At 41.0% G+C, this 144,179-nt stretch overlaps 2 long non-coding RNA genes across 5 annotated transcripts; both read right to left on the reverse strand.

Annotated features, from left to right (window-relative positions):
- Positions 1-338: 338 nt before the first annotated feature.
- LOC126641065 (uncharacterized) lies at positions 339-47,922 on the reverse strand. 3 transcript variants are annotated; one of them, XR_007629196.1, is made up of 8 exons: positions 47,195-47,922; positions 46,403-46,523; positions 32,913-33,061; positions 32,068-32,174; positions 26,213-26,424; positions 25,913-26,038; positions 6,954-7,105; positions 339-4,793 (listed from the first exon to the last, which is right to left on the reverse strand). It is a non-coding gene; the product is annotated as an uncharacterized LOC126641065 (long non-coding RNA). The 3 variants fall into 3 exon arrangements; XR_007629198.1 differs by lacking the exons at positions 26,213-26,424; positions 32,068-32,174 and having other exon boundaries at positions 25,913-25,991; XR_007629197.1 differs by lacking the exons at positions 25,913-26,038; positions 26,213-26,424; positions 32,068-32,174.
- A 3,644-nt stretch (positions 47,923-51,566) lies between these two features.
- LOC126641308 (uncharacterized) lies at positions 51,567-66,796 on the reverse strand. 2 transcript variants are annotated; one of them, XR_007629227.1, is made up of 6 exons: positions 66,751-66,796; positions 65,249-65,357; positions 62,688-62,780; positions 57,492-57,663; positions 53,450-53,717; positions 51,567-52,886 (listed from the first exon to the last, which is right to left on the reverse strand). It is a non-coding gene; the product is annotated as an uncharacterized LOC126641308 (long non-coding RNA). The 2 variants fall into 2 exon arrangements; XR_007629228.1 differs by lacking the exons at positions 57,492-57,663; positions 62,688-62,780; positions 65,249-65,357; positions 66,751-66,796 and adding an exon at positions 55,868-55,929.
- Positions 66,797-144,179: the final 77,383 nt, after the last annotated feature.

The raw sequence follows: 144,179 nt of genomic DNA on the forward strand, positions 1-144,179 counted from the left end.
ACTGAACTCTTTTTTGGTGCCAGTTCTTGGCTTTGTACATCTGCTATACAATACTGAGTATTCTAACTAACAACATGCCTTAATTGAGTTTAGGTGTTTGAGTCATTTATTTAAATTTAGTAGTGTGAATAATTTATTTCAATTTACATTTTAATTATTTTACCCACTTTTTTGGGAGTAACCTCATTTTCTAGCTTCTAAAAAAATAATCGGCATATGTTTACTGCAGCAACATTCACACTTACTAAATTCTCTGAGAAGTTTAGCTCCAAACTGAGAAATACTAATGAATTATTCATACATCAGGCATTAGCTGGAATTGAATTAGGACGTCCAGACCTAAAAGAGACCTGACCTTCTAGTACCCAACAGTCCCTAAAGCTCCCTAAGGATTGTTTCTCTGCCACGGCAAGTTGGACTAAGCTCCATGTAAGTATGGCAAAATACGAATATTTCTGCAGTCAATGTGGGCTTATATGTTTCTTTATTAATATTATTATTATGTTATTATTTATTATCTGTAATGGAACAGTTTACTGGGACATCAGTCATGGCATGGAGTTCAATGTGATATTTGCCCAGGAACATTTAACCCCAAGGAAAGTGATTTTTTTTTTTAATTGGTTTTCTTTGCTAAAATGAACTAATCGAGACCACTTTTTCCTATGCAGCTAACAGAAAGTGAAGGTCTAAGACAGATGCTCCATTTCCAGCAGGTGCTCATTCCATTTAGGGCTCTTCCAGGTGAGGAAATGGATACATACCCAGAGATAGAAGCAGGCACCCCCAAAAGTTCACCAGTGTGCCCAGAGCTCCAATGTGATGCATTGCTTGTGAGTTTGTTGGGAGAATTTGTCCAGAGTTTAACTCAGTTCACTGGAGCTGTTCAGACACACTGTTATTTTCATGGTGCAGCGTTCAGGACTCATCAGTTTAACCCATGCAGTGCTTTAACCATCGCACACAGAGATGGATCAGGGTTGCTCATCTGGTGCACAGCTCAGGAATTTGTTCACCAGAGAGTGTCTGTAACAGTTTTCTCCAGCTCTTCCATGGGTTTCTACTGCATTCAGCCTCTGTGTCTAAAGAATCCTAATGTTAAGACTGATTAAGGTCTGATTTCAGGAGCGTTTAGGATCTATGAACATACCCAAGGTCTGAATCCAGCTCTCACAGAACATCTCCCTCGGTGGCAGCTGCCTGTACAGGTTTCAAAGTGTTAACAGGAGAAACACCGTCCCCATTTTATAGACATTTGCTAGTGACTGAGATGGCTGAAACAGTTTTATAACCAGAAAAAGATGCCTTCAACAAAGGGCAACGAAAACCACTCAACATTAAATAGGTGAGCAGTTTTTCCTTAGAGGTAAAGTCAATTTGCCACCAGTCCTCCATGCAGACATGCATCTACATGTGCATCTCTGTCTCTTGAGTTGTCTTTTTTTTTTTTAAATGATCTTTTCCAAATACAATGTAAGAACAAGCAAAAAATATATGCATTGGTTTCAACCAGGATGTCTTTATTCCTTGGATTTCCATGTGTACCTATATTCATATTATTCAGCACTGTCTCTTTAGAGTCATGCACACCTTTTCACACGCACAAGTGTGCCCTGAGATGTTACAATCTCCTTTGCCTGCCGATCTATAGCTACATAAATGTTTCTCTAGGTAATAAATTTCACCACATTTTACTTTAAAATGTAATTTTTTTCAAATTCACTTTTACACCTGAATATAGTACATAATGGCCTGTCCATAAATGAACACCCTGAGAACGGAAAACGGTAAGCTGGAAATATTTTTAATAACAAAAATCTTTAGCTACAACAGACTACATCCATATCTTTGTTTTGAATATCAATTGAGATGCTATTCAAAATAAGCCTTTTTCTTTTTTTTTCCAGCTGTAAAAATCTCCTGCAGCTGAGCAGCAGTTGGGTGCAGAGGAGTCTGCAGAGAAGCAGTGACCCAGGGGGCTGTGGCTGAGATGTGGTGACAGTCACCTCAGCTGAAACTATGAACTGCAGCTTTCCAGAGCTAAACCCACAGCCTGCAGCACCAAACAGTGTGGTGTCAGTGCTGCTGAGAGCTGTGTTACAGGGGGCTTTGCTGCTGACCAGGTGGCTGCCCCAGAGGTGACACAAAATTCACCTTGAGCTTGGCAAGTTCTCACTTGGGAAGGTTTGACGTTATTTGTTGTGGGGTGCAATGGATGCTGTTTTCTCTGCATCACAGTCTGCAAATTCCAGCTGAAGGAACTGATTAGTTCAGCAGATGGTTAAATACCTTGTTGAACCAGAGCCATATCCGATCGCTGCACACGGGGAAATGAGTTGGGGAATGGTTATGACAACCACAAGGCTGTGGACTTGTGAGAAGTGAGTGTCCCAGAGCCATGTGCAGGCAGTGAGGGGACAGTGCCAGCCTGGATGGGGAGCCCCCAGCTGGGGCTGGGGCTGCAGCTGCCCCAGGCACTGTGAGGAGGAGACCCCCAGATCGGTGCTGGTTTGGCACCAGGAAGCAGCAGAGCAGGAGCATCCTGAGAGGCATCACATCAGGAAATGAGCTATAGGGACCACAAGCTGCTGCTAATTCATGATGTTACAAAACCTCCTCCACAGTCACCTTTAAATATTTATTCTTCAGTCTGCACACTCACTATCACAGACAGTTTTTTCACTCAGACCCTCACAAACCCCTGTCCTAAAACACTCACGATGGATTTTGTACTAATGCTGATATGCAATATGAAGCTACTGCTGTGCTGTGGTGAATATGCACTCAACACAGCTCTTCAGTATTACAAACCTGAACACAGCCTAGAAGTAACACAGTTAAAATAATTTTTGAACAACATGACCTCTATTTTGAAGGTCACGGGCAAAAGATCTTCCTTGTTAGACAGAATATTTTACAAATGACAAGGAGTAATTTCAATAAGAAAACATTCAGGCTTAGAGCAAAGAGCTTAATAAAAAAATATAAGCAAAAAGTTGAAAAACAAATTAGAAAAGAAAACCTCCTTTGTTTCACACAATATATTTATAATTTATTTTTAAAGTGGTCCATATCTTCAGGTATTTTGTGGACAACTCTGAGCCCACTAATTCGTTGTCCCATTGCACTTACTATCCAATACTGCACATATGCAACAAATGTGCAAGAGGTCAGATTGGGAGTGATGGACATAAATGAAAACATTTTTGGCCTTGTTTGACTGTGAAAGGCTTTTCAGGTGCAGATTTATTTGAGAAAAGGATTAATATGAGAAGGATGTCTTCTTATTTGATGGCTCTGAACCTATGTCCTCTCCTCACCTTTATGCCAGAGGCACAGTGGATATGCTGGGAGAGGTCTCATGCCATACTTTTCCTCTAGGCCTCCACTGCTGGAAACAGGATATTAAATGCTTGGCAATAAAGCAGGTTCTGCTCGTTGTTCAGTAATCTTGTAGCCTTCAGCTCTGCTCGAAAATCTTACAGGAGCCGAGTACCCAAGCAGGAATCACTGATTTGTATCAGGGAGGAAGGAGGATATTAAAGATACACCAGAGAAAACAAAAAAAGAGGCCAACCTTGGAGCAGCCAAATGGATAGAGACCCATCGGTTCAACTCCTAACCCTCATCACTTGTCCCTTCCCATTGCTGAATTCAATCGTAGGTGATTCTTGCCAGCCCCTCCTCCGGCACTGCAGGCTGGCTTTTAACTTGATGAGTGGCTTTTGTGCTCAGCCTCTGCTGGGCGGGGAGTTTGGGGCTGGGGAGGGAGAGGAGGCAGTGGGGGAAATAGCGCTGCTTCTCCATCTGGGCTGGGCGGGCCCTGGTGTGAGAAACCCATCAATCGTGGGAAAGGGGCTCCTCAGCACCGCCAGAGCTGAGGAAAGCATGTGTTCTTCCCACCTTTGTTATCAGCCCACGCCCATACTTCAGGCTGCGTGCTCACTGGCAGCCACCTCCCTGCGATGCCCAGGAGGAGCTGTGCTGCTGATCCTGATGGGAGAGGGTGAGGGGCAGAGAGAGAGGCCAGGTGAGTGCTGAGCTGCCTGGAGATCAATCCTCAAGCAGAAAGAACATTTCTCCTTTGCAGGGACACAGTTTTCTGTAGGTCTTCCTGAGCTGACTGAACCTGCTTGTTCAGGGACTGTCCTTTGAGCAGCCAGGCGAGGTGGGGATTTGGGTACCTGGTGGGTCTGTCAGATGTATTTGGCAAGTGAGGAAGCCCAGGTTGTGAATGCAAGAATCAAAGTGCCTTTCCAGCCCCCTGAGAAGAGGAGGCAGTCAGGTTTGGGACTGCCAGGTGTGCCTGGTGCAGCTGCTCAGGCAGAGGGAGAGCAGTGGTGCTCAGGCTATGGACACTGTGATGGGCTGCTCCAGTTGTAGGACTGGAAGGAAATGAAGTGTGCAGGAGTTTTGTTTTCCCTCTGAAGTACACAATTAATTGGGAAGCCTTCAGAGAGTTCTACTATTTACAAATTCTGGATCAGGGGAGAATGAACCTGTTTTTTTCTCAATGCAGTAGTTCAAGTGGGAGCAAACAGTTTGGTCAGGAGGACATTAAACCCATGATGCCTTGCTGGAATGACTAAAGAGAGCAAGCTGAAAGGCTGCAGATCCAACCTGGAAGAAGAAAAGGTTCAGGACCTCATTCTGGTCTCTGAATGGTCACAGGGGACAGCTGTGACAACACTGAGCCATGATGATTTGGGGACCACCACGATGCAGAAGCCTAAAGAACTGAATCTGGTCCCAGTTACTGCAGTGCAAATCCAGAACAGGCTGTTAAATCTGACCTGTGGTGAAGAACAAATGGGAACACATCAGTCCATGTGTAGTCAACCTTCCAGCTCCCTGCTGAATCCACTGGGTTAAGCCTTTCCATATGCCTTGCACATGCAGAGCTGCTCCCTAGCCTTTCTGCAGCTGAAGGGCCACCAAAGGCCCTTTGCATAATGGTGGCTCATTCTGCTGTTTGAAACAGAACATCTTTAACCTTTCTTCTTAATACTGATCTGTAATTGCTACTCATTCTATGGTGTATCACCATAAAATCTATCTGGAATGCTAGATTCATTCCAGTTAAATACCAAGCTTCCATATTAGTCCAAGTGTACTATAAGAATCATTAATTAATTCCAAGCATCCATGTTCTCCTGGCTCTAGCAGAAGGCTGAGAGAGAGGATCGGTGTTTTTAAATCACTCCACTGTGCTCTCTTATGAAATGCCACTGTTTTCAGCCCCATATCGCATTATTGCCATTGTTGTCCTTTAGGGGTTGATGTTAATGACAACTGAAAGAGCTTAATGAGCATGTGCCTTGGATAAGCTCTTTACACACCTTATAAAATAATTACATTTTATTGAAAATTCCACAGCGCCAAGCTCACAGGAGCAGTCAGGGGTGCCAGTTTAATAGGATACGGTACAGTGCGTTACTCAAATAGGGCCAGATCCTTCAGAAGTTCACCTTCATGGCCACAAAGGACAGCAGGATCACACCTGCCCCTGCCAGTGCAGGATCCCTGCTGTGCTCCATCCCGAGGCACTGAGGAAAGGCAGCTGAGCTTAACGTTCACAAAACACCCTCTAAGACTAGAAGTGGTATTATATGGCAAGAGGAGCAGGATTTGCGTTCTAACAGCACAAAGACACCTGGTGATCTCTGATGAAAAGTGGCTTGTCAATAGCATGTTAAACATGCTTTAAATAGTGCTCCTTTTTCCACTCGTGTTCCCATTTAGCACAGATCAAAATTGTTGACCTATTAAAAAAAAGGAAGATATTCCCAAGGGAATACCTGCAGTGTCTTCTGGGATGCAATGTGGCCTCTGCCTTTAACAAAACACAGCAGTGGCTGCTCTTAGCAGGGCTATAGAAACTTCCTAAATAGAATGAATGACAAAGATCCCATTGAATCTGGGTAGGATAACTTTCTCAAGTAAGCATGTTGTCAGAGGGAAATGGCTGCATGATTCACAGTAGGTAAACTGCTTGTAATACATTTCATTGGAGAATTAAAATTTGGAAAATTATTTTTCATCTTCAAGCAAAATGCTTCCACATCTATCATTGAGGAATATGCTTTGAGTCGGAACAGAATAAAAGAACAACATCCAAAAGAAATACTCCCATAATGGTCTTTGACTGTTAAAAATACATTTTCTGGATGAAATTTAAATCCTTGGGAAAACTGGTTGCAGTGCCAGGTTGTTGTTGTTGTTGTTATTATCAAAAATGCTTAATAATTAGAAGACTAGACCCTTCAACAAAATTTGCTCTTTTTACCAATGGGACTATGAAAACTGCTTTCCAAATATTTGTTAAATGTGTGCAAGACCTCTGTCTCAGAACCCATAAGGACCAGTGTGTCAGGGAAGCTCCTTGCCTCCCATGTCTCTCAAGGCAGGGAGTCTGCAGCCACTGACAAGGTCTGAGCGGCAGCAACCTGGACCAAAAAACAAGGGAAGCCTTCAGCATCCAGATCCCAAACTCCTTTGTTGGCAAAATTCTGAATTTTGTGTTAAGACAAAGTCAACACAGAAAATCACAGGATGCTTTAGAAAAGTGAAAACCCGGTGTATTTTTTCCCTGCCTTACGGTTTCTGAGCCCTTACAGTAGATTAGTGTCATGTTTTCCAAGTTTTTCCTTTGCAACTGTGGAGGTTAAAAATGTATCTTTAAATGTCATATGCATGAATAATTATCAATTTCCTACTATTCCCATGACATTTCCAGGCTCCTATCCATGGCTGCTCATTCCTACCCAACCAACCACAGCTTCTGAGCCCGCAGCTAAGGAACGCTTCCCATGTAATTGCTTTAGCTCTTGGCACAAGCTCAGGGTGGGAAGAAGAGCAGGGAACAGGCAGAATTTTCCAGACTGGGTCAGCTTGAAGGAGAACAGAATGGTTTTTTTGCCTGTGGAGCAGGTACTTCCAGAGGTTTCACCTACCCCTCTCCTGCAGCATGTTATGGGACAATCAGGATTCACTGAAAGCTTCTCCCCAGCCACAGTGCTGCAGTTGTCAGGGGAAATCCACCCCTGATGGGAGAGAAATGTCCAGCACAGTTACAGGTCTTGCTCAGGGCAGGTGCTAGTTGTGCCTACAAGGTAAAATAAACAACTGCAGCAGAGAAACTGGCAAGAAATTAAAAAGGTGAAAAAAAGAAAGGGCTGAAAAAAAAAAAAAGAGAAGGTTATTTGAGCAAAGCAAGGCACAAGAACTTCCCATGTTTTATCCCTGCAGTTTACAACAGGGAACCAGAGCAAACCAAGGGAGGATACTGAGGATGTCACTTGTGTGGTCACTGGGTGTACTCAGGGACATCTGTCATGGGCAGTCACTTGTGGACCAACGAGTTAGAGCTTTGTATGAGCTCAGTTAAACTCTGAGCTCTGCAGCCAAGCCCTCCAAATGTGGTCCCTGGGTGTGCTCAGTGCCAGGGGTTACACTCAGGTGTCTGTCTGCAGTTAATAATCAGGAGCTCTATGAAATAATTTCATTAGGCAGGTGTGAGGTGAATGTGCAGCGTAATCCTGTATAACACAATCATCATCACAATTTGATTCCCCTGCCCATCACCTTCACATTTATCTTCAGAGACCTCTTAATGAAACAGCTGCTTAGATTTAATTAAACAACAGCATTATATAAACAAGTTCTTTTGTTTTGTGGGCTGAACAGGGTATTCATCTTCAAAAGCTTTTCTGCCAGAGCTGGCCTGGCTGCCCCTTGACTTGTCTCTACTCCAATTACCACTCCAGTTTAGCTGATTAATTTGTAGCCACTGGCAAACATGCACAGTTGGCAGGACATCATTCCATTTCAGTGACAAGCACTATAAAAAGATCATTATTTTCATTAGCATAAATAACTGCATGTTGATAGAACTCTGGTTTCTGAAAATAGGTTAAAGTCTAAACTGTCTTTATTCATTACCCAGATATAATTGGAAGTAAAATTATCACATAAGTGAACAATAAGCTATCAGTGTATAATGCTTAATGACTGCACTCAGTCCAGTAATAGTCTGGAATGATTTTTTTAACTTAAAATGAGACTTTTTTTTGGTAAATGCCTGTACAGACACACACTAATTTTTTACAAAGCCATACATATTTGATGGTATAAAAGAAAAGCCGGTGGAAGAAAGAACCACATGGCAAATAAATATGTTTTCTACTTCATTTCCTAGGGCATACAGATATTATTTTTCCAGTCTCTGGCCCAGGCTGGGTGCTTTGAAAGCTCTTTTGGCTGCAGCCTTCTAGTCAGTCATTTTCCTAACACTTTTTCCCATACTGGGTCTTTAGGAGTTTATATTGCATAACATGGTCCTTTGAGATTAAAGGCTTAGTTTTCTGTCATTCTCTTTTCTCCACCGTGCTGACTCCACACTCTTGGTGTCAGTTTTCCTCGAGCTTGGAAATGCAACACCTGAGTCACCCCAGTGAGAGAATTGTCTGTGCCTGCAAAGGAATTGTTCCCAGTGGGACCTTCTCTGTGATGACACCTCCTACATGGCACGACATCACCAACAATAAAAGAAAGCAGCAGTAATAAGAAACAGTGTTTGAAAGGTAGCTGTTTGAAGAGCTTTAGCCCCTTATTTGCAGCTTAGCAGCTCTTCAGATGAACAAGTGTATTAATACACAGGATGTGACCATGTGGATTGTTTTAACCCATTGTCCTGAAGGAAAGTTTGAAATGAGATTTCTCTTTTGGCTTTTAAGGAGTATTTGGGTTTATTTCACTCAGAAAACTTTACAAAGTTTATATCACTCTCTCTCTCTCTTTATATATGTGGAGCTCTATATATATAAAGAACCCTGTCTCTGTAGCAGTGGTCTAAGGTAAACTCCAGGAAAAGCTGGAAAAGCATGAATTTGAGTCACTCTACTGCCCATGTTGGTAAAGGATTCTGAGAAGAACAGTCCTTGAAAGATACCACTTGCTTTTTTCTTAATTCACTTCTGATGTTATTAGTGGTAAAACAAACTGTCTTTTGCATTGTATAGCAAAACAAACAATGGGCACTGGATGGAAGAACAAGAGAGGCTGCCTTTACTTTTTTTGCCATGGAGAAGCCTTGCCACTGCTTTGAAATGTTGCCCAGAATACTTTCATGCCCAGCTTGTCTATGTCTCTCTATGTTGGAAGATGACTTTGAAAATTAGATGGTTTATGTAACAGAGGAGAGCCAAGGGTAATAAATAAGAGAGCAAACCATTGCCTCAGTATTGAATATTTTCCAGGAAAAAATTGTAGAGGAGTGAGAGGTGAAAACAAGATTTGGACTCCTGACATCCACTGGATCCCTACAGTTCCTTGTAGCTGCCCCAACCTCCTGGGCAGAGCCTTGCCCATCTCCAGGGGCTGGATGAGGATGTGTGGAGAAAGCTGAAGAACCTGTTATGTTTTCAAAGGATAACCAAACTGAAAATGCCCTGCAAAGTGCTGTGTAATGTTTGCTGAAATTTCACACCCAGAGTGGGATGCAGGGGAGGGAAGGGTGGAAGGTCTGACAGCACTGGTAAACATCCAGGTTGGGAATGGAATATGTTTGGATGCTAAAATGGACTTTTTTTTTTTTTTCCTTTTGGAATCACTCTTGTGAAATGCTTATTTTGCAACAAATACCTCATAAAACAACAAAACATGCACACTGAAACATGTCCTCTGCATGTCCTGCAGCACCAGCACACTCCTTGGGACCATCTGGGGCTGGCAAAAGCTGCCAAAGGGCAGAGCTGGGGCTCCTGACAGCAGGACCAGCTCTGCCCTGGGCATTGGATGGCAGTGGGCACTGAGGGGGTGGTGGGTGGGGTCCTTCCAGTCACCTGCTCCTGTGAATGGCTGCAAGAACCCTCATCTGATCAGGTAAGTGATAAATGAGACACAGTCCTTGCAACTTCAGCATCCTGTTATGGCAGCAAACAGAGAAATAAAGAGGAATCGGAAGACTCTCTTCAGAAACAAGCAGGAGAATCCTCTGACTTAATCCTACGGAGCATGAACAAGTCTGGGAAATGCCTTTCGGTAGCAATAATTTAGTAAGACACAGTGTTTACCGATGGTAGCAGGAGCCAGAACTGCAGCGAACTGTGGTTACCTTTTGGGGAGGGAAGAAGAGGTTAAGGACTGTTTGCAGTAAACAACAAGTTGCAGAGAGGAGCAAACAAACACGTTTGTTTGTTTGCTTTAAGTTACTGCAAAACATCCTCAGAGGGTCATTGTAAATAAATAGCATTTTGGACCTAACTACTTGGGGTGTTGTTGAATAGGATGCATTGTATGATCAGGACAAAAGGCATTAACAAGTCAACAGAAGTCAGACATTAAGGTAGAATAAGAGCTTGCCTATTCCATCTGTAGAGAAAACTGGATATTTCTGATGCAACTGCTGGAAATTCGTGGCACTCTGGGAAACGCTATTGTAGTTCTGAAAAAACATGAGAGGAAGTAGATACAGTATCAAGGAATGAGTTTGATTTGCTGCTGAAGAGTTCACCTGGGCCGAGGTCCCATTTGGCTGGTGCTGTATGGGCAGGAGAGGAGCTTTGTGCAGAGCAAGGACTGCAGGGTGCCTGCCTGCCAGGTTAGCTCTCAATGTGCTCTACCATCATTTAGGGAAGTGCTGCTTGCACAGTGGCAGCAAACTTGCAAACAACAGCTTGTCTGAGCTTACTTAATAAAATAAAAATACACTTTATTTCAGACTGGTAGGCACCTTTGAGTTCTGGTAAACAGGGAAATTCATTTACCAGTCACAAATGGATTTGTAATACCAATTACCAGCTCTGAGAAAAAAAATGGAAAGAGACCAGAAGAGATTTTTACAAACGATAAAAATCATCGTCTTGCAGTTTGAGTGAATTCAAGACCATTTATCTGGAAGAGAGGCTGCATTTTCTTGTTAAACTCCCTGACTGGTCAACGTGCCCTCAGAAGCACCTGCCTCACTCTGCAGGCACAGTCAGCAGCTGCTTTTGGTTTTGGCTAGTCTATAGCAAGTGACAGTGGACTTTGTGCTGCATGCTCTAACACCAGGTGAACACAAGTGCTACTTGTGCCCATTCTTGAGATGGATTTTTGTCCTTTTAATGATTATTTATATTACAACCATCATTATCATATGAACTGTCCCAGAAAGCACAATAAAAGCAGCTTTCTTTCCTCGCAAGAATCAACTCATTCCAATGTCCTAGTCCATAGCTGAGCAGAAAATGCTTGTGCTTGCATTTTCTTCAGCTGTTGCTATCCTGGCTGCCAACATGGCTCAACTCATGATGGATCAGATTCACTGCTGCAAGATGCTTGCTTGGAGCGAAAGATTCAAATGCTTTAAGAGGCATCCATGCTGTTCTCCAAGTATCACCCTATTGGCTGCCCTCCAGTAGCCCTATCTGGCTAATGTAATACTGCAGAAACAAAACTGAAGAGATAAAAAAAAAGCAATGTGTGTAGACACGGCAATGTAAAAACACTGATCAGGGAGAACACATTTTTAATGTAATGCAGGTGACCTGGAATATCTTTAATTCCTATGTCCATCTCCCTATATGTAATACAGCAAACTTTAAAAACTTTTTAGCCTTTTGAGCGTGGATTTCTGGGCTGAAGGATCACAATGAAGTTTTATAGCCCTTTTTTATGAAGTGTGGCATTTCTGACATTATTTGATGTGCAAGAGCAACTGCATTAGTCAAGGGCTACGCTTGAATAGTTATCACTTTAAGCCCATGCCCTGGGAGTATTGTATTCAGTTCCCTCATTATTTCCAGCCCTGCAGGTTATACCAAGAGTTGCTATTAGTACATTACAATCATAAAATGAAGGTAGTCACTTTCTATAAGGGTCAAGTTTACTCATAGAAGCAGGCAAACTTCATTCCGCAGCTTGGATGGACTGGCAGTGCCCCTTTCCAAGGTTTTTGGCTTCCTGCTTGTTTTGAGTGTAGCCTTGCTCTTCTTGGGTCCAAGACTGGCTTGGACAACTGTAAATCATTCAGCAAAGTCTAACAGTACAGCATCTATGTGATGCAGCCATCAGCCTGTTCATCTTACTCCAGCTCCGATGTCCATAGTATCAGGGGAGTGTTTGGGTCTTATTGCTATAAGAGAGAAGCATTCTGAGTGTATTTAGCACTTGATGATTGTAAAGGATGGCAGTTTTCAAGTGGGTTAGCATCTTGTGTGTGCTGAGGTCACTGTGCCTTCGAAGCAGTCCTGGCCTTGGCAGCATCCTGCTGGATATCAGTGAATGAAGAAAGGGAGATGATGTGGTTCAGTGAGCACCAATGTCCTGTCTGCCAGTGTCCTGTCTGTGCTGGTGTCCTGTCTGCCAGTGTCCTGTCTGTGCTGGTGTCCTGTCTGCCAGTGTGGGTGATCTAGTGAGAGAGGAGTTGGTACTCTGAGGAATCATGGTGATCAAGTCACCAACTGTGGAGGAAGATATGCAGAACAGAAGGAGAAACATTCATGACATGCAGGCCCACTTCTCCACCTGAGAGTGCTGTTCCTTCTCCCGGAGCTCCTGATGCAGATTGCCTGGGAGTGACCACATCTGCATGCTGCAGCACACGCTGCCCTGAGTGGGAGAGCAGTGCTGGAGGTGTTGGTGACTGAATCTAAAGGAGCAAAACTGCTCCCAATCTGGCTGGCAGAAAGGTGTCACTTCCCCCTGCCTGGCAAAACATTCTTTCCTGAATACAGCCCTGATGGCAAGAAGGCAGGCAGGTTGCTCGGGCACATCTGAGAGCACATCTGCTGCTGAAAAAAGTCCTAATAGATTTTAGGCATGGAAGGAAAACAGCTGAAATTGAAAAAATGTTTTCTGTGGGAAAAATTTCCTTGACCTCAATTCTCCGCATGTTAAAATGTGCAAGATAAAGATCCAGGGGACCTACAAAATGAAATAGAAAAGAACAAGATGCACTGTCATAGTTTGAGCCATGTTTAGTGGAGCTTTGTGGCTGCACTACAGCACAGGGCCACGTTTCCACACCATGCTTTTCGTTTGTTAATCACTTTTTGAAAAGGCAGTGATTTCACTTTTGCCAAAGCAGTGTTTAATAGGGGTGCCTCACATCTGATCACCATTAATCAGTGAAATGAAAGCCATCAATTTAATGGTAAGATGATAGGATAAGATCTTAATACATCTCATTGATGGTGCTTTGCCTCAGAGGAACAGGAAAGAGCCTTATTTGGCTGTGTGTTGTCTACATTCAATAGTGCTTTGAAGCCTGGTCATTAAATGTGCCACCTTTCTCTATAAATAATCCCTATTCTTACCTTAATTGCAGTCTTAACCAACACTAGTAAAATAGTAACATCATAACTGCACCTGAAATAATTTTTTGTCAACTTAAATGGTAACAGAGTTTCAGCAACACATAAAAAAGATTTTAATCAGGTATTTTCTTGGAAGCTTTCTGAGGAAACAACAGGCTCCAAGAAACCTGTCTGAGGTATGAAATCTTAAAACTTCAACAGTCTTTTTTTGACCCTGCCTTCCCCAACAAAAATTGTCAGCAGCATATTAAGACGAAATAAAATATCCAAATTGCAAAATATTCCCCTGCATAAATTTTTTTCCTGAGAAAATGTTAAAAAAATATTATGTGATGGGTGTTAACCACACCACTGGAAGAACTGAAATGCTGTGGTGTTAGTCAGATTATATGAAGATAAATGGACTATCAGGATTACATATTTAACCTATTTATTTAGAGATGTCTTTCTAAAAGGCATATATAGACTACAGATATGTCTAGTCCACACAAAGATAGTCAGTGGAGACACCTGAGGGGTTTTCTTTGTTATGTTTTGTGTTTGGTAAAACTTCTTATCAAAGCATAGCCAGATTTTGAACAGTTAAGGCAAGACTCCTAACTTTGATCACTCTCTAAGCTGCTGTTGTAATGGCCAAACAGGTCAACAGGCTGTTTGCCACCGGGGTTTATCATCTGTCTGGGGCTGATGTGCTTGTCCTGTCTGGAAGGCGTGTTGTTTATGCTGAGGATATTTATACCCGCCAGGAATCGGGTTTTAACCCAATACCACACGTGTGGATGTAAGTGTGATATGAAGTACAATCCTTTCACTACAGGCTATAAAGCCCAGGTTTCAGCAAAGCTGTTCTTCAAAGGCCAAGAATCCCAAAACTGGAGCCGGTATTGATTGGTGCTAACATCACCAGGAGCAAGAAACGAATGGAGCATCCACAGCTTAAATATTACTTTGGTTGAACTAATTGACTTATGGTGAGAGGAGCTAAAACAGCATGAGGCTCTGCCCCTGCTAACGTGTGCGTGGGAGAGGAGAAGCCCAGAACAGCAACACTGCATAACGACCCAGGAGCAGTAAAATGATGTATGAGCACTCTTCTCGTTTTCACAAGGCAGCAGTGGAACACTAACTTGTTTCCATGGCAACCCTGAAAAAGAATTACGGCTCTAAAACTGACTGAATGGTAGCCCCATGAAAAAGTAAAGGGCAGACCATATCTTTCTAAAATATAATTTAGTACTAAGTCACCTGAACAGTATTAGCTAAAAGGATTTCAGCTCTAGACTTGGGAAGTGACCCATTTGGGATACGGAGTGTTAGGTTTTTCTAATGGTGTGCCTGAGATCTGAAGGGCCTGGCGGACACACCATAGTGTGCAGCATAAAAAGAGAGGAAAAAACCTTTATGCCTGAAATCCCTTATCAGAAAAACATGAAATTATTGAGGTGAAGGGGAGTGGAATAGTCTGATAGAAAACTGGCACTTCTGTAAAGACACAGTAACACACATGTTGAGTGCCTAGTACATAAATACATGGGGAAAGGAAGAGGAATTCAGTGGAAATTAAACAATCCTTGGGGTGAGTAAGGGAAGCTTCTATATTTAGGCTGGAAACACATCCAGTTAGACTAGGAGGCCAGCATCTGCCTCTAGTGTGATGCATTATCCTTCCCTCAGAATGCAATTGAAATCTAATCCTGTAGTCCCTGAACACTTCAGAAAGTTTTTTGACAGGAAACACTCCCATTAACTACAGCAAGAGTTGAGAAAACTGCTCAGGATTTGGTCCTTTATGTGAAATCTGAGGGTTGGGAAGAAGGGAATGGAGAAGTAATTTGTACATGCAAGATGACATTTTTTACATGGCAATAGTTAAAAGATTGAATTTATTATGGGTGACAAATTTTGGAAAGTGGGAATCTAAATTTTTAGTCAGAGAATTTCCTTTGGAAACAAGAAAATATTAGATCCCAGCAAAGCCCCATAAATATTGGTTACAGACTTAGCACGAACCAACCTTTGAAAAGTGCGGTTGGATTAATGTAGAGAGGCAGATCTGTGGCTGTCAAAAACTGACAACAGGCAACTGTATGGTTCAGGGTTTGGTCATCCAAACCTCACTGCAGATTACAGAAATCAGTATTTCACCAAGAAATTTGGCCAATACAGTACTGAGAACAGTGTAAAACCCATGAAAATAGTTACAAATGTTACAGTGTGAGTTGAGCTGAAATCTGTGTGCCCCTGCTCTCTTTCAGTGGTTTACAAAAAGCAGCTGAGTGTAAAACCTCATTAAAAAGTCTTGTTCAAAAAATAAGTACAAGCATCGACCTCAGTTTCTAGAAATGGCCACAAGAAGGAATTATTTCAGTGTTTGGGTAAACGAGGACTTCGATCCGCAGCCTTTTGTTTTCTTTTCCCAGCAGAAACCTGCACAGATCCTGTTTTCACAAAACCATTGCTTTTGAGTCTTTAGCAAAACCAGTGTCCTGATTCTCAAGAACGATCAACACCATTAATCCCTTAGGCTGGGATTTTCAAAAGAATCTCAAAAGAAAAACCTCAGTGAAAGAAATAAGCACCCTTGGCCCCCTGGCCATCCCTGTCTGTGGGCCCCAGACCTGGCACCCAGCAGCAGAGAAGCCCAAGAGCTGAGTCCCCAGTGTACAGGATACCTTTGCCCTCTTCTGGGAACACTCACTTAAAACATCACATTAAGGTATAGGTTGAAACAAATCACAAGTGTGTTTAATAACGTATAAAACAGCTTAGTAAAATTGTCATGAAAATTTAAAAGCTTGGGCAAAAACCCTACACCTCTGCCATTTATACTGATGACAATGATAATGAAAAAAATAATGATGTTTTAACTCACCCATCAAAAAAATTTATTCACCCTGAGAGAGCAGAAATGTGCAAAGCTGGTGGAAAGATATACTTACCTTGAATTTATAAACTGCTCCTCAGATAAAGAAATACAGGATGAGGAGTCGCCTCATTTACATTCACCCAGTCACCCTTGGCTGTTTTTTCAGCCAAGTGGATGCAAATTCTTTGAAGCCATTAGATCTCGTAAGAGAGAAGCCCTAAACCTGATCCCAGTTTCACTGTCCACCAAGGCAATGATGATTCCCTGTGCACAGCAACTGCCAGAGATGACCCACAGCACTGCTGGGCACCACCCCAGCAGCTTCCAGTCACCAACTGCAGCCCATCAAATGTGAGGAAAGGAGTCAGGACCAGGAGGAGAGAAATATTTCCTTGTGGGAGTGGTATGGCCTGCCTTACCTAATACTGCTTAATGATCTTTCTGCTTAATATAAGATGAACAATTTTTCCTTACTTCAGTAGCTACAGGGCAGATGAAATAATAGAAATTATATTATAATTATTAATCTGAAAAGGCAATTCCAATGCGCTTGTTTCTTGCTGGTTGATGTCCAGAGAAGTTCTAAATCCTGAACTAGAGCTTTACCATCAGTTAGGTCTAAAAAGAACACAGAAAAAAAAAAAGGGATTTTTTACTCTAGAAATCACATGCTGAAAGACCCTGAAGGAGCAAAAGGCATCAGGGGAATTAAACAATATGGGCTGTGGCAAGGAGATCATACTATTTCACCAGGTAGGTGTTTCTATTTTGGAATTGTTTCATATCACAGGCCAGATCCAAGCTTGTCAACCTGGATATGGCAGAGCAGAAGTGATACTTGAGCAGGCCATAAAGAAGAAAGCTTGGCTGAAGAGGGCACTTCTCTTTACAGGGCCGAGCACAAGGCATTTGCAATCAAAGCACACACATGGGCATTCAGCCTCAGATTTACTGAAGACAGTGGTGTAACAAGAGAAAAGGGAGAGAGGACACACTGAGCTGTGTGTGGCTTTGTTTTGTGGACAGTCACAGCTCAAGGAAATGGAGGGATGAGTAAGGACTTTTGGGAAGGTTGTCGTGCTACAAGACATATTTCTCTGAGTGTTTATGTCTGTTCCTCCCTAACTGTAGATAAAGGAAAATGAAGCAGTTCTGCCATGACCTTGTCTGGCATTAGCCCCCTGACCTCACCTCAGTACCATAAGAGTGCTTTAATGTAAACAGATACACATATTTAGTGTTTAGCCACAGCAGGTCTAGATTGCAGCTTTTTATTCCTGTGGAAAATGGTATGGTGAACTTGGGCAATTTGCCATTGCAAAGAATGAGAATCCACCAGCAAACTGCTCCTTGCAGCGCCCAGCAGCAGGCCTTGTAAATGACTATGATTGAATCTATTCTAAATTAATTTGGAAGCGTGTGGGATTTTAAGACAGAAGAACTGATCACTGCACAGTTAATTGGGGCTGCCCTCTTAGTCCTGTGCCCTGTCAGCCCAGCTAAGCAGCTGTCCCAGCAAAGGGACAGGGGACGTTGAGGAGGCAAGTGAAAAGCCCTGACAGGAATTTAAATGAAATAGAATAGCCAAATTCTTTGCTCCATTGGCTTTGTTGGGCTCAGGTCTGCAGAGAGCTTGAACCAAGTGCCAAACACACCACACAAACACGAGAACAAGTCTGATTTCACGTGGCGTTATCACTATGCCCATTTCTGCGTGCTCCTGCTCTCCAATCCTTGGGAGGCGGCCAGCAAGTGCTCAGCTCCGCACTGCAAAACGTACCTGCTGTTACCTCAGCCTGCAGCTCTCTCAACAACAGGGCTTCGGGGTCCATTTACCCCGCTAGAAATGAGGACTGAACGGGGTTAACACGGCGTGCTCAGCATCCTCCTCTCCCCTGCTCAGCCGCAGACGCGCTCGGTTCCCGCTGCCCGTGCGAGCTGGGGCTGCTCCGCTCACGCAGCGCAGGGCTGGGAGAGAGGTCCCTAATTACAAATAATTACTGCAAATCCCGAATAAGTGCCGGGGTGTGACAGACGGAGCACCGCTGAGGCGTGCACAGCAGGAAAGGCATCAGGCATTTGGGGGCTTTGGCTGTCAGAGGGAGAGGCGCTCACGGCCCCCGCGGCTGCGGGGAGGGGGCTCCGTGTGCTCTGCGCTCCTGGATAAGGCTCCCGGTAACGACTCGCCCAGCGGAGCCTTTAAAACAAATTACGGATGATAAAGCAGGAATCCAAGGTAAATTTTCAGAGCCGATGAGTGAAAAAAGAGCTCACATCTTTATGGAGCGGCTGAGCACGTTCAGGGGAGAGCCGCTGGGGTGCAATAAGCGTGAGTCCACATTATGTCACTTTTAAGAGTAAAACTTCATAATCCCTGGCAACTTCTGCATCCTAAGAAGCAGGGTTTGAAAAGTTACCTCACACTGAAACACCTCTTATCTCCAGGAGGCCATTACTGCTCAGGTAACTCATCTCTGGAGTGACTTTGTGTGCACAGAGCGAGCTGTGGCAGGTCTGGGGAGCGGGAAGAGGATGAGATGGGGTTGGATTTAACTGGGGCAGCTGAGCAGCACCCCAGCCCTGGCAGGGCTGCCACTCCCACCCTGGGCTCCCTGGCTTGGAGGGCACCATAAATGAGCCATGCTTGCATGGGTCTTTGCTACTGACTCACCAGGTGTGCCACTTACAGGGACTAAGATCAATTAATATTTTAGAATTCCTAATTTTTAGGCAGCAGCTCATCCTACACTAATTAGTGCAAATGGGAGGGTGGGGAGAGGGTGGGGAAACCAGACTTTAAACGCTACAATGACAGATGAATTTTATAGCATTTAATGATTCATTCTGAGGCACAATCATCTTTTCAGATACTATTACAGCTACTGTTCAAGGACTGTGTGTTTTCAGGGCTGTTCATCACAGGGCAGATCCAAATCCTATCAGAGATCTTGCAAAGACTTAAATGCCTTTGAGGTGGGATAGAGCTGACACGTTAAGAAATAAATCTAATTAAATTCTCTGTTACATGGATATGTACATGTGAGTTCAGGTACCTGAAATGTTCTGTAAGGTGGATGTGATGTTGGTTCAGACAAGCTGTTTTATGTGATTGTTGATGAGGCATTTGTTTAAGTTTTCACTTACGTTTCCAAATAACCCTTCATGCTTTTAGCTACCCTGTCCACTATGTGAGTTGTTCCAGCAGCTGGTGTGGCAGAGGGTGCTGAACAACCACCTTTTGCACACCAGGACACTGTTGTATTTCTTGGAGAGTTTTCAGACATGAATTTAGCTAAACCCCTTGAATTATTTTTGGGTATTGTAACAACAAAAAAAAATTGATTAACTTCGTAGCCATGCTGGTAGTGTGGTAGTGTCCCATGAGGTTCTTGTAGACTCTACCAAAACACTCTTTAAGGCACAAAATCCTTAGAAAACAGCTGCCTTGTAAAATCTGTTGATCAAACAGAGATTTCAGTGCAGGAACACAGATCTTTCTCAGTCCAGCTATCATCTTACTTTCTCTGCATTGCCAGGAGCCTGTAGGCAATACAAAAACCCATGATCAAGTTCTGTTTATACAAATTACTGCAGAGGTGATGTCTTACCCTTTGGGTATCTCAAACACTACTAGGGCTGTACATCAGAGTCCTTCAAAATCCAGAAAGATAATATAGCCAGCACTTTGCTTTCAGTGACACAAAGTTCATCTCTTTCATTCCATTCTTTATTAATGGGCATTCTTAGATGGGATCAGACCCCAAATCCACTTAGTCCAGCTTGCTGTCTCCAAGAATACCAAGAAAGAGATGAACAGAAGAGGAAGTGAGAGCTGGAGGTCATGGGTATAATGTGTCATCACATAACTCTCCTCATAATTTCCAATAAAAAGACTAAGACTCAAGCCAGCTCTAAGGAAAGCTGCTATTCCACACCATCACCCCACAAAACGAGCATCTTCCCAAGGCGGAAATTCCACATCCAGAGCCTGCCTTGTTTTCTGGGTGGCAGCTGGGCCCAAAACAACCTTTGGCAAATGGAGCGTAGTGCACGTAAGCTGGTCTTTCCTCCAGTTTCATCTGCAGTGATAATTAATGAATCTGACAAGCACCAGACGCTTTCTCTTTGCATCGTCTTTGAGTGATTTGCCACACAGAGGGCACATCACTGCCTGAACACCTCGCCTACCACTGTGGTGAATATTTATACAGATTTGTCACCATGAGCTAGCATGATGTTGCAGTAATCATTAATCTGCTATCTAGTGTTTAATTGCTCTTATCTGCTGCTGCAGAGAAAAGGAGCAGTTCATTAGGCAGAAGCAGTTCACTGGCAACATCTCTCCTCTAACTCTGGCCTGGAGCCGGAGGGTGTTGAACCCCACTCCCTCCCTTCTGTGGCTGTAGGGATCCACGGTCTGTGGATCACTTGTGCTGGAAATCTGCCACTTCTGGGGGTGTCTGTGTGGCATCCCCCCTTCCAGGGCTGTGGGCTGTGCTGGCAGGGCTGCCCCGTGCTGAGGTGCTGTCCCTGTGGTGACAGCAGGTGCAGGATTCAAGTGCAGAATTGACCATACCCCTCCCCAGCTCTCTGGCTTAAGCTGAGCCTTGCCTTTGCCCCAGCCTGCCCAGCCTCGTCCCACCCTCCCCTCTTCTCCCTGAATCCCTTGGCCCCTCAGCCCTCTCTGCTCCAGGACACCACCTGGATGCTTTCCCCCAGTGCATCACCCTGACACACGTGTCCCCCCAGGGCCTGGCTTGTGGCAAAAGCCGAAACATGAGGGGCTAGTTAATGCAACTGGCTGCCAAAAATAACACTACCATATACACAGATACAACTTAGCCATCAGATAGGAAAAACCCAGCAGCATTCCCAGCCAGAGATGCGGATATGGCTCTTCTGGAAAAGAAGTATCTACACAACCAAGTTTTCTCTGCCATGTACTCCAAATGATACCTTATTCTCAGAGGCCCTTAGGCACAAAGAATCAGGGTGGCTGGGATGTATAAAATAATATGTTTAATTTTGGGGGTAATAATTTGTCTTTCAAATGAGAATGGTTCTATTGCTGCAAGCTTCAACGAAGCAGTCAGTGCACTTTTTAAAGCCCAAATAGGCATTTTATGATGCAAAAGATAAATCTGTCAGTAAAGATACTTGTAAGTCAAGTAAATACAGCTGTTCTCTTACGTGAAAAGCTAGACATTACTATTGTGGGGGAAATTCTGCCCTCTCTTAGCAGTGGGCAAAGAAAGAGGGAAAACCAGAAAGGTAAAATGGTGGGGAGTTTTTTTCTACACCCTGGAGCAGCAAGTTGCAACCAGACATACAGTGACTGGGCTTGGGCTCTGGCAGCAGTACTTCAGCACCAGTGGGGTGTGTGCTGGGGAAGAGGATCTTCAAGCTGCCACTCCCCCTGAAACACAGACTGTTTGCTCCATCTGACCATCAGCTGGTCTTTCAGATCAGCTCCTTTGCAAGTTGCTAATTCCTCAGGTCTGTGGCAAACAGGGAAACATGGATGTGTTATGAGAGTCACCTGTAAGGGGCAATTTAACACTGGCTTAGTTAAATAATTGTTGGACAGAATGATTATCGTGGTCCCAACCATGATAATTTCTAAAGCTGAGAAGAGAAGAAAAGAAGGGTCCTGGAGCTGGGAATAAGCAGCCAGATGGGGTTCCTGCTGACAGCAGCACAGGAGCTTGTGCTGGAGCAGGTGTGTGGTGGAGGAGCAGGTACTCTCATGGTGGCAGCACTTTGGGCATGAGTGTGCAGCTGCCTGCAGACACAGAGCAGTGCATCACAGGCAGGCACAAGTTGGGAGCTGGTGAAAGCTGGCACACACATACCTGTACAACAGTGAAAGCCTTTTTTTTTTTTAATGAAGATATTATTTTTGAATTCAAGGTCCCAAATGGGACTCTTGCATTATTATGGATGAGAAATAAGAAAACTCCCAAAACTCATGACTGAACTCTGTTGCTTCAAGTGGAGGGATGTACAAAAAGCCACAGGAAACCTTCCTGTTCAATACCAGACTGCAAGATCAGCTATAAAATTGCAGGATCAAAGGTCTGTCTAGCTCAGTAGCCTGCTGCTAGCAGGGGCCAATATGTGATGCAGAAGGCAGGCTGCAAGGGCAGGATGGTTCTGAGCAGTTTCCCTCATGTGCTATCCCCCTTCTAGACAGTGCTCCTAACTTCTCCTCCCTGTGTTTTAGCATTTTCTGGGCCAGCAATTGCATTCAGACTACAACAGTTCCTGGGCAGTGATACCTGTACCCTTTATGCATGTGTTTAAATTCCATTTGAAGCTGTTTACAAACGGCAGCCTCAGGGAAGGAGTCCCAGAGTTTGGTTGTGTGTTACACTTCATTAGATGTGTGGAAGAAATCTGAGGTGCAATTTCTCCTCTAACCTGTACCAACAGCCTTGTAAGCACATGCTTTGAGTTCAAAACCATAGGGCCCAACACAAACTGTTAGTCCTCTGGCTGGGCATGGAGTCCAGCTGGACTCTCCCAAGAGACAGTGGGAGAGCAGGGTGGTGGGCTGACGATTGCTGGCTGCCAGCTGCTCTTTCATCCTCCTCCTTGACAGGACAGGGGAGAAAATAAGATGGAAAAGCTTGTAGGTTGAGAAAAAGAAGGGAGATCTCTTACCAATTACTGTCATGGGAAAAACAGATTTGACGGAGAGAATGAAAGTAGTTTATTGCCAGTCAAAATAGAGTTGAACAGTAAGAACCAAAGACATAAATCCTTCTTCCCAGTCTCAGCCTCACTCGTCCAGAGCTGCCCACAAGGTGAGGTTGGTGAAACCCGGACCATTTGCTAATGTCCTGAGACAAGCAGCTGGAGGAGCAGAATGGGCATTGGTTTTCCCTGTGTTGTCCATAATCTACTTAATCCCTGAACGTGTCCGATGTGTAGTGACCTCCTGCCCTCCTCTCACTGCACTCTCCCCTCCAGCTGCCTTCGCTGCCGCTTGTAGCGTAAACACCGGCCCTCCGATTGTGGCCAGGAGGCTTTCTCAGCACAGGCCACTTTCTCTGGCACAGCACATGGGGGATTTATGTTGGATTGCAAAGGAATGATAAAGCACACCATTATAATTACAGAAACAGGCTTATCCTGTCGGTTTTCCCCTCGTACAGCGAGCAGCCAAGAGAGCAGTGCTGTGGGGAGGAACTGCAGCGGCAGCAGCTCTGCTGTCTGGCCGGATGGAGTTCAGACTCTCCACGCAGGGACAGACGGTGCCCATCCCCTCCCAGTCAGCTACCTCTGGCCCCCTCATCCCTGCAGGAGTAGGAGGAGAGAATCAGAGCTGCATGCAGTGCTTCGCTTGTGGAGGAGGTTCTCAGAAATAAGGTTTTTGCACAAGTTTATTCAGGATTAGTCTGCCTGTAATTGCATGAGCTTCAGTGCTGCAGGGTTTGTTCCTCCAGAACAACTTTGGAATAATTAAATAATAAGAGAGAGGAGACAAAAAAAAAGCTGTGGAGTTATAAGTGAGCTTTGGATCTACAACTGCCCAGCCTGCAGCAGCAGGTAGGACACGCTCAGTCCTCACTGGAGACTGGTGCTCCCAGATGCTCTGATGTGCTGAGGCTCCAAAAGGAAAGGAGAAGATAATGACAACTCACTTCCATCAGGAAGCAATTCAATTCATGTTGTTCTGAACTGTGTCCACAACAAAGAAATCCCATCACAAAGCGGTTTTAAGCACAATGAGCAACTGAGGAGCTGGAGAAATAATGAAGCTCTAACTGATCTACTGCAACTTGTTCAGGCATGCTCTGTTAGAGAGAAGCCCAGGTAATAAATTATCATAATTTTGAAATTGAGGTATCCTATAAATATTTACTGGTTACGGTTCTTGTCAGCAAACAAATAGTACTTAAAAATCTCCAATTTCATCTTCTTCATTTGCTCAGTGGCCTTTCAATTGAACAAATTCCTGCTGGGTTGTACCTCCTGCCATGTAGCTTCCACCCAAAGATAATAATTTCTGAAGAGCTTCAGAGAAATCAGGATATCAGCTTTTGAGTTATGTGAGGGAAGGGAAAAAAAATATGCTTTTCCCATATGCTGTGATTGAAATGTTGCATTTGCATAAGTCAAAACCAGCTGTAGCTATAAAATTTTTAACTTAGCTTGATTTATTGCCCTTCTTGAGGAAGGAAAAACAAAAGATGTCTCAAGAACGATCAGTTCAGTGGATTTTGAGTTAGGCTACGCCTGCCATGTGTGCAACTGTGGTATTTTCTAGTGGGGTTTTCTCAAAGCTCTTGAACAAGGATGTTTTCACTTCCATGGCATACACAGATCTAGGAGTCCTAGCTGAGTCTGACAGCGTTAAAGGATGCTTAGCATTACTTTGTGCTTAGAAATAATATTATTGCTTACAATTGTTTATTCTTATAGTAGTGTTTAAATCCTCCACAGTCATTTGGCTTCTGTGGACCCCTTACAGGGTGAGATGCCACTGAAATGGACTCAAAGTATCAGCATGACTCCTTGCACACCCTGCTCTAAAGATCTTGAGCTGTTAAAAGCAGATACATGGAAGAACATTCCAAATAAGATATGGAATGGAGACATACACAGGGAACACAGATACCATTTCTTGTACAAACACAGGAAGCTTGTCATAATTTCTGTGAAAGGACCATACTTTGCTCTTAGATTTTTTTTTTGTGTTTGGTCTTGATTTTTAGTTCCCTCTACCCTTCTTGTCTTCCATTTTTCATCTTAGATGCAATAAGATAAACTCCCTTGGAACTGGTATTCCTTTCCCTTCCTCACATACTATCAGAAGAGTCACCCTGCACGAATGAGATTCTATCTTGCTCCTCTCTGCCTGGCATTGCAGTGAGATAGGAAATGAAGCTTTACTGAACAGCTGCTGAAATTTGGTCCTGGTGAAGTAGGAGACAGAAATTTCCATGCATTTTGGTGAGGTGAGCAAGTCACACAGAAATATCTGAGTGACTTCACTCGTCTCTGTAGAGTGCTTTGAGTTCCATAGGGAGACTGGTTCATTAGTGCAATTTATGCAGTTTTTACCTGTGCACTAAAACATTTGTCTAATGTTTTTCAGCTATGCCACTTGGTCTACAGAAAGATATCATCTCTACCTACACACCCTGTCCTACCTATGTCCTTAAGATCATTGGGGCTGCAGCAAGACACCAGTTTGTTATCAGTAGGAGTCAAAGGTTGACACTGGGATAATGCTGAAAGTAAGGGTTGAAGAATAAGGTCACTGTCAGCAGGAAGATTATAGAATCAACACTGGATCTTACTTGAGCAATTTCAAAGAGGGAAGCAGCCCATCACACAGCTGTTAAAGACAATATTAGGTTAATGCTGTACTGAATGAAACCACACTGAGCTACCGTGGCTGAAATGAGGTGCACTTGTCCTTGTGGTGTGTGTCAGGCTTTGACAGCCCTTGTCACCTTCTTGCCTCAAAGACTTCTTCTGCAAATAAAATCTTGCTGAGGTTTGAAAAGCAATTGGGGTCTGCATGGGAACATTTGGCTGCCCTCGCTGCAGTGGTCAGGGGACACGAGGCACACACGATTGGTCCTGGGACTGCAGCTAGTGCAACTCTATCTATTTGGCTTTCTGTTCCCCACCCCATGCTCTGCAGGTTTTGCTTTTGCTGGCAAAAGTTGTTTTCTCAGTGTCAAAAAATGAGCCAAAGCCTACAGTGTAAAATGATTTTTTTCACCTCTCTCACCTTTCCGTGGCAATTGGCAGGATTTGCAGGTTTCACATTACGTGTCAAGCTGCTTCCAGAGGCTCCAAACTCCCAGACTCTTAAAAATCAATGAGGTAGACACAGTGAAAGCTCAGGAATTTCTTGCTTCATCACGTACCACACAGCATATCGCAGTTTTGAAAAGAAACAAAACAACACATGTATACACAAACCTACCCAGAATTACAGCTTCGCTACATTTTGGAGGGCTGAAATTTTGGGGAACTGGACAACATGTCTGCCTGCATGAAGGCCAGATCTCATCCACACAGAGCTTACCAGATAGGAGCTGTATATGGGGTAGCAAACATACCCCTAATCTTGAAGCTTTCCTCAATATTTTGGATCTGTGGCTTGGGTGGAAATGAGGGAATCTGACAGCAACAGTGTGATACCAGCATTAAGGTTGCTTTGTCAGCATAGAGGATCCACTTGTCCTGGAGAAGAGTCCTGGGAAGGATCATGGTATCAATGGTGCCAGTGGGAACACACTGGAAGGAAACAAAAATCCCATAAAAGTATTAAGATAAACTGTGAAGCAGAACAGAGTCAACTTAGCTCAAATTAATCTTAGGGTGACTCAAACCCTGAATTTCATAGAGCAAAAAATTACGTGAGGTCCACTTAAATGCTTATTTGAGCCTCATGGAGCCCCAATCTTGAGGGAGCTGGGGTTGAGGAGTGGCAGGCAGGTCCTACCCTGCCTGGAGGTCACCCCCTCTCTGTATCCCACTGGGGAAGGAACTGGGGATTTCCTACATGTCTTTCTCTTCAGATACACTGGGAAGGGACAGCATAATAACTGTGCAAGTGACTTGAAAAAAAAACCCAATAGCAGGCAGGAAAATGCTTATTCATTTGCCTAAAAAAGAAGATCTGAGCAACCTATTTACCTATTTCAACATAGTCTGTTTTCCTCTTGGTGGAGTAATGAATTACTGTTTATTTACATATGGGAAGTAGCACCTTACAGTAAATGGATGGAAATGTGGACTAATTTGGAAGTGTCATTTTGTGAAGGGCACCGGTAACATTTGTGAAACATTCTACTTTTTGACCATCTGGCAATGTTGAGGGCTAAGCTAATGTATAAACCTTGAGAGACCCCATTTGTAGCAGGAACTGCTTTAGACTTCAAATTTTAATGGAGTGAGATCTCAAATCAATGCCACCCTAATAACGCAGAATGGATTTGGGCCAGGACACAGTGCTGTTTATACTGGCTTTCTCTGAAAGGCCAGAATTACAAATACAGAGACTAAATCTTTCTCTTCTAAATTGAAAAAGATCTGTTAATAATGATTGTGAGCCAAGAGCAAAATCTAGACCTCTCCAGAGACAAAGGAACAGGCAAATGCAACCAGGAGGTCATTAGCTTAAGCTTTGCAATTGCTGTCCAAAGGGGCTTTCTTTCAAACCTGTCAGGAAATTCTTTCAGCTATTCAAAAAGTGTCTGCTCGGGTATTGCAAAAGTGGTAGTCATACCAAAAGAAAGGACATGGGGAAGAAGATGTGAAATTTAGCAGTGAATCCAAATCCAATGATTCAGTACCTAAGGAAGAATCTGAGGAGGCAGCCAGCCCAGTGAGTGGTGAAGTGGTGTAAGAGATGAGGCTGGAGCCGAATCTCCCATGCTGGGGCAAGTCTGTGCCCTTGCCTGCCTCAGTTTCTCCGCTGCAAAACAGGAACAATGACAGCGACCTTGTGAAGCCTTTCCCTTGACTCCAGCACACACCACAGATGGAAAGTGCTTGCAAAGGGAAAGTGCCGCTATTTCGGGCTGAGGGAGGTGAGGCACTGAGCAGCTGAGCGACTTATCTGCAGGCACACAGCGAGTCAGCGGCAGCTCCAGGAATAGCACATGGGTCTCTCAGCTCAACAGGAACAGATAATGCTTAATAAAGAACTTAAACCGGCAATTAAGGGCGCACTTCTACCAACTTTACATTAAATGAGGAATCCCCTGGCCTCCTTGGGAGGTAAATACAGCTCAGAGTGAGTTAGTGGCACAGACCTGGGACCCAGAGAATGGCTTTGGATGAACAGTGTCACTTGAAGGGTTTTAGCAAGCAAAAACCAAAGTCAGTGCTGAGGATTAAGATTTGAAAGCAAGTGCTGACATACTGAGGTCCTTGGAAATTTTGTCTGTGAGGAAATCTACTGTATAATTAAATTTGCAGTTTCCTTAGTGGGACCATCATTTCCTTCCATGAACAAAAAGATAAATTTCTTAGATATTCTGTCATGGAGTCTTCTAATGTAACGAGGCTTGACAGACTGAATAAGTAACTCCGCAGCTTTTAAGAATAATCTTTTTGATAGCAGCGATTCCCTGAGATGATAACCTTCCTAAAGACAACTAAGGAGTCTACCAATGAGCTGAGAAGCGTGGTTTCGCCAGCCACAGAGGAATTGCACTCATGACCTTGTCCAGACTCTCTGACAGGATTTTGGCAAGGACTGCAGGAATTGGAGGCTCAGGAGGAAACGCGAACTTCCTGGTCAAAATGCCAGCTGATAAGTAATTCAGTGGGAGTCCCCAGGCTGTGCTGGAGGGGTGAGGATGCCAGCAGCACATTCAGATGAGATGAGAATAGTGGTATCCTCAGAAAAGTGTCCTACACCTCAGGCAGCCCGAGAAGAAGAGGTTGTTCAGAAAGACCTCCTCTGACATGTGGCTGTGACAAAATACCTGTAAATCACTCTATTCTTTCTGTGATGCAAGTTAGCCAACAACTTCTAAAAATTAACCTATTAGGAAGTCAGAAGATATCAAAGAATTCTACGTTTGCTCCCTCTGGTATCTCACATTTTTAGCTGCCATTTATATGGACAAGGCTGCTGCCCTGCAGGCACCAGAGCAATGGTTGCTGTCTTTATGTTTGGGAAAACCTCACTGGAGTTTTTAATTTTAATTCCGATTTATTTGGACTGGATAAGCAGCCTTAAGACTTTGAGTAAGAAGATTTAGCAGTCCAGGTTTTTCTTCAACAGGATTTAATTACAGCAAAATTCGGGCAACAGGACACAAATCACCTTTATCAGGGGTTATGAAAATATAGGGCATAGGGTTCCTACACTGGCCTTTTATTTCAGGAGAAATTCATGGCTACAGAGAGAAATCAAACTGCCTGCTCTGCATCTCCTCCACTTCTCCTATCTCTGACTCACTTCAAGGTCACACCAAGAGGCAAAGCAAAGGGATGAGTATATCCATGTTCCTTCACATCTAAAGCGTCTGGTGGGAAGTATTTTTCTGCAAGCACAGGCTAGAAGTATCTATAAAGAAAAAAGAAGTCAGCTTATGCCAGATATGAACCCAGATCATGTCCAGATTCACACATCCTTTAGTTATGCTTAGAGGAGCCTCCTACTCTGAATTGACCTTTGTGTCCAGAGGGGCAGCTAGTGCACTTTGGGGCATTTAAATGTGTCTACATTTCACGTTTCTAGCATCTACCAGCAAACATGTGATCACTGTGAGAAAACCTTTCCTGTAGTCACTGCCTTCCTGTGCCTCAGGCAGAGGGAGAAGGCAGGGTTAGAAGGACCATTCAAACTATCCAAAGGGCTGCTTTTGCCCTCAGGAGGAACCAAATCCCAGCATGTGACCTCCAGGATCAGTGCTCCCACAGCTGGGTGGTTGCAGTGACACAGTTTCTCCAATGTCATTCCGAGTCAGCACCGTCACTCCCACTAAGGAATTCCATCATAGTTAGGAGTGAATAATCTGCTGTTACTGCACCACAAAGTAAGTGTGTGCCACGGCACACCAGATGTTAATGGTGCTGTTGCATGGGAATAGATGGGAGCATAACAGAACCTCTCTGGCTCCACCAGCAGTTGGCTGCCCATATGGTGGTGGCACAACCCCCACACTGATGGATGCTCAGCAGATGCTCTTGAAGAGCTAAATAATGCAAAGAGAGGCTGGTGTGAGCAATAGACAGCCCTCATAGTTCAGGCACTGCTCACAGCCAAAAAATGCAGTAAATTGGAGGGGGAAGGGGCTTTAAAAAAAACCCAACAGGCCAGTTAACCTCTCAGCATGTTAAAAAAGTAGTTCCAGGGGTTGCTGAAGAGAGAGTTTTACTTTATTAACAAGCTTCTGCACCTTCATTAAAAATACTTATTTTGGAGAAATTTCTGATTTAATTAAATGATTTTTTGACCTTCTGAAATCTATATTTGTCTATCTGTACCTGGGATGTCCTCAAGACACTCATGCATGTGTGTGCTTATGCATTCGTAAAGTGCTTATAGTCTCCTCTGAAAACATTGGGTCCCTCAAGACCAGGAACCTTCACCTGAGTGAATATATTTCTCAGTTCATCTGCAGTGCTCACATGGTTACACATAACTATCAGAATGTGAATCTTCCTAGGATAATACCAGACTTATTTTTATTGTCATGGTTAAAGAAAGATAACCTCTCTGCTCATATCAATATTTTAGAGCATCCTCAGTGGTTGAAATTAGGTCAGGCACAGCAAAACTGCTGGTAGTTGAGGTGAAAAAAAGATCAATAAGGTTACCTGATACAGAGACAGCACAGCCAGCAGCAATCACAATATTAGCACAATATGCATCAAAATCCACTTATATGTGGGAGTCTCAAGAAATGGAAACAAATACTAAAACCCACACAGAAGACATAAGCTATGATTCATGGGATGAGACAGGAATGCAATTTTCAGAAGAAACACCACTGAAAACAAAACAATCTAAAGGAAAATGCATTAGGTATCAGCCCATTTGAAAGGAAAAAGGCATCAGAGCTGCCAACATTGCCCTGTACCTCCTCCATTTTGATACCACAAGCAGCCTCAGGGAAATAAAAGTTAGAACTTAATATCCAAGGTCATTAGTGCTCTCGATAACAGATTATCCCTGAAAACACGTTAGAGAAGGAAATTGTTTAAAATATAAAATTGGAATAAGCCAAAATTAGCCCATAAACTTGAAATTAAAAAAAAGAAAAAAAAAAAAAAGTCTTCTGTGCATTGCTAACACTTGTTAAAAAGAGTAAAAACTGCAAGGGGTTTAATGCTTAATGTGAATTAACTCAGCCATGTGTATTACACAGCCAAAGACACAGAAATGGCCATCTAAATTGATTCTGGAACTGGTAGGCCCGCAGCAGATTCGCAAATGATAATGCATATATTAATAGATACTTTCACTAATTTCACTAATGACCAATTTTAACGAGAAATTTGGATTTGTAGATGAAGAGAAACATTCCCATTCCATCATTTGTACACGTGCAAGGAATTCCATATCCCAGGCCAGAGACTGAGCCAGCCACAACATGGACTTGTCTCTCCAAACTCACATCTAGGGCAGCATGACGGGTTGCTTGCTGCCCTCATGGAGCTGGTCCTCCTCAAGCACCTTCGAGATTTATGTCTTCCAAAATGATGCTTGACTCAAGAAAATGCATCCCTGTCAGTTTTTAGGACTAGGTAACCAAGCCATCAGAAATACTCTGGGTGCTTCTGAAAAGAGCAGCCTGGTGCACTGGAACACACAGTGATCCTCCATTCCTACAAGGCACTGCGAAGAAAACCCTCCAAACAACTTCCAGTGTCCAAGACTGGCTTTGCTGGTTACCCCACAGCGAGACAAATATCCTGGCTCATGTCTGCCACCACCATTTTAGTCTTAGAAGACCATTTAGTGGTCTTTCACCACCACAAAGGCTCTGTGGGCCCCCAACATCTGAGTGAACGGAGAAATTATTTCAACTGCAACGTTAACTCTAGGAGCTCAAAGGTTTTTTTTTTCCTAAATTTAATTTATCTTGCAACTAAAACAGCTTAACAGTCAACACATGCAGAGACTCATTATCTCTGCCTATGGCTTCAAAAGGCTCTGGAAGTTCCTTGGACCCATTCAAAACCTCTTCCACTTTCAAGTGTCATCAAACATTCACTAACAGTAACATGAATATGCAGGCACAGTCTGTGTCTGATCTTTGTGGCTACCAAATTGTTATTTCCTTTCTGTCCCCATCCTCTATATTGTATTTTTATGTGTTGATTTTTAGGAGGTTTTTTTTTTGTTCTTTTTATGTCTCTGTTTTCACATTTCCTTCTAATTAGGATGCTTTTATATCCAGCACAATTTCGTACCTTTGAATAACTGCGCCTTCCTGGCCATTCAATAAACCTTCCTTGAAAATGTCCAGTTTTTATTGCATTAGTGTGACTTGTCAGAATGCTGACAACCACTGCAAGCTCTGAAATAAAAAAGAGCAAACAGATAGAATTTTAGAATAATTCAGGTTGGAAGGGGCAACAAGAGGTCATCTAATCCGACTTTCCACTCAAAGGAGGGTCAACGAGGGGTCAGCATATTCATCCCTAAGGGTGCTTTGCTCTGTGTGCATTGAGGAAAGGTTCAGATTATGAATACCCAGGCAGCAGCTACAACACCGAGTAACTCCTCTTGCCCCTCAGGAAGAAGTCTGATATTTCTCTCTCCAGTGGAAGGTTTTCTCCTAACAATACTCTCTCCCCATGCTGGACTCCCATGAACTTTAGAAACTAAGCATGTAGGCCAGCTTGAAATGACTCATGGTGAGTTTTTCTCCCCATTCTTTGCAGAAACCCACCCAAGAGCATCAAGCAGTACATCCTCCTTCATTAGACGAAAAATTAACCTAATCCAGCAGGTTAGACATGGAGTGCAGGAAATCTGCTAACAGTTCACATTGTCCTTGACACAAAATAACCTGTCCTTGCCTCTTCCCCACGTTGTACCCATACAAAACCTATTTTAGCATTTTTTTTCGCTTAGACATGTATCCACATTTCTGTTTCTCACATCCAAGTCCACATACAATTCTTCAAATTATTTAGACATAGCATTACTCTACAGATAGCCAAAGCTGAGTCTTTTACATTTCCATTTGTGTTTGAATTCATCATATCCCCAATGTTTAGTTTCTAAAACAGTAGTAAAGCCAGCTACTCACCAGGCTTTCACAAAAACACAGGTCATGGTGCATGCTTTCAGAAAGGAACCACGTAGGAAAGACATACTTCAGAGAAATGGTGGGGTCTCCCCTCTTCATTCTTCCCACATTCATCCCAGAGATCATTCACATAACTATGAAGCACAATCCTATAAATCAGCAGAGAATTTAGGCTTGACAGCTGTGCCATCTTGTTTTATGTATTACCTTGAGACACTTTCAGCTAATTTCACTTTTATGAAAAAATAAAAAAAAATTCTTTACAATCTTCATATATTGACTTTGTCACTCACATATATCTTGGCTTTTTTTTTTTTTTTGGTAGACTGTGGTCTTGCTTTCTTCCTTCCCTGTGAAATAGTTCAGTAACTTATTTTCTTTTAAGAGAAAATTTTACTCCATACACCCAGCACGATACCCAAGTGAGATACACACACACATGTGCACACACAAACATGCCCACATGCACACAGAGGGATGTCTTGAATCACAAACAATCCAACACTACAGAGCAGTTCATGTGCACAAGCAAAAGACTGAAGATTCCCTCTAACATGACTTTCATCAGTTTTGGGTGCTCTTGGGTTCCAGAGAATCCATCCTACTGCTTTCTGAGGCTGCTGCCCCCACCACAGCTGGTGATCCCCTGGGAAAGTCTCGTACCTTGTTCTTAGTCACTGGACATGAATTTAAATCAAAGCTGTCTGGGACTGCACTACACTAATTTGCTTGTCAGGGCTGCAAAGGATTGGGTTCCTTCTGTTTATCTGCGTGGACAGCCCATATCTCCAGATCAGCCCCATGACAGGGATTTGATCATACAGTACCTTTCAAGATACCAATGCAAGCAATTTCTGCAGAGTTGAAAAATATTTATAATAAACTGCTTGAAGAGTAAATATTGAAAATCATAAGGGATAACAAGCACACTCTAGATGCAAGTTTACACATGAGAAAGTTCAAGCTCTACTGGCTCCTGTTGCTGCAAAGTGGAATAGAGGAGATTTAGATAAGGGTAACTTTTTATGGGACCAGTACCAGTGTCAAAGGTATGTGACATAAAAGAGAATTTGGCTAAAAGATACCACAGAGTCTGCAATCCAATATACTTAGAATTGTAACCTGTGAATAATGGAAGTGTACAGAAAAATAACTCTAACAAATACAATGATTGAGATCAGAAGAGATGTGCTGTGCTGGAAGATCTGACAGTATCGGATGAATGCCAAAACCCCCTCTAAAATAATCTATATCAGGAAACCAGGCAGGGTGCAGGTAGCCCTGGAGAGGCTCTAGCAGACTGCTGTTCAATGAATTCTGTTGCACAGATGTTCCTTTGTAGTTCTCAAAAACCTTTAAGGCTCCTGGTCAGTAAAGGAGTTTGGAAAAGATTCAAACTTCAGCTCTGCAGTGTCAGCACATATTCCTATCTGTGCTAACTAAAGCACAGTGCTGGCAAAAAAAGCAATTCTGTAAAACAATGGCATGAAATTCTACTTTCATTCTCTCTGTATGATTTCCAGACCAGGCACTTAATCCCATCCCCAAAACCTACCTCTAAGTGTCCCTTACTGGTGCCGTTGTCTGGGAGCCGTTTACTGCAACACCAGAGACCCAAAGGTTGATCCGTGTGAAAGGAATGGAAACTTTCAAGGGAAAAACACTTTTAAGAAGGGTGAAGAGGGGACAAGGACCAAAAGATTACCAACAAGGAGTCCTTAGCTCTGGAAAGACCTTAAAACCCAGACTGGCCTTTCCAGCTGTCTGACTCACTGGGATGTAACATTTGCACCAAGGTCTGCCTGCTTGGCTTGGCCCATTTAAACCAGACTGGAAAGGAGAAGTGAAACCTTGCTGCTTGATTGCTCAGGGGAGGGTGGCATTGTCTGTACAAAAAATTAAACTTGGTTTGAAAAATAAACAACCTTAAACCTGCGAACTGCCAGCAACACTGAAAGTATAACAGCACCTTGTCATTCTTGCTGCCAGTTCTTTGATTTGGGGTGTTCTTGTTGTCTCACCAAAAGCTGTCCTTGGCTAAATGTACAATTTTCACTCATTTTTCTGTAAGGGGTGTTTGTATGTCAGAGCCACTGCTTTCCAGCTGAGTATTAAATCAGAGCTAAAAAAAAAAATTGACATCCTGAAATAGGAACTAAAGAAACCCAAACTGCCTTGGATCCTCCCTGTACCCTCCCAAATGACAGCAAGATCACATTGTTTAAGGCACCTGAAAAGAAACTGAATATTCAAACATAGGCAGCAAACTGAGAGAGGAAAAGCTCAGAGGGATGCAAATAGTGGTAATAAAAATCTAACAAAGTTTGAAGACCCAAAGCATGACCCCCTTTCTTTCCCACACAACTTCCTATTGAAATAACTGTACCTTACAAGCTTTTCCAACAGATACAGGAACAGTCTTCAGGATGTTCTATGGCCTTTTATAATCTTCATCTATTTTTCACTATAGAGATGTCAAGTAGTGTATACCAACATATAGTTACCTCACAATTGCTGTACCTCATGAGTAAATCAATATAACATTTAATTGCTACTTTTTGCTTATATTACAACTAGTTAACAGAAACTGGAAGAGGTAAAAACATACCCAGAAATGCATACAGCTCAGAGATATTCAGCGGGCATGGAAGAGATCAGACATGCAGGAAAAGGGCAGGTATCTGAAGTCAGAGATTTATATTGGATCAATTATTCCCAACTCCCTTTGACTATCTCAAAAGGCAGAGGGATACAGCCAAATAACTGACAAATGTTTCTTAAAATTCAAAGTCTGCCTTGATTTGTGTCTTATTTAGAATTTCTATATCCCAGCACAATCCCTGTTACGTTGCAAGACTTCACAGTTAGCAGCTTGCAAATGGAGATAAGTCCTTGCTCCATCAGTGCTCACGTGTGCTGGTGTTGAGGGCAGAGTAATGCAGTGTTTTAGTTGAGTTTTTTGTCACTCTATGAAAATACAAACTGTTGAGAAATAGCAAAGCAGAATTAAATGGAACTAATTTCTGCACTCCCATCACACACAGTGAGTACTGAAGGCCAAGAGTTTAGTATGGTTTGGAGAGCTGGGAGTGCAGCAAACAGAATTTCCACTGTCTTCACGAGAAGCACTACTCAAGTGGGGTTTAGAGTTAATTTGATTTCCACCCATTAAAATTATATGTTCCACACAGAAGAGTCATAAAACGCCTATAAAAGTGAGAGCACTTGCACACTGCATAACTTTGGCAGTGGGCTTGGCTCAGGGGTGAGAAGCAGCAGGCACAAGGGCAGCACAGAGAGTCTGCCTGACCCGTGGCACAAGGGCTGGGGGGTGTGCAGGCTCCCCAAGACTCACTCTCACTCTACTGTTTCACAGTAGCTGAGCAAAGCAACACACAGAGCAGGATACAAACCATCACAAAAAGCAAGGCTGCTTGCCCTTCTTCACCAAGCATTTCCTGATCTCAACAGCCCAGGGGTGGGTTTTTGGGTAAGATGTCCTGTAAGTGCTGTAAATGGCACAGGAATGCCATGTTCCGAAAAAGCAGGCTGCTACAGCACGCCAAGGACCGTGTCTTCAGGTGATGTAAATCTGCTCAGCTTCATTGAGCCATGGTAATTTACACCAGCTGAGGGATGGACCAAAGGCATTTATTAGGGCTGCAGTGTATTTAAGAACAAGCACAGATCAATAGTCCAACAAATATTCATTTCACATCACTGCTTTTCAGAAGAGAGGTCAAATGGATCCTTACACATTTTTCTTTTCTAAAATTTCAAGCAGAGAGCAGTGAAAGTTGGTAATTAAATCCCCTTTGAAGGAAGCACTGGCAATGAGGAACAAGCAGGAGCTGGTACTGCACTGAAGCTGCAGTTCTGGCTCACAGGTGGTATTAAGGGCTCTGAGAGAGCATGACTTATCCCTTGAACTGTCTTCTGGGAAGCCTGCTATCTCATCAGTGACAGGCCAGTTGGAATGAACGTAACAAATGAACTGCTCAGCATGCAGGTCCCAAAATAAACCAAACTGAACTCCGGACATGTAGAAATTAGTACCTTTCCCTGGTTATTTTTCATTTTAACGTACATGACTTCAGTGAGCTTTGTATTGGTAGTGCTCTCTGCCTGGTTATAAGGAAGAAATATAAGTGGCATCACAGGGAAAAATATTCTCATGAGATTTCCATCCTCGTTATGCAAACCCAAGACAACGTTAAGATTTTAATGAAATTTCCAAGTGTATTGACATTTTCAAATACAACATGACAAGTCTAGCTTTGGAAAGGGATGCAGTGCTTCCTGGGGAGAGAGCACACACAGCCTACAACTGAGCAATCATGCCAGACCTTGGGACAACTTTTATCAACAGTCTGCCTCATCAGAATGACACGAGGAATTGTATAATCAAAATGCCTCCCTTAGTGAAAGAAAAAGAGAAGAAAGAGAGCAGCATATGTTGGATACTAAAAATGGTAATTTCCTGAAGCTATAGCGACCATGTGAATGGAAATTTTAGGTCAGGCTGCACTGCAAAATATGGAAAATTATTTGTCTTGCAGGTTGACTTTAAATTAATCTGTATCACCAGCAGACCACTCTGATTTGCTCTACATTGGTCTGTTCTCTCCATCCTTTTCGGAATAGAGCCCTGGCAGCTCTCCTTACAACTTACAGCAGTGAAAAAAAAAAGCCATAGGGCTTTAAATTTTTAAGTCTGTGTTTTGAAAATACTGCTGTATGTATTAGGCTTCTCCTGTTTTAGAGGCCCTTTCCTGGAGAGTCTTCCAACAGGAATATCATTTACATCAGCAAGGCTTTTTGGCAGTTTTTCTTTTTTTCCTTTTTATAACCATGTTGCAGTGAGACATCAGTTTAGGCAGCCAGCTCTGCAATAAAACTGACAACAGGTTTATTCTCCTTCTCCTCATGGGACCAATAGGAATTTTAGAAAAGAAAGCAGGAGGGAAGGAACAGCAACAACATATGTGTATGATCTGCTTTGTCCCAGCACACCAATTCTGCTGTTTTCAGAGTGATTCTCATTTTAAAATCCAACGTTTTCCTTATATTTCATTAGATATTTATCCATTTGGATTACTCTGCAAGGACATTATATCTAGAGCAGAGGTATTAGGAAGTCCTGTCAACTTCAAAACTGCCAGGATTTTACCTTTGAGGTCAAACTGTCCCTTGTCTTGTTCTTGTCACAGTTATGCAAATCACTGTGAAACTCCAGTGCCCTGGAACTCTGCTGCCAGAGGGAATCCCCACAAAAGCATGGAAAAGTTTTAAAAAAGAAAGGCAAATGAAATCCAGCCTCTCTAGCTCATTGTGGAAGAAACTTATCTCAAAAGGAAATTTCTGAAACCAGCCCTGGCTGCTGTGCCTGAAGTCACACAAGTTCCACCCCTGCTCCTCTCCCAGGAAGGAGCAGTGGCACTGGGAGTAAAGATTATTTTTTTTTAGCACTGGGTGCACAAAGGGTCATTTTTTGATCACAGAAGGATGGTCTTATCTTCCTCATCATCAGATAAATGACTGAAACTCCTGAGCAAGCAATGGTGGTTTGGGTTTCCACTTAACCCTGTTTCATTCTGCAACAAATGGTGGTGAAAAAACCAGTGAGCACAACACCCAAGAGGCAAGAAGCTGAACCAACAGTCTGGGAAGATCTCATGGCCTGGAGTCAGGGGATTGTATCTCACAGATTAGCTGCCTGTGGTGCAGACCAGCATGCTTGGAATAGACATGCTGATAGATTAGAAATTCCATCCTGATTTAATGGATTTAGTCCCAACAGCCTAGGACATAATTAAATCTTTTAAAAAAGATTAATCCACCTTTACTACCTCCCATTTATCATCTCTAAACACTCAGTGTGTGTGTGTTGGGAGGGGAGAGTACAGACACACATATTTATTCAGAGAAAAACGCTGTTTTGTTAGTAGGAACAATTTGCAGATTTGTCTGGGCTCGGAAAAGTTTGTACTCTCTCAGGCAACTCCATTTATTCCAGCTGCAAACAGACGCTGTGCCCAGATGATGGCGCCTACAAATCACGGATCCCTCGTACATAATCATTAGGTAATTCATTCTGTCGGGTTATGCATTGTGGGCTTTAGGGTTTATTGCAGAGGAAAATAGAAGTCTCATTGTATTGCAACCCCTCAACCACCAAACCCCCAAACATTGCAACCCCTGCCTCCCTGTCCCCAGAAACCACGGACTGTATTATGGTGCTGTGTTAAATTAGCTTTTACAGCTACCTTCCATTTAGGGAGGAACAGCACCAGAATAAGATATAAGAAAATACAAAGGGTTTAGACTAAAGGTTCTTCATCCCGTGGGAAATGCATAATTCAAGGTATTTGTAAATGTGTTTGTGATGTGTTGAAAAGCTGAACTGGAACAAAATAAATAAACCCAAGCAACCAGACCTGAGAATCCCAATCCTTGATGGAAATCAGACAGGCAGGTTTAGATGTATTTTTGAGGGGATTGTGGGATTAGGGTCGGCTCACTGAAAGGCTGCCCTGGTCAGCAATAGCCTCACACCAAAATGAATCTCCAAATGCTGGGCAGTGACTCCCTTTTATACAGCATAGCTTATGTTCTTTTTTTTTTGGGAGGGGGGAGAAGGAAATAAAGCTATTGAGGAAATAACAGTGTGAAGGGAGACAAGATTAATTCTAAGTGAATCACACATGTTTCAGGGATTCAGAGTCTGCACACAGAGTAAAAATAAAAAGCTTCAGACCTAGTGAATGAAAATCAGCTCAGCAAAGCATTTGAGTTTGGATGTTTACCTGGGACTGGTGTTTTCAGAAATAGGGTTCTCTCTGCAGATTAGCTCAAGTAGATGGGGATACCAGAATGGCAACAAATTAGTGAGAAAATCCTGTTTCCTAATATGAAAATGTTTTATTTGAATTTTGTGATCATTGCTAATAGAGGTTCAGGTTTAACATACCATTTCCTCCAAATGTATGTGTTCAGATACATAAATGTTAATTCTGACCTTTGTCTACTAAGTACAGCTAATGTTCCTCACATATTTCATTCACCTATAACAAATTACCCATTCCTTCCAATTCTGTATGTTCAATGTCCTTCTAAAGATGCTCAGAAGAGGGAAAAAAAAGGAAAAGAAAAAAAAAGCTGAGGAGCAGAGATATGCCAAATTGATTTCAGATTTGGGAGCAGTCCTACACTGTCTAGAATGTTCCTTTAGAAAAAACCCCTCCAAACCAAACAACAGAAAAATAATAAAACACCCCAAAACCAAACTTGTGAGCTTTTTTTTTTTTTGGTTTGGCAGGGAGGATTTTTCTAGCAGCTTTCAGGTTTGCTATTTGCTGGCCCACAGAAGCATCACTTTTTCTAGGTCTTGTTCAGCGCTGAGAAATCACTAAATCCCCTGAAGCTCAAATATCCCAAGCCCTTAACTAGAAACTTGGCAAAAAGTAACCACTACCTAACCATTAATAAAACTCCTGGTAAGAGCTGAAGCTCAAAGCTCCTCTCAGAGCTGTGCAGGGCCAAGAAAACAAGGCAGTCTGGTGCTCTCCGTGTACCTCCTCATCTGCACCTTTCTGCGCTCCACGGGATGGTCGGAACTGCTGGGCTGTCTCCCTTGGGAGGACACTCCTTGCCTTCCTTTGGGACCATGGTGGGGGCCTCATGGACACCTCCCACGCTCCCTGCTGCAGCAGCCAAGTGCTCCCAGCTCCACACAGCATCCTCACCTCCCTGCTGAGGGGGACACACCGTGTGGGAAAGGCCATGGCACCGGTCCAGCTGAGCCTGGCTTTGTGTTACAGCCCTGCAAACACTCAGCCATGAGCTGTTGCTCCTCAGAGACTGCAGGTAACACATGTCAAGTGAGGCAAATTCACGCTGTCTTGTCCTCAGATGATTTCCCAGTCTAAATTTTAAAGAATCTGATTTCTTTCTCAGCACAGCCGGTATCTGGTGGCTGATAGAGCTTCACTCAGGCTGGCAGCAGAGAAAGTGTTTCCCAGCTTTCCCAGTTGGGTTGCAAATAGCATTCGTGCTAAATATGGGTTTGGTTTCAAGATTTGGAGAATTTTCTTTGTAAGCTTAAAATCAAGAGTCGTGTGAAGGCAGTACCTGATTTTAAGCAGTCACGACTGACAGCACAGAAGGTTTCTTTAGGAATGACAAAACCAGGAGTATTTCCATCTATCCTGTGTGATGTTTGATTAAGCATTACAGATATTTTTGGCTAAAGAAACCCAGTGCCCAAAGATTAACATATTTTTGTCCTAACAGTGACAAATGTGCACATACTTCACCTGTGGGGCAGGGAAGTCAATACATGTGCAGTGCAGAGCATCAGCAGTTTGGTGTTTACTGACACACCACCTACAAACCAAGCACCCAAATTACCAAGTAGGCTCTCCTGGTTCTTGGTTTTCCCAGGGCCATTTCAAGTGCCACAAACATGGCTGCTGAGGATTTAAAGATAAAAATAAAAAGCCTCCAGGAAGGTACAGTTTAAAACCACAATCCTGCAGATGTCTTACTGTGAATTTCTTTTACTAACACAGATGACAGATGTACTAAATAAGTTGTTTTCTCCTCATAAATGCTAAGAAGAGTTTGGTCCCAAAGTGCCATCGTTGACTTATTTAAGTATTTCTCTCTTTCTGTCTAAGTGCTGGGGATGTACTTTTTCTGAAGAAAAAAAAATTTATAAGCTATTTCAGCAACTAGAAAAATTACTATTTGGATTTAAAATTAATTCTGAAAGAGAAATTTTACCAAAGTGACTTAAGAGGTGGAATCTGAGGCCTATTTGAAAGACTGTGATGAATGTCTGAGACTTGTGCCAAAGACTGCTTTCCAACAGCTCAGTGTGGATTCAAATCCCCTGAGCACTCCAGAAGAAAGATGATCTGGTCGATCAGCAAAAGAAATGGAGAAATCCTGGCTGTTATTTGTTGGTGTCTCTTGGATGACCTTTAAAATAAATAAATAATAATAAAAAAAATCCTCAACAAAATTACACTGAGGTTTTAACTGTCATAAAATCCATTAGACTGGGGAGGATATGAGAGGATCATTAAATCCATGCCAAAGCAGAGTTCAGAAGTTATTAGGACTAATACTGGGAATGCTTGAACACTTATCTCTTGCATCTGCCTGACTATTTTCAGGGAAACATATAGAAATTTAATTATCTTTTTCTTTTAGGACTTCATTATAGACATGTAATAGACTAAATTTAAGTCTATCAATAGGCTTAGAAATTTCTAATAGAGGAATAACACACACACACAGATGAAGTAAACTGTAGAAATTAAGTGAGCACTCCTATAGAAAACCAGACCATAAAATTCCCAGAATTTGCCAGAAGCAGTCACACGTTTTTTAGAGTCCAGTGAAAAGGTTCTTAAAAGATTTCCAAAGACTCAGTTCCCAATACTTTGCAATAGTTGGGCTTCTTTAGTCCTGTCACCAAAATCTCCAGTCACTGAGAACATGAATGCTGTCTGGAGAGCTGAGCACCCCCTGGAGTTAATGCATCCCTACCACTGCTGCCAGCAGTGCTGATGGCAATGCACAACCAAAGCAAGCCTAGAAACTCAGGTCTAAATAAAAATACTAGCATCAATAGAGAGGGATACCTTAATTCTATTCTGCCTACACAGAAAATCAGCATTACTGGACTCTACAAGGCAGTCAGATATTGCAAGGAGTGTACTGTACTGCCTTGCAGCACCTGAATATCTGAAATGCTGTCACTGGGCACAGAGCCATGACATAGCTCAGCATCCCTTGGCTGGAATATTACTGACATTAAAATAGGTGATGTGAGTGAGATATTTAATTTTTCAGAAGCATTGGCATTCCCCAAATTAATGAAACACGCTTCAGGATATGCTAAGGTAAATACAGAACCAAACACAGACATCAGGGTTAGCAAACCAGAAATGTCTTGCTAACTCCCCAAATGTGCTGCAACAGAGTATGTGTTTATTCAATATCCTGTTAGAGGCTCACATAAGATATTCAGATTTTCTGGAATTGGTGACTTATTTTTGTGAACTGAGGGTTAATATATTCTTAAGAATGAAGAAAAAAAACCTTCCAAACCCCTCAAGGTTTTATTTGCTTTATAGCAATCCTGTTCTTGCCAATCACTGTGTTCAAACAAACTTCAAGCATCCCCCAAACAAACAAACAAAAAAGCAACACTCCCCCACCCGGACCAGCAACCTGTCTCAGCTTTTTTAAATCTGACAATAAACCCATTTTCAACTGCAATGGGTAGTAAGAGAAAGCAGGTAGAGGACCTATCCTCAGCAAATGGGAGCAACCAGCCCAGCAGTGATCTTCCATATGAGCAGAAGCACAGAAATTCTGTTATTAGAAAGTTTCTCAGCTGTAAGAGCTGAGAGGGACAGAATATGCATTCTTACCCCAAATGGTTCCTCTAAGGAAATCTGGGAATCCAGAAACTAAGAACAAAATGATAAAACAGAAAGAAAAAAGCCCCACAAATTAAACCAGTAAAATACAGATTGACAATTAAGAAACAGTTCCATGGGATGAAGCTAGAAATCTGTAGGATGTTCTGTGAAGAGATGATTTTTGGTGTGGACAATCTCAGTGTTACAGACACACAAAGCTGAAACTGGATGAGACAATGCCCTTGAAATTCTAACCATAGGAAAGGCTCATGCCTGCTTTTTCTCAGCTGTGCTAGTGCCACTGAGGTGGGGTACCACACAGGCAAGGATGAGTCAGGTCTGCAAGAACAACTGAGATAATGATCCTCATATTTGAGTGGCAAAAATGCTAAAGCATCAAGATTTCTCTTTGTTCAGGAAGCTCTTATTACTATTGGTAACGAAGCATGAGCCGGCTTGACAACGAGATCCCAAGCTGAGCTTGCGGATAGGCAGGGGAATCCCCTCTGCTTATCCCTAAACCAACAAAAAACTTCCCACTAAAAACTTGTGGAAGAAACTAAACACTGAGGTGAAGAACAGCACTTTTTGAAAATCCCTTTCCCAAGGTGAACTGTGTTTCAGCAGTCCAACAACAGCTCAGCAATGCTCAGGAACAGCTTCAGCTACTTGCACAGCTGGAGGGATCGGCCTCCAAGCTTGGACTGATGGATGTGGAGGGGGCCCAGTCCTGCCACTGCTGCCCAGTGCACCGAGGGGAATTCCATGGGGTATTCCATGTGCCATGGGCAGACAGGATGGGTGCCTGCACCAACTATTATTCCATGTGTAGGGCAGCCCTGCAGGCACCAGTGGTGCAGGGAGACCCACTGGAGAGGCTGTGCTGTGCTGGCACAGCGGCATAAAATGGATGGGGAAATGTGAGGAGAAATGTGAGGGAAACCAGTTAAATTTGCAGCAATGGGTTGACTTTTTATATGAGAGATGTTTCTTTTCTGGTAGTAAAAGTTGCTTCTACAGAATTCCACTCTTTTTTTTTTTTTCTTTTTTTTTTTTTTTTTTGTCATTACAGCTGCTGCTTCTTAATGGGGCGACAGACTATGCTGTCTGTATTAGTCAGCAGTCGAGGTAAGAGAGTAGCTTTGCCTGGCGATGCCAAGCCTCAGTGTAATTTCTGCAGACATCCTCATCTGAAAACACCTCGGGTGACAGTTTGGCAGGCACACTGGCATTTCCAGCTGAGTCCCTGCTCCTCCTCATTGAACTTCAGCACTGCCTAAAGTCACTAAATGAGACAGAACCCCCTCCGCAGTAGGAAGGGTAAAAACTGCGTGAGAAATGTTCTGTGTCTGCATGTCTAGATAAAGCAAATGAACTAAATGTGGGAGGGGAAAAGGAGATACAGAAAGTGTGACCAGGGGTCACAGCTCTGTCCATAGCAGGACACGACTTTCTGGCACTCTCTGCCCAGGGCACATGTGTCCTCACAGCTGCTCCAGGGCAAACCCTGCAACCCTGAGGTAACATCTGGGTCGGGATGAGCCTTGTCTTTGTCTGCTCTGTTGTTCAGGTACCTCTCATCAGCATTGCACCTGCTGAGCTCAAAGCAGAGGAAACACACTGCTCTCTCACATTCCTGTGAGTTTTGCTCTCTTGGCCCCATCAGTGTGCAGCCACTGCAGCAGGGATTTTGCTTTAGAGACCTGACAGCCCAAGTCAGGCCTCTTTCTAATCTCGCTATTTCCCTTGAAAAGCTAACACGTTTCTTTTGAGACCACAGAGAGCACTCACTCCAGCCTCTTGGCTTTCACTTGCTGCAGATACTTTGAAAGACTAACTCCTATTAATTAGAAAAAGATAAACAAACTCAGACCTTGCAAGTGCAGGTCTTGCACCGGCTGGTTCCAGAGGGGAAGAGGCTTTGGAAGTTGGTTTACCAGACACGTTTCTGAACCGTCACTTGAATTAAACCAGACCCCATTTATTTTCCATGCCTTCTGAAAGCTACGTTCCCAGTGAAAAGAAAGTAACATATTGATAACAGCATGCTCTGCCACAGGAGAGGATCGAGAATCACCCACGCGTTGCCTTGAAAACAAACAACCCCCAAACAATTGATCAGTCACTGCTGGTACAGAGGCAGTCTATTATGGATAAAAATACAGGTGGAAAAATTCATCAGGGATGTGCAAATACCTCTATTTAAATTCAAGCACAGTAAAGCAAGCTTTACTCCTATAAACAGGAGCAGCGGATTATGGATGCATTTCTCTCAAGTCCTGGCAGAGGGGGAATGCATTTCCAGGCAAGGGGAACCAGAAAACCAAGTGATTTCCCTGTTGAGGCTGGGATTTCTGAGGTGGCTTAACCTGACTGCCAGGAAAGGTGGAAGTGCACCACAGCCTGCTGTATAAATTGCTGCTTTGGCTCCCTGTGTGTGATCTAAATGCAGCCCCAAAGCTGAGCTCTGTATCTGCACACCCAGCAGCATTGCAGTGCCTCTGCCCAAACATCAGCTCCCCTGGGGCAGCACAGTGCCAACGGCACAACAGGCCATGGTCACCCTGGGAATCTCTCACTGGATATGCAAAATGTTTATTTAATTAAAAAATTAAACAAATTGACAGAGCAGTCCATGGAAAAGGCACCAGGAAGGTGATGAAAGACCATCTATGTACTCCTGGGGCTTTGTGTACATACGTGTGCACGTGTAACAAAGAGACAGTGAGAGCAAGACCACTTCAGCTCCTCACCACAGTTTCTACTAATTCCTTCCCCACCCTTTGCTGTAGCTGCACATGTGGATGATACAGTTCTCAAACGAAAGGCTGACACTTGTGTTGACATACTAAGCCTGACTCAATATCGTCCTAGGCTCAAGCTGAACTTGTCTTGAAGGAAGAAAGATATTAACCAGACTTTTAAATCCAGAGCTAATGAAAATGCCAGCTGAGAGTGGCCCCAATACCTTTTGGTTTTTAATTTTAGCTTCCCTCTCCAGCTATGGGCACACAATGCAGTGCCCAATTTTACTTTAGTCTGTCCACTGCTCACCTTGATTTTCACAGCCTTGCTTTGGGAGTCTTCCTGGCTTTCTCAGCAGAACTGTAAACTTCCAACAGCAAAACCAGAGCACAGTTGAAGAGTTCTGTCACTTTCTTGCTGACATTTCTGCCTAGGAGAGAAAATACCACAAACTGTCTCAAACAGAAAGGAATAATGACAAGAATTCACTCGTTTCCTCTCAATAGAAAACTTGAATTTTGAAAATTCAGGTAAAGAACAATAACTAAAAGCACTAAATATGATTTCACCCTCAACTTAGGAAAGTGAAAAAAAATTCAGCATTTTGAAGTTTTCTTCTCCACCATGACCACGCAGAGTTACCCATCTGTGCTGGGTTGACCTTGGCTGGTTTCCAGCCATCCACCCAGCTGCTCTCCTACCCCCCACTCCTCAACAGGAGATTTCGCAGTCAATCTACAAAACAAATGGTTTAGACAGCTTGTAATGCCTAGTAGTACCCAAATTATAAATCCTGTGAAAACCATTTATAAAAATAGGGTTACTATAAAATATCATCTGTTCATATATGGTCAAACCCCCCTCCTTATGCCTAGTCTGGGGATTATAACCCTAAATTCTGCATAAGTGATTCCTCTCTGGACAATATGGTGGTCTTGCATTAGAGCTTGAAGCATAATTAGTTCATATGAGAGAGAAGGTATAATCTATTTCTCAAAGTGGGGCTGGTTTCAGAATATATAAATTCTATGTAGACAGAAATAATGGAATTTACATAGAGCGAAAACAAATTCAGTGTGGAGAATGAAAAGAAAGAGTTACCTTACATTTTGCTACTCAGAAGACCATTCACAGAGTGCAGTGGGCTCTCTTGTAACCCTAAATTATTTGGAGTTGAATTTTTTTTTTTTTTAAGAACAGCAAATCAATATAAAACAAGACTATGCCTATAAATAGAATGAAATTTATCAACTTCCATTCAATCAGGAACAGAAACACAGTCTGCCAATTTTTTATCCCTACTATTTTTCAGTCCTAGAGATTTTTCCAGCAACATCAACGTCATCGAGCAATATATGGCATCAGCTGGTGACTGTTTATACTTCAGTGCAGGTAGATGATATATCTCCACTTTCCTTGCTTGAACTCCATTCCATCTCCCCTCTGCAATATCAGAAACAGGAAAGTCCAAAAAGTTATTGCATTAAAATTTAATATAAGGAAAAAGCAAGTTATTCACTTTAACTGAGAGAACGGGGTCCCTGATGAGAAATCACAAGTCAGCAAATTCTGGGATGACTTCCAAAGGCACAAATAGGTGCTAAGGCTCATAACCATGGAAAGTCAAAGGTAGTCAGTAGCTTGATTGCACTACTCTTTAAATAGTGACAGTCCCACTGAGCTGAATTACTGCTCAGGCTGGAGAGGCTGGGAGTCATTTTCCCTCTTCAGTATCTCTACCATCACCTGTTCCTCCAAACACATGAATAGTGTACCACTCATCAGTCTTAGACTACACTATGTCTTCTCCTGGTCTTGCAGAACAAGTAGTTCCCTCCGTGGGGCAAAGAGGTGCTGCAGGCAGTGTGGGCTGCAGCCACTGTGTGACAGCCAGCCTTGAGCAGGCACACCAGGAAAGGGGGACAGGGAGATGTCAACACCACGAATCTGTCTGTTGAAAGTACACAGAGACTGCAAAGATACCTTTGCTGGTATGTGCTTGCATACCTTTATCATGACATACTTGATACAGGAGCATTATTTGGTGACTTGGTGCTAAGCTTTTTGGAAAAAAACTCCAATATTAATTGTTTGAAAACAGGATTTTTAAGTAATGGATGGGGAAAGAAAACAAAAAGCACCATAAAAACATACAAACAAACAAATCCACAAAAAGCCCCTTCTCCCTGCCAAATCAGCCGTGCTTGGCTTATAGAGAGGTCATTCTTTGTTTTGGTTCAGACAAATTCTTTTCCAAAAGCTATACTTTCCACAGAGAGACTTCATTCAAATATGCAATTAAATATTGCTTTCCTGAACAGAAGTGGCCACACAGAGCATGCTGTCAACACATCCCTGCAAGATTTCTCCAAGAGTTCAGCAGAATAATTAGCTTTGGTGCCGTTGCACAGTAGTTTTTATCTATCAGAGTTTTATCTTGCCTTCTCTCAGTGGTGAGTCTGAGAGAAATTCTGAACGTTTGCCTCATGGGTCTAATCATCTTATTGATGCTCAAAGCGTTTAAATGTGATCTGCAGCCCCTTCACTCTTTGACATTCCAGTTCTTAAAAAAAGTCAGATATTTTGGCAGGTGCTTAGCTCAGACTTGTTCTTTAGGCTATAAGGCTTTTGCCTGTCTAATTAGCTGTGGCAAAAAGCTGAGAATGTTGACAATCTGGGGATGTGAGGTAATAAAAAATAGATTATTTACCAGCAGCAAATTAAGCCCTCTAAGAACCAGTGTGATGAGTTGTGCCCCTCTGACAATTCCACGTAGCAGATAGATACCACTGTCTCCATCTGTCTATCTTGTGCACAGCGTACCTGACGGCATGTTTCTAATCTATTTTCCCATGCAAAAGAATTGATCCACCAAAGCCTTCAGAGACTAAAGAAAGTAACCTTTCTGGTGACAAGAAGCAAAATCTGTCTGCTTCCAAAGATGATTTTTCCCGGTTTCCTTTGGGGCAGTGCAAATAATTGGCCAAAATTACCAAACGCTGCTTGTTACTCACAGTTGTGCTTCTAGTGTGGACTGGTAGATGATGGCATGGGAGAAAAGGCAAGTATGGATGATGGATGAGGTCTGGCTCTTCAGAAACACGGAGAGCCATTACTCAGTATGCTGCTTGCACTGCTCCGTGGCAGTGTGTGCCTGGCTCTGGCTGTGAGGGAGCCGATGCTGCCGAGGGGCCAGGGGAACAAACAGCAGTCCAAACTTGAAAACAGAAAAATCCGTATCATAAAAAGTTAGGAGTGGAGGTGACAGGACCTCTTGCCTAAGCACAGGATCAGCAAGGCAGAGGGGCATGCAGGTGATACAGAACAGCTTCCTCCCTTTTAAAAACCAATCTCAGAATAAGGCAAATAAAAGCAATGGCTCCTTGGAGTACTTTTATTTCCCTCAGCCAGTTTACTCCAAATGACAATTTGCCTTGGTTTTAGTCCTTTTTTTAGACCACATTACTTTTCAAATTCTCCTCCCAAAAGGCATTTTAAGGATTGAGATTCTGGAAGGCTTTCTGGTTTACTCAAACCAGGGTGTATGGGTATCAGAGGATAGTATATGCAGCATATACTATTCTCTTCCCCATATTTCTTTAGAAATGCATTAGCCACACTTTTCTGTATGTTTTCACCACTACCTTGCTAGCACAAGGCATTAGACAACCCTTCAGATCCTCTAAACCAGTGCAGTTGTCTGATGACAGTAAAACTTCTCTAGGTTACAACAGTTATACTCTTCCTTCGCCTACAAAATGCTGGATCCATCTAATGTCTGGTCATGGATTTCAGACTATGTCCTGCAAGAGATGCTAAAAGCCCAATTCTTTTCCAATGTGTTGATATTGTAAGAACATTATTATTTTTCTTGGAGAACTCATTAATCAGTATGGCTACAGTATATGATGTAAAGCTCATGCACAAAGCAGAGGTGACATCAGACCTTCCCTTTGGAGTGGTCACACCCAGGTTAATACAGCACCTCAGTAAGGGATATATGGATATGGATATTTTGCCTTTTGAGCAAAGACTGCAAATTGTGTAGCATTTTCAGATACACCAACTCCCTCGTGTTTTGGCTTGTCTCATCATCCCCAAAAGCTAAATACGATGTCAAGGTTTGTTGAGAAGATCACAAAGCAGTATATGCATTTTATAACAGCGAGGGATGTCTAAATGAGCTGAACAAACAGGCACAGACAAGTTAAAACCCCTTTCCCACATCTATGCTGAATTCCAACAGAATTTACTCCAAGCTTTGGTCTAAAACTTATACAGCTAAATCCTTACAGAGATGGACAAGAAAGCGAACTGCAGTTTCTCCCATCCATGTAAAAGGCTGGAAGTATCAGGAATCTCTTGAGTGTGATTATTGCCAAGAGGCTGTCAGTTCAATTTTAGAGATCAAAGATGATACAGAAACATTCTTTAACTCTATTTTTTAAGCAATGTGCAAGGAACAGGTAAGTATAATTTAGCTTAGCAGGTTTCAGAAAGGGATTGAACATTTTAGTGGAACAGAACATCTACAATAATAAAAGACTGCTTAGAAAAAGCCATGAGTGAACTGTGGGTGCAAACCCACATAAATCAATGCAAGAATTTCTATTGACTTGACTAAGCTTTGGGCTGGGTGCTAATGGGTATCAATTAAGATGAAGATTTCTTTATAGGTAAGTTATCCGTAATTTCCTGCTATTAAAGGTTGTTGCACCTCAAATCACTTTGACCTTTTTAACAAAGGATGTCATGATAGACAAGTTTTGATCTGTTGGACTCTGAGTAGAAAAAAACTAATATTCTATCTAATAATATATGGTACTTTGTAAGATATTTGCTGAAATAAATTTCACTGAACCCACTGTCTCACTGATGATCACAGTTGATAGTAACCATTAAAAGCGCAGATGTAAGCATATACATTCCTGTTTGATTTTCAGTTTTTCCTTCCTGAAAATACTAGAAAAGACTCAAAAAACTAACTTTCCAATATTACAACTAATTTGAAAGGAACTTAAGGAGCTCCCTGTGTTTTATAAGGCTTTTAAAACAGATACTGATAATGAACTTGGCAGATTTTTAGAAAGCTTCAACATAGTGAGAGAAAAAAATAAATTAAAAGAAGCCTGTGCAGTTTAGTAAGACAAAGGAAGTGTATTCCATTTTATCTCTTTTTCCTTCCAATATTCAACACTACGTTACACTGCACTGAAGCCAAACACTGAAGCAAATTATCTGTCAAGAGGATTTTATCAATAAATAATTGAATTCGGTTTTCAAGGAGGGCCAAGGCTGGTACATTTCCCCCTACAATTGCAACGGTGTCCTGTTCTGTGCACTATAACTGGCACTGCAGCACCAAACATCCATCAGGGAGGCAAAGTCTTGGGTGTGGAACACATTTGGAACTACGAAAAAAAAAAAAAAAAAAAAAAGAAAAGAAAGAAGTTATATTTTTTATTCTTTCTCCTTGAAGTTCCACTGTGAACGCTCATCTGTTCCTGATACCTTCTGAACCTATTAACTGATCTGATCCGCACTTGAGAGGCCCATGGCTATCAAATCAAGTCTACTCAATCCCCAGTTTCCACTGAGGAAAGAGATCTTGCTAAGGGGAAAACTACAGCCTGACACACCATTTACTGGGCACAAAGAGTTCCTACACAAGGGGAAGGCGTAGAGGGTGGGCAGAAAGGAGACAGTGCAATAAAAGCTTGAGAAGGAGCTGGCATAGTCCTGGACACCAGGGAATCCAACCAATGAGATATAAATCTATTGAAAAGCAGGCTTCATTAGTTGCACTGCTCATGGAGCTGCATGTTTACAATTTGGGAGGAAATGGTCTGAAACTGAAGTGTCAAAGCAAAAAAAATGATGGTTTAATGCAGGGTTTGTAATGGGTTCATAAAAAATACTGCTTCTTAAAGGTCCTGGATACAATTACAGTCATTGTGCATTTAGTGCAGAGGGTATTCACTGATCAGGATGCACAGAGCAGCCAAACTAAAGGGTACAGTGGTTTAACTTGCACCAGGATGATTAAGTTTACCTGTGAGGAAAAACTGTCTGGAGGGTACTGCTTGGGCTGACTGTGAAGGTGCAGCACAGACACTTCTGAAAAGCTCAGACCAGTTTCTGGAAAGTCACAGGCTCATGTTGAGGCAGGGGACCTTTGAGTCCAGCAAAAGGCAAGTGGGAATAACTTCATTACATGGGTTCTTACTACATTTGAACAGTTTTTCCAGCCTGAAATAAGCTGTGTGATCATTTCACCAGGTGCCTTTCCTACCTGCTTTACAGGAAGCAATGAGGAAGAAAGTAGCTCCTGAAGAGGTATTCGTGACTCAGCAGGATCTAAAAAGTTGTCTTCAGAGATGAAGATGTCTGAAGCTTGTACAGAACAGAACCTGCCCAGACAAAGCAACAGGTTATAGATGACAGACTAGATCAAACAGTGAAAACACATTGGTGGAGGTTTTTGGGTGTGGTGCTCTGAAATTCCTTCAGATTTTTGTGTTATGTGGCACATTGCTACTCCTTTTTTCTATATTTTTTTCTTTCTCTTTTAAATCTTATAATTCCCTGGTAGCTGTTTAATCTGGTTGATGGCCCTCTTTCCATTTAGCATGGACAGTTTTGGACAGAATCTTTCCAGCTGGTGTCTTTGTGAGCTGGATCCATGTACACAACAATTGCATTCACGTTTCTATTTTTGTGGTGGTGTTTTCCTGTCCCTTTGCCAAGGTTGGGCTGTGCTGGCACAGTAGATGTGACACTTCAGATATGTGCCCTGTGGAAATAAAGACACACTTTAAACCTAAATGAAGACAAAATTCTTCAGACTAAGTTTTCAGCTAGTCTCAGAGATCCACTGCAGCAAAATTTATTAATTTTTAAAGCAATTGCTTTTAATATATATATCACATCTTAAAAGGAGTTGGACACTTACATAATTGACCTTAAAATATATAGAGATTAGAAAAGCTAATGGTTACACTAACAGCCAAAATCAGAAAGAAAGAAAAAAAACTTCAACCAATTTAGGATGCTTCAAGGCTCAAGCTCTATAGCACATTTTCTAGTAAATGCATAATATTTTCCTTTGTGTGCAGGTTTTTTCAAAATGGTTTTTATGGAGTCTCCTTCAGCTCTTAGTACAAGCCACTGCCACAAACTTAATTTCTGAGCCAAACAGGCCACTGACATCATATAGCAAGGCTACTCCAACCTACAAAAATCTGAATTTCTAATGGCATACAGGTCACCCAGCCATCTTCTACAAATACAGCTTTTGCCACAAATTCTCCATACAGCCATCAGTTATGATGCAGAGGGCAGTCCACCATAACATACCTGTTTCCACGAGCTTGTATTGCACAGGCAGAGTAGAGAGCAAGGATCATGTGGAAAAGCAACACCTCATTTCTTGCCTTGGGCCATGAGAAAAGGTAGAAAGCACCACTGTTTTAAGAGGGTCAAAAAGAAGTGGTGCACCTTTGGCTCTGTAAGCACTGCCCCTGGTACCAGGCCAGCAGCTCCCTGGGGGATCCCAGCTGGATGTCCTGGGGCATCACACCTTCCTCTGGCACACAGACATCCACAGGTGCAGTGCTGCAGGAGCCTGTGGAGCACAGTGTGGCATGAATTAGTACCCTATTTCAGGCAGGAAAGGGATCAAGAAATAGGCAGAAGAACAGCTGATAATGACAGTAACCAAATTAGTCAGCAGGAGAGGAAGATGCCACCTCAAACCTCGGGAATTTTTTCACTCTCCCGCGTGCTTAGAGGCAGGAGAACACCTGAAGTCAGTGTCTCACGGGGCACAGAGAATTTTTAAAGCACTTTGGAGCAGCACTGCTCAGCCAGTGAGATGCTACAAACAGCAAATGCAAAGCACAGCATTACTGTTCTCCCACTCCTTTTCCTCTTTGCCCTTTTGGGAAACATTAAGTAGCAGCACAAAGAATTTCTATGTGACTGAAGTGAAGCACTGGTTAAAGAACAACTACAAAAACACCAAGACATACTGCTGAAAAGGATTTTGAAAGAAAGATCCTTAATTTGAATGGAAAATATCTCTAAATCCTTTAAGCTGCTTTGAAAATCTCAGCCTCCATGATATGGTTTAAATCTTAGATAACAGTGTTATTCTGAAATTAGACAGAACATAACCTTACTTAGAAGAAAGAGGGGTAGAAAAAGCCAAATTTCCCCTGAAGTTTGCTTGTTTGTGCATTTTTTTTTTTTTATTTTTAAAGACTTGATTTATTTAGAGGGTAAAGTGAAAATCTGAGCCTGTGCTTTCTGTATGGGAATCACTTTGGAGCAGCAGCATCAGGCCACAGGCAGATAAGCACCACAACAAAGGGGCTGTTCTTGGGGAGCAAAGCTCAGAGCAGAGTTTTAAGCTGGGCTCAGAGGAGTGGTTGTGATAGTTTGAAGCACCTGCAACCACATAGGAGGCTCTGGATTTGGAAAGAAACTTTATTGTCAGAAGATTATGTCACCACCTAAAACAATTTAAGGCAAACTAAGTGCTGCAGCAGGGATTCAAATGCTAAAAAAGAAATCACATGAGTTTATTTATACAGATGCCTGCTGTACTGGCACTGTGAGGTACAATGCTCTCACATCATAGGCTGAAATGTAGCATATACACATCTATATCTACCTATAGCTCTTTTTATTTTAAACTCTGCTTATGTAGGTACCTAATTTTCCTGGCAAGAAAACTTCATCTTAAAATTAACTATTCTTTAAGAAAGGGGGTAAAATGAAAGGTGGCCAAGTGTTATGTAGAGGGTATGTTGAAGATGTGCTTAAAAGCAACGTGGAGTGTGAAATAGCCAGAGTGGTTAGTATTAAAATTCCTTAGAGAGGATAGAAAACAGTACAAAGCGAGATTTAAGCTTCACTTGTGTTGGAGGATTTATTAGTTCTTGAAAAGGAAGATTTCAAAGAAACTAGTAATGAATGAGGGAGTAATTACATACTGAGTTTGCAGAGAATAAACTAATTATAAAAATATGGTATGTTGTAGGCCATCTGCCCCCCAAAAAAAGAACTGAATTGTCAAATTACTGAGCCAGAGATGACACATTATAATTATACTGTTACTATGCAAGATATAATACAAAAATCTAACAACATTTTGTAATAACAACCATTTCTCTTTCTTGTTTGAAAATGAGAGTCATTACATGCTATCATGAGATTTGATGTTTCTTGTCAGCATCCCAATGTGTCGGGATAACTGCATTACCCATCTTTTTGGAAGGAGGAAAAAAGCTAGTGACAAACCCTATGGAGGCATAACTTGGGAAATTCCAGTGCTAACTAGGGAACTGAGTGAGTTTCCCCACCATTTGGAGCACCAGGGAGTCACTGAATAATCTCAGCCAAATTATTTCATTTCTGCATAGAAGTTTGACAGAGTGCATCAGGCTGGCTGAGTGTTCCAAACTCTTGCCTTGCCTTTGGACTTTCTTTTGTTAATTAAAGACCCTGTTTCCCTTCAATCTGTCTGTTGTCACAGTCCTTCCTTTGAGACTGCTCACTGAAAATGCAGTTTAAAACCTAGTTTTGGTACAAACATAATAAACCCCACCATTCTGGCTGATTTAAGACCATGAGCACCTCCTGGCAGTAAAGATGCTTGAAATCTGGAGTTCACTTTCAGCCATTAGAAAGAAGCAGTGGTAGAGTTTCATAGGTAGGAATCAAATAGTGGAGGCTTCATTTTATATTGAACTAGGTCTGGCTGTTACTTACAGGTCTTTTTCACCTTTATGAAGCTCTGCACAGTAATTTCACAAACTTGGTAAGATCCAGTGGGATTTGAGTCTCAGGAGACTTGCAGTTCCCATTGAGGAATTTTGTCTTCCCTTCAAACCACACAGAGGATAATCAAATAATCAACAACGATTGCTAATGTGAAAAATGAAGGGGCAGAGAGAAAAGGTACAGAAAGTCAAAGTGCTTCTGCTCATGCTGTGACTGTAGGCATGGAATCTCCTAAACACAACCGTGATTTTGCTTTGAAGCTTTGCACAGACAAGAGCCTGTCCTCTTCCCAGAGCAGTTTTTCACGAGTCATTCACATTTTCCCTAGGCTAGTAAAGCTCTTTGTTTCAGGTGAGCAAGGAATCCTATCAAAGACAAGAGGAACCTCGTGGCCTTAGAGCACAGTTGCTCATGTGCCTTCTTAGCTCCAAACACCTAAAAACAGGCACCTAAATTCTGAAACATGAAGAAAATAAAAACCAGTTTTGGTGATCTGAAAGTCCAGGTCCACAAATTTGTTTGGTGCCAAATACTACTAGGAGAATATTTCCATTGGTTTTACTGGTCTTTAGATAAGAACTAACTCTTGGCAAGTGCAAGTAGGAATGAGAGGTGGAGATTTTTTTTAAACAGTGTAGTTCTAACCCTAAACTACTTCCTACTACACTTAAGTAGGAATTACTACTACTGGTACTATTACCACTACTACTACACCTGCTTCAGCCTTCCTCTCTCTCTCCAGTGACTAAAAACTGTAATTTCTATTCCCATAATGCGTCTGTAGCAACAACCAAAATTGTTTACAAAGGGGAGAAACCCACACACATTGAATTTTAGGTGATACTTTCAATTCCTGATGTACTAAAGCACAAGAAAAAAATCTCAATTCATGCATAAGATCTTGATATACCAATAAAAACCCTTGAAACTCACAAAACTCAGAAGAGAAAGAGGGAGAAAGAGGCAGAACATTCAAGGTTTTTGAATTTTTGTCACAGTGCCCATCAGGCCTAAGAAGTCCCTGCATGATTACAGCTTCCTCTTTGCCCAGAAGAGTCTAGATCAAGATTCAGTTCTCCAGCAGCAGTAACTGTGGCCAGGGAAAGCAGCAGAAAACCTGGTCTCTCAGTCCCACACAGCTGAAACTCTGATACCTACAGCTTCTCATACACCTTTTATATCATCTTGGAGACATCAAGCTTTGGAGCTGAGTTTGCATCCATTCATACAGTTAATGCTTGTTAACATTAAAAGTGGTTCAGCTTGTGATTAAAGTTTGCAGTTTAATGAGTAATTACAGTGGTCCTGCAGTCCAGTGTGCTGTACTTGTCAGCCTGCAGCACTGACATGCACACAAAACCAGTGAATCCACTCATGCTGATGTCTTCATTGCATGCTCTGCTTTTATTTGCACCCCCCCCCAGATTAAACATTTAAGAGGCAGTTAATAAAACTAACAGTTAGATTGGACACATTAAATAGAATTTCCAAAGAATGTATTAAAATTTAGTATTAGGATAATTATAAACTGAGTTCCATTTTCTTCCACTTATTTTGGTTCTGAAGGATTTTTAAATACTAAATTTAGTATTTAGCTAAATCTAAACAGTACCTGTATTTCCAGTACCAGGAATTAAACTGGCATATTCCTGGTCCCATTTTCAATGACATGAAGATGTGAAGCTGCCACTGTCTTCATAGAGAGAAAATTCCCCAGAAGTTTAAGGCATTCAGGCTGGCTTTGCTCATTCAGCTCATCTCCCAGATGGGAAAGCAGACAACATCTGAACAGATCAAAATAATAATATAAAAACACATTTATGCTATATATCCAGCTTATTAAATTAAATTCATACACTAATTTTTCCTCTCAACTAATATACATGTGGCCCTGCACAGGTCAGTGCCCTAAGAGACACTCTATTCAGTTGATGCTGCTGTCCCTGAGTTGTGCCATCATTGTTAGATGCAATCAGACAGTAATTATGTTTTTAAACTCCTAAAATTGTCCACTGAAAAGTATTTTTTTTGCCATCAGGTGAACAGCGTTTTAAAATTAGTATCCAATAACACAGCTGCACGTATGTTTTTGGAGCTGATGCCAAGCTTAAATGGTCACTACCCAGAAAAATTCTTCCTTTGGTTTTCATCTTGCCCTCAGCACATTTTGCATGGGGCACGTGCCACGTCTGCAATTTTGCACATGTGAAAAGCAAACCAATGTCATCAACTGAGCACAGCCCTCGCTGAGATTAATTGAAAAACAAACAACCAACCAGAAAAACCCTGAAGAGAGATTTTCCCCATCTCAGTATATTAGAAGAGGGATTACTCCTGACAGCAACTTGAGAGAAGAAGAAATAAAGGACAGTGAAAGGGGAAGTAGTTTGCAGCATTCAATCAGTATGCAGCATCAGACTCTTCATTTGCAAAAGCTCTGCTGTAGAGACATTCCAGCATCGCTGAGAGCCACTTTGCTTCCAATGACTGTAGCTACTGCAGATAAAGCCTAACGACTCCTGTAGTTGTGGAAAGATTTCCCCGAGTGAAAGTGCACTTTAAAACTTTTGTTTCCCCGCTCCTAGGTCAGTCAGACAGAGCACACGCAGACACACACACAGGGGAATCCATTTCTATGATTTTTCCTATGGACATGTCCTCTTGGTTAATATACAGCTTATGTTCAGCTTGGTTCAATTAGCTTTACCTCTCTTGGTGCATACAGGAAAGGGGCAATAACTTTGATTGTGTTGTTACCTCCATCTCTGAGCAACTGCCTGAGTCACCTGTGAGGTATAACCCTTCCCCTCCTCATTACTCCAGCCCCACCATCAGTGGGAGACAGATCAGTCTCCCACTGATCTATATTAGTTGAAGCTTGGTAGGGAAGGAGGTTTGTATGGGATCAAATTTGCAGCCTCCACTTGTCCACCTGCTCCTGGTCAAAAAAGAGCTCACCTGGCTGTACTTTATAAACTCATTATCTAGTTAGCCTGTGGTAGCCCAGGGAATATTTTAATTTCCTTTCATAGAAACAGAGTAGGTCCTGCTGACCTCCAGGAAAAAACAAAACCCACTAACAACTGTATTAACACAGTTTAAAGTAATCTTCTGAATTTCCAATAAGACAGTATAAAGTAAGGTGAGAAGTCTCCCAACAAGTTTACTCAATACAGACTCAATTACAGACCTACTAAAAATGACCAAGTCCTGAAAGCACCTTGGTTGTAAAACAGGAGATGAAAGCAGGCAATGAATGCTACCCACTGCAGACAGACACCAGTACAATGTTAATAATAAACAGACATGATATATATCCAGACCCCATGCTCTGTACCTTCCCTATGCATGGTGAAAGCACTGTGGCACAAACTGAACACCAGGTCACTGGATTTCTTTCTCCTGTTCTGCCCCAACGGGTTTAACAAGTGTTTCCTTTGTTGCTAATGCCAAGCAACTGCTACCAGTATCACTTCAACCTTGAAATGTCTGCTTAAAATGCTGCTCTTCCTCTAAGTAAAATCATTTTGATCAGATTCTGTCCTCTGCGCTTCTCATCTCTCCCCTAAACTGAAATGTGAAACATTTAAAACAATAAAAATCACTGTACTGGAAAGCTGCACTGTTTATTTTTCGCACACTGCATGCAAGTGTACAGCAGACCTTTAAGAGTTCTAAATTCATCCTGACCTTCTTCATCGGTTATTTACTTTGGGCCTTGAGGAAATGCTTAGCTTAAATGGCCTTTTTCCCTTTCAGAAATCTAATCTTCCAGAAAAATTCCACTGGACAGCAGGTTTTGTAATGGAATTACTGTAGTTAATTCCTATCACAGCAGTTCCTTAATGAAAGGCTGGAAGAAAGTCAACAGGTACTGTATTCTGCAAAAGCTGCTGTAAATACAAGTGTCGTAGTTCAGAAAGGTGTGTCATCTCCCCATCAAGATAATTAATGGTCTCTCGAGTCAGACAATTAAAGGTTGCAATAATAATCTATAAGATATCTCTCCTTGTTTCCCAATTAAAACTTCTCAGACTAATTAAAACCATGATTGTGTCATGCAGTGTGGTGGTTTCCAACCGGGGCAATAAAATAATGGGTCTCAGCCAGAGAAGATAAACACTTGAAAAATATTACCCATTTAAACACCATCCTATGTCAACATTGATCTATGAAGTTTTGCTTCACATAGTGGAGGAAACCATCTTCCCTTTAAGGTAATCTGCAGTCATTTTCATAAGAGCTGAGTGTCCTGGCTCTTATTAGTTCTCTTCAGGGAAACCTTTATCCATTAAAGTCCTGTAACCAGGAGCGAAGTGCTTGGGTTCCACAGAACAAATGAGCCCAATGTAATGTCAATTATATGAAAAAAAGAGAGAAAGATTAATTAAAACTCTTCAGAAATCTCTTCAATATCGTTGTCTGACATGCTTGCTATCAGCAGAGCATGTCTTCCATCTGGCAGCTTTAACAATATAACACTTTTAGACTGTTCTTAAGGTAATTATGTCAAATATACTGAACGTGATAGGAAGGAACTGGTATTAGTTTCAGATTAATCTCTGCACATTCTGGTATTCCAGTTCAGTCTTCGAAGACTGAATTTGCTATTACTATGTTGCTGGACAATAGGGTTTTTCCCTTTCTGATTTTTGTCCTGCCAGCTGGGATTACACAAGCTCTCCATGTTAGAGCACCACTGGGGTTCTCAGAGAGGAATCAAGGGGCAGGACACAGTACTGTGACCTGGTCTCTGAGATGAGGAAAAAAGGATGGACCCATTACCTACACCCTCAAGGACCTCCTGTAGCCTTTTCTGGCATTAGTATAATCATTTTTAGACTTAAACTCCTCTTTGCCCACTGCAGAGATCTGGGGATTTATCGTTCTTGGTGGAACATCGGTGGAGTACAGCAAAATCACATCACTCAGCAGTTATACCCTGAATGACTTCTGTCTCCATTTCTATCCCTGATCTCACCACTTAATTAGTGTTAGCTAATTACTGTGAATAGCCTTGCATCTTTAACTAAATGAATGTGTGTAATCCTCTCTGCTTTCCTATTAGAAAAAGAAAGGGAGTTAGTGGTATCACACAGATAAATACGCTGCATGGGAATATCTACCTGGAAATTGCAGAAAATTTGTTCCCACCTCTGCTGTGCTCCCATTTTCTGGAGGCATGGGTCAGAAGCTCTGGGACCCTGGTGGTGCTGAGCTGGTAATGGGGCTGGTGGCTGCTGGGTGACACTGGGGAGAAGCAGAGCTTGTTCCCCTTCATGTGTAATGCAGAGCACTCGGACAGTCAAACAGGAGCTGTCTGAACCCACTGGGCAGAGCCTTTCCCTTCAAGACCACAAGCAGCCACAGGAGGATACTCCAGCATTTCCATACCTGATGAGCCACCAGCAGTGAGATGTCATTCTGTGTGTAGATGTACGTTATTCACCCCAACCAGCTCACATTTCATGACAAATTATAAACTTTGCATGATTTCCAGTCCATCTTTGTCTCTGTTTAAGGCTTTCTTACACCTTATCCCCGTCCACTCTTCAGGTCACCCTGGCTCCTTAGACAACAAGGGTGCAGTACTGATGGTCTCAGCTTCTGCCACCCCTCCCCTTATAGAACTCTGCTCATAGGTCTACTTGTCAATTGTCAGGCTTCCTGAATTTTACCTTCCTAAAAAGATGATTTCCAATATAACCCAGGACTTGCATCAGTGCTGCTATGACACGAAAAAATGCATCAAATCTGGACAGGATTTTCCTGTGTCAGATTCACCAGGAAACTGTATTATTGACATGAATTAAAATAATTCACTGTATACAAATGTATTTGTGCTTGCTCCAGGAATATGATTTTGATAAAGGAGCCTGACTAGAATTACACATGTGATTCTCAGTTTGGGGTTTTGTGTGTGTATGGCACCAAGTCTCTGAGCCACTCTGAGTTAAGACAGGTTTTGGTTACTTAAATCAGGATTAGTTACTATCAACTGCAGTCGAATAGGCAAGTTCAGCCTCTCCTTTTCTCTTCTGGCACTATGCAAACAGCAAACTTCCTCTTGTAGAAAGAAAAAATGAAAACTGAAAAATGGAAGACTTGAGAGAAGGCATCTAGATGGTTCTTTGGAGAGGCCAGACATTCCTTTTAATTGAGATCTATAGTAGATCAAGACAAACTTTACCCAAAGGTAAAGTCTCTCACACTGAACCATGTTAATATATAATTTCATTGCTGAATCTATGAACGAGAACGAGGTTCACTTCCAATATTTGACTCTACATGAGAAAGCTATGAACTTACTAGCTTGATCAATTATTTCCTTTAGATGCTGCTTCTAATACACTGATGAGATCTTGGGCAAATCAGGAATTTCTTATTTAAAGTGCAGACAACTGAGTCTGACAACTGCGCTGACATTACGAGGACTGGATCAAAGCTTGAGGTCTTGAAGGATAAACAAGGCAAGTTTGTCCACTGCAGTCATTATTTACACAAACTCAGGCATACATTGCTGCAGATGTCAGTTTGGTTCCTGTTTTGAAGGTCATTTCTGTAGCTTAGAAGATCGAGTTTAACTACATGCTTAGCAAAAACCTGAAATTCTGAATGAGAAGCATCCCCTAGAGAAGTTGTCTTGCCCATGTCCCCATCTCCAGTTAACTGTCCCTAGTGCCTATCAATCACTGAAATGAAAGCTTTGGAGAGATCCTGATTATCTGAATCTTTTACTTTCTATGCAGTTCTGATTCCTGTTTTGGCTGTAAAAAAGGAGATAAAGTTTTCTGCTTATACAACATACCTCATTAAAGGATCCGGGGGGCGAAACGTGCACATAAAATCAGTGAAGACAGGGCTTCATGTCAGAGCCCTTAAATTCAAATCCCCTTGTGTTCTGCGAAAACAGAGACATCAAAAAAATCTGCACAACTCAAAGTCATATGGAACAAATCAGTCATAAAGCTGGACAGGAGGTCAAGATGCTCTGTTATGGAGCAGTTTCACCTTTACTGGTGCCCACATAGGAAGCTTGGGAATAGTCTGGTTTGGGAAGACATGGCACAGACCTGCAACTATATGGTCAACCACAGATTTTCTAAGGCAATGAAATAATAAGGGCACAGGACAACCTGTCTTGAACACCAGAGTTCTTCTGGGATTCAAGGCCATAACTTTTTTTATTTCCCTCCTAAAATATTAATTCAAATGTGCAACTAAGTAAGTGCCAAAACAACTTGTAAAACTTTTAGTAACCCCACATTGACAGAAAAGTAGTATTGCAGAATGTGCTTCATTCCCTTTGATCTATGATTTATTGATGCACAGTATGAAATATTCATTAAAACAGACTGCTGTTTCCCGTTGATTTGTCATGTTTTTAATTCATATTTTAACACATTAATAAAACTGACACTATTAATTATTTTTTGAAATACCAAATATATTTGAGATGTAAAACTGGCATGGGTTATGCTTGATATTAAAATATCAGGAGGAATTAGTTCAAGCAAAATATGATCTGCAAGTGCTTGTAATGATACTCTATATTCTATCGCCCCAAACAACTCCCTAGTTCCCTTCACTACTTTGAAACAACTTTAAATTACGAATGCAAACTGCACTTAGAAGCAGTTGTAACATTAAGCTCATGCTGCTTTGGCATTTCATACAGATACGTATGTTCATCAGTCTTTGCTTTGGTTCTAACAGATAAATATATTGGAGGGGCACAGGAACCTGTTTTTCTGAAGTCATTACTGATCTTGGTCTTCGGTGGTGTTCTTTTTCTCAGCAACATTTTGATTTAACAATCCACAAGGCAGCTCTGTTCTGCCACTCCATCTGCTGTGTAGCAATAATAGGAAGGCTTATGCATTTTTAAGGGAAACATAGGCTGTCTTGTAAAAGGCAGGCTCATAATTACAGTTTCAAACTTGGAGGAGGATATATTGAAATGTGCCCATGAAAAATTAAAGTTCACATATTGGGCAGAAAAACACTACTGAGGTATGTCCATTTATGTCACCCAATTATTTGGCCCTCAGAGATGAATTGTAAAGCATCGCTCCAAATCAGAACGATCACCTTTTAGGACCGTAGTGTTCAACTGGTGGCATTTGAGATCTGGCCATTTCTACTTATGAAGACCTTATTTTCTAGAACTCAAAGAGATTTATTAATTTACCCATTTGAAGAAAACTAAAATTCCAAATAAATAAACAAACTATTTTAAATAGCACATCATATGAACATTCAGATATCAGTTCTCATTTCTCAGTGAATTTTTTAGAGAGCATATAGCTAGACAGAGAGGTAGAAAAATATTACTGACCCAAGACCACTCAAATGGCTCAGCAGCTTCCCCCTTGTTGTTGCCAAAATTATGCAATTAAAATAACTACAATCTTTTGGTTTTCATTGGAGCCAGACTTGCATGTTTTCTTTAATGTCAATTCTGAAATCTGAAACGGGTATAGCTGGGCATAAAATATTAAGGTGCACAACTAGGGTACAAAAGTTCTCTTTAGCTCCATGAGGCACATTACAGAATCTTAGATTTAATCAAAATGCAAAATAGACTCTAACTTCTCCCCAAACCTGAACAGTCCCAGTAAGACAGGAGTTTTCAGGGATGGGGAATACGGCATCGTTGAGCAGGAGCTGAGAGCCCACAGGGTACAACAGCAGGAGGTTCCTGGCTGTTTGTGTGTCTGCCCATCTCTTCCATGGCAGGAATAAACCAGCCCCCTGCTTCTGGTGCAACCTCACAGGAGCAACACTTTGGGGTGACCAGACTTCACCAACATTCCAGGCTGCTTTCTCTGGTTTGCCAGGATATTTAAAAAAACCCCACATTCAGCACAGATTAAGGATTTGGAAACTTGTCTGGGCATCACTAAAACATCCTTACCTGTGTCATCAGCATCTTTCTCACATGGCAGAAAACCAGCAAACCAGAGAGCTTGTCTGGACATTTGAGAAAGCCCACCTGTGCTGCTTTTGGATACTCCTCATACGGAGAATTGCAAAGGCAGCTTTTGCAATTCTTTACCCAATGGTCAAAGGGACTTTTGACCCTTAGGTACCAACTCAGGCCTCCTTGCAAATTGAGAGCTGGGTGGGAAGGAGTCCTTGAGGTTTCATGCTGCTCTAGCTTTGGCAAAGAAAGGGAGAAGTGACTTCCATTCATTACACACATACATTATCTGTCAGTCTCAATCCAAGTGTTTTGTACTGGCAATGTGGAAGTTCAAAATTTTCAACCTTTTTTCTTTTTCTTCTCTTTTTTTTTTTTTTTTGTGTGTGTGTGTGTGTGTGTGTGTGTATTGATTTGTTTTATAGCAAATCAGCATTTCACCTGACCTTTAAAATTGAAGTATGCATGGTTCAGCAGCTCCCAAAGCCTTTGCCATCATGTAATTATGGAACTGTGATTCAGGTCTGTTTAGCAGACAACCTCAGGCAGGAAGTTCTGCAAATATATTGTAGTTGCTTCTTTATTAATTGTCAGCAAGTTCAGCTATTGGAGTTCAAAAGACACCAATAATCCAAAGAAACATTAAGTGCTGACTGAAAATAAGAAAGTGATTGTACAGCAAAAGGTCAGAGTCCTGTGGACCACTCCACAAAGGTGTGCCCATGTGATCCTTGATGTTGCACTTCCCATGTTGTGGCTACAATCTCAGGGTCCAATCCAACAAAGAGACTGCATAAACATCACTTTCAACATGTTAATGACACTGGAAAGCACTCACTGATCTAGAATAAGCATCTCTTTCTCTACTGTACTATGGAGAAGGCTTGAAATGCAAGATCAGACCCTATATTGGGATGGAACAGATGCTGGTGAATTATCCTGTCAATTATCATTGTCTCTGCACTAAAACTGAATAAAAATATAACAGAAAAACCCTCAAGATGTGTGTAAAGTTTATTATTTGAAATGTCATTGCAGTTGGAAAACAATCCTTAATCTAGTAAAACTGGGTTTGCAGCTGCATGCACACATGGTGTGGTGTAAGGGCATCTGAAGATGTTACAGCAAACAACTGCAGCAAGAGACAGGGACAGAAATTATAAGTCAGCTATAAGGACATACACAGATAGTTCTAGTTGTGGTATAGCTGGTTTTTGGGGCTGTGCTTGTGTCCACACCCAGGTATTTGCACCACTAATTCTCCAGGTGACCCGGGCAGGCCCAGCCAGTCTCAGCACAGATGGAATGAGGGACTGCCTTGAGACAATAGGACAGCTGGAAAGGAGGTGATTGACTGAACCATCACAATTAAATTTTGGAATTATTGTTATGGAAGCTCTCTGGGAGGGAATTTTGGACAGTTGCAGAAGTTGCCCCAGGCACCTCCTGCTGTGTTAAGCCCAGACTGAATGCCTAAACATGTTAGTTAACATTCTGGGTGGAGAATCTGGCCCTGCCCTCCAGAGATTCCCCTTGGTGACTTCTGCTGCTGAAGGGATCGAGCTGTGCATCACTATTTGTAAACAGTTAATAGAAATTGGTGCTGCAAAAATGCTATGTGGGAAATAATTTGTACGTAGTTGAGCTATTTAAGAGATGTTTTGTCTTTAGTTAAGTTATACCAATAGCAATGAATTAAACATGCTAGAGCAATCCCCTAGGATCACAGACCAGCTGACTTAAAGTAATTCAGCAGCACAGCAGTTTGGAGAGTCTCACCTAAACCAGCTGAAGACACTTCAGCAAGGACACTTACAACAGAGACTCTCATCTCCAACCAGGAAACAGCCATCCATTCTTTTTGGGAGACTGGATTCCCCAAGTGAACATTACCTCATGCAATAACCCCCCAGATCACCTCCCTTTCAAAAACCCTCTCAGGGAGTACCTGTGCAATGCCACCCAGCCACAAACAGATGGGCCCTCCAGATGTGCTCCTGCACCCTCCTGAAAGGACAGGGTGCCACAGCTATTCTGCTTTCAGTACCCAAAAGACTATTTACAAAGCTTGTTTAGATAACACAAATTACCTTAGCATGTACACATCCCACAGGAGCTGTGATGAGCATTGGCCAGATTCAGAGAGGTCTAGCTGACCCTGCAAGAGTTATTGGGCTATTTGCTTTGTATATGCCTCATTTTCCCTCTCTGTAAAAGGGGGTGATATACAGCACTTGGAATCTGTGGATGATTTAGGAGCTACACATTATTTTTACTCTTCTTGTCTAGCTTCGACAACCAGTGATGTCAGGTCAAAAGCAAAGCAAGTTTTCATTAATGAAACATGAATCCTTCCCTAATACAGTGGGACTGAGCAGTCTGTAGGATGATTTTGTTGTCTGATATCGTTACCCTTTATGATCTCATATTTTATGGTAGTTAATGCCATTGGAGGAAAACATGATTAGAGCAGAAAGCAGCTTCAAAGCAGCCATTGCTCAGTGCATTCATCACACTTGCCGCAGAGCTGGATTTTTCCTCTCTATAAATATAATCAATCAGTGCAGGTAAAGAGTTAGTTGCAAATAGAAGCACTTTATGTGAACTAGTGTGTATCCTGTTTTTATCAGTGTGCTGGGAAGTGTAGTTAGAGTGGGATAAGTTATGGGGTGTGGGCTTAGGCATTAATGAATATGAGAAACTAAATTATTGAATTTTGCAATGCAAATTATTTTTTGAGCACAAATTCTTCACTTTTGAATGTTAAGGGCTCATAAAAAATGTCAATGGTTTATGAATTAGGCCATTAGCATGCAATTTGTGATTCAAACAGTACCACAGCCTCATGTAATAAGTGACTGAATAAAGAGCAGCATTCCTCTCTACACTTGCAAAATAGTTTGTCTAGAATTTCTGAAGGCAAATGCAGGGAGATGTCACACGAGGGACTCATTCCCTCCCTCTGGGAATGCATGGTTAGACAGTGGAGGGGTCCTGTGTCTATCCCTGAGTACAGTGCCTGGAAATGCTGTATTTTTGTGGTCCATGCAATCATGGCAACAGGCAGAGCATCTGTACACATCAAACAAGCCCAATGCTCTCCAGTCACCTGCTCATGGAGGTGTGGGCACCCACACAGCTGGGCCTTTTGCCAGAGGTACCAAGAAGTTTAACTGTGAAATCTCTCAACACTTCAATAAAAATAATATCTACTGGTGGCATGAACACTGAACACTTTTGAATGCATACATATATCTCCATTGAAAAGAAAATCTGTGTTAAGCAAATGTATCTGAGAGGTGGGGTGCCCTGTATGGGACAGGGTAATCTGAAGGTGTCCCAAACACCAACATGCTCAAACTGCAGGGAGAGAACTGTTGTCTTGGTGGGCAATTCCCAACTTGAACAGCAGTACTCTTCTGTTCCCGGGCTAGTGCTTACCGAGGTAACAAAAAATGCACAACTATTACGGATATAAAAATTTACACTTGCCCAGGATGAGAGCAATTTTGGAAAGAAAACACTAAACATGAGAACATCTCTGTGGCAGGTTGAATATTGCTGTTCTCTAAGAGATCTCTGCAGCTGCTCAGTGTTTCAGAATCTGTGGTGGGGTAAGAAAAATTAACCAGAAGGAAGAGGAGGCAGAGGAATGGATTATATATCTAAATGCTTTAGATATATAACATACACTCTTAAAATAGTATTGTATGCATTATACATTATATTATGGCATATGAAAGCCCTGAAGGGAAGGGCACTACCAATTTGAAAATGCAGTTCTCTAATTTGTGCCTGTGGCATCAATGATCCTCCTTTTCTCTGCTTGCAAATCGGTGGCATGAAGGCTGAAGCTGATTCCATTCCAGAAGCTGACCTTTGGTATGGTCTCTAATGAGGCAGAAGGTATCAATTCCAGGGACCTCAGTAGGGGATGTGCACTTCCTACAGCTCCTCACAATAGAGCAGCATTCATCATAGAGCTCGTAGCAAAAATGGAGAGGGGCTGAGCAGCTGGTGACAAAATAGAGGAATGGAAAGAAACCTTTGATTCAGAATCAGAAACTACAAGGATTTTTGGCTGCCCCTGCTGCTGGCTGTGGTTAGCACTCAAGGCAGTGCATTGTTTCTGTCTGCCTATCTTAGCTGTGTAACAGAACTTGCCATGGGCCATATCCCAGAGTCTCTGACCTGCCTTTCAAGGCTAGAGCAACTCATGTCTTGGATTTTTTTCTCTCTCCCTTCTTGCAGCTGAATGCACACACATACTCTACATGTATATTGTGTGTACTTACCAGACAATCAAGAGATTGATGTGATGGGTGTGTTTGAAAGACTGATAGATCAGGCCAGTTTCAAATTTCAGAAAAACACTAGACTACCATTCACTAAAAATATAGGTTGCCAGTGGTTAATTAGTGGTCTTAATGAATAATTAGTATTACATATGCAAATCAGTTAGCACTTAAGAACCTTATTCTAAATTAGCTATGAGTGTACAACAACCACAAAGTTGGTGCATGTAGTTAATGCTGATAAAGGATGGCCCAGTTTATGAGTTCTTCCCTATCTGTCTTATCATTCCATTTGTTCTGCTCACAGCTCACCTCTCCTAAAGCAGCTCCAATGTGCTTCTGACCATTTATTTTTTCCATGGGGACCAGGAATTGTTCTGGTTTCACCAGACATCTTGTTTCCTTGTTCTGTGTGATGTATACATACACACACACACACACAAATATATACAGAAACAGATATGTTTCTTTTTGTTTCTCCATACAACATTCCCACTTGTTCTATACCCTCTTTTCTTGAAGATTTTACCACATACACACTTTTTCCAGTACCCCCATTTGTGCTGTTACACATTATTTCTATATTTCTGCTTAGATTTGCGTGTTTGCTGCTTACTTTATTTGTGGTGTTACAACACCAGGGCATACTTACACACTGTCACCAGGTATGCTATTTTAGCATGCTTATGTCCAAGCTAATAGTATCTTGCTTAACATGCTTACACTCCTTAGGTACAGCAGCCCCTGCTTTGGTTACACTCTCTCATGTTCTGTGGAATTATTTTGTGGTCTTTTCTAACCAAAGTGTTGCTACTGATTAAACTGTAATAAAGGATAATGCTTTTCCCTCTGCTTGTTTCACCCTCCTGGATGGAACATTGGCTGTCTTGAGAGTACTCACTGATGTCCTGCCCTCCACAGTTATGATGTAACTGTCTGTGAGTGGTCATTGTCCCTTTTAAAGTAAAATTTAACCAGGTGTCCTTCACCCCTCATGCTTTATTGGGCTGCTTGTCATCATCACAAGCAGAGAGCCTGGGTCAATGATTAGCAGCCGAAATCAGTGGCGTACAAAATGTGTTAAAAAAAAAAAGAATGCTGATTTATGGCTGTTTTCTGTTACCCCACCACAACCACATGACCCTGTTCAGTATTACAAAAGGCTGTGTACCTGCCAGCACCTGTCAACTCCCATGACCAATGTCAGCATCAGAGCACTTCAAGGTCTTGTTTTTACAGCTCACCACAACACCAGATGCTAATACAGACCATATCCCTCGCTCCTGGCAGGAAGCAAGGGACCGAGGAGACCAGGGTCTCTCAAGTGTGAAACGTTAACACTTAGTACCTCAAAGTGCTGTCAGACTGCTCGTGCCCTGGGGGCAGGAACCTCTCTTCTGGCCAGCTGTTGATGCTCAAGCATTGCAAAGGTCAGAAATCGTAAAAGAAAACCTTAGAGGGGATATTTGGTGACTTTGAATTATCAAAAAAAAAGGCATATTTAAATTATCCCTGTGGCTTTGGATTTTAGTGTCATGGCCAGGTTTGCATAGCAATGGTGTGTTCAGAGCACAACAGGGCCCCTCTCCCCTGAGCTGGGGGGAGAGGGAATCCTGCCAAATGAGAGCTTTATTGGTCTATATCAGACTGGGGTGGCCACCTCAGGGTGGGGGTCCCAGCAGATGGGCTGGTGAGGGGATTTGAGACAGAGCCCAAAGCATGAGATTGACACTCTGAAAAATGGGAACTTGGAGCTGTTTGTGCTGTAACTAACCACAGAGGCACAGAGTTATATTCTACCAATATTATCTCGAATTTAGGTCAATACTGGCTTTTAAACTAATAAATTGTGGGGGAAAGGTTGCTTTTTCAATAAAAGACAAAGAAATAAAACCCCAACCTATGGCCCTACCATGATTAATCCTGGTCAGCGGGCTGTGCTCGTGCTCTAGTTGACCAGAACACGTTTGATTCAGTGCAGCTGAGTGGGTTTACATAACTCATGGAGATGTGGCAGTCATTTTTAAATTATCCTTGGGGCTTTGGATTTTAAGTGTCATGACCAGGTTTGCATATCATGCCAGTCATCTCTTAATATGGCAGGCAAGCATTTTATTTCTTATTGTATTATCGCACAGTAATATAGAATATGTTCCAGTCAAATTCCCATTTATGGCTAAAGAGGACACACACTGTTTCCTTGTTCTGGTTTGCATGGTTTTTTACTGACCACTAGTGAATTGTTTACAGCTGCTGTGCCTCCAAGGTCAAGCCTGCACCCCATCTCTTATATTCCATGTCTACCCTCCTCCCTGCTGCATCCTGCACCTCCTTCTCGTTGTCCCCGTTGTTCTTATCGAGCCTGTATTTCTCCACACTGCATCATTATGCTGGAGACATAAATATCCCATTCTACCCACAACACCTGCTTGTTACTGCTGTCTATATAAAAGTGCAGATCTCCATCACAGACGAGCAGAAGTAAACCAGAGACAGACCCCTGATCAATTATAGAAATTGCCATCCCAGCTAAACCAAGTAAAACAAAGGCAGATCAAGAAGAGTTCAGAGGAGGTGGGTCTGACATGCCTCTGTCCTGAGGTCTGGGAAACTCAGGACAAAGCTTATGGTCAATTACCTGCAAAGGCAATGCTGTATTTGCTGTATTACTTCACTACTACAATGAAGGAACTAATTGCTTTTTTGTTCCACCGTGTTTGTTTATTATTGACTGGGAAAACTCACTTGCAAAGCCCTGTGGAGCTGTGCTGTCCTGCTTTGCTGTGGGTGGGTAGCTGCAGTCACAATGAACCACATGGAACACTTGTACCTGACCTTGAAAACCTTATATTTCCAACTAGATCAGCTTTTAATTCATGAGAATGAATTTGATATCATAAGAAAAAAAGAAGGAACTAAAAAAAAAAAAAAAAAAACCCAAAAGAAAAACATCCCAGCCAGGGTGTGCACATAGAAAGAGAATCTGAAAAAGTGGCCAAAGAGCAGGAGTGCTCTCTCTAGAAGCCTGTGTATGAAAGTGTAGTTGGGGTGATTAGACACTGAGTACAGTGCAAGAACTCCTTTCTTCCAATACCCACCACTCCAGCACCCTGGCCTTTCAGAACTGCAGTCACATACTCTTGCCTAGAAATGAATGATGGTTGCCTTGTGTAATAAAATATTCAACTTCACAACAACGCTTTACAAAGAAGGAGGTTCATGAATTTTTCAAATTATTTTGTAAATCACTCTGAAAGCTGACAAGTAAGGCTAACACCTCTGCTGGTGTACAAGTGCCAAGTTATCCTCGTATTCAGCCTGACACCAGGATTTGTGGGAACCTTTCCCACTGATGTGTCAGAAATCCTCTCCTTTACCTGCTGCAAGCATTGCCCCCACACTCAGTGTAACCCAACCCACACATTGAGAACTGCTCAGGCACTCGAGGGCAATTCTGTCAGGAGGGTTTGAGGGTTACCTGATGGGATGTGCCTCCCTATGCATTCCTCAGGGAAGCATGGGTAACAAAGCTCATCATCTACTTCCTGGCATTTTCCAGACAAGAAATAGGAAGTTTGAAGTGCATTTGTTTTGCAGTACTCATAACTGCCTCTCTTCTTGGAAAGAAACTGATAACTGACTGAATTTTTTTCTATAACCATTACCAGCAGTGTCCAGATCACTTTTTGTGGAATCACAGAAATCCCCAGCACCAATGACTAGAGGAAACTTCCCTCTGTAAGGTGACAATCTCTGCAAAGCACTACAGACAGGACTGCACCGTGTAGGAGGAAGGGCAAAGCTTTTCACACCCCCCTTCTCACTCCATACTTTCCGTGCAGCTGCCCATTCTTAGGCAGCCTGGTGATGGCTGTTCAACAGTGCAGCCAGAAAGGAGGAGGAACCCATCAGCAGAGCTAAAAACAGTCATGAAGGTGAGCAACAGCACCTGCAGGAAGGTGGGAAACATTCACACATCATCAACTCAATATACATCAACACTTTTAGAAAAAATTAGTCACTGTGGTTGCACCTGTGCAAGGAAAAAAAACCCCATTCCTGCCAAATGTCAGGAAAGGGTTGTCTGGAGAGATGTTTTGCTGTGACTGCACTAGACAACAAACAGGCCAAATTTTTATTGCATGGTGCTACTTAAGTGAGAAACTCCTCCTTCCCCATCACCAGCAGGGAAGCAGCACAAGTGAGAGCGGGTTTATTGTGATGGTTCTCCCTGGGCTGCTGCAGAAAGGGCTGACAGCCCCCCGGTGCTTGCAGCAGGGCACGCTCTGGGTTCAAACCCTGCTGGTGACCCAGATGGAGGAGTTGTTATACAATGTTCTTTAATTGGCAATTTTCTGCTCTGTTCTCTTCTGCATCTGTTATTTATGTATCACAGCTTTCCTGCATGCTGGTAGACAACAAGGAACTACAGCAGTGGTATCCCCTCATATTTAAAACATTTAGACAGGCAAACCCCCAAAATTCGCATAACAGAATGGTTCATTACACTCAAAGGAAATTTTGCTGCCTTACAAAACATTTCTCCGAGATGATAAAGCCCACATGGCTGCTGCACAACAACTACCGAGCAACAGAGGAAGAACAAAGAATAAACCAAACAGCAAGATGCTTCGGCAAAGATGCTGACCCAATAGAGCAGCTTCCAGCATGCAGAGCCGCAACCACAGCACTGCCTCGGAGTTAAGTGCCGATGAGCTTGGTGTTATGCCAACAAAATCATCAAGAAGCTGGATCTCTCCTTGTTATTAAATTGGGCGAGCAAACAAATGAAAGGAATCAAAGCAATAACAAAGGGCAGATAACCCCTGGGCTATCTCGTAAGCAGTGGCTGACAGATGTGGATTACTGAAAAAGTAAAGAGCTTGCCACTTGTATGTAATAAAGCCACAGGGATTTCAGCAATACCCTTTTTGTTTTAAAGAAGAGCAAAGGCATATATTGTCAAAACCATAAAGCTTGCCACAGTGCACTGCTGCACTATATAAAGACATCACAGGCTTACGGTTTTGAAAGGAGTGACAGCTATTACATGCTGAAATTTTTCAGTGAGGCACTGCATGGAGTAACTAAGGATCATGCAGGGAAGCATCATCTATTTGTTCCTTGACAAGAACACCTGGATGACCCCTCTGAATTGGTCAGTTGGACTTACTGGCCTGGACATTTATCACTGTTGCTATTTTTTTTTTTTTATTTTTTTTTTTCCCCAAACAAACTCTAGGAAAGCACTATTTTAGTTTCATAAAGAACCCAGAGGTAGAAAAAAAGGCTGTCATGCTTGTTTTCAGTTCTTGTGCTGACCAGGTATAATTTGTCATCTGAGGATGCAAGCTGCCATTTGAACTAGAAGTTGCCTGAATTTTGGCACAATTTCTAGTAGAGTTGTAAAAGCCCCACCTGTCACCATTTTCAATGCCTAATCAGCTTACAATATGAAGGAAGTGTTAAAGGTGCCTGTACTGGCCTTGGGAGTGCTGAGGGAATGGCTGGGCTTGATGATCTTAGAGGTCTTTTCCAACCTGAACAGTTCTATGATTCTATGACCAGCTCCTGCCTTTGTTGCTGTTTTAACAGTCGTTAAGACCTTCCCTTTCAAATTCAAAAATACATTGCACTCTTTTTAAGACTGAGATACTCCTGCCTTATTTAATGCCTCATTTCAGTTTGTAATTGCTATTTTTCTGTGGAAAACTGACTGTGATGGGCATTGTATAGCAGCATAACAGGCAACTTTTTTTCATACAACAAACATATATGCAGTAATTTGATACACATACACAATCGATACAACACAGAGAAAACCTACCTGATGAACAATACGCTCCTCTGTTCACCTATTTCCTTACATCTCCCTCTAAAAGCTTCAATGAACAACATGGGAATATCACCTTTAACAACCTGACACATCTTAAAACTTCTCATATGGCACAGAGCAGATTTCTCTCTGTTCCTTCAAAGTATTATTGTTCAGTCTTTCATTTCATAACCCCTTGGTGTTACCACCACGAATTTTCAGCAGGGCTGATTCCCAATGATGTGATGCACGAAACTTGATTCTAACCCTGAAAAGTCCCATGATGTCAACAACATCTCCCCATGGATAGTTCTGGATCTTCTGCTGTGATGATTTGCAGGACATATTAAATTCAGCAATGCAACTTGTGGCTCCAAAGTCCCTAAGGCTTGCTTTTACATGATACAAATCATCACCCCACAGCTCCATATAAGGTCCTATTGCCTCACAGTGAAGAACATAGAAAAAAGAAATATAATATAAATTTAAAGCCTAACTATTTAAAATAAAAACATTTCTGTTGTACTAGTATAGTTATGGCCCAAGGAATTTCTTGGCACTTATTTGGGATGACAGCCTTTAAAGAATTACCAGAATGGGTCAGTCTGTCCAAGCTGATGTGGTGACTTTGTTAGTGGCCTTCAGAAGGTGTTCAGAGAAAGGTAGCAAAGCAGGTCTATCAGTATACAACCAGCAAAATCCAGACTAGCACAACCTTAAACCAAACTGTAGTGATATGTATATTATGTCTACATGCCTTATCTCAACTCTCTTACATTTTTTCATCCTCTTTCTCTTGTATGTCATGCCTAAATGAAACCATGAGATGCCATTTCTGCACTGGAACGTGAACAAACAGCAATTCAGTTCTAATAAAATCAAGCAGATCAGGTTCTGCTAATAATAAGCTAAAGGTTTAGAATTAAAACATTTTAAAGTAGAAATCAAAGAATGGTTTCCCCCTATATATATAAAGATTTTTTCAAAATATTAGAGAAAAAACCCAATCAAACAAAAAAAGAGATAAGAAAATAGAAGACCATGGAGCAATTTTAATATATAAAGAAAAATGCTACAGCATAATTTATAGAACCTCTGAATATGTGAATAGTGAAATAGGTTGTCTGAAAACCAGACATTTTTATTAATTTTAAAATAAATTTACAGCAACTATCTATAAAAATTGGCTCTTGGGGAAAGAGTGACTATACTTGAAAATACTGACATTAAGTAACTCCAAAATATCTGAAATTATCAAATAAAACAAGTATTACAGCCACTTTAATAGGCAAAGTCTCCTGGTTCTCCAGCCATCACATGATAAATCTCAGCCCACACATCAATTTGTTAGAAGGCAAGTCAGAACAATAACAAAGACAAACAGCCATTAGTGGACAAGACAGTTTCATCAAGCAAGATCTTGCAAATAATATATTGTTGTTTGTCATCAAGACACTTTTAATACACCAGAGTCCTTTCCAAAAGCACCTATAATCAATTCCTTCTAATTTACAAACTCAGACCACGAGAGTGATAGTAATTTCATATTTTACACACCCACAGAGGTTACGACAATTGATTCAGTTCAGCAAAGTACCGTAATGACTTTGAATGCACTTGAAAGATTTTTGCATTTGTTTTCTGGAGCTGTAAAAAAAGTAATTCAAACTCTGCCACATGGGCACAATTTGTAAAGGTTGTACATGAAAAGTATGGATTCGGTTCTGACAAAGACAGCTCTCATCTTATTATAACCCATCTGCAAGGCATGCTGGTCGCTGCACTAAAACACTTGGCTTCCCTTTGTTTGTACTTTATGCGACCTGAATGGATTTCAGAATTTCTACAGGAAAAAAAGAGGGGCAATGAAAAATGGGTGATACTTAAAACCGCTTCAGAACAACTGGTTTTTTGGTCAATTCTTTTCATCAATGCTTAAAGTAAGGATATGCAACCTCTGCCCTTAGATTAACAACCCCCATAAAGATGAAAGCAATCAGAACCCTCCGTAGCTCAATGCAAGATTTCCACCCATAAAACAAGACGAATGGCTACGTGGCCTGCCTTTCACTGCCTCTCACCAGCCAAATGTAACTAGCAATGAAACAGCAGCCCAGCCATTTCTGCCCTCAGAATAATATGAAACAGCTCAATTTACAAGATCATCAGATAAATGAGTTGTGTTTTTTTTTTTTTTCTTTTTTGGCACTTTTTGAAAAGGTTTAGTGACCAAAGTTGTGGCTTTTGAGGGGTTATGGCCTCAAAGAAAAAAGATGTCAGTGTCTCCAGTCTGCAAGAGGAACCAAGAGTTGAATAGAAAGAGATTTCTATTGGTTTTTTTCAGTGCTTTAGATGAGCCTTGCCAGATCCCAGCTAAGCAGACAAGACCAGAGAAACCCCATCTAGTCTTAGTGACAAAGAAAGAACTTAGGCCATCAGTGCTTGTTAAGGAAGAAAGGAAAGAGAAAGGCACTCAGACATCATAACACTGCAATGTGAGACTTTAAATAGCACTTTTAACATATGGGGGAGTCTCCCAAGTGCTTAGTCCTACTTTAGGAACCATCTCTGTTTCCTCTCCCAATCACAGAGAAAGACTAGTAGATCACTGAAAACGTGGGCTACTCCCACACCTGATGCTTCAAGCAGCAGAAGCCTTCACAGGATATCTCTTGCCATCAAAAGAGGTTTGGGGTGTGTGTGTGAAAGCTTTACTTTGGGGACAGATGTGCTTACTTTTACTTCCAGCGCTTAATATGAGAACACTGCACGCCCATTTGAGCAAGTTCTGCTTTGTGGGCAGCCTTCCTTTTGATGTGCACCATCCTCTCCAAGGCCAGGGGGGAGGTCATTCCCCTGCAGTGCCCCACACACCTGCTAAGGAAGGGATACCCCACAGTACCTGAGCAGTTCCACTGTGAAATGAAAAGATGTGCAGGTCATATTATATTCAGCCAAAGTAACTCTTTGTTAGTCCACTGATATCAAAGGAACTACGCCCACTATGCTGAAGAACTGAACCATGACTTCAAAAGAAACTTTTTCATACATACTTAGTTTTGACTTAAAGATTAAGTCACTGGAGAACTCTGTGGTGTTGAGAAGACACTCAGCAGCAGGAACTTCAAAACAATAACACAGCACTACTTTTCTAATGCTCCTTGTCAGTCTGCCTTGCCCATCTGAAAGGTCTTTTGGGTAGGTTGTATTTTGATACTGAGAGATGGTGCAGCCTCTGCCAGTATGGATAGGGATCTCATTGGAGGCTTTTATGCTAAAATTGGATGCTACAAGAAAGCTGTAAGAACAAAAAAACCCACAACCCTATTTAGATTAATGCTGTAAAAGATGAAATCTTTGGTTCAGGGAAGGCTATGGCAATTCTACATTGTGTTCAGCAGATCTAGAATTTCAAGTACAGTGTTTGGGGGTTTAAAAGCTTGCCTGGTTAGATAGCTGATGAAGTGAGAAGAAGAAATTGCTGCTTTCCTTCAGACCAAGGGAATCAGTGTCATGGAAGACAGTGTAGTAGCAAAGAGATGGTACTGGTACAGTAACACACTTGAATGATTTTGTGATTTATATTCTCCTCCTTATCTGTGACAATATCCATTCTCTGAAGATAAAACAGGAAACATACAGCTGCTGCATATATATTTATTTTCATTGTGTTCTAGCTTTCAGAACAGTTCCAAGGTCCGTGAAAATAATAACCTAAGGCAGCAAGAAGAAAAAGACATGGCTGCACTCGACCTGCCAGGTGTTCTCCTTGCAGCTCTGTCAGAACACACACTGCTGAGTAGGGAGTGCCTCGCTGCTGCCAGCTACCTGTGCATCTCCAGAGCAAGTACGGGTGGAATAAAACGTGCCATTCATTCACTATTTGCTCTTTGACCTCATTAAAATGACTTGCATCTTTGCATTTTATCCCTTACACAGTTTGCTAAGAGCAGGTGCTGAAAAAGCAAAATTATCTGCCTGGAGTCTTAACAAAAAAGAGGACAAACCATCATAATAAATCTAACAGAAGCCAGGAAACAAATTTAGAAGCCTAACTTCCTTCTGCTGGAGAAGAAATACTACTTCCTTTCTGAGGGCATGGCTTGAGCCCCTATGCATGTCAGGTACTTTAATACAGATGCAACCAGGTCCAAGGAACAAAGTCATCATGATAGTTAGTTCAAAACATGGGCCCTTGTCCTTGACACATAAACTTCAAACAATTCAAGGTGGTTGATGGTAAAGTTAGTTTACAATACAAATCCCAAATCATTATTGTTCCTTTTCTGTGTATCTAGGTCGAATATTAAAATAGTTACAGTCCATGATTAGATACAAAAAATGTGAACTTGCTTTGAAATGAGGGTAAACTACTCATTTTTTCTCCAAACTCCTACAAACAAGTACTTCAGTGCAAAGTTGGCCTGTGTAGGTCCCAGTACAGAATCCCAAGTCTAAAAGAAACATAATATTGAAACTTTTCTTCCTTCATTCCCCCAGACACATGTGATACTCACAAGTCTGTTTTAAACCTTTCTATCCTGGAAACCTTCAGAAATACTTTGATAAATGAAGAACTCTAGATATTTCTTGAAGATCATGATATACTCACTGAGTGAGTTCCAAGTCTAGTTTTAGTTCCAAAGATATTGCAGTGGCTGGAAAGTGGTAAATGATTTTTTATTAGCCATAGACAAAAATCAAATTTGTGCCTCAATCTCCATCAATCTTAGTAAGACTCTGATGCAGTGATACTGTTTTATTGGCTGGACTGATGAACACTGGAGTCAGTTCCTTTGTCCTCAGTTGGTTAAAAAAGTTATTCAGGTTCTGCTGTCAAGTATTTCGGAGCTAATGGTCTGATTTCTGCCACCACACTGATTCCTGAGAGAATTCCACTAATACTTTCTTTCTTTTTCTTTAGTAACAGGTATTCCTTTACACAGAACATGAGTAAATTGCTCAAGTTTTCCTGTGGCAGCATCACTGAGCCTGTTTCTGCTGAAGCTGAGTGTGCATCATTTGACTGTTTGGCCATTTTGTCTTCTGGACTCAGCTGGGGCTGGACTTGCAAGAAGTAGAAACAGCCAAGAGAAGAAAATTGCTGTCCTCAGCTTCCTCAACATAAGCCACTGAGGGTGATCTACCTGAACCTACTTTATTTCTTATTAAAAGAGCAGGTGCTGGTACATCATTAGTCACTGAAATACATTGGAAGAGCAGGAACTTATAGCAAAGGTAACAGTGACTTCTTAGTGGCTGTGACTCAAGCCCTTTGCTTGAAGGTCATTTGTTATTTACAGAACGAAGCTCTTTCCACAAAGGCTCTGTTCACAGTCTCATATCTCAGACTGGATGGATATCCTCTTCTTCTCAGGGTATTTCAGAACAGGAGTATAAATGATGACATGTTAATTCTCCCTTTGGGCTTTCAACCAAAGATACAGCTACACAGAATACTCAAAATAATGAATGTAGGGGCTGAAATATGTCATATAGAGTAAAAAAAAAACCCTAAGCATTATACTCACCACTTCCTCCAGTAGCAGATATTATGTGGTTATTTGTTTACCAACAGATCACAACTTTCCCAAATTGATTACTGTGTTTTTGATTATTTGAGGAATAATGTTTAAAAACTATTATGATGTGAAATGGTAACTCATTTGTAAGCATAAGTTTTAGATATTTAAATTTGAGCTGTCAGGTTTTGCAAAGCTCATATGTTCTGCTTAGAGGCTGTTAGATACAACTTTTAGAGACTTGTATAGGGGAATGATTATAAACTATAGGATGCTGTCTGCACATAAGGATAAGGGTGATAATTAATAATGTTTGTGTGATGTTAACCAAACACATGAGGATTATATTAAAAAACTAAGCCTAAAATATGTACTCAAAAAGATCAACACAGGATAGTAACCTTCCCTGCTTTCCCCCCTGCTTTTGGATGGTGACATTTAGGGCTCAATTGCCTGCACTGAGAAAGCGAAGCCTGAGGAAAATTTTAAACACTGTCTATTGTTCTCTTTTTAAGTAAAAAAAAAAAATTAAATGGATGAAAATATTCTTCCCTCCACGTAGACTCAGTGTAACAAATCCCACTTTTACCCATAGCTTAAAATAATTTTCCTAAAAATACCTTTAAGTGTTAGATTTGCTTCCAGTGGAGATTCTGATGGCCATTTTTTAATACCTGCTCATTTCATTATCTCTCTCCCCCCCAACTCAGCATGCTTTGAATGTCCAAAACTAATGTTCTTTAACAACTTATTATGAAAGAGCATATGCATATATTCAATTGCTCTCTGTAGACAAGTGCAGGTTTCCTCCCTTTGGGAACATTACTGCAGCCCTCCAGTACCTAAAAGAGGCCTCCAGGGAACTGGAGAGGGACTTTTGACAAGGGCATGTAGTGACAGGACATGGGGCAATGGCTTTAGGCGGGCACAGGGTGGGTTTAGATTGGATATCAGGGAGAAATTCTGCCCTGTGAGGGTGGGGAGGCCCTGGCACAGGTTGCCCAGAGAAGCTGTGGCTGCCCCATCCCTGGAAGTGTTCAAGGCCAAGGCTGGACAGGGCTTGGAGCAACCTGGGATAGTGGAAGGTGTCCCTGCCCGTGGCAGGGAGTTGCAACTAGGTTATCTTTAAGGTCTCTTCAAACCCAAACCATTCTATAATTCTATAAATTTCTTTACTTCCTTGCAGAGCAATGTATTGCCTCTCTTTCACATAGTACCAGGATCTTTGCAGCAGAGCAGGGTAGTCACCAGAAATGTTTTTCAATAAAAATATCTCAGCTTAACCACAGACTAAAAAGGTTTTCCTTGGTCTCTGACTGAGACTCCTTTTTAAACAGTTTTATATTCCAATAAGACCAACGTTTCTGAATGTTTGAGGAGGGAAAATTTCCTTCAGTTCAAAGATATTAAAGGCTTCTCACCAATCTTAATTCACAACAGTAAAACTCGAATAACCTGGCTGGCGTGCAGGCAGCCTGGTCACTGTTGCACAGACAGCAACAAAAACTGAGGTAAAACTGGGGTAAAGGCATTGATTGTGTGTGATAAAGTCACAACTGTGACTTGGCTGTTTGTCCCAGAAGGTGCCCCTGGGAACCCTGACCGACAAGGGTTCATGCAGCTTTGGGGTTTTTGTAACCTGCTGCATTTCCAGCAGGTTACAAAATCAGGCAGCTCTTTTGTTCTGCTCAGAGTGGTGCCCAACAAAACTCCTGGTCCTGCATTGTTATTTCCAATCACTTTAAAGATAGACCTTCCATCCTTCTTTGCAATAATTTATGTGCCAATTCTTTACCAGCACTTAAATCACTCTAACTACTTCTAACCAGCCATTTTTTTGCCTTGAGATGTTTAATTATTACAGGATAAATGGTACTAGTGAGGGATTCATGGGGAAACAGTAATTAGCAGTTCCATCTATCTCAATAAAAGAAAATATTATTATTAATTAATATCCATACAAGGAAGCAGAAGGAGTTTTTAAAAATCTACAATAGAGATATCTACAGGGGCCACATTTGCTCAGAATGTCTCTTTGACAGGTGCCCATTTATTATTTTAACAAGCCGAGATTGTCTGCATCTTCAATCACAGGAGGTCAATCCTTCATTCCTGTCAAATCTTTGATAACTAAAGTGTCTGTATTAATAACTAAAAACTGGAGAGAACAAGCTCAGATAGCTACAGTATGGGGTCACATTGCTTGAAATTGCCAAAAGGCAGTCAGTTTGGAAAAGGAAAGAGTTTATCACAGCGTGCCTGTGGTGGTGATTAGTTTAGATATGCTTTGGCACAACTTGGCTGCCAAGCTTGCATGTCCAAGCAGCCTCTTTCCTACCACAGCAGTTTCCTCCTGCAGAGGAAGCTACAACCACATCTGTGAAGGGACAGGAGAGGGATTTTTAAGTGCCCAAGTGGTACTTGGCCCGTTGCAAATATTTGACATGTGAAAAATAATCGTATACATCAGACACCTTAAATAATGTAATGTAACAGCCAGAAGTTACAGGCTTTCCTGGAGGAACAGGTGGATATTTTAACCAGATTTTTAAGGTATTAAATTTTATCCCAAGGGCACAGTTTGAAACTGCCCCAGAAGGATTAAAGGATGACAAATACATAGATTTTCTATGCCCTCAGTAGGATATTTTCCTGCTTTCAAGAAAATGGCATGTGAGTTTCCTATTCCCTGACTGGTTTTGGAGTTAACAGCTTTGAAAGAAAATTTCTGAATGTATACGGGAGGGCAGAGGTTTGTCATGGACAGAGCTCAAGACCAAACCTGAGGCTACGAGCACTTAGAGAACTTTGTGTACTCACAGGTTCTCCAGACTGACTTGTCACACCCATCACCCACAAGTTAACATAACTGGTGTGTCTAAAAAATTTAAAATAATATACCAGAAAAAGAGACCAGACTCTGGTGCTTTCAATTTATAGAACACAGCCTGAACATCTCGCTCACTCAGATGCCCTCTCCTCCTCATGACACAAACTCATGGTGTTAAAAATGATGTCAAAAATTAAAACATCCTCTCTCAAACTTACAAATTAATTTGATTCTCCAACTTGACTTCCAGGGCTTTTCCTAAACCTTGGAAATTATCTACTGTTCCCTATCTTTACAAGCACCACTTTTTTCTCATCCATCTGAACAAAACACAAAAGCTTTTGGGTTTTTAGAACCCTCCTCAGAGGCTGCCCTCGGTGATGGGGTGTACAAATGCAGCTCATTAACCTCAGCCCTGGCACAGTTACAGCTGCTGGGGGACTGCAGGGTCCCCAGACTCACTGCTCTCTCAGATGCTCAGCAGTACCAGTGAGCACCAGCAGTTTCTGAAGATACAGAATAAAAAACAATCGAGTGCCTGTAACAGTATAAGAATAGGAGGAAGCTATTGCGAACTTAGTTATGAAGTCCTCTGGGCTACTTGCTCTGACCTTCTAGGAACGCAGAGTTTAATGGTGGTGGAGACTTCTTTATTGCCCCATTAGTCATCAGCTGGATGGAGTTTAGCAGTGGGCATGTTGGCTAAGTTGATGTTGGCAGTACAAAGATGTAAGGCAGAAGACGGACATACAGAACAATAAACTGTATAGATACAAATGTGGTGAAAACTAGAAGTGAACTTGAAAAATCTTGGATGTGTCTGCACAGGTAAAGCTTTAGGTTTTGTTCCTGACTTGTCTGGTGGGCAGCCAGGTTTCTCTGTCTGACTTGGTTTCCTCCTTTCTCTGTAAAGCAGCAATAACAGTGCTGAGCTCTTCTGCCAGGCATTACACAACAATTAGTTATTTGCACTGTAGGATACTGCTTGTATCAAAACTACAGATTTCTTTTTAATGGTATTGAAATGTGGTAAATATTGTACAAACACATAAAGAGATATGGTCCTAAACCCGAATTAATAAAGTGGCAATCTGATAGAGAGGCAAAGTTTATTCCTAAACATTCCTCAGCCTTAAATTAGAAGAGAAGGATGAGTCTGTGCTCAGAGTGTGTGGACAACTTCATGTAATCACCCCTATTTCTTTATCTTACAGATTTGATTTGAAAATCTCCTGAAATAAAATATTCTGGAGTGTTTGACAAGATTTCCAAATTTTTGGATATACAGAAGTTTAATTAAAAAGTGAATTGGTCTTCAGTAAGGTTATTTTAATGAGTGCAGCCCAACAAGGAATGTCGACTGTTCTATTGCAGGGGGAAGAAAACAGAAAGAAAATGCCCTTGCTCTTACACTGCTCAGGAGGATTTTGCCCTTCTCACATCTCTCACTCTACCTACCCTTCTCATTTCCCTATTTTTGTTTTCTCCTTCACTTTGCTCCATGGCAGAAAATAATGCTGAATACTGCTGTCGTTGTATTCATTCATTTACAGATCATTTTTCCGAGCACCACACACAAGCACTCAGCTTTTCCAAACACAAATCAAGGCTGGTTACCTTAATTACTCACGGATTTCTGTGGTGCACAGGTGAGATGGGCTTTCATTACCCTGCCTGTGTTAAAGGAAGTAGCTAAATCTACATATTCTTTCAATGACTGCTCAGTGCACAGCAGTAGCACAGATGAATCCTTGTCAGAAATAATTCAGTTTGCCTGAACAAGGAGTTTCAGGGGGTGACATTACTTTTAAGTCAGCAGATGAATAATAATCCAACTGATTGCTTTGGGAGGAACACAATAAAAGGAAACCCAGTGACTTTTTCACCCAATTTACTGTTTCTGGGAGTATCAAAACAAAATTTAGACATGTTATCATAAAAAAAATTTAGACATGTTATCTGTAAAAAGAGACTCTGGCTTCTCTTTCAAGTAAATTGGTAGCACAGTATTAACAAAAAAAATTCTCCAAGCAAAATGGAAATGCTAGCAATGCAGCAGTGCTTAAATTTTATGAGAGTTAGATTATCACTAGGTACATAAAAATGAGCGGGAAATCTGCAGTCGACAAGAGCTTGGTGCATAATTACTTTTCCTCTCTCACCAAATGGCTCCAGGTCGGAACACTTCATTTAAACAGAAAGACAGTGACAAAAATGCTGACTTGAGGTAAATGTGTGCAACACAAGCAGATTTAACACTGCTAAAGAAGTTAAAAGAGATGTGAGACTGTAGGGGTGCTTTTTACAAAAAAAATATGTTTCAACACATAATAATTTTGTCAGAAAGGACTGCTGGAGATCACTCCTACTCCCTGCTCAGGTGAGGCAGGTACAGGTAGTCTGGGATACCTCCAAGGATGGAGAGGCCATGGCCTCCCTGGACTCCTCACTGATCAGATACACAGGGAAAAAGCTCTCACATAAGTCTGGATAGAGTTTCCCAAGTCCACCTCGTGCTGTTGCCTCTTGACCTTGCACTGTGCTCCTCTGAGAGGAGCCTGGTCCCATCCTGTGAGGCAGCTGTAACCACCTCCCTGGCTTTCCTCTTCTCTGGGCTGAACAACAGCCTCAGCCCCTCCTCATACCCCACGTGCCGCAGCCCCCGGCCCCCTTGGCAACTCCCTGCTGGGCTTGTTCCACTTTGTAAATGTCTGCTTGTAGCCACCACAGCTCACACAGCTCCAGATGTCCTGTCACCAGTGCCAAACGGAGGGGAAGGATCACTTCCCTCACCTGCTGGCTCCACTCCTGCAAACACAGAGCCCAGGAAGATGCTGGCCTTCTCTGCTGCAAGAGCGCACCGCTGCCATGTGTCCTGCCCGTCCCTCAGGTCCTCTGACAATATTGCAGCTTAATTAAAAAGAACTGCTGTTGTCAAAAAGGAAAAGCAAGTTCATGATTGTTCCAGCTCAAAGGGCTGGCTCACTGCTCCCTACATCCAAGATTGGTTTGCTGTTCCCTGCATCTGAAATCTCTGAAGAGCAGTACACACTTTATAGTGTTGCGAGGTCCATTTTGATGTTTTTGTAAAATGGGCTTGTATGAGAAACAAACTAGGATCTCCCCCATCTTCCTTTTTAGACAGAAAGGAAATACTGTAGTTTCCATTAGTCTCAACAGAACAGTATTTTAAGTTCCAAATAAACAACTCCCTTCAGTGCACATCTTATTCTAAGCAAATGCTTAAGTCCAGCCTGATTCAGCAAAGCTTTTAAATTTGTATCTAAGTGTCATTGCCTTCAGAATGAAAGTTAAGTGTGTGCTGCTATGCTTTGCTGAATTTTGGCCTCATGCTATAAGAAAAGGATAATTTGGCTCATTATATTTTGCAAATGACACAATGCCCCTGAACATTAAAGTTTATATCTATTTGCATATATATGTGCAGCATTAGGTTTGGCTCTCAGCTCTGTAGAGATCAAAGTACACATAGATCCTTAGAGACTATGAGACAGCAATTACACTGCAAAATAAATTATAGGCAGTCTCCCTCTACATCTCACTGTGTCCAGCTGCACATTTCCTTGGGTTCCTTTACTGCCCTTGAATGTGTCTTAGTTTCATTTTTTGCATAAGACACTCTTAGGTGAGGGCTTATGAAACAACCACTTCACTCCCAGCGGTGAAACAAGGCTCACTTTTAACAAGAATATTTTCTGGAGAGTTGAAAAAAAAAATTATTTTCTCATGGGTTATGCCCAACTTGTTTCCAAAGGTCTTGTTTGTGATTTTAAATAACTTTCTGCAGAGGACAAACAGAGGCTGGAGGGGTGTTCTCTGAACAAAGCCTTTCTTCGCATTTCTGGGCAGATTTGATGCCTTTCTGCAGTTCTCAATTTCTGTGAGTGTTAATTTATTTTGAAACTCTCTGTGTTACTGCTCAAAGCACTCCTGTCACAGCCACAGCACGCACTGGGTGTACGTTTCCACTCTCACTCACAGAAAGTGCTTGTGACTGGAAGCGCGAGAAAGTCAAGTCCGAGTTACTCCACTGCAATGCCTAATTGAGGAATGTCTCTGCATAAGGACTCTTGCCTGGCACACTGATGGGCTCTGACATTCTTTTTCTCTATCAATGTCAAATGGTTATTTGTGACTTTAATGATAAATTACCAGTATTGGCATCGTGATTATATCTGACTGCACTTGGGATGGAAATTTAAGAACAGATTGAGGAACCGAGATATTCAGCTCCTTTCATCCATCTTTATGAGGTGAAACCCAGCATTTGAAAACTCTGGGCTCAAGTGATCATGATGTTTAGCTGATTTTTTTTTTCAAGTGAATTGTTAGTCTGTGATAGTGATCCTGGAAAATTGAAACTATCTTTTCATCTGCTGAAAAATATTGATCAGGAAAGAAACGACCCCTTTCCCCAGTCCCATATGCACATAGCAGATCCAGACTAACAGGTGATGGCAGCTGAGAACAGCAAAGTTTTTGACCCACCTGGAAAGGCACTTCACAAATATACTGTTTTTCCCAGTGTTTTGAACGTTTTCCTCCACCCACTGAGCTCTCACCACACAGGCACTGAAGATGCCAGACCTGCACTATGATTCCTGACCTCAGAAGGCTCCAGTCAGTTGTTGTAGGCAGAGCAGCCAGTTGTGGACAGAGCAGAATGATGAGGTGGCAAAAGAGCTATGGTTAATTTGCTTATTTTGCCTATGTAAGAACCCTGGAAAGTCTGAGCCCTCAGCAGGGAAGTCCCGTGCAGTACCTACAGGAGCCCTGGTTTGCAGCAGAGCAGTCACTGAACCCGTTTTTCTCATCCTGCAGTGGCAGCAGGAGCAGCAAACCCTGCTCTCCATCCCAGCTCCATCCCCAATCCTTTCCTGGTACAAGATACCCCAAACAAGAGCCAGTCCTGCACACTGCTTAGGTAGTCTTAAGAAACTCAGTCTCTGAAATCTAACTGCTTATTAAATGTAATCCTCTACAACTGAGTAAATGTATTGGAAATTTGGCCAAACTAGGTCAGCTCTGGATTAACATTATTCTGTCCAACCAAGTCTAGAAAGGTGTCACTGGTGATGCTAGTTGCTATCTCCAATATCTAATCTGTTATTTCTTAACATGTCAGTTCCTACCCAAGGAAGTTTATCACCAGTTCTGTTTCCTTCCAATCAATCACCAAGTTAGGTCTTGAGTATATTTCCAAATATCCCTTAGAACTAAAAACAAACACACAAACAAAACAAATCCCATTGTATTCTGCTGGTTTCCTGATACCCCTGCATCTCTCTTGCTGCTAAGATTTTTTTCTTGCTCTCCTCTATTTCTCCCTTGAGATGCAAATTTGAAGTTCTTTGAGAACAGGAACATTTTTTCCCCTTTTAATGTACAGTGCTTTGCCAAATGGTGTGCTGGTGTTTGATTAGGGCTTTAAGCTCTTCAACAATAGAAATAAATGAGACTAAAAATACGCAGTTCAATATTTTACAGCAATGGTGGTTTTTGAATTCTGCAATCAAAGTTTAACCCAATATCTGTCTAGAGAGAACCTCTGTGAGCTGTGGGATCTAGAGGTACCTGAAAGTTCATGTGATTTGTGATCCTTTACTTTAGTTTTCTGAGTTTTTCAAACTTGAACAGTGTGAATTCTTTCTAAGGACAAATATCAAAAGATGAACAGGAACAGGGTGATTTGTGATGAATAAATCTCAAAAAGTTCAGAAGCTATGCTCTAATGGGATATGCACCACAGATTTTGAAAAGCTATTTGAAACTGAAGCAAAATTCCTATTTTGTAAAGCAGAGTTTAGGGGACCATAGTCTTTCTTGCCCAAGATGAATTTGGTTGTGTCATTCCATAGAAAGCATATCATAATTTAGATTAATGCTCATGACTGAGAGAGAAACATTAGGTAATAGTAGGAAAATGAGGAAAGTGAATCTTGCAATCCAAAATAAGATTTCAATTTTCAGTAAAAGCTACAGATAATAGAAGGAATACTCATGTGTTTTATTATTTTATTCAGAATTTCTCATCTATCCCTAAGAAGGATTTTTCTTAATTTAAGAGAAAAAGTAAAAGAGGTTTGGATTGAACTGCATAATCAGTGAACCAGACAATCCCAAACTGCTCAAGCATATCCGACATCTGCTTGAAGAACTCGATTGCAAATAGCAGGAGAGAGTTTCCATTACAGTACACACAGAGCTGGGCTGGGAAAAGCAGCATTAGAAAGTGTGATTCCCATTTAGTAATTATGCCTTGATTGTTGTTTATATGTTTGCTCTACTGTAACTTGCTTGCCTTATGGTGGCACTACTGCTAGAGAAAACACAAAAGTAATTTAGTTTTAAAGGGGAAATGAAAGTTTTAAAGCAGTTTAACATTTCTGTGGAACTGTAATGATTGGAGATGACTGGATTGAGTCGATAAAGAGTACTAATTTCAATAGTAACTCATGCCTTAATTCTCCTCACAGCAAACAACTTCCCTCCCTCCTTTCTGGCACACAATATAAATACTCTTTACACCCCAATCAATAGAATCTGGGAGAGAAAAAATATTCATTTTTATTCCTCAGAGGCTTCATAAAGACCAAATTTCCCCAAGGCTCTTACTTACTCCTGTGTTAATGGCATTGGCTTTGTAATGAGGTGTAATCACCAGCACATCATTCATGTTTTCTTCCTCTCTTCTAGATTTACCACCTACTGGTCTCTGTGATCTCAGAAGAGTTAGGAAGAGGTGATAAGTCTGTTGTAGGCAATGACCTGATACCAGTGATTACATTACAAAAGTCAGTATTACCAAGACACAACTCTGCAGAAGACAGTCAGGGACACCTGAGGGGACACATGCCATGACATCAATTGTTTCATGCATCCCTAGAGAAATGCAGGGCTGAGTGGAAACTTCCTCAAGGTCTCCCCACTCCAAGAGTTTCCCCTCTAGCTCTAACAAACTACTTCAGCACATGTCACAGTGACCATTTCTGCTGGGGAGCTGCCATCCCTCACTCTGTTTTGGTCCAGCTAATGGGCATTTGCTCACTCCACGTGTTACAGTGCTCAGCATTTGGCCCCAGAGAATATCGTGTGATTAATGCATCAAAAGACTTGTCTCCAAATCCTCCTCCCCTTGCTTTCCAGCTTTTTATTCTCTCAGTTACATTTTCTCTTTGTTCCTTTCTGCAAACCCTAGTGTAAATGTTTTTTGAGTAATTAATGTGTCAAATACCAGACCTGAATTTTCATGGGCAATTAGTGGGCTGAGTAAAGCCAGCAAAACGCATTTCAGTTTTAATAGTGAATTGTGGCTCATTTGCTGTTTTGCAGAAATATATCCTGGAATACTGAGAGCTTCATACGTCTGTACACTTTTTATCTCTGTTTCATCTACCAAAGCTCCCGCTCCTTCTCCATTTTTCACCACATACAAGATGCTGCTTGTAGTCTATTACAATTTGCATATTGTCCTTCTGCCTCATCGATAATTGATCAGGTTAACATCTGCTTTCTGCTGGTGCCAGGAGAAATATGTTTGTTTCTACAGGACTCTGTGATTCCTCAGGGCCATGCACAATTGCACTTCCCAAAAGAGAGATGCCTTGTGCCCCTTGCGTCGAGGCACAAGGCACAGAAGAAACACACCACACACCCACGTGTGCTGTGTTTCAGCGTGGTACCTCTCTGAGGAGGCTCAGGAGGGGTTACCAGCTTCCTTACACAATTACACATTGTGGCCCAGCAAAGTGGTAAGTCTGTTGTAGGCAATGCAAGAACATTATAAGTAGTCTAGGTGTGAGGTAGGAACCCCATGCTCCTGAAGTACTGATGAGAGCAGGAGACGTTAATTGTGAGGAGAGAAGGTGAAGGCTTGAAAAATTGCCTTAGAGAGAAGCACTAGTGTGCAGTTTGACCAATGGTATCTATATTCCCAACAAAATTTAGAAGCGTGGAAACTATTTTGCTTTGATATTACTGGACTATTAGAGAGACTCCAATCTTTCTGGGGATTTAGCTGTCTGATTAAAAAAAAGACCAACCTGAATCTGAATCAGTTCAGCTTAGAGACAAGCAATCAAAATGATTAGCAAGGCAAGGAGATGGTTGAGTCTCAAGGACACAACATACTACTCTGACTGGCACAATCCATCACAGGTTGGATGTATCATAATTGTACACCACAGATTTGTAAATAACCTCTTTCTTGGTGTCTATGTTGACAAGGAATAATATATGTGAGAGCTCCCTTGTTAGGTTACCTTCTGTCTAAACAGACCATCCTGACACTTAAGTGTACCCAGGGCATCTTTAGGAGGTTCCTAAAGAGCATCAGAGGAGGATGAGATTGAACAAGGCAGTGCAGCAGAGGCATGGCATGACCTGAAGGGCAGGGTGACCTTCCCACCAAAAAGAACTGCCTTTCTTGGGTACAGATAAAAGGGTTGAGATTAGCATAGAAAATATGCAATAGGCTTTCAGTGTGCTGCTCTATTTTCATGAATACAGTGTGCCTTTGAAGGAATAGATTTTCCACCATTAAAAAGACTGCAATTCTCATTGGAATCTATGATTTTAAGCACATCTGGATAAATTTCTAGTCAGCACCAAAATACAGACTATCGCTGCAACACAGAAATCAATGTAATATCCCATCAATGCCATTGGCTTTCACACACAGGTAGGTAGAGTAAGGGAGGACTGTCACACAAAGAGTGCACAGGAGGGATAAATGTGCAGATCTTGTTCTGGTCATCTGTAAAAATGAATGAATATTAAAAGCAGAGAGTGCAATGACTGCTATAATTTCAGAGAGAGAGATAATTTGCCAACAATCACTACGCAATGCCACATGGGATGACAACTTCTAAATGAAATTAGTAGCTCTAGATGAGCAGTTGGAGAATGTAACCACTATGTTGTTTTGGAAAGTACCAAGCACCCACCTCAGAGAGTAAAGCCCTCTGCAGGTACCTTCACTCAACTTGCCTGCCTCCATAGCACCATCCCAGGGTCCTCCTGGGCAGGACACTAAAACTGACCATTTGCTCACCTGGACGGATCTGTTTCTGTCAGGTACCTGGTGTTGCAGTGTTATAAAACTCCTGCATTTTATATACACAGGGATACCAAGGTTACTTTTCCATGTTTCAGCTGCTCCATGCATGGCAGCATAGGTGTTTCTACAGACACTCATACTGAACCCCCAGAAATGCTTTCTGGAAAGTAGATCTTCCTCCCCATTTCAGATACGTGATTCACAACCCCCTCCTCCCTCCTCAAGATTTATGCTGTAGGCAATAGCACCTCTAATAAGCTTAAGGGAAAATAAAATACATCAAGGAGGATCAAGCAGAGTTGCAGCAGTCAAACCCCACACCAGACACGCAGGCAGGTCCCTGCTACGAAGCCAAGAAACAGACAAAGAAAAATGAGTTGTCAAGGAGATGATTCTACTGAAGAGGCTCCTCCTGGAGCTGGACATCTGGGTGTTTCACATGCCAACTTTAAATCATCAGTCAGCTGGTCGGGGGAGGTTGAGGGGGGCAAAACAGGAGTAAATATTCTTTGCCAGGGCTGGGCTGGGTGGTGTCTGCAGCACAGACCCCGGGCTGCAGCTGCTGGATCTCCACTTTCAACGTCTGCTCAACCTGAAGGGATGGGGCCAGAGCAGCACCCTCGCAGTTCACTTCACCTGAAAGGCTTTCCAGCTGCTCTTTTTCAGGTTCAAGTTTTGTTTTAAGGCCAGAACTCTTGAGTGTTTACCCATCATGATGGTCTCTATTTTCTTTTTAAATTGCACAAAACTAAAACAAAGCTCCTTTGTATAGATTGGAGGAAAACAGTAATGAAAATGACCATTGCTCCAGACAAATACAAACCCACATCCTGAGATAGGCAGGCCTCCTAAAGGAGAGCTTGAGGCCATTTACTCCCATTTCTGAAAGTGAGTTTTGGTATATTTTCAATTGAGACAGTCAACAGTATGTACAAACTTTCTGCAGAGAAACTGTCTCGTAAGCTCACCTTTTTTTACCTACAACATAAATTTTCAGCACTTGGATACACGTAACACTGTATGCAAGAACCTTCTGATCACCACATGGATATCGGCAATGCTGATATCAGTATTTCTGTGGAACAATACCAGAGTCCCAGCTTTAAACTCTCAAATCCAACCTTTGAAGGAACCAGAAAACACAGAAAAAGTATAAAATTAAAACATTAAGTACATGGTACTTTCTGTTTATAAGGATCTGAAAATCTGTGAAAGAGTTTAAATATCCTGATAACTGCAATCGAGGGAGAAAAGTCTATAGGAGGGGGGAAATACCGTAAAATCTCATCTGTAAGTGAAGTTTAAAGTTCTTTCTATGATGGCAGGGTAAGGATGTCATTCATCTTCAGTTTCAGCAATAAGCCTGAATTTGCTCTCTTTTCAAGCCTTGTTCATCACATGCATCATGCTCAGAGCTTGTGTTTTTCCTTAGTTTTCTGATGGTCTTATTATATTGTTATTCATGAGGGAAACACTTTATTCCCCTAGTATTAAAATATTCTTCCGTGAAAGGGGAGAGGTTGTGAAGTGTGGTATAATTTACAGCTTCAGAATGCTGGCATATCTTTGGCTATAAATCTGTAGTATTTATAAGTTTTCCACCTAAAGATAGGGATACTTAAAACCAGCAAAGTCCCTGTTAAGCCACTCACTTACAGAGGGGAAGACTGACAAGTACACAAAAGGGAGAGCAGTACTGCACCTGAAACATGTGTTGAAGATGAATTAATGAGAGTGGCTCAGAATGACTGTGATTGTCTGTCTCAATCCATGTCCCACTCAAGGCCAGGAGCATGTTTCCCACCATGTCTATTTGCTGATCAGGTTTCAGGTCAAGACTTTGGAATATTTAAATTTCAAAGGAAAGGTGTCTACATAAAATAACATTTCAGTCAAATATACACTGGCTATCTTGATGTCCTTTATGTCCTTCTAACTAGTGCAAGAACAAATATGAAGCTTTTAAGGTGACCCTTCAAGCCAAGAAATTACCCTTGGTTTCTTTTACACTACTACAATATCTGCCATGGAGTCCTTAGCCAACATTTCCAATGAAATCAATGAGATGTTTCCTTTGTTACAATCCAAGACCAGCAGATTCTCTGACCCTGTTGCTGAAATCCATATTACAAAGATTCTGAAATCTATTAAACTTGTCTGCCAAAAAGGAGCCAGTTCCCACTGGCAGGACAGGACATCTGAAACCATCAATTTCTGCTCATGGGGTTATCACCTGTATTTTCCATGGACTTTGCTTTAGGTGTTTTCATAACCCTTAAGTTTCATTTTTGTTTGAACTCAGAATTATCAGGCTTCTGCTCAGCTCTGGAACCCTTGTAGTTATCAGGACTTTATCCTACTCACAAAAATCACCCAGAACTTACAACAATATACGAGGAAAAAAAAAACCAAAATTGCAGCCCACTGAAAAATATTTCCTGTACCTGCACAGAAACAGAAAAACACCAGGCTCAGATAAAAAAGTTCAAAGACATAAATCAGACTTAACCCTCACTTGTACCTTCTATTAAGGCTTAAACCTAAAACTATATGCTATTAGCTTGGGTTTTGGTTTAAAAATGAGCTGGCAATGGCACCAGTAACCAAGCAACAGTAATTGCTTCTCTGAGATTAAACCACAACATGACATTAAAGCACTGCTACTGAACTTCCCTACAAAGGTGCAAAATTTTTGCAGGCAGAAGTTAATTATGTAGAAGGGCAATTTCAATTTAAGTTGCAAGCGTCTCTGAGCTGTACAGAGGCAGGAAACAATGAGGTCAAGAGTTCAGCCTACCTGAGTTTTAAATCTAGAGGAGGATTATTGTAGCTCCCAATTTATAATTGATGCACCCAGCCTCTCAAAATAATTTCAACTAAATCAAAATAAACGACCTTTAAATAACTGCTATCCAATAACGCTATTGGACTCCACAGATTTTACTGTGGCTGTACTTGTCAGAATTTCACTTCTGAATGACAATACTACCAGGAATAAGAACTAGAGGGCATTGTGTATCTTATAACCAAACTGGAAGGTTCAAGCTACTCTTTAAGAACATTCAAACCTATTTTAAGACAACTAGTATGGCCCTTTGTGTTTACAGATATGAAGTTACTCCTTTGGGCCAACTATCTCAACTTGAGAGCACCATAACTTTACAAAAGATATCCATCTTTTCCATTAATGCATTAAGATTATTTCTCTGTTTTTTTAATATAAATTAATTAAGAATTAAGAGTCAAGCAGCTTTCTTACTTGAGAGTTATGCTGGTCATGTGATTTTCAAGTACAAAAAATTTAAAGCCATATCTATGTTCTGTTTTCTGAGATTAGCTGGAAAAAGGAAAGTGACATTTTAAAATCCACAATATCTTTTGATTTGATATAGGTGGGTGGAACAGAGTAAATATCATCTGGAGCATCAACTGAGTGTAAAGGAAGTGAGAAGAGAAAGGTGGATGGAAACACTGAAGACAAACTAGAATTCTGGAATAGCTAAAAGCTTATGAAGCTTGGACCCACTTTGCCATGGTTTTCCTCCATGAGCTCTGACAAGACTATTGGGTCTTTTCATGCTTCTGTTCTCCATTTGAAAAATGAGAATATCACTTCTCCTTTCTCTCCCTTAGAGGACAGGGTGAAGATAAACCTACAGAAATCACAGAAAAGACCATGGCTATGGAAGTTCCTGAGGCAAACAAGTTGGACAGAAAAATAAGACAAATCTCAAGAGAGCCTGAGGAACAGACATGTCTCAGAAATAAAGCAGTGGCTGATGGTTTCAACACTGCAATGCAAATTGACACCACTTTGGCACTCGCAAACCAATGACACATCAGATGCCACACGAGGTGTGGTGTGGGGTTGTGCTGTCTGTGTCTGTTCTAGGTGGAGTCCATACCTCTGCAGCAGGCTGAGGTCACGTTGCTCCCTGCTGAGGACACCACGGCGTTTCACCCCAGGTGGCAGATATTTGTCTCTCCCCATCCACCTCCATCGCTGCCGAGTGCAGGAGTGGCTCCGACAGCACACGGAGCCAAGCCAAGAGTCTGTTGCTTAAACAGTTTCCTCACACCAGAAGGCACAGAGGCATTTTTGTCACTTGCACAGCAGTTGCCATTAGGAAGTCAATGTTTGCCAACTTATCAACCCAGTAGGCTGCAATTGTTCCATATGCTTAGAATATGGCATTTCTGTGGTAACCGTCAAATATCCAAATGCTGGTAGTGACTGTTCTCCAAATATTGTTATTTTAGCTCCTTTCTCGGAGCCAAGAAGGAAATGGACTTCTCACCCAACTCCTTCTCAGCCCCCTGCTGATTTTCAGTAAAACCCTCTAGTATTTTCTTTTACAAGGTTAATGATACAGCAATTCTATCTTTCACTGTTGTCACAGTTCCTTTTCACCTCCACTTTTAACAAGACAATAAACACTTTGCTTCTGGAACATGGGGAAAGAAACCAATGTGTACTCTGCCTGATACTCGAGTGATAGTATATGATGAACAGATGAGACCTAAAGCACTTTGCTTTGCCAGGAAAGAGTACATTATGTCAAATGTAAAGCAAGTACCCAATATTTCCCAGCTGAACGTAGAAGATTACAGGGTTTAGCCTTAGAGAGATGAAACATCTCAAATAGGTATCCAATTCACAGCTCCAGATCACACATATTAAGCTTTGACATTTTTATTCCAGTATCACAGCTAATTTGAAGATCACTGTTCTGAGAGTTTGAGATAGAAAGAAATACAACCAGCAACAAAAATATGTAGTTAAATGCAGTACAGCCTCGTGGCCTTGCAGGGCAGACTGAAGGAAGTCAATCTCTCACAGATATTTGCATTTTAAGAGCTGGGAAGTGCAGTGATATCTGAATGTGCACCATTGTGCTGCACAGATGTGAACGGGTGCCTTAGAGGCAGGACGCAGAAAGCTGTGGTCAGAAGCTGAACTTACAACTTTTGCATTCCTGAAAAATGACCAGAACCTCCTTATTGGCATTAAACTACCAAATTTTAATTCTGTTACTTTGGATATTGCCTGTATTATTTGTCACATCAGGTTGGTTGAGTTTTGTGTTCGAACTCCTTCTTCCCAGAGGTAAGCTGTTCAACTGAAATTTTGAGCACAGATTGCAAAGACATTCCCGCTGGACTTACGGACAAGTAATGCCCTTAATTAGAGACAAGCAAACTCATTAAAACTAAATAAGAACCAGCCCAGACTTTAGACCAAAGTTTGAAGGGAACTTCTTCATTATCAAAGAAAATCAATTTCTGCCCAAACTCTCTCTTTTTCTTTGACATGTCTGACCTCTCACTTATTTTTAGAACCCTTTTTCTGTCTGATAAACTGTGGACAGAACACCCAAGTACTTTTTTTCAGTAATGTCTTAAAAATGCAATAATTGTGATATAAGATTAGATGCTTCCTGGGTCACTAGTTAGCAGCCATTGTCAAGAGCACTATGGACATTTAAATTCCTTTGAAGTTATGTTTACTCCATACATTCTTGATATTTATCTAAATGTCCAATTTTGTGTTGACTCATGCTCCTGGCACTGGTGATACCCTATTGCAAAGGATTTAAGTGATAATAATGAGTAAACCAATTCCCTTCTATTAGGGTGTTTGTTTATTTTTTGTATTACATCACCTGATGAAAAACCTCCTGACATTGACTCTCACTTCCCTGAGGTCTGAGGTATGCAAGAGGAGATGTGGGATTTAAATACAGGAACTAATATACACCCTGAAAAACATGGCAGGCTTTATAAGAATGGGATGACCACATGAAGCCATGTTAATAAACATAAAGAGACCGAAGGAATAAAGCATATTTGAAATGGATTTCTCTGGTTCTGGCCAGGTGAAATAATATTTAATGGCTTGGGACAGGGGGCAGGGAAAGCTGGAAGTGTGAGAACAGCACAATGGATGCCAAAACCTGTCATGCAGCTTCCACCCTCTGCTCGCTGTTTGACCTTGAGAGCCTCCCTGCCTCCTTGCCCTGGCAGAAAGGCTTCCACTGTATTTTCTAAGCCACTTCAAGCTCTGCATAGGAAAATTATGTAATTATTATGTAATTTCCATTCATTGAAATATAAGCAAAATCAAAATAACCATCAGTGTCAGATTATAGTTTTATAGCATGACAACACAAATAATATTTGCACTCTCTGTAACACAAACCCATAAATCCTCAGTGGATTAACCTTTCAGAAACCCTTGCCAACTGTTCCTGCCACTACAGCACAATTCAAAATCTCAAGCTGCCAAAGAGCTCTGTTGCTGTTTTGAGAACACTGCAATCAATCATGTTAAGGAAAGGAAGATGAGAGAGCAGATTAAGCAGAGACAGAAATCTTAACTTTAGAAGTAAGCATCAAACATCAGTTTTTACTGGAAAGAACCAATTGTAACTCAGAAAACTGAGAAGATCCCTCAATTTCCCCTGCTTGTGTAGAGTATCATTTCAGCTTCATCAGACTCTTCAGCTCATCAAACAAATGTATCTGTCCTACAGCACAACTTGTGCTTTAAAGATGTGCAACCAGTACAAAAAACAAGTGCTACAGATGATAGCACCACCTGCAAAAGGTTCAGCTCCTGCAAAGACCAAGAGTATAAATTCTCCTGGAAGAGCTCTCATTCAGAAGTGTTCTGTTCCATGGCTGTTGATGCTACATCTGAACTATCCACCTGTGGTTGTATTTAAATTAGTCAGCTGACAATGGAGCCCCAAAAATGTGAGCGGCAGGGCCTGCTCAAGAGCTGGATAAATCCTCTAGCTTTAGGGGGGAATTTCCTGGAGGAGTTTCCTACAAGACCAATCTTATTATGTTTTGTTTTTATAAATCTCCTAATTTTCCTTTGTATTCCATGACTCTACAGATAAAGAAGGATTACAGCCCCAAACTGTGTGTGCATGTGTATATAAATGCTTTATATTATTTATGCTGTGCAGGAAACCCATGCAATGGATGCACACTTACCAATACTAGAGTTTGGCTTCCTGTTTTTTATATAGAGAAAATCTGCATAAGCATGTAAATACATACACACAGGCCTGTTAGTCACTCATGGCTCTACAAACATCAGTGTAAGTTAATTACTCTCAGGCAATGACATTCCTTTAACTGAAGGTGCTTTCTTTCTGAGATATAAATACGGTATTTTCTTGTTTAAAGCATACATGGGCTCTCTTCAGTTTCACCAAAATTTTGTTTTCCTTTTTCCCCTAGGGGAGAATGCATGAATGCCACTGTCATAAAAATTAATGGAAAGGAAAAGGAAAACAAACCAAACCTAATTCCAGCCTGGTCAGACTAATGATGTGGGTGATATTAAATGAAACCAGAGGAGTAAACACGCAAAGGTGACCAGCACTAAGATGAAATCCCAGCTCCCAAACCTCTGGTATAAGTCTTTCACTAGAGATTTGCTGCAGATGCACTCCCAAAGTGGGATGAGAGATGACACAACAACACAGACTGAGAGCCACTGATATCAGCTTTTCCTGCACTTTTCAATATCTTACTTCTAGGCTGTGTGCAAAAGGGAAATTGTTTATATTTACTTGTCTCATGGAGGGCTTACACTGCTAATTTCATTAAAGCTCACCAAAGGCTTCAAAGTTAGAAACAAACACTGTATAAAAAATAACTATTAGGCCTTATACTGTAGTCATGGGAGTATGATGAAAGGAAGACAAGGTAAAGACTGAAAGCACCTTCTGAATTTCTAGATGTGCTCAGATCATTTGTTCTGACTATAAACGAGCTTCCTATTACATCCTTTGTGGGAAAAAAAAATCCAAACAAACCATCACCACAACAATTAGAGTCTCTGAATAAGGGATGGGAAAACTACAGCATGCATAATAAACTTTTCACCTATAGGTGTCCAACGACTGTAGTCTGTTCTTTGCTCCATTTTAAGGCCAAGACAATTTCATGAACTTCAAGGGACTCACTGGTTCTGTAGGTCCTGTTTCAGCAAACCATTTGCACTCACAGCTGATCCCAGTGTATTCATCCCTGCTGGAATCTCCACTGGGATCTGTGCTGCCTGGAGCCAGGGGTCATGCATAGACCTGGAGGGCCCAGTGGATTTGCTCAAGTGTTTCAGCAGAACCACGTGCCTGTGCATTCCCTGGAGAGCAGCGTCCCCTCCCACATCAGATCCAATGGATGTTATTCATCCCTGTTATCCTGCATCACTGCAGAATATACAAGAAATAAAACCGGCTGGCTGTAACCAGTACACAGCCAGATAACCCTCAAGGCTTCTATAAATCATTTGTTCTGCTTTAAATTCCTCCTTAGGCCAAAGAAATAGCAGTGATACTATCTAGCAATCTTCATGTGTTTCCTGTTTTCAGTGTCTTAATGGCAACCCTTTCTTCTGTGGATGCAAGACTTCCCACCAATTTTAGCTCCCTGTATTGTAAACGAATGTTTGAGCCTCTGCCTGTGTTTCCTTTCTGCTCTGGGAGGACCTGAATGCTGTGGATGGACCTTGGGAACTGCTCTGCCTTGTCAGGATGCAGACAGCAGGTTCAAATGCATTTCACTGATGCATGCTTCATACTGAGAATAGCTGTGGCAGATAGAACTTGATGCATTAGCAGTCAAGATGAGCAACCTTTTCATTCCTATGTGTAGCACTTATTGTTGCTGTCAGGCACCTCTGTACTGATTTACAGTCACTCGGCTTTGATGGGAGAGGAGGAGTTTGTTTTTCTTCAAATCAGACCAAAAGTGCTAGTGTGAGCTTACAAAGAGTGATCCAACACACACACACTCTCAGAAGGCACAGCAAAAGGACAAAGTTACAAGACTCAAGTTATATCCCTTGCTAGGAAATAGTTTTTAAGGCTTAAAAAACCCCAAATCCTCACAGTCTTATCAAAAAACGTAGGAAAAATCAGCAACATGCTCTCTCACATACATGGAGTTGCAGCTGTGACGTAAAACAGTGGGATTTCATGTTAAACATGGAAACATCACTGTAATTGTACTTTTGGAAGAAAAAAGAGGCACATCTTATTCTCTGATGTTTATGCAGCACAAGAGGATTTGCCAGCTCAAAACAAACCAACCCCAAAAAACCCCACAAAACAGGAGCTAAATCTGCTCACTGCCAAATGGGTGCTCCAGGACTGCAGTGGCTTGGCCTGAAGGGTCTAGAGAACCAACTACACCAGTGGGTGCTGGGAGGCTTTAGAAGGAGAAAATTAGGGAAACAACCTTGCATTTTGTAGAGATAAATCACCTGGAGCTGATATGAAACACCAAACCTCCCTGCAGGCTGATAGAGCAGCAGTGGGGATTTCAGTGGGGAGCACAGAGCTGCCACTGACTCCTTCAGAAGCTTCAAGTGTAATTTCACCCTTTCAGTGGTTTAAGAGGCAGGTAAGGAAGCCTCAGGGACAGACTCTTTATCTCTCACTCTTAGTGGTTCTCTCTACTCTTTAAATGCTGATAAACTAATTTCCAGATCTAAACTTTAATTGGTCATATTAAATTACCTTTAAAACTGCCTTTTATGAAGACAGAAATATGCTACAATTTCTATAAAGCTAAAATTGTTCTTAGCAAACCTCAGTATCTTTATTTCCCAACTAGTATCTTTATTCCCCAGTTCTGCAGTTGTGGAATTACTGCATCTCTGATCTTCCTTCCAAAGAGCCACTCTGATTCCCACCATCTTACCACTACAGGGTAATCACTAGCACTGATTCTTTACTGCCTTATCTTACACTATCACCTATTCCTATGCATTCCTAATATCTACTGAGTGTGAACATGATTTAGATCCATATGGATTTATATTAGATGCACTTACTATGAAGAAGGAAAAGATGGAGCTCTTTAAATGATGACCCACCTGTGCAGTTCCACAACTACAGATCCCTGTGGCAGACACAGCAGAAAGGTACCTGTGTGGCACTACCTGCACAGCCAGAGCAGCTACACTGCGTGGATGTGAATGTTCTGCTCCCAGAGCTGCAGGTACCCAACTATTTTGACATTATTTGCAAGGATTACAGTTTATCCCACCTACATCTTGTTTATGCCACTTCTTTCCCACCTAAAGAGAGAAGTACAGAGGAAGGAGGATGGCTTACACACGACTCATATGTATGCAAACAGTTTATGCCAAAACCTTGCCCTGCCATTAGTTTCAAAGTCTGCTCCTAATTTGGGCCCACACTGAGTACACATACACCACCACGTCTCTCTTTTTGTGTCTCTAATTTGTTGCACACTACCAAGAATTTATTTTCATTGCCTGTGCTGTTTAATCTGAAAGTTACCCAGAGTAGTCTAAGACAGATGCCAAATACAAATTTGGTAAGTAAAATTAAAGTAAAAAACAAACAACAAAAAACCCTCAAACCAAACACTTTATCTTCTTGGCCAAATGAGCATAAACTATAATAAAGAACAGAACCACTGGATAAATGAATGAATGCAATTATTTTGTGGATAAGTCAACATAGCTTTTTGCCATGACTCTTAAAGCTACTGCTGCTCAAAACTCCTTGCTAAGAGTTCTTTGAAGGAAACAACAAGCACGGGGGGAAGGGAGTTTGAGCTGATACAGTCTGTTTGTATTTCCAAAAGATATCTGACAAGGTCCCTCATCAAAGACTTTTAAAGAAACTGTGCTGTCATGGGACGCCAGGGAATGTTCTCTCAGAGATAAAGGAGGGGTTGAAAGGAAGGGACAAAAGCAGGGCAGCTTTCCCAGTGCCAGGACGTCACTTGGGGATTCCCCAGGTAGCCAAACCAAGCACACCCAAAACGGAGCCAGCAAAGGGCACCAACAGTGAGCTGACAAAGTTTTCTCAGGATACCAAGTTTTTCAAGGTAAAACTATTTTTTTTCCAGTGAAGTTGAAAGCCAGCTGTGAAGAGATGCAGGAGGCCCTTTTGATACCGAAAGGGAAATCAGTTTCAATACTGATGCACCTAATGGAATGCATAGAGGAGAAACTACTCAGTTTTACAAACACAGAAATAGGCTCTGAACTGTTTATCACTGAGAAAGAGACCTTTAAATTATGAGAAACTGCCTTCATGAAAGTGGTAGCCCAGTTCTCAGTCAAATCCCATAAAAGGATACGATAAAAACAGACAGAGAATGTGGCAAATGTTTTCAAAAGTACAGCTTCCACAGAAAGAACCGTCACAGAGACTGATCTTGCAGAAGAGGTGAATGAAGGGATATGACAGAAGTCTATAAAAACATAACTAACACAGAGAAAGTGCTAATGAAGGAAGCCAACAGCTGCTCCATCTCTGTTCTGCTGCAAGAAGGAGGGACATCAGTAACAAAAAGCTGAGGCAAGTTTAAAAGAAGCAAAAGGAAGTACTTCTCCACAGCATACATAAATCTTCTGGGATAGTGATTATTTATATGGGTTCAAATATCAGCTAGAGAAATTACTGGAGGAAAAAGTAACAACATATTATAAACACAAAGGAAAAACTGAGCCAGAAGTGAGCAAGAGAATATTCCAGAAAGTGTTTGCCTTACTTCTGACTTTTCCTTTGGGACTGAGTTTTGGTTGTTACAAGCTGCTCAACTTCCAGCCTGCTCTCCTACAGCCCTTTCTATAAAGCTTCAGCGAGGTATTTTTACTGAGAACTTATACTCTGGAGAAGAACATAAAGTTTTCTGACGGCATTTTCAGTTGTAGGAGGAGTGAATCTGACTCCAAAAGTGATGACAGCAAGATCTGACTCAACCCTTGCCCCTCTACCTCTGCATCTGCTCAGAGTGCTGGTTCTACTACCAGGGCTGGAATGGAGCATCAAGTTCCCTCCTTGCTTTAGGAAATCAGTGGGGTTCTCTGTTTGTAACAAGAGGCTGAATTGGGTGGTCATTGCCCCTCTGAAAAATGATTTAGGTAATTTATTAGTTTTAGCAGCAGCAGGATGCACAAAACCTAACCAGCTCGGCTCCTTAACTTTTGGAATTGTGCTGTTCTGTAATGTTGAGATCAGAACATAAAATGAACACTTAGCAGTTTAATTCACCATAAAGAAAGAACTTTATTGTCATGAAATGTTCTTGTTGGAAATGTTGTTTCTTCTTCATTTAGCAAAAATAACAATACCCCAAGGGGAATGTAGTGCTGTGAGAATATAAGCTTCAGACTTAAATAAATAATCCAGACCAAAAATAGTTCTTTAGACTGATGGTTCAACTCCACAATGTAAAGATGTTATTGTTAATACTAATTTTAAGACTAAGTCTGGATGATAATTTAGTGGCTCTTAAGAGATCACATAAAACCAGATAATTGACACCCAGAGAGTATCTGATTGGTTTTTATCCAGTTCTTTCATTTTTCTATCTACGCAGTAATGCCTGTTTTCACTATTTGAAGGAAGTCTGATCAAGACAAAACAGAAATACAGAACCTAGAAGAACAGATTCATACTTGTCTCAACTGTAGTTTCTTGTTAAAGATTTCCCAACACATTAATTAGGCAAGTAATTGCATCAGTATTATCCTAAAGTTCATCTTGGAGTCAAGTCTCTCTTGTATGAAGCCATGGACACCAATAGAATTGATACTATAGTGCAAGTACTCAGAATCAGAGTGTGATCTCAGTATGCTCATGTCTGGATCTCTCTGTTCATTTGTAATGAAAAATATTTCAGTGGTGTTTTTCTGGAATGTACCTGAAAAAAATGCAGTTGGTGCTATTGAAAGCTGTATATTTCTTCATTTTTTCCTCTTGAATTCACAAATACCTGAAAAATCAGTGCTGTGCTAGTGTTTTTTACATCACAGCTCTGCATTTTTGCTATTGACCAACAAAAAAGTTATTCTCCATATTAAAGTATTTCTTTTCAGAAGACAAAGGAAGATCTTGTCTGCTTCTATTATGAGCAAATTAAGAGTAATGGCAAATGCTTAGCTTCATATGCTTATAGAAATTCATTGTTCTCCTGTTATAAATGAGCCTTTTATTTTATAACAAACAAGGACAGTCATTGGTATTCCAGCACTGCACAGTTTCCTACCTTCTTAACTTCCACAGCATTCTTCTTAATTTATGTGAAGCCTTCTGATAATCCTTGAAGGCCAAAATTAATTGCTGTCTGTTTTTCCAAACTCTTTCAGGGTCCAGATTCATAGCACTGTGATAAAGATTCCTTGCCCTTCTTCTTGACTGAAATATATCTATATTAGTCTGCAGGTTGACACTTAAGTAAATCATTTATATGCAAGGCTGAATATGCTAATTGTAGAATAATTTTGAGACTACTTCTCCTCTGCAAGATAATTATTTCAGTGTGTTTAAAAATATTTTAAAACAGACTTTGCTGTGGAATTCCTAGCCACCTCCAAAATTTTCTTTTAGAACAAGTATATTTTGACAGTTCTTGCATGGATAAGGATGTGGGGGTTTTAGCACAAGATAAACAGAACCTAACACATTACATCCCAAATAAACATGATTCTAAAATACTTCTGTGGGGCAGATTTTAACCTTTGGGTCTTCCTGGTCTTTCTACAAATCAAATACGGTTCTTCAAAATCAAGAAGGCGAAAATCCACCATACAGAGAGATTTCCCCAGTTAAAAGGAATCTTTGTACAACAAATCTGCTCAACAACAGTGAGTTCTATTTAAAGATATTTGTTTGCAATTTCCATTCCCTGAACTACAGATAATCCCATGGAAGTCACAAGCATTTGGGGAGAAGTCTGTGTATGCTATACAGGCAGAGGAGGATCTGCTAAGCAAAGATGAGTCCCAAGCCTAAGAGATGTTATAAACAACAGAAAGTGGGCCTTGTTGCTAAACTTTTGTGATAGACAGAGCTTGCAGAATGCAGAGGTTTATGGCATGGGTGCAGGACTAGATCCTGCTTGTGGATTTAAATCAGGGAAGAACAAAAAAAAGTACTACTAGCAGCTAGCTAAGAAATCCTTTGTTTCCCCAAATGCTCGTCACAGTAATAAGTATTGTGAACACAACAATGTCTGAGGTCATAAAGAATTATAATTTATAAAAGAAAACAAAAAATAATTCTGACTTCTGGTTCTAGGCAGATGCCCTTTGTTGACACTGGTACTGAACTTATTATTACACAGACATGGTCTTTATAATTGGGTTCAGATGTCATCGGTGCTAACAGATGTGCACTATATAGACCTTAAAAAAATCTCAAGCTACCTTCACTGCATTGCAACAAAATCAGAGAAAGATGTCTCATCCCCATTAAGCTTCACAAAGGTCTCATTTCCTGTGAGACTGAGATTTCATTGTTCTGTTTTGCAGTAGCTTAAAGTTTTCTGGTTTTTAGCAAGTGAAATGCTTAGTCATCTGTCACGACCACATTTCTTTTTAATGCATTTCTCCATGAGTTTTTTTCCAAATGGCCATGCTGGTCACATTTGTTGTCCTTCAATAGATTAAAATTAGTTTGTGATCAGGAGAAAATATACTCCCAAGGAAATTTTAGGATGCAAAGTTAATGGAGTGTCCCAAAAGCCTCCAAGTGTCCTGTATAGTATCCATCAAGCAAACCCCAAAGGTTTTGTGCAGTTTTACTTCCAAAATGATAAACAACTCCCTTGCCTCACACCATTCTGCCTTAACAGTTCTAAAACTTGTGCTGATTACAGGTGCATTTTTCATCAGCTTCACATTGTCTTTCCAAAGTTCTTCAATCATTTTTTTTTTCCTTCTGTGCTAAGCAATATGAATATTCATCTTGCTGCTTACAGAAAGGCTGGGTATCTTTGAAGAAGCAGCCCTTTCCGACTGGCAGTGACAGGTATTACAACATTAAAATGGAAACATGATCGGTTTGATCTCTGCCAACTTTGTTCTTTTCTTTGTAAGAGTCAGCTTGGACGTGCATCACTCCATTGTACTCAACATTATCTGTTCTTACTGCTTCTACAGTACACAATGTGTGTCCTGTCAGCAAGGTAACAATAAGTTGATTATGTTCATTGTCACTCATTTAATTAACATCAGGTCTTGTTTTCATCTTGAAATTTTCTCTATGTGTCATTTTCCTTTATATCAAGTCTTGTTACAAAGAGCAGCCTCTTTCTGCAAACAGAATTTTCTTTCTTTTGTTCTTTCTTTTTCTTTCTTCTTATTTTCTTTCTTTTTCTTTCTTCTTTTCTTTTTCTTCCTTCCTTTCTTCCTTCCTTCCTTTTTCTTTCTTCCTTTCTTTTTTTTTTTTCCTTTCTTCCTTTCCCTTCCCCGTGTTTGCACTGCAGCAGCACAGTGGAAAACTGATCTGTGTCTTGGTTCCAAGATGCTCTGGTCTTACAAACAGTGGCAATGACTGTATGGACAGCTGAAATCCACTCACTTCATGCAATGGTTTTCTTTGAGAGGCAAAAAGGTAAGACTTTGGTCTGATTTATTTAAATATTTTCCAAGACTTTACAAGGTTGAAATGTTCAGAAGCAATCAATTTGGCTTAGCTGCATTCCCATCAGACATCCCCATCAGGTTGAACGGTGGTGATATTAGATTAGAATTAGAATTTAACTGCCGAAAACATTGTTCCCTGATGTTACAAAGGAGTGAATTTCCTCAGTACTCAAAATAATCCCAATTTCACTCTTCTCAAGATGAGAAAATTATGACCTATCCATGTTGTATGGAAAAACCCACAAGGCTTACCACCACATATCTCAATCCTGTTTCTTATAGCCAGGTCTCCCAGTTAATTAATATTATAGAAACAGATTCCCTAATTTTCTGTTTTTACTAAATCTTATAATTTTTTTTTCCTAGGAATGCATAATACATGTGTGAAGTGATAGATTTCACGGGACAACATGTTACATGGCTTAATGTAAAGAGCAATAAAAGGTAAATTATATATCATACAGAACATATATCAACTATATGTTCTTTTTTTTCTTATAGATAGCCAAGACATAGTTAGAGCTAATGCTGTCTTAGGTTTTCAATAACTTCGAAAAGCAATGAAGATTACCAAAACCCTGAGGAATCAAATAAGAATTCTTTTGCTACAATCATAAGGATTTCCTATGCAGGATTAAAAAAAAAAATAAAAAATTAAAGAAGCGCATATCTAAAGTACTTGATTTTTCAAGCCCTGTAATAAAATTAATAAAAGTCCATGCAATAAAAGTAAGATCAAATGGAAAAATTATTAATTTCCACGGACATTAATATTCAGTGTGTATTTATAGAAAATATGATCAACCCCAAAATACATCTATAGTAGGACAATGTCCTCGACTAGCTGTGTGCACTGGAAAAGAGCAGGCAACAAGAGGGGCCAGAAGAAAAGAGATATTAGTTTGACACATTTCAAAGTCTTTAAATGTCTGAACTGTAACAATGCTTTTGGATTCAAGGAGAAATATCTAGACATTGTCTTCCATATCAACTGCCCCTTACCCTGTGAAGTCTAAATACAGATCCCAGGTGACCAACAGATTTGACTCTAAAGAGAGTCAGGAGAAAAAAAAAAATATCTATCAATCAATATGTTTTAAATGTGGTGCTTATACAGGTTCCAAAGCAATGAATATACACAGGACAGTGAGGCTGTCCTGAAACAATGTACGCATTTTTTTTGCAGAAAAAGTGTAGCATAAATTTTCTTCTGATATTTCATGTCATTCTACTTATCGATTGCATACCAAGTCTCATGAGCAAGCACAAAATTTTAATCAACGTACTGGACTCAATCCTGCCACCACAGACTTCAATGGAAATTGGATCAATCCCATTATCTACCATATGACTCCACAGGGCTTCCACAGGGAGAACCTCATTTCTAGCTCCAGCCCGCAGGGCCCCCAAGGCTACATTTAAAGCAGCGAGCAATGTGAATACCAACAAGCCTAAAATAGCATTAAGTGTGTTTAAATAGGCCAAGATAATTTGGACAGCTACAAAAGCATAATCTGCACTGAAAGCCCACCAATATTTCCCACACATTTCTTGCAGGAAATAAGCTATAAAACCCAGATGTGTTAAAAATATATCACGTGGCCTTCTCCTGGCCAAGAGCATGTCAATGGCTGAAAAAAAAATTCCTGCTGATTTGCTCAGGATGAAATTCAGACTCCGTTTGTCCCAAGCTAAAGAACACCTTGTTCGGCAAGGAGAGATCCTACCTGCCTTGTTTCATTGTGATGCCATGACTGGCATTGCTAATCAGAGCAATGACTGTGCTGCAGCACGTACAGAATTTGGGTGCATCCTCAGCAGGTGGAAACGAGCACAATGTCCTCTCTTGGTTCAGTTTTCCAGAGGATTTTGGAACATGAGAAGCCACGGTGCTGAGATGGGCTCAACAGACCAGAAACAGGGCTGGCCTCCATGCAAAAGGTCCTGCTCCAGCATCAGCTGAGCTGGGGTGGAGGGGAAACTTCCAGAGAGCAAGTCTGGGTGCTGCCTGCATCCCCTTGAGCCTCTGGCAATGAGAGCAACTGCTGGCAGGGCAACAGAGGAGCACCAGCAGCACTGTCTCCCAAACTCCCAAATGTCTGAAGAGCAAGGTGGTGCTTGGGAAAAGTCTTGGAGCTGGGAGCAGGGGAAATGCAGTGCTTAATCCCTAGTCCATGTGGTAACTACAGGGACATACAAAAAAACCACTTTTCTCTCAAAAAAATCCAGAAAAAAATGAACAGATACCTAGTCCTCGAGCATCAGACTGAGACACAAAGTATCGTGATGGATCATTATGTGAAAATGAAAAAAACCGTTATGAATAAGCCCAAAATCTAATATCCTGAGTGGTTTTCTAAGCAGTTAAGGACAGTGCCACAAGAATAATTTAGAAGGCTGATTCACTGCCAGGTTTCGACCCTTCTGGAAATCAAGTGCTTTTGAGAATTTATTTCTTGTTCCAGTTGTCTGCAAGGCTAAGTAAGCAAAAGAATTGGAAATTTTAAGTTCTGGGACTATATGAACTCCCAGAAGTGAAATGTGGTCCACAGGATGATTTGGACTAGCTTGTCTCTACTGTCCTTGAGAGAAAATGGGAACAGCTGTTTTGGCAGCTCCCAGCTCCCTGGCAGCCAGACATTTCCTACAGAACCTCTGCTCAACATCTGGGACATCTAGAACTGCCACCACCTCCACATGGGGAAAAGGGCTGCTGTGGCAATTTACTCACCCCAATGACAGCAGGCAGGCCTCAGGGGCTGGTGTGGGGCTGTGCTGCACATAGAAAACCTCCTGGCCTCAGGCACAGCATCCCAAAACCTTCACGATGGGAAAGAGGCCACGCACGGCAGCTACTGCTCATTACTCCAGATAATGGCTAGAATTAACTGAAACATTTTTGTAATACTCTTCAGGAACCTCATTCAATTTACCAATCCCTAGAAATTAATGGTATGAACTTGCATTAAATCAGTCTGTCATTAGCTTGGCTTTCTTTATGGCAACTCATTACGAGGTATTTCCTGCAAGCCAGAAGCCAAAAGAACATCTACAGATGCAAGTTAAAAAGCATTATGGTACATTAACTTCCCTGCAGAGCTCGCCTGCACCTACCTCACAGCATGTGACAGTCTGGGGGTATGAACACAGGGTGACACACTGGGGACACCATGGCTGTGGACCCAGTCATAACCAGGGTTTACCCCACTTGAATTGAGACTTCTGAACACATGTGTGGCTTTGTGTTTGTGGCTCTTGCTGGTCTGAGCCTCAGTTACCCCAGGGACAAGGAAACCGTCTGAAATCATCATCCAGCAAGAGTGTCTTCCCTCAAACAGTGGGTCAGTGGGATGAGAGTGCCATTATTTCTCAGTATTGTAGAGAGAGAGACACACACCCAAGCAAACTGCTGGCAGTTCTGTTGACTCCAAGAGAGATCCAGCCTGCACTGAGAGTTAAGCCACAGAGTATTTAGGTACTAAAAATCAAAGTACTTGTTATTTGTAAGGAAAACTGAACTAGAGAAACAGTCTCTCCTGTGGAGAGCACTGGATTTTGTGAACATCAAGTCAGACAATTCTATAGAAAGCAGTTGAGCTTAATTGGGCTTGTTTTCAGTGTATAAATGCGGATGTACATTTGTACATGTACATAAACAATATTTTTTTTTTCCAAAGAGGTATTTGAACAACATTTTAGAAAATTAAAAAAAAAAAAAAGAAGAAACAGTTTAAAAAAATTTGGGAGAAAACTAATTTGTAAGATGCATATAGTAGGAGGTGTGTGTTTTTCCTTGGCCTTCTCTAAGGAGCACACAAAGGCAGTTGAACAGCCTTAGTGACCAGCCTACAACACAACTAAAATTGTTCAGATTTTCTTTTGAGGCTTGTAATTTTATTATTTATTATACACAGTGAAACTTCACTTACCCTAATGCCTTATCTGAAAAAAACACACTTGTTTGAAATGAGGTCATGTCCCTTGACATACATTAAGTGATGTGGAAAGCCCCCATTTATTCTAATGCCCATTTATCCATGTTAATACCATTTGAATAAAGGAAGTTTCCCAATATGTCAGACTTTTCTTTTTTTTTTGAACAAAACTCAAAGTTAATTAAACCAAACTCTACAATATTTATGACTTTTTTTTTGTAGCTCAATGTGGTTTAGAAAGGTAATGTTAATATTGACATTAATTAACGTCAATCTTAATGTACTATTACATTAATAGGCTGGCATATCATTCAGCCTAAGGCAATGTACTGTGCTGCTCAAGCTATTTATAACAAAAAATATTTTAAACAGCTTTGCCCCCCACTAGAAAAAAAATCAATTTATACTAAATGTTGTTGCAGAATCAGATTCATCACCGTAGGGATTAAGAAAAAAACAAAGACCAATTTAATGACAGGATTGAGTTCATTATTTATCTTCTAGCATGTAAATTATAGATTGCCATGAATTTTTCATCCTTTTGGTGCCCACTACCTAATTCATGCCAAAAACATAAGTCTGTGTTACAAAGAGCGAGCTCCCTGGCTCTGTGTACGAGAAACATCTCCTCTGCCTTTTGACAGACGATAATCTGTCAAAATGAAAAATTAATGGAGGCTCCCTTAATTCATCATCTTCTGCCTCTCTTCTATTAATGGCTTCTTTTTTTTTTTTTTTTTTTTTTTTACCTCTATAACTCTGCTTGCACTGAATAGAGCTGGTGGGTTTGGGGGGGGGGGGAGAAGATAAACAGGTCAGCTGACTGCTTCAGCTTATGCAGGGCACTATAATTCAGCTGATAGATGGATGACGTGGTATTTATTGAGTGCATTGAGGAATCCTGTGGTCTCCAACACAGTCTGTAAGCATGCTGAGATAAAGCTCATACCAAATGCTCTCAACTTGGCCACAAAGACAATTATTTTGTACAAATGACCGTAAAGGAGTTGCATGAACTAAGTGTGTTGTACTACATGCAGCTCAAGCCATCCATGTAGCAACCAATAGAAAGAGTAATTAGGATTCAGTTTGATTATGAAATGCATGTAAATACAAATCAATCCCTCCCTCAAATTTACTTTTGATGAAGTATTTTATGTTGCTGAACACTTCATCCCACTCCTCACGGTCTTAAAGCACAAAAAAAGTATTTATCCAGTGCAGAAATATGCCATTCTAAATACACTTCTTAATTTCCCTTATCACTAAAATCTGAAATTGGGAAGCTGCACCAAAGGTTTTCTGCTTTTCACAACTCATCTGCTTTTGCATGTCTGATGCTTTACTATGGCTGTGACAAGATAAACCCAGCAGAACCATGTCTCATCACAACCAGGGGATTCTGACAGTCCCATGATGTGATTGTTAAGGACAGGGGAGCTTTATGGAAATGGATCAGCCTACAAGGGAAATGAATATTTGCTGGAAATAGCAGAGGGGATTATAAAAAAACAGGAAAGCATTTCCTTTTATAAAGTGCATGCAGTGCACAACCATACATGCTTTGATAGAATCATTTTATGCTATGGAAATCCCTACTCAAACATCCATTTTTAACACTACTGTAACATTGTGGGTAAAATCCAGAGCTGCTTCACAGAAAAAAATGAAGCCTGAGTCTGTGTCAAGCCGAGTGGTACTCAGACTTAACTTCTGAACTAGTAACCTGCAAAGTCCAGGAGGAATTAACAACCTCTTACATATTCATTTTAACCTGGAGCCAAACAGGACTATTTTCATTGAGAACTCCCCGTTCCTCACAGAGCAGTATAAATACTGCAAACAAAGTCATTTATCACAATCACTAAAATACGATTATGACACCAAAGCCTGGCCAACATCTCCCTGATGCTAATGGAAAGATGCCCACTGAATGCATGAGCAAGCCTTGACCCACATTTTGTGGTTTGCTCAAACCAAAACTGCTTCATTTAAGTAGAGCCAGCATGAAAGGCCAGGCTTGACCTGGCATGACAGAGACCAAACTGACAGTCCCTGTTACTGAACCCTGTTTACTATAGTACAGCTGCATGTCTTAGCCACTAAACAAGATGAAACAGCATCTCCTTTCCCTATGATAGGGAAAGTAACAATGATACTTCACCAGGTTTTCAAAATTTCTTTGCAAAATATTTTAGTTTGATATATTAACTTTTGGAGACCCTTCCCAACCCCCAAAATAAAATCATAAAACCCTGACAAATATTGAAAGAAGTCTGATCATCCCTAGGGGAAACAGGACTAGCTTATCATTACCAAGAGCTTTGCAAGTGAATTGGCCCTGCCCATTTTTGAATGGGCAGATGCAAGACACCTTCACAAGAGTGGTTGGACAATGGATCTGGTACAAGAAACCCAAGGATCAAAGCTCATCAAGATTTGAAAGATGCTCTATATCCTCCTTGCAATGTTTACCATTTACCATTTACTTAACGTGCCATGTTACAGAAACCACCACTTAAAAATAAGTAAAAGGATTGTTCTGCTTTTCTTTCCAAGTCTCAAAAAACATTCAACAGCTTTGAAGCCTAGAGTATTATAACTTGGTAAAGAGAGCTCTCTCTCACCAAGTGCAAGGAGATGAAATTTCTATGGTTGCTCTCCATGCTGTGCTTGGCCAAACACCTTTCTCCAAAATAGCTTACCTGCTATTCACCTAAACTGGTAATAATTTCTTAATAAAGCATTACCATACAGATAAGGTTGCATCCATGCAGCACACCTATTTGCCTTTAAATTCTTGATGATGGAGGATAATGAAAGGGGGAGCAACAGAATCATATTCCTACCAGCCATGGGTCATAAAAGGAGCCCCCAACACCTTCTCTCGTGATCAGGTATTAAATCCTTCAGATACCTAAAAATTATTATGCTGATATGGCTGTTAAGGTCAAGGTTTAAAGTATAATGTAGATCTTAGAAGAAATTCTAGTGATTGATGTAACACATCAGACACTTACCTTGAAAAAGGTATTATTCAGCTGCCTCCACTAGAAGATTAAAAGTGGGGGAAAAAGAAGTTGCAGAACTGGTTAAATGACGAGTGGTTGTTCTCAGTGGTCAATGTTGCAATGAAATTACTGTAAAAAATAGCTACTGATATTGAAACTTGCCTGCAACATCTTCTGATCTCTCTAATACATGTCCTCCAGGCAGCAGTTCTCTCCTCACCTCAGTAACCTTGTTACACCAGCTGGTTTCAAATATTAGCAATTTTCAAAATCATGTCTGAAAGATGTTTTCTAAACACTCTGCATTTGAAGTTTCTGAAACTTTTTGACAATGAAGCAGGCTCTGTTTTCATTTGCTTTCAGTCTGAGCTACTTGCACACAAATTACTTTTTATTTTTTTTCTGAAATTGCATCACATTATCTTTAATGGTTGCATAGGGCTTGTGACCACCAAGCTTTTAAACAGCATTAAGATAATGACAACATTGAAAAGTGGGCAGAATTCTGAGGAAGACACATAAGCTATAGAAATGTGGGATGAACCATTGAAGCCTTAGTTCACTACCTGGGATTTTTCCATAGCCACTACCTAGTAACTTATATCAATTTATATGAAAGCTCTAGGGCTTTATGAATAGCCTTTCTTCTACTTACGACAACAATATTATATACATTTTATAAGCACCTTCATCATCAGGCCCATTACTGAATGCTGACATTGTACAGATGATCTGCCCAAATTCTAGGGAGTTAGTTACAGTTCAGAACATTTTCACCTCTACTGCAAGGCATTAATGACTAGACAAGGAGAAGCTGTGGAATCTCCACACCTGATGCTCCTCTGGTGTAACCCTGGACTCAGGATGGCAATAGGAGAACATGATCCCTGTCCTCAGCAGCAAACTCTTTCAAGTTTTTGCCCACAGAAGCTGGGAGGACAACAGAAACATCTGTTCTTTGTTGCTGTGTTTACTCCTAGCCACAACGAACACAAACACAAAAGCATAACAAGAAAAGAGTCAATAGGGGGAAAAACATGTCCTGTTCATATGACTGAAAAAATTCACTTTCAGTTGTGTAAATCCAAGTGACTGAAGTACTGAAAATAAGTCTTTACACAACGTGCTTTTCAGCAGAAAATTCACCTTTTCCAGGTACTGGATGGAATTTTAAAGAATGAACTTGAAAATAAGTGGGAAAGGCTGAGGAAAAGCAAATGCTTTGGTATCACATAGGAAACCTGACTCAGGGTTGCATCAGTTTAGGTTTTTGCTGTTCTAACACAGCATTACCAGACACATTGTTTCACATTAATATTTAGGGTCCTTTACACCCCTTTTGCCACAGAGTGGCAAAAAAACCCCTTGAGGTCTATTCCATCCAGGTTACCCTAGTTCATACCTTCCATGTCCTCACTGGAGTTAATCCTGATTTCCAGTCATACCAGTGAGGGCAGGATCAGGCCTTTTCCCGAATTGGAATATAACCATGCTGTGTCCATGAGATGTGTTTATGACTGAGATTAGCTTCATTAAAACACAAACTCATGGAACTAAAAATATGAGGCACCTGATTTTGGAATAAATTACCTTCATGAAATTATGGTCTTTTCTTCGCACTGCAATATTCACAGGAAATTAATGAGGTTGTCAGATGAATTCTATGAAGATTTATGTGCTGATTAGGTGACATGTCTTAAAACAAAATAAAATAATAAAGAACCTCTTCCATTAAAAAAGCAGCACGCTTAATTTGAATTCAATCTTTTATCAGATTACTTCTGTTTAGTGGCAAATAGTTCCTTTGTTTAAAAACCCTTCACAAAGGCAAAGCCTCGGGAAAACATTTTGTTAAAGTATTCTGAAAGTCAAAGTCATTTTGACAGAAATCAAACCAGAAATAATTTCTCCCTGAAGGAATCCTGCTTTATTTTAATGATGTCTGGATTGTTTCCATTTAAATAGAGTAATGGGAATTTTGTTAAAAAATTTGATTCAAACTGTCCTTTTTAACAATGATCTTTCTTGTAAGCTTAGCCAGTCATTTGTCATATACATTTTGTTCAAGCGGAGAAAACAAATATTAAAGGGAAACAATTTGACTAAAAACATCTTCCCTTCATTAAGGAGCTTTATGTTCTAATGTCTGAAAGTGAGAGTCTGCTTTAATGGCTGCTGGGAGCTGGGGATCTCTCCGTCAGACACTTACCAAGGCTTGCTTTCTGGGTAATAGAGGCTATTTATGGGGCTTTTCATGACCTTTCTTCTTGGTACTGCCAACAGAGGAATACTGTAGGCATCTCTTTTGCATCCACATATCTGCTTGCTCACGGATTATTGTCTCTATTGTTTTCTTCATTTTGAAGAAAAATGTTGCATGTAATTAAAGCAAGATAACAGCACAGTACTGTGTGTTCTATCACACATCTAACCAGTCCCTGCAGTCATTACACATACTAACGTACATTACACTGTGGAGACAGATATATTGAAATAAAACTCCTTGTTTTATCACCCAGTGCATTATGAAGCCTGTCCCACATTCTGGAAGATACTTCCTCAGTAAGAAAAGCACTTTTTGGGTTTTTATAGTACAAGACAGAACTTCTTTTAAAAGTAAAAAAAGCACCCTCTAATTGTTTACCCAGATTCCAGAGTCTTCCCAAGTTATATTGAAAGCCTATTTACTTAGACTAATCCATTTAATTTTGCATCGTGAGAACCAGACATACTCACTTTGGTTCAGAACTTGGTTCCAGAAAACCCCTCTGCATAAAATCCTGATTCTGAAAACACCTCCTGTCTTAACTTTAAACAGAGCCACTTTGGGTGCAACAGAAGAATAACAAAAAACCCTGCTCATTTCGGGAATTTCTGACGCAGCAGCAGTAAACCTCTAAAGAGCCCCATCCTTCAGCTCTATAGACGTGCTCTGGCACTAACCAGCAGACTCCCAAAGAGTCAAATTTCTGCAAGCAAAACCAGCACTAGTCAGATCACCTTTCTAACAGCACTAACATCATGATTTCCTTTAAAAAAAAGAGAAGGATTTGTACAATGATGTACAGTGATTTACAAAGTAATTGCTTTTGGTTTTCAAGGAAAACAGATATGGTGAGTTCCACTCCACATCCATCAGTATCACACTTTAAACAGAAAAACACATTGCTCTTCTGTCACAATTACTGCTAATTAATAGCCTAATGACAATACATTTGGACCCAAGTAATGAGTGTCTGAACTGGCCCCAGGTGCCCACATGCTACAGAACTACCAAGGGTCTGCCATGTGCCACCACCAAGCACTTTGACTTGGAGGTGATATTTTAGCATAATAGCACAACCAAAGGTTGGAAAAACAAGCTTCTGAAGCAGCACCAGTGAGTACAACCTCAGTTAAAGCAAAACCTGGTTACCTAAGCTATCAGAGCTGAGCAGCACTAGGGATAATTGCCACTATGTCCTACTGCCCACAGGTTTCCCCTATGGTTCTAATTTGATACAGAAGTTGAGAGCTATATGAGATTCTGAAAAATAAATAATTCAGAAGGTTATTAAAGTTGTACAGTCCAGCATGTAAAAGCTTGGAGACGCTAGGTAGTTGGTTCCTTTTCAAACCTGTGTGAGGCTGTTTGTGCATACATCTGTAAATGAGAAAATAGTCTTAAATTTCAGGAAATAATTGATCACAGAATTCTACCAAGCAAGAAAGACTCCTCAAGCTGGAGTCTCAGAGACCTGGGTACACACCACAGACTTCTACCTCTGGCTGTGATGAGACGTCTGGCAACAATAAGCAGACTGTTATCATCACAAGGGATCAAGTGCTCCAAGCGGGGAGGGTTTCACTGTCTCCCTGTGCTCTGGTTCAGTGCTTAACACCATAATTGTCTCTGCATTTGCTTCTTCCAGCTGCCAGGCTAAGTCCTGCACAGTCCCTGCAGTCTGGTGATGCAGCATGCTCAACACAGACGATTTCTGGACTGAATCCAGGCAGCTTCTATTTTATTTTCAAGTGAACATTAGAATAACCAGATGAGCATGGTTAGGCTTAACACCATTGCAAGTACTTGCCCATATATCCCTTCTGTGTCCTCACCAGAGCCCTCCACAAGTCAATGCCAACAGACTCCACCTCAACCAAAGGAGCTGTTTCCAGTTGATTGCAGAGTGTTGGTGGGTCAAAGGCGTAACAGCCAAATATAAACAGGTTGGACATCTCTGAAGTAACTTTAAATTTTATATATATATATATATATATATATATATAAATAAAATATCAGCTGCTGATTTATAAGGTCTGACACTCCTGGCCTCTTGGTTTAAGGCCCAGAGCAAACCCTGGCAATCAAATGCCAGGAGGGGCCACCTGGATGCCCGACAATAGCTCATCTCACCCCCCTGGGAAATGCTGAATAAACCACAGTGCTCACTCCCACCAGATTAGCTGTAGGCTGGAGTACAGAAAGAACAGAAACCACTTGTGGATTACTGTGATCTCCTTTGGCTGCTCTTGCAAATTAAACAGGCTTGTTAGGTGGCCATGACCCTCAAAGGGCAAGAGCAGGAATGACCTGGAGCCCTCAGTGACTACTCCAGCACACAGAGCCTGGCCAGGTCAAGGCTTTTTGGAAACTTGTCTTGAATTTTCAAAGAGCTGGAGAAGACTGATCTCTTATGTCAGAGCAAATCTCTCTGCCAATTTTTAAACGAAGAGCTCACAAACCTTTCTTATTAAATCATTTAAATATTTTGTTTATCACAAGGAAAAGCTAATCTCCTCCTTTTCTCAGATTTCCGTACTCTTGTATGCAGATGAACTATGTTTTCTGAAAGTTCTCTAAAACATTTAGCCCGAAGCAAATATTTGCATAAAAACTTTTAGTTTGAATAATTAAAACCTGGCAAGTGAAACTGCCAAATGCTGGACTACCTTAAGAGTAAGCAGTGTTACCAACTCCATCTGCAACAGACACTTGCATAACATTTTATGAAACCCTTTAGGACAGAAAAACCTGCACTTTCTCTGCTGACATCATAATAATTTTGTTTATGAGAGCGCTACAAATCTTCTAAGTTGGAGATGTCACTGACAAAAAGCAAACAAGGACCAGAAAAGATCATAGCTCTGCTTCCCAAACATCATAATACAGCTGCTGCACAAAATCTGTGTGTAAAATGCCTCTGAGAAAAGCTAAAGCGTAGTCTGGTTTTCAGACAGCAGTCTATCCAATAGAGGCACCTTTTTTTTTTTTGATTTCATTAAAAAAATCATGGAAACAATTGTGAATGAAAAGTCTTTAAGTTAAGGACTTTTTTTATTTGAGCATTGATTCTATTAAATGTGGCTGTGACTTGATTTGTAAATGAACAATCGGATGCTATGTGTATAAGATGGATCAGAATGGCATGTATACAGACAGCTCTTAATATATCAGTGGATGTTAATATAGATTGCCTCAGTTTATTAATTAATCAAATTTAGGCCACTGACTAATCTTTTATTAAGATATATAGGAATAAGTTATTTATAGGCAATGTATAAATGTATTCTTTCTACCACCTGCAACTAAATATTTGGTGGATAAAATGAGATAAATGGATAAAAAAACCCCAAACCACCAAACCAAAAAAGAAGCTGCTGAGAAAGACAGAATAAGGGGAAGGGTTTATAACCCAGGCCTCTCTCCAGAATTACAGGTTCTCTTTAAAGATGGGTTAGATAAATATCTCTCATGAAAAGCTTAAATGTCTTGCTGATCCTGCTGTAGGATAGGGGAGGATTAGTCAACCCCCTTGAGGTTGCTTTTCATCAGAACTGTCTATAATGCTATGTTGGTAAAATGTTAGGGATTATCTTGGCAATAAGACTGTCTCCTGTTAGAACAAGACCTTAAAGAGACGAATTAATGACTCTGACTAATTGGATAATACAGCAAAGGACGGGTCCTGTGCTGTATTGGGGTCAAGCTCTGGTCCTGTTTGGGCTGAGCAAGCTGGCACAGCTCTGCATTACAGCTGGCTCTTGGCTATACATATTGAAGGGCTGTGGCCAGCACGGTGCTTGGTAAGTTGATCCTCCAAAGGTCATCTCCTAACACGATAAATGCTGGCAGGGAGGACAGGCCCTGCCTGTGCCTGGTGCACAGAGCACTGTTCGGAGATAAGCGCGGTGAATTCCTGCGCTTGTGGGTTACAGGTATCAGCTGGCGGTTTGATGTGCTGTGACAGTGTGGGAGGTGACCTTTCCCCTTGCTCGCTCTTCTCATCATCTGCTGGTTGATACAGCAGCATCTGACTGCAGAGTGGGGAGGAAGCAGCACTGGCACGGTGTGACAGCAGCCTGTGCTGGGAGCGAGCCGTGAGAGCAGCAGCACTGCAGGTGCCCTCCCTGTGCTGGGTCACTGACCCACAGAGGGACGCCTTGATCAGCTGCAGCAGCAGCTCCTTTTTGCTGTCGTGCCCCAGAGCAGGTGTGTGTTTTGAGCAGGGCTCCTCAAGCCTGACTTGGCCTCAGCAGCCTGACTGCACCCCAGGATGTCCCCCAGCCACACACGTGTCCCTCTCAGGCTGCCTGTCACCAAGGGTGCAATCAACACCCAGATGGCTGCAGGGCAGCCTCTCTCGTGCTACACTCAGCCTTTCAAAGTTTCATTGCTAAACTCCCTTTTCTCCCTTCGAGTCTCAACCCAACCAGCCTAAGCAGAGCCTGGCCTTGAGCATCCTTGAACAGTTCAATATATTTTCCAGTTAGTCACAGACAACACTGTGGTGCTTAACTCATCACCTCAAGGTCCTTTCCAGAGCCAGGCAGTCTTTTTGCAAAGATATCCATTAACATTTGACAGGCTGAGCCTTATAGCAAATGTTCTGGATGGACCTCAGGAGGTGATCAAAGTGTTCCTTTATCCCAGTGCAGGCTCTGCTGGCCTTACAAACACTTAGGTAAGGACCCCAAATGATCTTTGCTTCTATGCCATTATTTCTTCTGTTTTCAATAAACAGAGGCCTCAGTGGGGCTTTTTATTTCTTACAGGCACTTGATTGCATTTAGCCTCTCACTGCTTTACTGAACTAATTTTCAATCAACTTAAAAATGAATTCCAAATGCAGGATCCATAATTAAAAAGAAACAGTTAATCCTTTGTGACAATCTGAGTCCAAAATTATGCTTCTAAATTATTCGGACAATCATTTAGGGGAAAAAAAAATCTCTCTCCCAAGCCTGATTACATCAATGCTCTAAAGAAACATTTCTTCCTTAGGTCTCTGATTTCCCTGGTGGCTGTGATATAAACCCTGAACTTCTTAAATGTCACTTAATTTATATGATTTTTCTGTTTACCCTTTTAAAATGACAAGTTGTTCTCTAGTATTTATGTCTGTTTGAAAATTAGATATCATGGGCAATCCAGTGCTGCAGTCACATTCCTTTTAGCTTAAGCTTACTAAGCACTTACCATAAAAAGAGAAAATAAAAATATGCCTACTCTTACTTTTTCAGTCTTTCCTTTTTTGCTACAATGTCCACCAATTTAAAACAAACTATTCATTGAACTTTTTACATTTTGATTCTTAGCAGTGTAAGAAATTTAAAGCGATGATTCCTTTGCCTTTGGTGAGCAATGAAAGAGGTTATGGGCCTGCTTTTAAGTCTCCATTGCTGACAAGGGTTAATTAATTTCACTCCAGCATGTGGTCTCTACTGAACTCTCCTCATGTGGCATCACCTTGCAGCGGGCAGTGGCTTGCAAACCTTATAATCTTTTCAGAAGACCTTCTGACAGTAATGAAATTAAATTGACCTGTGTTGCATCTGGTCTGTGAATTAAGATGGCAAGATTTGTAGGCATCCAGTTTGACTGGAGAAGCATAGCCCAGCTCCCCAGATCATGCTGAATTTCAAAACAATCTCTTTTTCACATAATAATTTTACAGTCTTTCCAAAAGGCCATGCCTATTAACACAGGAAAGGCAAAAGAAGTTTATCATACTAAACAGGCACATATGAATTACCTCTGTGTTTGTAACCTGTGTTTGCAGTTATTTTATATCAGTGAAAAAACATGAGTCTGTCTTGAAATTAACCCTCCTGACAAAATAGTTTTGGAGAACTGCAGAGAATGCCCACATTCTAGTGGAGTCTGGGAAGATACATCAATCAGGAAGGGAATTTATTGCAAAAAAATGTAAAAAGATCTTGTTAATCTTACCTAAGAAGACAAGTCTTGTGTTACTGCACTGCCTGTGTGCCTCTAACAATAAGTTTTGAGACCAAAAAAATATTTTAACTGAGTTTATATGAAGGTGAAGATCTTGGCAATTGGCATTCCCAAAGATTTGGAAAAGAAGGGGTTAAACTTAGGATCAGAAAGATCATGCGTGTGCTTCTTTCTTAGGTCAGTGACTGCTGCTATTGAATCTCAGGCTAAAAGAAAATGGGTTCTTCCCCACCTCTCCCTGCAATTTAAGTCGCAAACTAACAGAAATTCCCTCCAGTGCCAAACAGTTAATTCTACTTGATTACCTGCTATATTAATATGATGATTTGCTCATTTGAACCCATTGATCTGTTGATTCAGTTTTAATTGCAACCTTGATTTGATCACTGTGTTGCTCCATTCTTAATTACCTCAGAGATGCTACCTGAGATTGGCTCAGTTATATGCTGGTTTAATTTCATAGCTCCTTGCTTATCCTAAGTTTTTAATCCTGAGGTGGGACACCACACTGCAACACAGCTCATGAACACAAAGAAAAACTATTTGCAAGCCACTGTTGATACCTTCAAATGAGCACCCAAGTAATACTCACAACTCTGGAAACCACTAGAAGCCCCTTTTATTTTGTTTTTAAATAGGGAAACTAAAAGATCTGTCATAACCTCACCATGTTTGCAAATGCGCTTGTAAATTAGATTTCCACTTTGGGATTCAGAGGTAATCCCAATTTTAGGCAAAGACTTCCGAATTCCTTAGGCAGGAATCCCAAGATTATGATTCCCTAAAAAATAATAAATAAAGAAAAATTACTTGGATTTAATTTTTACTCATACTGAATTCTTACATGACTCTCCCTTAACAGAAAATTAAAATTTCTCCTGAAAGGAAAAGAAGAAAAAGGAAATGAAGTTTGATAAGGGACATCTGTTGAATAAAAACCTTCAAGATCACTTTTTTTTTGTGTAGATGCATATGAAGAGCCAAACCCCCCAAAGGGCCTAACGAGAGTCATAATTAACTTTCATTGTCTCAAAGCCCAGGGCAGAAAGAAATTGAACCAAGGGTAAGAAAAGAAAGGTCAGAGATAAAGCTCTGCATAAAATGTCACACGCTAGGCAGGAGTGGCATGCCTACATATTTGCCAGTTTTGTGAAAAGGCATAAATGCTCATTTTTCACCTGTTGAACATGAGAGGAAGGACGAGAAGAACAGCAAAGAATAAAGCAATGGGAAAAAAGGGCCTCTGAGAGATGAATTTAACATCCATTATGCCTTTCACCCAAGACAGCTAAAAACCAGGAGTTAGTACTAAGGTGAAACCTTAGAAGTTTGAGACTTGCCAGCCTTCCATGAGCACTAAGCTATTTTGGGAGCCACCAAGGAGAAACTCTTACAAATTTTACAAACTGCCATAAGTGCAGTTTCTTATTTGTGCAGCTGTGGGAGGTCCAGGCAATGCACGCCTCCCTTTGCACTTCCCTCCTGTGAATAATTCAATGCCCTAGTTTGCTGGGAAACCAAAGAAAGTGGAGTATCTAAAGCAGCATACTAACATGTGGTGAAAATAAACCAATTTGCTTCACTAAAATTAACTCTGTGACTTTGCCTTGGTCATGTAACTTGTCTTTCAGAGTCCAAGGCCGTTATTCAATTACAGGAGATGAGGGTTCTGGGGTACCAGCAGCTTACACATGGGTTTAACACAAATTTCTAAGCCTTCCTCTGTCAGAGCTGCTTTGGTTTGATCCAAGATATGTTGTGTTGCAGGAGACAGAGCCCAGCTCCATCTGAGCTTGGCAGCACCTATTCTGCTTCACTCTGTGATCCTGCAGTGCCACGTTAGCTGAGTTTATCCCTCTCTGCTCTGAGATACTTGGGCCCTTCAATAAGCACAAAAAGCTGCCCCCACATTCTCTGTGCCAGGTCTGTCTCTCCCACTCTCTTTGTACCCTGGCTGGCATAATAGGGTCTCCAGGCACTGCACTACTAATAAGAGCTTCAAAGTACTTTTTTAAACTTTAAGAGTTGAGCTTGAAAACAACTCCTACACACGACATCTTTTAAAGGTAGCAGTCAGTGGACCACGGAATATTGACAATTGCAGTGCTCGGATAAGTAAACAAGTCTCTGTGGATTTGATAGTCCAATAAATATCCATTATTGCTCGTTGCCAGGCTATGTGCCTGAAAATGAAAATGAGGAGAGAACAGTTCTTAATGGCTGATAGCAAAAATAATCGAGACTTATCTAAATCAAACTTTATTGGCCTGGATGAATTATTTTTGGCCTCCTGTAATCAAAGCTGAAAATTCACCTGTCAGGCACAGTATGGTAAAACTCATTAGAGCCTCACCATGTGCTGTTATGAAATTGCTCCATATGGCAGTGTATGATTGTTTATTTACTAGATTCAAATATAGGCAGGTTTCAGAAATATATTAAAAAAATTATTATTTTCAAATTCCTTTAAGGCAAAAGTGTATATGTTCAAGTTCCAGACTCGTGTAATGGAAATAATTTCACTTGTAGAAAGAATTTTGCCTTGTGCTGCAGTGAAGCTATTGATCAGGCAATTGGCAATCCTCAAGTGTGAGGACTCATTAAGGCAAAGGTATATGAATCATTTTTTAATGACATCTCTTTGCTTTCAGCAGCTTAGCATGTGTCCTGGTTTCAATGGATGCACTGTAATTTAGGCAAGCTGTCTACAGGCTTCAGCCATTACTCTTACCATATGTTTTCTTCAAAAATTACCATGCACTGGGGCCTGCTAGCTGCAGTCATGGAGCGAGGTGCACTCTCTCTGCTGTATCAGCACGTTAACATTACTTGAAAAAGCAAGAGTAATGTGCTTATAAAAAGAAATTCCCAATTAGCAAGTTTAGTGCATGTGTGTTAACTTGGATTAAATACATTCCAATTATGGGCAGCTCATTATTAAAACTACAGCCAGCTGTTTGCCAGAAATGGGAGATCTGGTAAACAAGCCTTTCCCTGTTTCCTTGCAAAGCATCCCAGGTTATTTTCCCTTCTAATTGGTTCCCAAACAGTAAGTATGAACACAGCAGTGAACTGCTCTGCCATCCCATGTACATGTTTCAAAGGAGAAAATATACCAGAAAGGCGGATGAGTTGGTTAAAAAACGAGGAAAATCAGAATTTAATGGCCAGAAGAGCTTGGAGGCTCAGGTACAGTTTGGGAAAGAGGATGTTACCAGCTTCCCTAGCTAAGAACACTGGAAAAAAAACCTTTTACTGAAACAAGGAAGATTTCCTTGTCCTAGTTCCATATCTTTTGATGGCCTCAAGTCAAGTGGCTCGATGTGCATGTCTTGACTTTATTAAGCTAAACTGTCAAACCCCAGAATCTGTTCCCCACTGCTGATACAACGAAAGCAGAAAACCAAGGAGCCTCTGCAAGGTGATACACACCTGTGAGCAGCGTGCCAGGGCTTAAAGAAACCCATCTCATAAACAGCAGCAAACAACAATGCCTACTTTGATGTCTGTGCCGAAGCCCAGCTAAATCCAAACTTCAGTTTCTAGAAAGAGAATTTATTTCTCAGAGCTAGGCCTGCAAAACCAGCCCAGCCGGGGTTAAGCTGTGCCAGGAAACTGCTGCTGTCTGTTCACAGGTCTGTGATGTTTCAATTATGTTTGCACGCTGCCAAAATGTAACAAAAGAAAAGGAGAAGGTGCAATGACATAGCAAAAAAATCAAACTGTAGCAAACAACAACGACAAAAAAACCCTACCAAAAATATTTTGCCCATGTAGCATATTTCATTCAGATATTGGTTTAAACAGACTCAGTGCCAGAGGACACACATGGCCAACCAAGGTGGTGGCCTCAGTGTGTTGCTCAGATGACCTGCAACCACTACACCACTCCAGAAGTCCCAGCCAGAAGCAGAGAGATGCTCCTTTCACTACTGAACCACAGGAAAAAAATAAGGATGTATTCCTGCATCTCACCCTTAGCATCCAGTTGTTGCTCTTTGTGGTCTCCTTGGCCCTACACTAGAACTGAGAGTCGTATTTAGAGAGGCATTTAGCATGCCAAAGAAACAAGTGCAAGCTGGATGGACTTCTGTACTGAAATCCTAGGACAGAGAGAAGCATGGGAATTTTTAGACTTTACATGAGGAGGAAGAAACTTCAGCTGTTCCCAGGTATAATTTTGGACTGAGAAAAATACTCTTGTTTCAAACAGTAGATGGGTTAAACAGCATGTGGGTAAGACAGAGGTGCAGAATCTGTCTTGCATTATGGAACACCAGTTCCTTGTTTTACTTGAACAAAATCCCCACAGGCAACCAACTTTTTTTTTTTCCCAGCCCAAAAAAACCCCAGTCCAAGCTAGTGGTATCTAAAACAGAAGAGATATTTGGAAGGCACATCTTTGTCTTGTATGAACTTATGTTATTAAGCAACACTTTGCAAAAGCCAGAAGAAAGAGGCTAATGAAGGACCACAAGGAAATACTACTCATAAAATCGTAGTACTTGGAGCCCTATAAAAAAGGAGAAAAGTACTTGCATCAAATTTGGGCCAAAGATAAAGCACTGGAGGGTCAGGGAAAAGTCAATCCCACTGTAGGCAGTCACACACTTTCACACTGTCATTAGGAAATTCTGTTTAGTAGACAAAGAGTTTACTGGCTCAAGGGATATTGCTATAAAGGTTTTCAGCATTGTTTGTGCATAATCTACATATAACATTCAACTTGGGAATGAGATATGATGTAGAAAATTGCCTTTGCAGTCCTTGAAGCCAATAATTTAGCTCTGCAACTTTAATTTATAAGGGAAAAAAAGAAGGTAGTTGGAACATGAATTTGGATCACCGTCAGATTTAGGAATGAAAGTAATTAATGCTTCTGTGAAACTCCCCTGATAGTTATTTTTGGATTCAAAATCTTTAAAGAAAAGTTTTAATTTAGGGGCAGAAGCTCATTATATTCTCAAAAGAATCCTGCTGTACTAAATCATTCTGTCTCCAATTCATAGCCCCACATTCCCTCTGTACGTACAGCTCCTTCACTGATAAAGCAGCAAATTATTTCCCCCCTTAACTACAGAAACTTTGATTTGCTCTCTGAGTTGTTCCAAATTGAGGCTGCTTGCCCTCATATTCAAGGCTCTAACTATTGCCATGGAATGATGGTGAACAAAGTCTTTCTTTTCACATTAGCTCAAGATTTTCTGCCAGCTGCCACACCCCCATCTTCAAATTTCCTTACAATTTCTACCGGCACAAGAACCTGCTCTACAACATTCCCTGACTCATCAAACCACTACTAACTGTTGCTTCCCCTGTAGTACTTCCAAGGCATAATGGAGGTGTTAAAAAAATTACTGAGGTGGCAGCTACGAATGTCACTTCCCTGCTTTCTCCAGCTGCCCTCTTCAGCAGGTTAGAATTTTATCTGACATTTTTCAGTCATGGATTGTATGTTGTTCAAGACTGCCAAATGTTCAGGCCATATTTGGTGTTATTAAGATATATTAGTAATAAAGGATATATAAGTAATAAAGGACAATAGAATTGTGCTTTGGGAAGGGATAGGGAAGGTCTTCAGTAACTTTTAGGCTGCTGGGGTTTTTTTGTTTGTTTGGTTTGTTTTGTTTTTGTTTTAGTTAACCTGTTCTTTAGTGCCCTCTGTGTCTAAGTCCCAGATGATATCTACTAATAACAAATAATTATTTAATTGTACTTCAGATTTAATTGTAATTCAGATCCCTGAATTCTTCAGCTCTGTTATTTCTGTAGGAGTCTTCATTTGCACTTACAGCTGCAGTTCCAGGGATGAGCACAGTGCCTGCTAAAGCCAGTGGGAAGGTTTGGTTGGCTACAGGCAGCACTGAAACAGGTACTTGGACAACTAAACAGGCTGACACTGAGTTTAGTAAAGGTTTCATCTATTTACTTATTTTCCCTTATACAAAAATCACCTTTCATCTTTGGTTATTTACATTCTCCAAAGCAAGTACTTATGACAGACAGCTGCAAACAAAACCCAAAGGTTTTGGAGCTGAAAAGCAAGCAGCTGTGCTCTGCCACTTCTATTGGCATGGGGATGTACTGTCACATTCTCAGTCAAACCTACCAGTGCTGTCCAAGGTTCACACAGGGATGACTGCATCTTGAAAACTTCCAAAAGGCCAGCACAAACACTAGGGCCTCATCCCTGCTTTTAGGCTAAGGGGAACATTTATGTGAGCAAATTTAAGCACTGAGTAAGCTTGCACAGGTTTTTGCACTGATATTAGAATCACACACATAAGCAGAATCATTAATTGTGCTAATTCCTTGGCTATTTTAGTAAGAATAATGAAAGGAAAATCATATGCATACTTCAGTATTAGCTTAGTGTCTCCTCAGTTGCCACTGATAGCTCTTTTGAATTAGAAATGGTAGCCAGTGTTTGCTAAAAAAGACGGCCCCACCATTCTCATTGTTAGCCCTTGAAGAATGTATTACTTCAAAAAAATCTTATCTCTAAGATTTGGGTTTTGAAAAATGGCTCTCTTGGAGAAATGCCACTAAGATTTTTTTTTTTTTTTTAAGTAAGATTTTCCACCCCAGTTTTAATAGGCTGTTATAGCCTTTAACATACCATGAAATTAAATGCCTCCATTGGGGATCCATAACTTATCATAACAATAGTATTTCTAGCACTTGTTGGAACTATGAGGAAAGTTAGAAGGTGGCATAATAAGTGTAACATTTTAAAGGACTACAGAATTGTCACTATATGTTACTGAGCTCCCATAGTTAACCCATGAATTAAAAGCATATAAAAGTGATAATAGCAGAATTTCTAAAGAAATGAATGACACTTGGTGAGATTATCACTTTGCTGGAATTAGCCTGTGATCTGCTGGGAACCATAAACCCCAAAGAAACATGGAAGCATATTAATCTCATAACTGACCCTGTTTAAGCAGGAGGGAGGACTGGCTGACCTCCCGAGGTTCCTTCCAACCCAAATTATCCTATCCTTCTAATTACTTCTACTCATTTTTGCTAGGTATCTGTAATGATACATATATTAAATATGTAGCAAGAACAGATCACTTTCTTCTGCCTTGCATAACATTACAAAGTCTCCAGTGTAAAATTAATTAAATATTGAAAGCCAAACTCTGCCACATGTAAACAGCCTTCTAGGAAGGGGAATTAACATGTGCACTTCTCTCTAGGGTTGAGGAGATGCACATGGTCTGATTTATAGTGGTGCTAAGAATGTACAGGGTCCTATAAAATTGCTCTGAAGAAAGTGGGGAAGTTCTTCAGTCAAACAATCCACATCTCCCAAGAGAAGAAAGCTTTAAGAGTACTTGCAGCAATATGTGCTCCAATACCTTGCCCAGATCCAAAGCTTGGCTCGGTGTTCAATCCTTCAAGACTCCAATAAACAAGTGCTCAACACAGAACCACTGAGGATGGAAAAGAGCTCTAAGTTCATCAAGCCCAAGCATTCACCCATCACTGACAAGTCCACTGCTAAACCACGGCCCCAAGTGCCCCATCTACACATGTTTTAAACAACTCCAGGGATGGTGACTCCACCAGTTCCCTGAGCAACCTGTTCCAACATTGGCAACAACACTTTCATGAGCCACTTGCCCACCTCTCCCAAGCTGGTTTATTCTGAATCACATCAAATCCTCCTTGAGTTGTGTACACTTCTGTATTCCTCTTTAGTCTGAAGGTTCTTAAAGAAGGGGTTGTCATTTATTATCTTTATACAGCTTTCTAGTTTTCAGCACTGTGGCCATTATGGATTGTTTGTTTTTACCACAAGAGGATTTCACAATTCCTTGTGAGAGATGCCCAACTCCTCAATGAAAGAGAGACATGTTACAAAGAAAGATATTCACAGTGACCAGAATTTGACAGAGACAAAATCTACCGAGTTGTAAATTAAAGTCAGCCACTTGCAGGAGTGAGATTACTTAAAAAAGCAAAATTATGGACAGTGCCTGTTTAGTTGAATTCTGACAGGGAACAGAATCAGCACATAGAGCACTTCCACCAGCCTTCAAGTATCTTGAGTAGGATTTGTTTCAACACAAATCTCAAAATAAAAGAAAATAATTGAGGGTAGCCACAAGAGAGGCCAAAAAGCTTCCTGAAAAGTCTAGGGCAAATTTATATTTACTACAAGGAAAACCAAATGCTCACTAATTAGCATTGCCAAAGACCCATCAACACTACTGGAAAGAAACATTAATTTTCTTGACCTAAAATATAAAGTAAGGTTCAAGAGAGTTTTTGTGTAGTTCTGGAAATTGGGATTAATCTGAGCCTAGTCTCTGCTCCCCTAGGTGTTAGTCAGGTGTTACTGGCATCCTTAATCCACAGGAAGGTCCTTTGTATCTAGTGTTGGTGCTGCTCCAGGAGAGCCCACGTGGTTTCCACAGGCAGTGATTGTGCCATGTGATCCAAAGGAGCAGGGATATCTCAGCCAGCTCCCTCAGTTTATTGAGCTAGCAGACTTTGGAGTGGCAGGAATTTGTGCTTTCAGATCTAAATTTAAATAAAAAACCCAACAGGAGATCACCTCGATGATCTGGAGAGAATGTTGGAACCTGAACGTACAGACACCTTGTGTTTAGACCTCAAAAGATGTTACTTTAGGGTATGGGTACTCCTTCCACTGATGGCTGAAGAAGCAAGAACAGAAAATCCCTTCCAAAATATTTGCACAATCAACTGTGACTGACATCTTGTTTGGCATCACATTAGGGTGGAACTGGGAGGGTGAGAAAAATCACCATTTCCTCTACATACAGGCACCCTCTAATATAATGACTGAAGTTTTCAGGCCATCTAAGGATTTGCCCATCACCAAGCACAACTGATGGTTCCATAAAATGACAGTGCTTGTCAGTATGAAAAATAAGTAAGGAGTAATAGTAAAATATTAATGCACACCCTGTTTAATTAAATGACAATATCATTCTCTTGTAATCTTTCTCTAACTCTGCTGGAAGAGTACAGTGTTGACATGATAATTTTATAAACTTCCTTGACAGTTCATGTTAAACCATCCTCCATTACCATAGATAGATAATTGGCATTTAAAAGGAAATGAAATGCCTGAGAAATTCATTAAACATGCCAAATATCTGAGAAAACCCAGTGCAATGGCAAAGTTATCAGAATCACAGTGTAGGCAGCTAAAGGGTTGTTTCCTCTATAAATTCTAAAAAAAGTCATGACTTCCTATTATATTTTTAATGCAAAGGAAGTGGTTACTGTAAGACATATTCAAGTCTTCCTTCCATCAGCTGATATCGGCAGCAATTTCAATTAAGTCAGTAAAGTTACAGTATTTGGCTTTAGATCTGCTCTCCCCTCTTCTCACCTTCCTCCAGGAAATAGAAAACTGAGAGAAACTGTTATTTCTGCAGATATTCCTTTAATAATCCATTATAGCAGAATCTTGCCAAAAAGCCTGATTTGGAAATGTCCAAGAGGTCTATTTTCAGTGTATTGGTCATTTCAGCCCTCACACTGTAAGAGTGCAGACCATGCAGACCCATCCAATAAACTGCAGATGCCCTTCTCTTTAATGTACTTTGGCATTTAAGTTCCCCGTGGCTGCTCTACCTATGCAGTTTAAACTACTTGAAAAAGCAAGAACATTGTTTAATTACAGTAAGTTGCTAAATATCTGAGGATATGCCAAGTACATTAAACCTATCCCTCAACCCAGGTCAGAATCAGGAAAAACTAAGAAAAAACTAATAAGGAGTAACTTCTGCTTTGTCAACATTACTTGTTTGGCCTTTCTCTGCTTAAAGGAGAGTGAAAAATACTTTAAAAAAATATTTTTTTTTTCTAACTATACAGGATCATAATAATTTTCCAAAGCCAGCCAAAGTGGACAGAAAGTAGAGACAGCTCAGTATCAGAACTGGCAATTTCATTTAAATGTGGCCTGATCTCACAAACACCCGTGACTGGAAATTGTCTGGCCACAATAATACGCTGAAATTGTACACACAAAAGTGGGCAAGGTACAAGAAGAAGTTATCAACTGATAATCTATTACAATAATTTATCTTAATGAGAAATAGTAATTTAATCACACCTACTCAAATTAGCCAAACCACCATCTACGTTTATGTACAAATGAAATGGCAGAACAAGATCTTTTACAACTTTTATATGACGTAATTCTTCAGTTTCTCTTACCCTCAAATGCTAAAATGAATTAGATAAATTAATCATCCTCTCTACAAAGGAACAGTTTATGAGGCTCACTTGCTTCTTTCGATTGAAGCTGGAGACTTGGTGTATCAAAAAATTCAGTGATGGATCAGAGATGAACTTCTGCTGTCACTTCTACAATCCACATCTCAGAAGCTTCATGTTGTAGATGAAGGTGTTTGACCTTCAGCATAATTGACTTTAAAATGGCAGTTTTAAAGCCTGCCCTCTGAAAGCACAAAAGAATTTCTTTTTCACATTTCCTGATGTAGTCAGCTATTTTCCAAAACTGTTTAGTTTTTCTAATGAAGAAGGACATTAACCCTATTACTAAGATACATTATAGGATGAAAGTTTGATTGAAATCTTTTCAAGACTATATAAATAGACTTTTGAAAATATAGGTGAAGTGGAAAACACTATGTTTGATACAGATGACAAAAAATTTCTGCCATGATGGTCTTTCCCTCTAATTAACCATCAGCTCTTCTCACTGACAACAGGGATGTGAGATAGGAAATACATCCCTCAGAACACTGGCCTGGCTTGCACAGATTTTTAAAAATTCTCATTAAAAATGTCAAGGTTTATGATAATAATCACAAGGCTTCACTAAAATCTGTAGAACAGGGATGTGTTGTAGGGGTCTGTGAAAATCCTGAGGTACAACCCTCATGGGTGATACCAACCACTCCATGCCCAACTCTCACAGCATCCATTTCTTCTCAGGACCAGGAAAATCTTCTAGGAAAAAGGCACTGAAAGTGGCAGCTCCACAGCAGACCAGCGAGGGGTAGAGTGAATTTATATCTTAAGGTGCTCTAGGACCTTGTAAAACCACAGAATATATGATTTCCATATTTCAGCTCTGACCTTACTGTATAACTTCTGCTCTATGAATAATCTCATTTCATTATTGCAAGGTTGCATTTCTGAAGGTTGGTTGTAAATTATATCCATAAATAATTTCACAAGTTACTGTTTGTAAGTTGCTTGTTACTTTTATCTTCAGGAAGGCCTCACCTTTGCTGTTAAACTACAAATGCAAAATATTTAGTGATGGTTACTTCAGTTTGTTTTCATTATATGAACTGCCCATTTAAATTTCTTATTTAATGACAACAGAACTTGCACAGATCAACGGAACCATTAAGCTACTGTTCTGGACATCATATTTTTATTCCAACATTTCTTTTCTCAAAGTGCATTCTCTGACCATTAAAGACTCAAAGGAAAAGGGAAGTTGACGGTAGGTCAGATAACTGGATTCTAATTCTTTGTCACCCCACAAAAAGATCTAATCAACTTCCTTGTGACTTGTCCAAATTCTATGGAAATCAGTGTAAAGACTCCCATTGATTTGACAGAGCATGTTTCCCAGGCCTTTAACATTTCTAAAGCAAAATGTAATAGGGTGCCTAATTAGAGACTTAATTAATGCTTGAATGATGCTTTATGAAAAAGAAGTGAAATTAATGCTCATGGTATCCACAATTCTCAATACCAGCCTACTGATTCTATGATGAATCAATAATTCTTTAAAAAACCCAGAGTTTATTCATTCAAGAGGGGAAAGAAAAGGATTCATCTCCTTTCTCCACCCTGTAGGCGCTAAGAGCTTACTATAACCACTAAAACCCAGAAAAAAATGATGCTCTTATTTACAAAAGGCTGCATGATATCAAGGATGCAGAGTTCTCTTCTTTTTCTTTTGCTTTTCTTTTGACCCTGGTAATAAAGCTGATGTTTTTCTCTTGCTGTAGCCTAAAACAAAATAGCTGATTCTCAGGTGGAAAAATAATTAGTAACATGGGAAGTTGAATGAATTTTTGAGATACTGAGGAAAACGTAGTTTGAACTGTCAGGTTTACTCACTTACCCACAGGAACTACAAAGCAGCAAAGAAATAAAACCCTCTTAGAACTTACAGCTTTCATCAACCTATTCCCTCTGGCTGATTTTTTTCCCCTAGATCTCTTTTCCCAGTGGTTCCTATTAGAAACACAAACAATTTGCCTCTCTGCATAGTGACAAATGTCATGTTACTTACTTATTTTTTAAAATACTATTAAATTCTTATTATCTTTTTAATATGAGGATAGAAAAACTATGCAACCTGTGCAGTCAAATACACTTCACAGAAGCACTTGCACTGCATATATTTTCAAAGAAAACAATGTATCAGTAATTCTACTCCTGTCTATGAGGCCAAAGAGAGTTGCCCTCTGTTTGGGACCCCAACCAACACAGTTATTAGACCTGCCAACAACAGGAATAGATCTTTGCATATGCAAAGAGAACAGCTATGGATTGGCACAGAGGATCCTTACACTCTCTCCTATACTCTGTTGTGAAAAACGTATGGATAGAAATTGATTCTTTGCATTGCAATCACAAAAGAATAAGGAAAAATCAGGCTCCAGTGCCTCAGCAGGACATTGAGCTTTTCACTGGAAGGCCACAATGGATGGCTACAAACTCTCTTGGGAAGATGGGGGGGGAAGAAGAAGAGGTGGAGTTGCACTTTGTGTAACAGAAATAATCTGAGTGTGTGGAGGTGAGCTGAGACCACAAATGGTCTATCAAGTGCCTTTGGATCAAGACTAGAGGGGTCATCACCAAGGGGGATCTTGGTCTTTGGTATTTGTTACCAGCTCCTAGTCAGGATGACAAGGCTGATGAAACCTTACTTTGGGTGCTGAAAGGACTCTTGGGCCAACAAAACCTGGTCCCCAGGGGTGGCTTCTATTACCCAAACACGTGAAAACAACACAGAGATTGTTCACCACAACACAGCCAGGCAGGAACAGCTCCAGCTGTGGGCTTTGCTACCCCCTCCCTGCCTGTTTCAAGCTGTGGTGGTGGTCATGAGGGGGACTGTGCCCCTCTAACTGAAGTTTCTGCTCCTTTGTTCTGATGCCTGCACTCACCAAAATCCCTTTCTGATTGTCAATCTGAATTCTGGCCCCCAGCAGCAGTGGTGTTGTGCCTCTCTCCTAACAGCCTCTGGCCCCTTCCCTGCTTCTCTGGCCACAGGGGCATTTGCACCCATTTTTTGTGTCCTTATAGCTCAACACCCCAAGCAAAGAACAGGTTATGCTGCTCCCCTTGGGAGCTGCCTCCTCTTCTCTCCATATTTTCTTCTCTTCATCTGACTTGCACTGTTCCTAGGGCACTGCTTACATCAAGAGCACATTCAGGGAAACACAAAAGAGGTTATAGGAGAAGTTGCAGGATGTATCTTGCATAGACAACAAACTACATCAGGTTGCTTAGTAAGAACCACTAACCTGTAAACACTGGATTCATTCTTAAAGGGAAGGAAATTGCTGCAAGTCAGGGTACACTGAAAAGCACAGGAGATTCTCCAGACCAAAGTATGTGCTAATTAACTTGTAAAAACTCTTCTCTAAGCTGCCCTCTCAGAAGGATTTAAGTGCCCCAATCCCTTGGTAAGCAATGACTGTTCAGAAGCCCAATTTCTTTGTGCTTTTGCACTAGTGACTTGTAGCTGAGCTGCTCTCTTCTCCTTCACTACAGCCTGCTTTTCCCAAGGAATGGAAGTTCTCTGCAAATTCCACTGCACTGTGAGCACACAAGTCTCAGTGCTGTACCCAACCCCTGTCAGGCTCTGAGCAATGCCAGCCTAAAACAGAAGATAAGCACAGTATTGTCCCACAAGTCAGAATTATATTTAATATGTTCTGTTACAAGTTAATATTTTGATACTGTTGTTTATGTCAATGACATATTCAGGAATTCTGATTTATAGACGTGCTTTCCATTAAACACTAAGGTCGTGATTCTTCAAGAAGAAAAAGTGAATTAAAATGCTGAGCAATAGAAATAAGATTGGGGTGATTTCACCTGCTAAAATCTCACCTACTTCAGCCAAAGACATTAAAAGCCATAACCTTCCATTAAAAGATGCTGTTCTGAAGTTTGCATAGGACCTTAATGAAGAGGGAAATCGCTACATGGATATGGGAAGTCTACATCTTCACCGCCCTGTTTCTGAAAAGTAAAGAAGCCTAAAGCCACAAGCTCCAAGAAGTGAAAGTCTACAGGAAGGATGAGAAGGAAACTTGTCATGGAGAGATTGCAGATAGTCTTCCTACCAGAAAATTGCTGGGAAAGTAATTACAGAAAGATCCAGGTCTTGGCAGATAGCAGAACAGTTTTAACTGGAAAGTCACGAGGGAACTTCTCGGCACCATGACAAGCATCAGTTCTTTCCATGGCACCAGAAGTGGAAAGTGTAAATGACATTCCCTAATTACTTACTTCTATACTAAAAGACATTTTTAGAGAGAGAAGAGGGCATGGAAAAGCATCAAGGCAAACCAGTAAGTTATTCAGAGTGCAAACTCCATACTGTGCACAGAAGAGAAATGGGGGAAACACGTTTAAGAACAAACTTACTCAAAAGCTATTAAAACAGCCAATCACTGTTAAATTGTGTAGAGAAGGAAATATGCCCTAGAGGGAGTGCAAACCAGAAGATTGACTTCTTCAAATTCACAGCTGTGGTGGAGCAATCAAATAGTCCAATGCCAGTGTCCCCCTCAGAGACAAGACAACCTGGGGCCATATGACCTCAACCTTTGATATGCACAAGGAGAATTTAATGAGAGATTTGCTATAGGAACTGATGTCTTGAAGGGACAAATTGCAGGCTTTGCTGACCTCCTGTAAAGGGGAAGTTTCAAACTTTCATCAGCAAAACTGAGCGACTGAGACGGGCATGGAAACTGAGACATGTAAAGGAAAGGAAAACTGACTCTAAGTAGAGACATTAACATCACTGATAAAAGCAGCTTAATCCTACATTCTTGCTAGCCAAAAGTGAAATGGCAATGAAGGAGCACAAAATATACCATAAAAGCATCAACACATGATTGAGATGAAATCCCTGGCTGGGTAAACTGATTTGTTTCCCCCCCAAATCAACACTGCTTGAGAAGAGGTGCTCTGTTGATTTAGTAATTGCTGGATTCTAGGTAGAACCAGGAGGGACCCAAGTGTTCACAGTCACAAGAAATTAAATTAGAATAAACTCTCCCAAGCTGTCATAGCTTCCAAAAAGGCTTACTTCGGATTTTGACTACAGGATAAAGCACAGCCACAGCACAAAACAGAAAGCTTATCTTTAAGAGCTTGCATCTTTGTAATTGCCAGAATGTTAACTGTGGGAGATTGCAGTACTAAAAACAAGTCAGTTAATATTTCCAACTGCCAGAGATTTTACCCAGATTTCTGACACCATATCTCATGCAGTTAATAAGTTTCATGCTGATTATTAAACCAAACAATACAGAATATCATGCTGTTGGCAAAAAAAAGCCATTATCATTAATAAGATTATATATTTGCCTCTAAAAAGGAAGAAACAGCTCTGAGCAATTGATCTATGCTTCCAGAAGACTAATAATGTGAAAAGTCAAGTGATTCGTTCCATCAGCCTCTGTCCTAGCTCCTATTCTAGCAATAAAAGAACATTTCTGCCAATTAAAAATCTCTACAGATGGAGAAAATGTTAACTTTTAGAAGATATTTTGCTAGATCAGAGCATGATATCTGAAACACTGTCCCTCACAGCCATCATCTCTGGCAGCTTCAGAACAGAAAGTAACAGAGAGTCAAACCCAATGATTTGGGGTGTCCTGCCTGAGGCAGAGTTTTTCTAAACAAGCTGAATATATGTGTGCCAAGAATCGAGCCTCTGGAATGTCAAGTTGGGTACCTGAAGGCAGAGACACCCAAAGTCACTAGTAATGCTTTAAAAGTGCAGGCATAATTCCCCAAACCCACACAATCTCTCTCTTTCAAAAAAGCCCACACTGGCAAATTGAGAATAAATCACTCCTCACAGAAAGTCTTAAATGACAGGATTTGGCTGCAGTGCCTACAATTCTTCACTGAAATGTTACATCATGTCACTTTTTATTGTCCTGTGTGCATGCAAATGTGTACAAGATTAGTGTGGCTGCTGCAGATGGGGAGATGAACAACTGCTGTTCCTAAGCTTGCATCCTTTAAAAAAAAATCATTGATATAATGAAATCTAATTAAGAGTAAGGGTGGGTTTTTTATTATTTTTATTTTTTTATTTTAGGAAAAGGAGAAGAAGCAGAACTCAGAAAAATCCTGTGCCAAAAGAGAAAACACTTAGAAAAAGAAGCCCTTTTCAGTGTCATCATAACAACAAAGTTTCAAGAAAGGAGGACATATCCATAGCAAAACAATTTAAAGGATCTCACAGTAAAATCCAGAAACAAAAACCTAGAGGAAAAGCAGACTTAAAGCTTTTGAGTCTATTCTTAACTGAGACCAACAGGGTTAACAATCAATACTCTTTAGGCGTGTTAAAGCTTCACCTTCTAGCTAAAAGAAATCCAATGGTGGCTCCTATACTTGGATATGGAATTTTGACAGCAGAGCAGATATATCTTCATCAGCACTTTGTGTCTGCCTGCCCCCTCACTTCAGTTCTTATTGTCATTTTGCAATATATTAATGATCCAAATCATCGAGTGATTCCAGTTAGGCTGCAAGAGGTTCTCTGAAGTAGGCAGCACTCCATATAATGATAGATTGCAGGAATAATGGCCTCTTTACTGAAAGCAAAACATCAGAAAACTGGCTTAAAAATGGCAGGAGAGGAGGGACTGAAGACTCAAGTGCTTCATTAGCAAAAATGGAATCAACTATTCAGGAGGGCGGCATCGTTTTATACTCATTTTTGCAAGGCTACCTGTGTATTAAAGATAGACAATGCTCATGGAGGCATAACACATCAGACACCTAGGAAAGTAAAGGCATAAGAAAAGATTATCAAACAAGAGATGCAGATAAATGATCTTAAAAGCCAACTCTTAAGAGTTTTTCCATACAGCAGAATGACACACAGTACTTATCTTTCATTGTAACTCCTAAACATAAATTCAGAAATTTAATAACTTAATTCCAGGGACTCTGGAGGCCATAGAAAATCATACAGGTACTGAAGAGATTTCTTGAGCATGATTTGGATTTGAGCAATCACTTGTCTCTGAAACTGTCGATGGAAAGAAATCCTTTCAACCAGAGGGGTAAAGCCTACCAAGCAACTGGCAATGAGAAGCTCTGCCAGTGACACCATCACAGTGACCAAAATGCTCCAGTGGCACTGCCACACTCCAGCTTTTCCCAGAACATATCACTGCTGTTTTACAATTCTAACTAGGCAAGATGCCAAACAATTTGGCTGTGGTGTCTTGAGGCCAAACATGTCTCTGGAGCTGGAAAATGTAGACTTAATGCAGCTGACTCATGGGGCTACACACATATCACTGGTAGAAGAACACAAGAAATTGCAAAAACCCTTTAGATTGTGGTGGTGTTGACCTCTGTTCTGACCCAAATGCAGGAAAAAGCTAAGAGAGAGGTTCTTGTCCACCTCTTTGATGAGGTACCTTGAGTTCAAACGGGTTAACAACTTGTCTTGAACAGTCAGAAAATTGCACTGTTAAGTAACAATAGCATCATGCACAGGTCAATTAAAACAGTGCATTTCTCCTTTCCTCTCCAACTCTCCCTCCATTTTATTTCATTGGACTTGCTACAGAACTGACTGAATCTTATCCCTTTCGACTGCCCTGAATAGCTCTTTAATTGCTTTCTGCTACTCCAATTAGTAAATGCAACACAGTGGCCATTATTATATTTCCAGGTGCTCTACAGATTTTTCTGACAATAAACTAGACTGATGAAAACCATGGATACACAAACAATCTGTGAAGTTTAATGCTTCCATTCATTAGGCTACCTGAGTAAGAAAAATAGCATTAATATGGCTAAGTCCTTCAACTTTCCCCATTAATAGTTGGTCTTAATTCACAGGTGCCTTTTTAATCTCTCCTGAATTCCTCTAGAACCTAATGAATACATGTAATAATAACAGCAATTCAGAATTTAATCCTGATTCTAGTCTGTCTTAAATTAGACCTTAGTCATTAAGAGATTACAGGATAGTGAATGATAGTTAATCAATGTGTTTAATTTGGCCCCATTATTTATTTGATACAGTTTCTCCCATAGCGGTTATAAATCTTTTTCCCCCCCAAGCTTGGCCACCAGAAGCAATCCTGAAATACTGGGTGAAAAAATATTAGATTTGATGATCCTCTTAAGTGCAGGTTAAACTAAAATTAATCTCTCTGCGTGTGCCCAAACCTTTCAGACCAATGCATATATGCACATATGTAATTCATACATAGCCAAACACTTCAGGTAAGATTTATTGTGCTTTATTTTTTGTCTCTGTTAACTCCTAGCACTATCAGTCAAGATTTCCCAGCACTTACCACAGCATTAGCCCTAAGCATCGGGAAATCACATTTCTTGGTGCCAAGGGTTTAAAAAGATTCTAATTCAGCTATTAAACTGGAGGCAGCATGTGCCAGCCCCACAGCACATTCACCCATTAATTCTGTCCCCTGGAAAAAGTGAGTACCTCTTGCACCAGCCTGATAAAATGAGGAAACACACTGATTATGTCTGTGGCAGCTATTCTTGACCCAACCAACAGTGACAGTCATCAAACCGCAGTACCTAGAGCGCTGCAAGCTGTGTGAGCTAACCCAAGACATCATTAATTCTAAACACCAGAGCTTTCCTCCAGATACTGGAGTTCAGAGAAGCTTAAAAACAAATCCCTTTGGTGGGTTGAAATTCTGTATGCTGCTCATAATCACTTCACTGACGGTATTTGGAGCTTATTTCTCTGGCTGGACAGGTCAAATGTGAGAATCAAAGGGCCAGTGTCTTTCACTGGATTGCTCAAAAATTGGACCTCAGATTCAATTAATAATGTCAGATGGACAGAGATCAAATGGATTGAGAGACTAACTGTTTATTAAGGTTTTTTTTAAATCACTTTTAACACAATAGAATGGAGGAAACCAAGTAGCTGTGCATGGTGTAGAGTGGTGTCCAGTCAGCATCTGAAAGTAAACATGTTCAATACAGGAAAAATGTGGGGAAAAAAAAGCACAGGTATTAAAAGAGCACTTGCTACCTAATCCTGTCAAGTCTTCAGGGAGGCACTAACTATTCAGAGGGGTCTTAGGATCTGAAGTTCTGGAAAGTTACTGTATGCGATAGAACCAAGGAGGCATCCCAAGGGATCACTGTAAATTAAGTATACGTTGGAGTTCAATGAAGGATTTTTTCCCCTCAAAGAGTTGATATACCTTATGCAGTTGTGTGCATTGTGTGGCTTACTCTCATCTGTGAAATTATAGCTTATAACATTTCCATGAAGCTGCAAATGACACCCAAATAAGGCTTCCCCTCCACCTCTCTAAGCCTCTAACATCAGGGGCAGGAAAAGATGGGAGGAGAACCAGGCCAAAGCCAGTGGCTTTATTCTCCTTTGTGTCAAAAAGGCAAGGATTTAGCTGTATCATTATCACACATGTGATACCAAAGCCTTTCCTTGAGGACAAAAAGCTTGGTTAGGCACATTTTTATGTTCTTATCTTGTGTTGATTCATTATGACTGTTTTCATTGTAAGTTATGATCATAAATCCAAAGCATTCAGAAGATGGGAGATATCTACAGCCCTCCTAGACGCCAAGAGTATTTTGGAAATGAAACATGCTGTTTTGTTATATGCTACCCTAAAATTTCTCATTTTTGTTTCTCTGGTCATCTGCAAAAAATCCCCCAGGCAGACACATATGCATTTTTTCCACAGAGGTGAGTATCCAAATGGTACCTCAGAAAGTATTTAGGTTATAGACAAAATACTATGGAATTTCACTGCACACTCTTCTCCCAGTTTGTATTTCTGAAGATAGTCACCAAACACGCTCAAAGTCAACAGCTGTGCGCTGCATAAAGGAAGACCACAAAATGTTCATGAGTAATTTCACATCTTCATCCTCCCTTTCAGGCATAAAGAAAGTAACCAGATCTTCAGCAGAGCTCAGTATGTTTAATTTGACAGACTGCCCTGAAATGCTGACAGTAAATATGAGCTAAACAGCATTAAGCTCCCACGGTAACATTTCAGTCCAGCCAGGGCCTATTGGGTACCCCACCAGTTTCATCTCTGAATTTTTATTTCAATAAATACATTCTGAACTCTTTCAAAGATCTGGCTTATTGGTCTGGGAATAGAATCAAGAATTTAGTACAGGAATGTCTTAGTCAGACAAATCCTTAGAAAAATTGCAGCCAATAATTATTGTCATGCTGATTTCCCCCAAATTTTTGGGGTGTTGCTTTCCAGCAGCAAATATTTTAGTTCTGGATAATGCTGATATGATATTCAAATTTTTGTTGATTTTTCAAAATGGAAGAACTTGTGTTGCCTTTGTAAATAATTTCGTGCTGTGTTATTGCCACAATTTCTGCATTCTTATTTATTTGTCCACAGCAGCAGGGCTAAGACACTTCTGCTTGTTCACTCTCCTTTCAAGAAATTTTACTAGTTAATAAATAAAGCTTAGCCTTGTTCCAGGGGTCCATCCCTCAATAGTTACTATTCTCTTTCTGACTCAAAGACCAGCTGCAATGAAAACAATGCCCTCTCGTTCCTCCCAGCACTTAAAAAGGTTTATAGATCTCCAGCCTCCTACAACTCAGCAGAAAACTGCTCGCACTTGACAGTCTTCAGAAATCAGCATTGCTTCCACCCTCACTAAAACTGTCAGCCACACAAGGTCAGGAAATGAGGAGAGCTGATGTCACCTGAATCATTACTACCTCTGCTTAGACCTCTCGCCACACTCCTCTCTCCCAGAGAAAGCCGCTATACCCAAGAGTAAAGGCTTTGAAGTCTTTTAAAACTGTCATAAAAATAGTTTCTGGAAACTGTTCGGAGAACAACAAAGAACCCGAACCCTTCAAACTGGTAAACTCATGAATACCTTCTTGCCATAGTTGTCAAACTGCAACAGTGTTTTGCAGGGGGCTCATGAATATGAGCACCTCTACAGTAGCCTCTAATAGGTGTTCTTATTTT

This window comes from Myiozetetes cayanensis, unplaced genomic scaffold (assembly GCF_022539395.1).
Source record: "Myiozetetes cayanensis isolate MyiCay16 unplaced genomic scaffold, myiCay2020 scf20-37, whole genome shotgun sequence".
Classification (NCBI taxonomy): Eukaryota; Metazoa; Chordata; class Aves; order Passeriformes; family Tyrannidae; genus Myiozetetes; species Myiozetetes cayanensis.